This window comes from Lampetra planeri, chromosome 7, assembly GCF_965212315.1.
Source record: "Lampetra planeri chromosome 7, kcLamPlan1.2.h2, whole genome shotgun sequence".
In the NCBI taxonomy this organism is placed as follows: Eukaryota; Metazoa; Chordata; class Hyperoartia; order Petromyzontiformes; family Petromyzontidae; genus Lampetra; species Lampetra planeri.
Window position 1 is genome coordinate 6,248,911 of NC_136113.1, and position 144,179 is coordinate 6,393,089.

The 144,179-nt window shown below is 40.9% G+C and overlaps 2 protein-coding genes across 3 annotated transcripts; both read right to left on the reverse strand.

Moving 5' to 3' along the window:
- Window positions 1–9,395: 9,395 nt before the first annotated feature.
- On the reverse strand, window positions 9,396–89,349 carry LOC144719854 (uncharacterized). The gene is made up of 19 exons (XM_078596117.1): window positions 89,082–89,349; window positions 56,050–56,126; window positions 54,889–55,511; window positions 40,414–40,514; window positions 35,834–35,903; window positions 30,050–30,096; window positions 29,220–29,370; window positions 28,597–28,728; window positions 26,694–26,876; window positions 26,110–26,205; window positions 24,732–24,818; window positions 22,751–22,784; window positions 21,831–21,902; window positions 21,215–21,253; window positions 17,142–17,155; window positions 16,210–16,716; window positions 15,806–15,874; window positions 13,662–15,612; window positions 9,396–12,927 (listed from the first exon to the last, which is right to left on the reverse strand). Exons 3-19 carry the CDS (start codon window positions 55,453–55,455, stop codon window positions 11,162–11,164), a joined length of 5,886 nt encoding a protein of 1,961 aa, XP_078452243.1. The 5' UTR covers window positions 55,456–55,511; window positions 56,050–56,126; window positions 89,082–89,349; the 3' UTR covers window positions 9,396–11,161.
- A 17,683-nt stretch (window positions 89,350–107,032) lies between these two features.
- On the reverse strand, window positions 107,033–115,773 carry LOC144719856 (leucine-rich repeat transmembrane protein FLRT3-like). 2 transcript variants are annotated; one of them, XM_078596119.1, is made up of 3 exons: window positions 115,656–115,773; window positions 113,299–113,413; window positions 107,033–112,624 (listed from the first exon to the last, which is right to left on the reverse strand). In XM_078596119.1, exon 3 carries the CDS (start codon window positions 112,567–112,569, stop codon window positions 110,617–110,619), a length of 1,953 nt encoding a protein of 650 aa, XP_078452245.1. In that variant the 5' UTR covers window positions 112,570–112,624; window positions 113,299–113,413; window positions 115,656–115,773; the 3' UTR covers window positions 107,033–110,616. The 2 variants fall into 2 exon arrangements, with proteins under 2 accessions (XP_078452245.1, XP_078452246.1); XM_078596120.1 differs by lacking the exon at window positions 115,656–115,773 and having other exon boundaries at window positions 113,299–115,642.
- Between the last annotated feature and the right edge of the window lie 28,406 nt (window positions 115,774–144,179).

Genomic DNA, 144,179 nt, shown 5'->3' on the forward strand with positions numbered 1-144,179 from the left:
GCGCACTTGATCAAGTGCACACACCGTGACGTCACCCCACTGGACACACGGTGTTGCAGTTATTGGCGTGACATAGCTTTTGCGTGTTATGCTTGCTGGGCAACAAATAGTTTTAAGACTGTGGTGACACGCGTTTTTTTCGAACCATCAGGAAGACATTCTGTACAGACACGTGTTTTTAAAAATCTGTTATGAAAGTTACACATTATGTATGACCTACTGTTATTGTGAAGCAGGTTACATATGCGACCTGATACTGAGCTCGGCTTCGCACCTCAGAATTGCGTCTTCGGTCCGCAACAATGCGTGCATTACAAATTGTATTATTATTGAGGATGTAAATGCTGTGCAATATGATTTAACTTCATTTTTTCCCCACAATTCTATCCCCGACGGTGCTCTAAGTGTCAATATTACGAGAAGAAAAATCCATGAATTCTAGATTTGAAGCTTTCGTGACTGCAATGATTCATACTCTTTGTTTTTTTTCCGGTAAAGTCACTACGTCATTACGTGACTTTACCGAAAAAACCCCTAAGAGTATGAATCCTTGCAGTCACAAAAGCTTCAAATCTAGAATTAATGCCCTCTACGGGGAGGAATTTCACCTATCTGTTAGAGTTTTTAACAGACAACGAGACAAGAAGTCACAGCTTCTCGAGACGCTCTACGTGACTTTACCGAAAACAACCTAGGAGTAATAAAAATCCACTTGATTCACTCGTACAGCAGTGCCACCATTTGTGTTTGAGAACGGCCGATGCAAGCGGATATCATTGAGCTACCTCTGAGATCCACACATAAGAGGGCAGATCCTTCCCACAAGCTCTTAATGAGAGCAATGTTCATCACATTAGAGCCGAACGTATATTGCCATTATAAGAACTGTACATTAGCCGAATTAATTGGAGAACCAAATGTAATGTGATGGTGTCTTTGTGGAGTAATCGGTGATTGAGCTAAGACCATCAACTCCCTACACTTGAGAACCAAGTTTAAGGGCACTTGCCCTGATTCAAAGCCAGGATCTAGGCGGTGCCAGCTCAGCGTTCTGACCTCTGGGCCACCCGGCCAACTTAAATGCTGCACAATATCGATAATTGAAAAGCTGGTGAACCACAACATGGACCAATTTACGTTTGGGAAAGTTTCACCATACATGCTGAGTGAATCATGTATTTTTTTTTATTGTGGAATGTTTTCCACTCAAACATAAGGATCGCTAAAACACACAAAAACTGGCATTAGTGTTTTTTTAATAGTAATGCATATTAGCATCTGATTTTAAGAGGTCTGCTAAATGTTACTTTCTGCCAAGGGCTAATTGTTAGTTTAGCAGTGGGACCGTTTCAAAATAATTGGGATGGATTGTATACTTTAGTTTAAATTTCCACCCATCAGGTGATTTGCCTTATTTGGCAAGGAGCAAATTGTGTTGGTTTATACTGTGGTGTAGCATAATCTTACAGATTTCATTACACGCTACATTTGTGACAAAAATTAGGGGGGGGGGGGGGGGGAATACAGACAATTATAATAGAACGTGTTTTGTTCTAATTCTGTTTGCTCTGATGGATTTTTTTTCTCCTCAATACGCCATATGAAAACATAAAGAAAATGGACTTGTTTGTTTGGCAGGATACACTAACATTCTTACCGGTATTTTCAATTTATTTGTAATTAAAATTTTATTATTTTAATGTTCTATCTACGCGACTTTACCGATAGAACCAAGAATATGAATACACTATTAGGAGGCAACAACGTTTATTCTACACTTTACACGACACCGTTACACTTGGAACTAATACACCTGTCTCTCACTCTTGTTACCCACGGGACTATAATACACCTATCTCTTTCCTATACGGGATAACTAGAATCGGGTCAGAGCAGCCACGTGCTGTCTGACCCACGATGTTTAAGACAGAGACGTAAACATAGCACCTCGGTTCCATTTCACCCATGGACAGCCCCGATATGCAATCGGGCCTCCCCTTTTACCCCTCTCGGCACGACCTGCCTCCACCCTCGTCCGCGCCCCCCTTCTCGAACGTTCCTGAAGGTTCCCGACAACCTCGCACATGCTACCTGCCCGGTTCCGCCCTTAACCACGCCTCCCTCAGGAACTCTCCAGAAACTTCTCGGCTACACTACCCATGTCCCCTCGGTCACCTGTTCCCCGTACCCCTCACCCCAGCCCATTACGCGCTTTACCCAGAACCGGAGTGACTCGTCCTCACATCCACCCTCTGCCAGCAACCCTCACCACATTCCCTCGTGACCAATTATGCGGCAATTACTCGCTGCGTTGGTGAAGTGGCTGCTATTCCCTATTCTATTGGTAGGGCTCCTTTGCCTCTTTCTGCTAGCACAAGGTACCACGCCCCAGTGACCACACTATGGTACTACACAGTGTGCTCACCTCTGTCCCCATATTTCCTTGTTATACTGCACTCAGCGCTACATGCCGTTGTGATCCATTTTACATCACTACATCACCCCCCCCCCCCCCCCTTCATAAAACACTATGGTACTGCACGGTGTGCCCATATTTCCTTGTTATACTGCACTCAACGCTATGCGCCGTAGTGATCCATTTTACATCACTACACATGTATAGCTGTCACAGATCGCTAACAACCAAAATAAGCAGTGCAACCAGTACCCGACCATTTGCATTGCACGTAATAACTGCTGGACGAGCCGTAATAAAGGCATAACTGTTCCTTAGTTTTCGGTGAGAGGAAATAAAGGACACATTATAACGGCATTCAGTACTCGGAGGAACAAAGACCATTCTTGCTCACTGCTGACAGGAGATTGCCCCTGGCAGCAGCAGCAACAACAACATGCGTGTTTGTGGCACGTGGGAGGGGAGGTGGGGATGTCCTGGGAACCCATCACACACGGTTAGGCTCAAGCAAAGGTACAAAATCATTCGCTAACATTTTCTAAACCCCCCAGGAAGGTAATGCACATTGTCGTTTTAATCAAAAGGTAATGTTTAACAAATGTAAATATTTTTTGACAAATGTGATTACATTCATAGTATAGGTGTACAATTTGTCAGCTATTAAGTTGTTCTCACGATTATAAGAGCCGGAAAAAGTGTAACATGCGAACCGAAAACAGAGGTGAAGCCTTCAAATTGTAATTCCAGTCGGATACAAGCTGAGAAAGTAATGGAGTACACTGTGTAAGCTTTATTCGAGGATGTTTTGAATGTGGAATTATAAATCCTCATTCCTGACTGTACAGGATGTTATTGCAATGCTACTACAACTGCCTCTCGTGACACTTCACTGTACCAATGTAACATTGTGTTAAATTATAGCCACGCGGACAACCGCATATTCAAGAGCACCCCTTTGTGATTTCAGGGTCAAAGGGGCTTTAGAAGTGTAAATTATTCTCCATTGCAGATGACCATTCTTATATTGAAAATAGCGTAATAATTTACCATCCCTGCCTTAATTCATTTGTTTTTTTAGTTTGTTCTAACAATACGCGTCATCATCATCTGCCATGGTCAATCCACTGCTGGATGAAGGCCTCCCCAATCTGATGCCACCTCTCACAATCCTGAAATATAACAACCCACCTCGTACCTGCAACACAAACGGATTAACATCTCTCCATCTCCTCGCTGGATGTCATTCGGACGTGTTTCATTCCAGTACACAAGAAAAACCATTAAAGTTTATCAAAATTAATTTTAAAAAATTAAGTATTGGTGACGCAGGATTTACAACTTAATCTTTTGGCAAGGCCAATTAGATTACTGCTACTAGAGCCAACTCCGGTAAATTATAAGTGTCATCTGCTCGCACAAATGTAGTCCTTAAAACTGAAACGCAGAGACACTTTCCAATAATCCCGCCCTGCCATTGGGTTTGCGATGGCCGCCCGTGAAAGGAGTGTAACCTAAGGTCACCACAAGTAGGTACGGCACAGAGGGGTGGGGGGGTGCTGGCTCTCTGAGTCATCGTGTCACCGTGCCACTGTCCGTGTTTACTCAAGCCCACACTTCTCTCGCTTCTCTCCATTACCCCGCGGTACTATACGTGACAACATGCGCCACGATGACTCACTGCACCGAGTGACCCGGCACGCTCAAGCCAAGAGCGACGCCTGATTTGACAGCTCAGTTATTTTTAAGCCCCTGCCGTCGTCACCACTTGCTTTCAAACTTTTCCACTCTCCCAGCACTTGAAACGATAACTATTAACAGGTGTCTCGTGAAAATAGAAATCAAATTGCTGGCACAAGTATCCTTCCAAGCGAAGATGATGATTACGCTTTGTTGCAGGATAAAATGATTGCAATTTTATGTAACTGCGAGCGGTAACGCTCGACTATGAATGCGGTACTATGCTATTAGCAGTTACAACAGCTGCATGCAATTCACGTAGTTATGTTTTCTACATGCTAACACACCTTGCTTGGTTTAAAATAAAACTAGCCACGTGTACACGAAACTCTATACATGAACAGCTACTTATTCGAGTTCATAAAATGTCATGTCAGTTATGGTGATTGTAAAAAAAAAGCATTTCAATATATTCATAGGAAACTCATGTGTGCAATAGGCACTAGGCTACACCAGGTGTTGATAATGACTTTGGCCATAAAATGTAGTGATAACAGTCGTGGTACAACCACGACGTCACTGATGGTGGAAGGGTCTCCTTTAGAGGGAGCTTTAGAGAGCCCCTCGAGAGGGAGTTTGAGACCCATTCTCCCACACTGGCCAGACATTCGAATAGGTGAGAGTACTCATACTTTACCCCATCACATCGCATTCGGACTGTGGCATATCCATTTATGCTGTTGAGTGGACAGAAATTGGGGGGGGGTTTGATTTAGAAAAGTTGGGCATTGGGGATTATCTGAAACTGGCTTGTGAAATTTGACTTCATGTGCATTATACGTTTAAATGAAAAAAAAAATATCTATTGGCTTCATGTTGGCCCTGGACCGGCTTCCTGTTTTGACTGCGGGGAGTCTAGGAGGCAGGAAAGAGAGTGGCGTGTACTGCTGCTGCTGCCGAGGGCAGACTAGAGTCTCCTAGTGCGCGCCGGAAGATGACCCGTGGGAAACTCGGACGGCCCCGCGGAGGTTCTCAGCCACCAACACCACGCCTCTCTCTGTCTGCCTCGCTTTCCTATTTACCCCTCTGCCTCTCCGTGAACCGGCGTGAAAAGCGGGCCATAATAGCTCACTGCACACGCACGCACGCGCATGCACATGGCGTGTACTTTCGCCGTGCACATAAGCTGGCCTCATGCCCTTTTATATTGCTCCAATGTTCCCAGGATTGTTAGCAAACGGCAAGCGGCCCAATGGGTTGACAGAAAACAGGAAAGGCTTCCCAACTGCAAACAGGCACGCGAGGTCCATTTCTTTTTTGGGCGAGAAAAGACCATTGAGCCATATACATCGACATGCAAATTAAAATCATGATATTTAGACAATGGAGTGTCGTGGAGGCAAGCAAGCCACTCACTGTGCAAGCGTTGCCTGTTTACGCACTTATGTGAAGACTGGCACAATATTGAGGACCTTAAAAAAGTGTGCCACACAAGGCGTTTTAAGTGAGCATCGAATCGCACGCACCTCCGATTGGCACGGTTGGCTACGTACGGTGCGAAAGAAGTTCAACATATATTTACATACAAGTTTAGCAACCACAAACGTTGATTCACACACGGGAGCGGGGGGGGGGCAATAAGTGTAGTTGTAAATCAAAGCCGGTTCATATTTTTATTCCATATAGCATATAAGAGCAGAGGTGAAATATATAGGGTCATTCAATCTGGCTTTTGTGAGGATCGGTGAGTTTTTGTCTAGACGGGAAATGGAGGTAGTGGGCACAACGTTTGAAGTCTCGCACACAGGTGGAGAACAGAACCCAGTAGTTTTTTTTAACGAAGCATTCTACTTGGCCCAGTTTTACTCGTATTTTAGCAAATGCTTATCTCATCATCCTGAAATGACCCATCGTATTTAACTACATAAGGATGTGTACAGCTAAGTGATGCACGTTTTACATTTATACCGTAAACACATATGTTAAAGTACAGTGCAAGGAATGTTTGTAAAAAATCAAGTAGCCATATAAGAAAAAAGTTGCAGTTTTTGCATTTTTTTCTTGCTGTGGTTGTCCCACCTGATGACGATTGCTTGTGTTGCGATCGAAACGTCGTGATCTATTATTTTTCTACCTACGTGACTTCACCGAAAGAACCAGAGTATGGATTCCTGCAGTCACGAAAGCTTAAAATCGAGATATTAGCCATATTTGATTTCAACAACAAAACATTTTTGTCTGTTTTGCACATTTGAGGACACTGACCTTTCTTTAATATCTTAATTTAAAGTTTTCGTGACTGCAGGAATCCACACTATTTGGTTCTTTCGGTAAAGTCACGTAGGTAGAAAAAAATAATAATAAATTGCGACATTTCGGTCGAAACACAAGCAATCGTCATTAGGTAGAAAGATACAGCCGTAGAACCGCCGAACAACCTTGTTCCACGGCTGAATCTTTCTACCTGATTATGATTGCTTGTGTTGCGATCGAAATTACGTAATTTATTATTAAAATGTTCTTACTTAAATACTTTCCATTGATTAATGGCCTCAAGTTCACGCTTTTATCATCGTACCACAATAAATATTAATGTCATATTGCAGAATGCTGTCCAGCATGCACCGATTGTAAACGAAGCTTCATGGAACCGAGCAAAACCTGCGCTCAAAATGGATTTTCAATTTAACGGATTAACAGCCTGCGCCAGTCATCGCATGGAAACAATTTTGGATTACCCTATTTAATTTCCTGCGAAGGCGATGATGTGACATTTACGCAATGAGACATATAAAGGTAGATTTCACTTTAAGCATATTTTATTGAGGAACAGATACAACTGGCTTCTTTCCCTAATTTTCTGCTCGTTGTTAAAAAAAAACTTTATTGATAATAAACAATGATTTACGGATGACAAAAAGTTTAATTTGGTTTCTGTGGATGCGTTTCCCAGTAATCGCACTTAATTTTTCTTCTTTATGCCCTGGTCGCGTGACTGTTTGATGTTTGTGCAAACAGCAGCAGCTGGGCACCAAGCTAATTTAAAGCCATTAATGGGATCTCATGCGGTTATTCTTCACTTTACTGCTCCTTACAAAGACATTACGTGGCTCTCTCAGTTGTGTTCTGGTCGAGAAAATGAAAACAGATTTTACAATATTTAATCTCTTGAAAGATTTTTTTTCGTTACAGAATGCCACTTCACTTTGGGAGGAAGATTCATCTTTATACACGACTAAAGTTTACTGCAAAGGGTTTTTTTTTGGCTGTGGTGTACCGAATAGCGGATTACACCACGTGTTGCTCGGTATGATGCCCAACGTTTCGCTCCACGTGTTGGGGGCTTCTTCAGGAACCGAATTTAATTCATTTCCTTAAAAAAATCTCTCAGCAGCACGTGGAGCGAAACGTCAAACGATACCGAGCAACACAGTAGAATTCAAAAACACATTAGAGATATATCTAAAGTTTTACATACAAGTACTGTGTAATGTGTGTACAGGTGTATGTAAAATTGGTTTAATTTAGCACCTACCGAGATATGCATCACTAGATATGTGCGTGAATATTCTTTGCAGTCTATTCAGTTATTCGGATTGCATAATGTACTGTATATGATGTGCAATATTTGCCATAGATTTAACATATGTATGTGGGAAAGGGATACGTACTGTATACGTCATTATCTTGGGATTTGGCAGGCTTTTTTGTACTGTATATGAATGATGCCATACAGTATATGTAAAAAAACAAGGTGTATTTCCCAGGTTCATGCAGAGTTCCACAATCATTCACTTAAAACTATAATTATTCACCAAATAATGTTTTCTCCAACTGCTGAAAAGGAGCAAAGTAATCGCACCAGTAAAGAATAAGTATAATTTTTTTTGGCCTAATTCTATTTCTCTACAGCCCATTCTGTACACTCTCCAAACCATCAGATGTTAACGCTCATTCGCCGGTACCTCTCTCAGCGCGTGCTCTCTTGGGAAAAGGCTGCCTTTCACAACACATTTCCAACTTAAACTTTAATAAAACTATTATTCTAAGCTAGATTACACATAGAATCCCGATTGTATTTTGAGGCAATTATCCATCTCCAGTGAGATCTCTGCAGCGTCTTTGCTTGTACACTAATCTCATTTCGACCTCGCTTTTCGTGCCATTGTTATGATGGGTGTTGGCTTATTTCGATGTCGGGCCCCTTGCTCTCTTGTTTCCAGAAATCCCCAGGTGTTCCAATGATTTTCCGATTATTCCCACCAAGAGCCCGCCAAGTCACGGCTTCTGTGTTTCTAGCTTTTGTCAAAATTTCCTCGCGCACACCACAATTGCCCTTTCATCATCCAAACGTAACCTTCTCTGTAGCCTTAATCCGTTTCCTAAATTGTATTCAACGGTCTGAATGCAAGACAATTATCTCCAGAGCTACGTGAATCAGACATGTTCTGGTCACTCAGGAATAGATCAATGGGGCTGTAACGGAGAGGAAGCGTTTAACCAATGGACGGAAGCTTGACAATATGCTTTATTTTCATACAACGAAAGCAACTTGGTGAGAGAATAATTTACAATGGTATTCTGCAATTGTATTTCGCACCTCTCTTTCGACTCGTGTTTGAAATTTAATGATCCCGATAACAGGAATTGTAATTAAGCAACTTGCTGCTCATCTGTTCATACCAAATAAAGTTGCCGTTCGATAATCTGTCCTGTTCTATTGAAGACAGACAAAAAGGCCTCTCCCTAGAACATTAATGGAGTCATATTTTTAGGATTCATTATGGTACGTATCAGAGAGGGCATCCACTGAGGAGTTGGAGCAATGAATTCAGTTCGTGTGCAGGTGTGAGATGGATTGGCTACATCGTATCATCGCGAGGGATGGCGGCGGTTTTGGGCGGCCTTCATCCAGCAGTAGATTGACCATGACAGATGATGAGGATAAAACGAGTATTTTATCACTAATAATAATCTTATAACGAATAAAACCAAGTAATGTCTGCAGACGGCTGTTGCCACATTTCTCTACTCATATCAACAGGGCAGGGTTTCTGTAGCAATGATTGCATGTGCTCGTTGTATATTGAGAACACTTGCATCAACATCATTGAAATAACGACGAATCGATCCGTCACTGAGTGAGGAACAGCAAGCAGTACAAGCATACAAGTTAAGACTTCCTCGCACTACGCAGATGCAATGGTCGGTGATGCTTTGCGGTTTTTCTTTTTCTTTGTGTCAACGTCGCCACCTTGTGTTCATTTAGTGCAACATCATCAAGCACGACTGTGGAGCAATGTCAGACGTGCGGGGGGGAAGCAGATTGTTTTATTTTATATACACACACACATACACTGTATCTAAAAACATAGGATAATGTGAAATCAAGCAATAAAATAAGATAGGTATGCATCGGAGCTCAATTTCTTGAAGCACTCATGTGGCGTCGACCAACATTGTGCGGAACTTATTTTTTCCCCCCTTGCACAGTGATGAACAAATTCTTTCACGATGTAAAATACAATGCAAAGACGTTAATTTATCGACTGGAATGACAGTATTAGTGCTAGGATTAATAATGAACACTGCTTTTTAACGTACTGATAATTCCCTACACAAGACTTCATCGTAATTTCTGGACACGACTTTTGATTCGGGAACGGAATCGACATACGGGGGCACACGCAACGTGGATGTGGCTGAAATTCAGGGTTTAAAAATGAATAAAATCAGAGCATATTCTTGGTTCTTTCGGTAAAGTCACGTATAAAAGACAGCGTCCTAAATTAGGACGCTCTGTTTCTCCACCTGAGGACGGCTGCTTGCGTTGTGGCCGAAACGTCATGAGAATTGTATTTTTATTTTTATTTCCCTTCTACGTGACTTTACTGACAGAACCAAGAATATGAATCCCTGCAGTCACGAAAGCTTTAAATCGAAATAAAATCAGAGCAGTGCATCTCCTCTTCTGTGTACGTTACGTACATCATTGTAATACGAGTATACGATGCATCTATTCAGGGTTAAGTTCATCCAGATCTCTCCCAAGGCAGAGCTCAACAATATATTTCCCTGTCAAGCCCCACGCTGTCGATGGGGACTGGGCGTGGTCGAGGGGTTTGAGTGCTTGGGGAGCCTCGGAAGATATTCAAAGAGAAATTAAGCCATGGATTTATCGAAGATCAGAGTTATGTTCAAATGACTGATTGATAACTGGTAAAAAAAAACATTTTACAAAAGAGTAATCGATAGCGAATAACCAACAACCAAAGAAAATAACGTAATGTTTAATCTCAGCAGTAAACTTGTACTTAACGACAAAAAAACGCCTATCGGTTTAATAATACATTACCCGGTCAGTGCAAAACCAAACTCAAAGTTGTAATCACAACAAGAGAACAGGACGATATATATGTAAGCCCTCAAAAAATGGCTAAATTTACTCCAAAAGCTCCTCCACAGATCCAAAAACACCAATCCACGCAGAACATTGTCGTTTCTGGTGTACACAAAACACAAAGGGCCGAGCAATGCGGAGAATAAATACAAATATTTGAAAGCTGTGACAGGATTCATGAGAGTGGTATTGTAAAAGGACAGCCTGCCAATGCTTAGCTTGAAGGAATTGGCTGGTAACATCTGCCTTCCAAGCAGATTTATGGAGAAATCCTTCACTCTCCTATTACACAGTAATTAAATAGGGCTTTTTTTTTTACAATGATGTTCATTACGTACATTCTCAAAAACGTAACACTTTGATTGTGCCCAAACAAATACTCTAAAACATGGTCCTTCACAAAAAAAACATTGCTCGAATTATAATTCATCGGGAGCATAACTTACGGGGGGAAAAAACATAACAGTATATAAAGAATATGGAATATAAATGTTTATTTTTCAATAAAGTGTCTTCCTGCCGAATTTTATTGGCAGCATGTGTGTAAAAAGATGCAAAAGCACCATAGTACCAGTCTCTAAAAAATAACGTTTTGCATTCCCCCCCCCTCCTTCCCCCCACACCTTGGTGTTCATTCAACTTTTGGACTCTGCCACATAGCGTCAAAATCACGTATCCGTGTCCGATTTACAGTTTTGGAATTTGTCTCGGAGACTGTGCACACGCCTCAGTTGGCCCGAGGGTTGGCTTCCTGCAGAGGGCTTCGGAGAATCTGCGTCTCCACCTGCCGGGGTGCTCCGCGCGGTCTCAACACTTTTGAGCAGACACCCACCGCTGGCTGCGATGCCCGTGATGCCTGCGCTGAACTCCACCGTGATTTCTGCAAATGGTTTTTGTGGAGACTGTCCCCACGAATTTGCATTCACGGTGAGTATCTTTCTTGCGATGCTTCTGACCGGGACTTCCATGGTGGCTTGTGTCAGTCCAACCTTTCTGGTTGAGGTCATTTCGGGTGACGATGAATTCCCATTGATTAAAATGCGCGAACTGCACGGCAGAGGGGGCCGTGTGGTGATCACGACAGGGTTTTCGTCTTCAGCTCGTTTTACAGATACACTGGGTTGGCATGTGTCGATGTAATTTTCGGAAGGTTTTGGCTGAATAGACGTTAAGCAGTCCTGATGGTACATGTTGTTTGTCATCTTTGGTTCAATCACCGCCGTGCTTTGGATGTTACAAGGAACAGTCCTGTCAATGACAACTATCTTTTCCGTGTCTTGTAGAACGATTTCTGAACCACAGTATTGCGTGTGTTTCTCTGTGCTTTCATACAAATGCTCAGTGAGCCAAGATTTGGATGTATCAGAGTCATGTTCTTGGACATGATCTACCTGGTCAGTACTACCAAGAACAGCATTTGGACGAAGCTTCTTCTCTGCATTTATTTCTCCGTCTATCCTGTTTTTGGACGTACCCATACTGACGACAAAATAAGTAACACAATTTTCAACACTTTTGGATGTTGTCAGCTTTAGACTGGATCTCCGTTTGGTCGTTTCAGTTGTGGATTCTTTTGTTCCATCTTTGGTATCCTGAGAAGCCACACATTTTGAGCCAGAATGTTCTATAGGAACATGAATAACAGAACGAGTGTTGATTGCAATTTTACTTTTTTTATGCTCCAATTCCTTGTCCTTGGTTATAATTTCTGGCTCAGAATTTCTCCGCTCCAGAAGGGAGTATTTAGACTTAAGGTCATGCACAGTGGAACAGGTTTTGTGATCAGAAACCGCAGTCTCCTTTAACATGGTGGCGGCACAAGCAGTGTGTTCTGATGAGGTGGGAGATCTGCAATGATCTGGAGAGAATGGCCGTGGAAAGGCTGTAGACAATTTGCTTTTGTGGGCTGAGTTAGGGAGCGCCTTGCTGTAGCCCGAAAACGAGGAGGACCTAGACAGACCAGAGCTGCAACGGGCATGTGGAAATCCGGCAACAGAAGATCTGTGAGGGCCGAGGGAAGTGACAGTTTGTGGGACAACATATGCTGGTGGTGACACAGGTGGGGGAGACTTAGGAGTGTAGCGATCATAATAAGACCGGCTCTGATCTTTTACAGCACCCGTTGGTGGGAATTGGCCCGTGAAAAAGGTTGGTCGCCAAAATCCAAATGATGATGGCATCGGTGAATTATGCTCATGGCGGTTTGATCTGTAAGGCTGCTGAGGCCCTGTCGTGGGATGTGCCTCTGAAGGGCTGGCCATCAAGGGAGACAGAGGTGGGCTTGTTGGGGTAGGTGAAGATGGCTCACTGATAGAAGTCTGCTTCTTGTTGAGTTTGTTCTTCAAGGCTGCCTTACGTATGTGTTCTGTGGTTGGCAGCATTGACGGGGCAGAATGCTGTTTCTTCATTGTGAGGTAACCTTCAGCTCTTGAACCTTAAATAAGAGAAACAAAATATGCAAGGTAATAAATGATCGATGTATGTCAGAATTCGTAACTTACTGCTCATAGCAGTGAGCTTAAATTTTTACCGTACCTCCAATGGACCGTTAGACACACGCTAAAGAATTGTTGATGAAACAAATAATGATGGTTCACAGCTGATCGTTACCATAATGTTCATGTTAACAATTGAAACTTAAAAGTGGGTGTGTGGCTCAGCGATCAATGTGCTAAGCTGGCACCACTGATATATCATGGGATTGCATTTGAGCATCTGCTCACGATTAAAGCACGTTTTCAAGTGTAGCGTTTTGATGGTCGTTCGCCAATAAAAGCATGAAAAAAACCCACCAAATTATATTTGGTTTAGCACTTTATTTGGCAAACTTCTACCTCCAAGAATGATATATTTCTGAGTATAATGTGATTAAAGTTTGACTCTGCAGCATGGCAGGTGGGAAAGCGTCACTCTTTAGTGTGGAGGTTACTTGAAGATATTTCAGAAGTAGTTCTGCTTTATCTCCTTATGCGGACCACTCTCCAACACGGGGTGATGCACTGCTAGCTGCAAAGTTCTATAACGGAAATGTATTTGTCTCATTACATGGTTATGTTTTTACAAATTTGGAATACAATTGAGAAAATGTGTTTAAAAAAAATACACGTCACTTGACATTGAAATAAAACAGCACGTGTTTCGTAGATAACGCAAGTCAACATCACATACCGACAGTGGCCCCTTGCAGCATCTTGTGTTCCAGCAAAGCCGCCAGCTGCTGGCTGGCCTTCTTGCGCTGTTCTCGGTCTACCTCGTCCCTGTCTGTCTGCGCCTGGGCCTTTAGTCGCTGGTTGTACTGCCTTGCCATGTGCAGCACGTGGGCCCGGCTTCGCTCTTCTTCCGTTCTGGCTCTGCTCGTTTGGCCGTTACCGCCAGGGCAAGAGGCTGTGCGTTTGGTAGCACACGTGTCTTCGCGTGTTTTTTTGGCAAGTCTTTCTTGAAAAGTGAACGTCTCTTCTTCTGTATTCTTTGGATGAAATGTGCCGTCATGCCGATGGCAATCTGGGACACGGGTATCGTCTTCCACGATGCTGTGTTGTGATTGTGGCGATTCCTTTGTGTTGTGTGTAGCAGCATCACACTCTGCTTCTTCTTCCTCTTCAATAAACAACGGTTCGAATTTATCAGTGCAATCAGGAAAGTCCTTAATGTCAACGCCCTGTTTTTCATGCCCATCAGAACAACCCAATTCATCTGTTGGTGAAAAGCCATTTGGTCCTAAATTAACACAAGATGTTACATTACTCTGCAATTGTACAGTTTCTGACAAGTCCTGGCCTTGTCGGCCGAGGATGCTATTTGTCGCAGTATCTGGCTGTATCTCTACAGATCCGTCAGCACATGCACCACCATTTTCAACAAACAACTCCTCACTCTCAGATGTGCGACTAAGTGAAGTGCTACTCGCAAAACTGGAATGAGAGGCAGAATCTGTACAGGTGGGAACTGTGCAAGCACCCGTGACCTCTTCCTGTTGAGGATCCCCAGTTGTTGCTTCACCTTCAGAGCCGCTGACGCAGTTTTCTGTTTCAGAGTCGTCATCATCATCATCCTCATGGGAACTTTCATAAGTGCTTTCCTTTATCCTCTCCATGAAATTATTACGCAGCATGTAGGCAATGGACGATGGCTTACTCACAGGCTCCGATGAAACGGTTTGAATGAGAGGATTCAGCTGCTGGTCCACAGTTTCCCACACGGGCTCAAGTCCTGCAGAGTTGCCGCTGTTTCGTAACAGACTTCTACTCGGGGGTTTCAGTTCAGGGCGATGTGCTGAGTTTTTAGCCAGGCTGCTTATTTTTAAAACAGAATTTTTCACAACGCCCTTCGGAATGAACGCCATGCTCTCTCTCTTCTTGGAAACAGGCATTGCCGATTCTTCGTTTAGGTCAAAGTTCTCATAGAAGCTTTTGATCTTTTGCAGGAGGAGCCTATCCTTGTTGTTTAGTGTGGAGAAAGCTCCACTCTCAGCAGCACTTGGGGCTCTATTTTGAGGATTGGGCACGGTTTGGTATCTCTGCAGCTTTGGCCTTTTTACAGTTCCGTTGTACGGTACTTTATCGTTGCCTCCATCATAAAACAATTCAGCAGGTGCTTGCTTTGGCTCAGTGGCATGCAGGGTTTCACATGATTGAACAGAAGGATTGGGATCAGACTTTTGCACAAGAGGAGATGCACTTAGAGCGGTGACGCATTCAGTTGCGTCAGAGCATTCCGCATCAGATGGAACATCATGCGACATATCGTTAAAGCTCTTGCTTTCAAACTCTTGTTGTGCTAAAGTGACAATTTCAGGACTTGTGGACCTTGAATTGGTTAGAGTTGCCGAGGTATTTTCTTTCATATGCAAGTTTTCCCCTTCTCCATTTTCAGTAGCAGGCATCAAATCCCCAAGGGAAAAGTGCTCAAGTTTTTCATCATCCATTCCACCGTCATCCATGATTTCATCAGTTAATGCACATGCACCCTTGCTATTGATCAAACTATCCTCTTTATCCATATCAATATCTTCAACTGGCTCAGCACTTTCTGAACAGAAATCGTCAAAGAGAAACGATTTTGAAAATGAAGACTTCAACCAATCCAAGTTCAATTCAGACGCCAATAGATCCAGCATCACCTAGCAAGAAAACAGATGAGAGGCATGTCATGTTTACGTTACTAGACAAGTCAAGCACTATTTGCTTGTACGCAAGTTGATATCAGTGAAGATTAGGAAGATCATGATTACAATTACGATTGATATGATAATCGTGATAATTAAATAATCACAGTGTGTTCTGTAGATATTGTCTGAAAGTTAAAGTGAGCACCTGTGCTGATATTGAGGGCTCGAATACAGATTTGACCTCGGATTCTGAATTCTCTGAAACCCCATCGCTCTGTAGGAAGAGAAAAAATAAAACATCTCAGTAAACAGTAAAGCACTGTAGTACATGTTCACATGCTGTGCACATTTACACGGGGTGGAGCATTGGCACAAGGGTGAGCACAAAGTGAAACATTCCCGGTGACCTGAATTCAATTCCCAGCTTACATCAGCGGCGGGTTAAATCTGAACTGCTTCTGGCTCATCTTCGCCAACCTTTACTGACCAGCATGGTGAAAGATGGTAAAGCCTCTCCCATAGCTGGCATGGCGTGACGAGGCTTTAATCTAAGCAGCATACCGACAAACGGCTTAATTAACATGGACGTTTAACAAGCAATTGGCTTACCCCTCCACAGCTGTCATTCCCTTTACGGAATTTGTCCTCTCCTGGTCGTATCTTGCTCTCACTGCTTGCGCCTTCAAAATTGTGGCCGCCAAAATCATCTCCCCACGCATCGAGCTCGTGCTCACTGCCCCGCCGTGCCGGTGCCGGCAAGCTGTCACAACTGCGGTGTACGTCTCCCCTGCGAGTTCCTTCGCCCGCATCCAGGCTGTCGTTGCTGCAGTGCCTGCGCCTCGCGAGGCAATTATCGCTGCCGCCGTGCCGAGGCCCTCCCGCCGCGGGAGGGCCACCCTTCTCCAGGCCGTACTTCCTGGGGCCCAGGAGCGGGCTGTCCACTTCCAGGCTGGTCATGCTGCCCCGGCTCAGGAGACCGGCCACCGGCTCAACGCTGTCCAGGCCGTCGCAGCTCGAGTGATGCTCCTGCGTCTCGCCAGCCTCCAGGAGCTCCGAGCTGCTGCTGGGCTCGAACGACTCGCTGTCGCTGAGGAGCTCCCCGACACTGCCCGATCGCTGGGGAGGCACGGCAAATGTCAGGCGTGATGCTTTGTGCGCAGAAACGGAGCATAAGAACATGATCTAGCATGCGTTAGTTTTAATTAAGCAAAGTTGTGATATTTTCTGTGACGGTCGCTTTTTTGAAGAGTACATGTTGATTTCTTATTAAGAAGAATTGACAATTCGTATGATGGCCAGTGGTCAAGACTCGTGTCGGAGTTGCAGCTAGATGAGAAACATGCCCATGAGGACATCCACTCTGAAGGTAGAGCAGTGAAATCAGCTCGTGTGCAAGTGTTCGATGGAATGCTGCATCACGGGACTGTGGGAGATGGTGATGGCTTGGCAGGACCATCATGTGGCCATGGTTTGATCGTGGCTGATGATGTTTAAATAAATAAGTTATTGCTGCGTATGAACATTTATTGCAATACACTTACCATTCTCAGATCTACTTCAGTCCATCCAGTCACAGTGCAGGATATGTAAATGAAACCAGACATGAAGTCAGCACAGTACAAACATTTCCAATTTCAAAGGGACATTATCATGACAATACTTAAGGATATTTATAAACTTTAGGGCCCTTGTGATTTTATTGTGATTCCATGCCTTTCTTGACTGACCACAGTGACTACAAAAATATTCATTCTTTGCCTATGTGGCATCATCACAAGCACGGATAATAAAACACTCAACACCTTCGTCAATAACACTGCCCAAAAATGAAAAATTGATAGGTGGTATTTCAGGAAATGGCCCTTCTTCATAGCACACTCGAGGCCAGACAGACTGAGTGGATAAGAGTTGGAGACAGTACACAGTGGTCTAGATGTATTGTGACCCCCAATTTAATTCTCGAAAACTTTTTTTAAAATTAAGGTTTATTTAAAACAGAAATGAATATGCAAAGGAAAGAATGCGAGGGCTAAATTAATTGGGAGTCACAAGACATCGGAACCACCCTGTACTTTACACCAAGGGGCCTGATAACATTTATATATTTTTTTGTTTCCTGATGAACAGTTTTTAATCGGTATATGAATAGTTTCCTTTTGGTCGCTGTTTGAATGACAAACCCTTCAATAATCAAGGTATTTCTAAATAAACTCATTTGTATTCAAAGTATAATATACAGTATAGCCGGCACAATGCTTTATGGGAAGAATTGTTTGTGCGAGGTCAATGCATTTTTCGCTCACTGTGCTGCCAGATCGGAGTTCAGTACATTTCCACAACTGTCAACCAATTACGTATTTTTTTTGTCTTTTTGAAATTATATTACAATTGTCCTCACGTCATCATGTCATGAGATCATGTGTTCATTTGTAACTCTTGTACAGCAGCGAAAGTCCACGATGAAGGCCCATGGAAGGAGATAACAATATCTTCTTGGTTCTTTCGGTAAAGTCACGTAGAAGGGAAGTAATAAAATAATAAAAATAAAACAATAAAACAATTCTCACGACGTTTCGGCCACAACGCAAGCAGCCGTCCTCAGGCGAAGAATGAGAACATTATCAAGCTAGGAGCTTATATAGGTGTAGCGAGGAGGAGCGCCTTAACAAAAGAATGTGCATATGAAGAGGAATTTAGCATACCAATGGACAATGCGTAGGGGGTGGGCGGAGGGGTTTCAAAGTCCCATTATGCCCATGCATTATGCAGGATCAACAGCACCACGGGGGGGGCGCAAGGAACAGCGTTAATAAAGGAAAGGAATGTTAGTGATATGTAGCTGCATTTACCAAACAACCACGTAGAAAACCGAAGTGAAAACTACATAAAAAACTAAAATATAAACTGATACTTACTATACTCTACAATAAGCTGAGTTACTAACAACAAATAATAAAATTACAATTCTACGTCGTAAGAAGTATATAATATACTTCCATCTAAACTTTATTCTCTTAGCATATACAGTACTATATACTGCCATAGATAAACCCAACATTAAATTATATACTGTATTGCTGTAAACCACCCTATACTTTATACATTTTAATATAACACTATGTATTATTCAACTCACCCTAACGTGTATCGAAATGGTTTATTACGTCCTTCCAATGATTGCTAAGCCTGAATCCATCTTCTCGGTTAAAATTGTCTCTGTGTTTGTATATGTGGATCGCCTCATGAACGAATCTCTCATGATAGCCAGATGGCTTGCAGAGAACCTCCGTCTTGGAGAAGTCAATGTCATGTGAGCCCACTGAGTTGTAACAGTGGTCTGCCACGGCTGAGGTGTTTGTCCTACCGTGTTTTAGATCAGCTTTATGTTCACGAATGCGGTCTGAGACGTGTCGTTTGGTTTCCCCAATGTAACTGCTACCACAGAGGCAACTTAGTTTGTAGACGCCAGGGTACTGTATGTCTGGAATCACATCTTTTACAGATGGTACCAGATCACGGATTTTATGTACTGTGTTGAATCGGACCTGGATCTTGTGTTTAATCAGGATTTTGGAGATCTTTTTTGTGACCCCAGCAATGTAGGGTAAGGTGATGGTCTTGAAAGGCTCCTCAACAGGATCTTTCTTGATGGTTGGAGTGATGGCTTTGCGGATTGTGTAGTCGGAGTAACCATTAGCCTTAAGAGCTTGGCGTACGTGTTTGAGTTCACTGGAAATGTGTTCATGGTCGGAGATGCATTGGGCTCTATGATATAGAGTCTTGATGAGGGAATTCTTCTGGGATGGATGGTGGTGGGAATCCGGTTTTAGATAAGCATCCGTGTGGGTGGCTTTCCTGTAGACAGAGTGGCTCATTGAACCATCAGGTCTCCTTTTGATTAGGACATCCAAAAAGGGTAGCTTGCCATCATTTTCGACTTCCATGGTGAATCTGATGGCTGGGTGTATGGAATTGATGTGGTCGAGAAATTGGTCTAGAGCAGGCCGGCCATGTGGCCAGATGACAAAAGTGTCGTCTACGTACCTCTTCCATAAGGTCGGGCGTAGAGTGGCAGTCTGGATGGCGTCCGTCTCAAAATTTTCCATGAAGATGTTGGCTACAACCGGAGATAGGGGGGAGCCCATTGGGGTGCCCTCAATTTGCTTGTAGAAGGTTCCATTCCAGGTGAAGTATGTATTGGTTAAGCAGTGTCTCACCAGGGCGGGTACCCCAGCATTTAATCCTTGATGAACCAAGTCTTCAATGATTGCGATGGTGTCAGGCACAGGCACCTTGGTGAACAAGGAAACCACATCAAAACTGACAAGCAGGTCCTCTGGGGACAGGGCAATCCCCTTGATTGTCGATACCAGGTCAGTAGAGTTTAGTACTGCAGAGGTGGTTTTTCCAGTGAAAGGCCGTAGTATTTCGGACAAAAAACGAGCCAGTTTGTAAGTGGGGGAGTTGATAGTAGAGACAATGGGACGAAGAGGTGTATCTTCTTTATGTATCTTTGGCAAGCCGTACAATCTTGGTGGCCTGGCTGCAGAAGGTTTCAACGAGAACTGTTTGGTCTGATCAATTAATGCGGTTGAAGCAGAAATGATGTTGTTGGTTTTGGAGACGAGGCTGTTGGTGGGGTCTCTTTTTTTTTTAATTTACATGTATTTTTAAGGCGTCTTCCACTAATGATATCTGCACATATATCAAGAAAATTCCCTTAAAGTGACTTTTTTTTAAACCACACACTAGGGGGTGCTGCACTTTCCCACACATCCTGCTGTAGGGGACTTGTTCATCACGTGGCAGTCAAAGGAATATTTAAACAACGAAATCTCACAGCTGGGATTTCAAAACCAATTCTAACACGATAACCCTTTCGTGTAGTCACTGGCGACCAGGCTAAGACCAATAACTGACTCCACTTTGAGAACCCAGTTTGACTTCGCAGTGGTCCCACCACGGATTTGATCACGTGATCTCAGTGGCGTCAGCTACTCGTCACCAAACCTACGCACAACACAAGAACTGCGCACGAGGGGGCGCTCAAAGAGCAGGCTAAGGCGGAGGCCGTTCGAGCTTTGTGCTTTCACTGCCATCTGCGTCTTCATTGTCCAACTTCGTTTATGTTTGCCCTCAAATATTTGCTCAATCATAGCACGTACAGCATAGGCCTCTATTACATGGCCGCGCAGAGTACTTACAAAGATGCTCTGTTTTGTGTCAATAAATAAAGTAATATTTATTCATTGTGGTTGAAAAATTAGCTTGTTATACCAGCCCATGATTACCTATTTCGCTAATACTGTCACGAGACTGTAAAGTACACAAGCAGACAGCTGATAAAACATTTGGCATTGTGCCGACAGCAAAACTTTTGTAAGCACAGTAAATGTATATTAATCAACACCCCACAATGTCCCTTTGTTTACCTATATATTGTTTTAAGCCAGTAACATCTTGAAGTGGTTACGTGTTGAAAAAAAGACTAAATTATTTCGTACACTTGCGCTTTGTCTCACTAATTCCTTAAATACATTTTCGAAGGAATTAATTCTGCAGAGATTACTTAAGTTCACCCTAAACCCACACGGAAACGAGAAACAAAACACACCGAGTGGCTCTAAAGTTCTTGCTTTTCTTGTCGCAGGTTCTAAAAAACGGGAACAAGAACATTTGAAAATGTGAATAATAATGTCACCAAACGCACACGAAATAAAACATTCACAATTACATACTTTCTAAGATATTACTCAGAGTAATTTTGAACCACAGCCCGACAATTAACGTGATGCATGCAACACAGGAAATGGCAAAAACTGAATACTGGAAAGTCTGAAAGATGTCAGCAGACACAGCTTAGGGTAACCTGTGTACAAAATCCCATGGCAGTGATGGAGGGAGCTGGAGGGGGAAGAGGCCCCCTGCTGAAAGCTGAGCCTCCCTTGTTAAATCATTGTAGTACAATTAAGCAGCAATAGGCGTCGAGGCTTTTCCTCAAATACAGTACATAAGGGGCACAAACTGGATCATAATACACGACAGACAAAAGGAGACCATCGTTATTAATTCTGCTTAGGGTTTAACATTTGTTCAAAGTTTGTTGAACATTGGCTGTCATGACCCCACTCCCCCAACCTTCCCCCTGAGCTTTTGAATGCCCCCCCCCGACCCCCCGCATGTACAGGTTTGCCGTGCTCCCTAACAGCGTGTCGGACGACACAACTGACCTGACTTGCGTCGACCTCTTCGCAAGGCAAAGCTGCCGGTGGTAGGCAGCACAGGCTGTGCGTGAGGCTGATCTGCACGAACAAAGCAAATAAAGGGGACACCCCAAGCATTAGGGCAGGCTCGACGGTCGTACGCTTTATCTATTGCCACGAAATGTCTCTGGAGGCAAGCAAATGTGGCACTCAATGCATAAAGCCCTAGGAACAGTAATTCGCAATGGGAGACTGCGCTGGTGATCCTTCCAACGTTATCATTAAGTTGGTCTCTGATTATAATAACAAATTACGCCCCTGTCTTTTGTTTGACCATAGTGTATTACGTCGGAAACTATTCAATTGTCTTCACCAAGCCGTACTAACCAGCGTGCTGAAGTATAGCAAATCACACCTGCAATTTGCGTGGTGCAGGGAGATTTTCATCCAGCAGTGGATATCTAAAGATGGCTGTATATGTATTATTCAAAGAAAAAGATCCCAAATCGGTTTTACTGACAAAGTAAATCACTCTTAATTTTGGAGCTTTCGTGACTGCAGGAATTATTCTTTGGTTCTTTCGGTTAAGTCACGTCTAAAGATAACGTCGCTATTATTTTAATTTATTATTTTATCTTTAGACGTGACGTAACCGAAAGAACCAAAGTAAATCACTTAAAGCTACGTAACTGGATATTTATGCTCTTTAAGCATCTGTAGAAGTGACTGTTCTACTTTAAAAATCATATAATATTTCATCATCGTTACTATTGCCATTTATTATTTATATAGTGTATCATGGTATCATGCCCTGCTCTGCAGATCTGGAGGCGCAAAAACATAGTTAAAACATGAAGTCAAATATGAAAACATGAAATACAATATTCTAGGTACAAATGATGATTGTGTTTGAACGGACACATTATCGAACACGACACTGTACTTACGGAAAGCGTCCATCTCTAAGATGGCTTGTTTGGCCTACAAAGCAAAGAGATTTGCATCAATGATTACATAAATTTTACATAAACAAACATAAATGCTGGCTTAAAAGTATTTTGAAATCTGGTGGGCCCACAGTGGAGACTACAAAGGGCAAATTAAAGCAATTTTGTGATCTACAATTTCCTTGAAATGAAGGAAAAACAAATGTGACGTGACCTGACAATGTGAGATGCCCTAGCAGGCCACACTCCTCTACGATCACATAGTTTTACTCATTCGAGACAATTTCGCTCACACTAACTCCGCTTCTCCGCTGACAAAAAAAGTTTTTTAAAATAATGCCAGTTCCAATGACCATCTCTGATAAATACACCCATCAATGGTTAAACATCACAGCAATAAAAAACAGTATTTAATATTATATGCAGTTTATAAATACACATTTTATTATATAGACATAAAAGCGAAGGATATTTTTCGTACCAAACTCGTGAAATTTTTAATTACAGATATAATTTAGAATGTTTTCCTATGCATTAGATATCAAACAATGTTGACAGGAGAGATGGCTAACCATCGAATAAAGATGGTCACTGCATTGCGCCCTTTCAGGTGTGCTTCTGCGGCCATCTGGAATGCCCTTCCTTCTGATATTAGAAAGCCACTGGAGCTATGCACTTTTAAAGTATCTAGATTTATATAGAACAGTTTTTTGTGTTTAATTTGTTGTCTTTCCCCTGCATCTCCGATTAGCACGGTCGGCTACATATGGTGAGAAGTTCAACATACTGTACAATACATATGTACGGTGCGAAAGAAGTTCAACATAGGCACGTGACTGATTTGAGGGACTATCAAAGGGAATACTGCAGATATAAACACCAACGAAAAGAACCTAATCTTTCATTTCATCTCTGCATTCCTCAGTGATCACAGATAACCTCCAATATATGGCTCCCTCATAATTCACACGAAATATATTTTTTAAAAGGCTTAATAAAATAGGCTTATTCTTACTCGTCCATGAAATATCTCATTATTTTAGCACAAATATCGTAGTTAAAGATGTATAAATGTCATATGACACTATTTTATGTGTTATTGAGTGCGGTTGAATATTTTTCATAGAATAATTATTATAACGTATAATGCATAGAAATATCAGAGCATCTCATGACACCCTATACAAGACAATCATAATTAACAATGTTGTGAAAGGATAATGAAAATCATTATATGATAATCATGTACATTTTATATAAAATTAGGTCACAATTGCAATATATATGTTGCATTTTAACAAGTACTTACATTCCAAATACTTAAAAGTTTAGTCTAAAAATGTTAGACCTGCATTTGAAATGAATATGCTGCCAAAGTATGGTGCAGCAATATCGATTATTATCATGCAGTCATGGTCAACAAACAGAAGGGGGAAGCGTTTTTTAGCACCGTGTGTATGTTAAACTTCTTTCGCACAATACCTAGCCAACCATGCTAATCGGAGGCACGTAACATGACTCACGCTACACTCATCACAACCGCCATATGCCACTGATAGGCCACGTAGGCTGCTCAATCCATGAATCAGCCAGCCATCACCTCACTCTTTGTGTGGAAGGAATCTGGTGAGTAAGTTCGACAGGCCACTTCACAGGCCAAGCAATACTCAACATGTGCCGCCACGTCATCCCCGATGCCTGGTACTTGTTACCATTAGACTTTAGCGGTGGCCTCTCATGCCGACGTGAGAAATGGGCTGACGGAACGAAACCTCAAACGTTTAAGAGCAAGAGGTTGTGTTTAAAATGAAATAAAACTAGTGAGTGTATGGCTCAGCGTGAAAGATTTACGTACGTGAGGGAAAGAAGAGGTATGGTTAAAGTCTGACAGTGCAATGTTCCTTTTACATCAGACAATGACGAGCCGGGTCAGTTATGAGAATACGTGCAAGCTGAGCGTTTCAACAGCAGCAGCGGTCACCTTGAGTGGGATTTTTCCTGGGTGATTCTCTAGGATGAGCCGTTTCAATTCGTGGATCCAGAGCCTCTTTTCATCAAAGGAGCGTGCCTGAAATAACAATATTAAAGTTCACAGACACACCATGATCCGGGTGTACCCAGGGCTTAGTTTAAGCTGGGTCTGTCTGGGTCGAAGACCCCAAACATAAGTTTTGCACCTGGCACACTGCATCCAGTATAAGTATTTCAATGCCTTTGGTTGTTAGTCACGTGCCTATTTCAGTCCACGAGTGACCCCGGAAATATTGCTTGAGAAATGATGCCCTGGGTGTAACTTGTCATGAAACGGTTTGGGCACATGTCAAGCCGCATAGAACCGAGAATAAGGAAAACACGAGGATGCTTTGTAATTTCCATTTGTGAACGTGGAGAAAGTATCTCAGCCAAAAAGTTCATATTAATGTTTTCCTCTAATGAGTTGTGGAAATTTCAGCATGTTAAAAGTAAAAAACCGGAGCAATAAAATGCATAAGTTATAGCAACTTTGTGATTTATTAACCAAAAAGGAAACATTTAGTTTGACGGCCCAATGTAGACATCACAAGTTAACTTTGGCAGAAAGATCGTGTTGTGAGGACCAATGTCATTCTGTATTGCTGGATAATTATATACAATACACACACACACGTGCATATGCTATATTAATTAACATTCATGAAAAATTTAATGTGAAGCTATTTCAGCTTCCATTACTGAAATATGACTTGTGTACGTATCAAATGTACTATGAAGCTATCAAGAGCTGATTGGTCAATACCAGTCACTCGATCAGATTACAGTTCAACCTAACCCATCCACGTGATATTACACATCTACGCACCTAAAGGCAAGGTGTCTGCACAATATCAACCAGTCAGAAGATTCTTGATCCCTGGAGGGAAATGACCTCAGATTTTGGCTGGCATCGGCCACCCCTGCTGTTCCGAGCGTTTATTACTTCCTGAACCCGAGAGGCAATCCATCTCTCAGCGGTCTCCTCCCAGGAGGCAGTGTTTCACGGGACTGCTCTGCCCCTCGGCATTTGTGACCGGCCGTTTGCGTGTTGGCGCAATGCGAATGGAGGAGGTCACATTTGCAAGCAATTTCTCAAGATTGTGAACAACTTGCTAAGCAAACAAAATTCAAATTCTTCACGCAAACCCACAGCCAAACACACATGTAATTAGTTGAAACTGAAAACACGATTATAACCGTAGATACACAAACGTGAAGACCAAATCGTACTTGTGATGCTATCATTAAAGCATACGCAGTGATGCATAATAGCCGTCTGCAAAGTGAGATCATGGCTCTTAAAAGAGCACGAGGAATGCATCGGAGATGAAGGATGCTGAGCCAACCTGCACTGTGTGCTGAACCTTGCTGTTTTTGAAGTGGCGGACGCTGAAGCTGAGAGGCTCCTTGGGAACGTGTTCCACAAGCATGAGGTTTGAGCACTGAGGGACCATAGAGGATGTGTGAACATCAACACTTTGCCAAAGAAAGACCTCACTCCAAGCAACATTTGCATAACCAAGATCACTTCATACATAGAGGGGGAAATCGATTATAAGCACAGTTCTAATATAAGCAACGCATCGTTACATCACACCGGTAGGGGGAAAGTTAGGGGTAACTTCAGATACAACGCACACTTTGGTATATAAGCATAGCTGGACCTTCTCCCAAGGGGCGTGCTGTTATTCAGATGTTACAGTACTGCATTTATTATTTTTTTGTCAGGAGATTAAGAGGTTGCCTTCCGTGTTCTGCTTTGTTAAATGCTGTACGAGATTTCCCATTCATTTCAAATGACATCGTTACAAAATATCCTTAGCCTTGGACTCGTTGAATTGGCCTGTGGTTTCTCCTTCGCCGACCCCTAGGCTTATCCCCCCGTGCCCGTTTGCTCCTTCCTGTGCGACTCGCACACCGGGCTGCTCACCAGGATATGTGCCTTGTAGGCGTAAGCGTCGTCGCGTCTCTTGGTGAGCAGGAGGATGCAGTGGAAGAGGAAGAGGGAGCGCTCGTGCCGTGCACGATGCACTCGGAACGTGCCCTCCAGGACCAGCTCGCCGTAGCGGCACAGCTCAGGGCCCTGCCACTGCACCAGCTGCGCCTGTATCTCCTGCAACCCGCGCGGTCGCAACGGTACAAGTCATGCATTCCCATCGACTCCCCTGATTACTTTTGAAAGTACGTTTGGTAATTGGGCTTTACAGCAGCTTGTCCTATGGAACTATGCATGTTCCAAATAATGTGGCTTTTTGTTGGCCGAATCTACATAAACCATTTCAGCTAATAGGTCGGAGGTGGAATGAACAGGTTTGGAGCCTTAGCGGGGGTTAATTACGTTGTTGTGAAGGTAAGAGAGGCAAGACCTAGATGCTTGGGCACGTGTTGAGAAGACACAAAGAAGGTGGATTAGATTGGCCATGGAGATGAAACTGGTGTAGGACAGGAGGAGGAGAGGGAGACCGAGGGCGGGATGGATGGATGTCATGGAATGAGATATGAGGATGGCAAATGTGATGAGAGAAGAATTACAGAATAGATGTGAGCTGTGGCTGAGCATTGAACTGGGGCTGCTGAGTTAGCGTGCTAACCACTGTACCACTGTACCACCACTCCACCTACTGCTCGATAGGCCTTAAAAAATTTATTTTGGCAAAATATTTTGACACCGGTGATATATTATTTACATTTGAAATTGAATATATTGAAACTGTGCATAATATAAAATATAAGTGCCTCTCTGTTCTGTTTGGTCACCCTAGATTGACATTACTCTGCAGTAATTGAGTTTATCATAAAAAAACCAACATTCACTTGCGACAAAATGGCATTAAAAACAGCTGTGCTTTTCAGTTTTTCTAAGCAGACCGCATGCCAGAAATTCCAGCTCTATTTGGTCCCTAATGCATTTGGGCTCTGTAACATTTTTTTTAGTTTGCAGTTCAAATCTGAGCCATTTGTCTTGTTTTGTGGAAGGCAGAGTTTCATTTAACAGGATGTATTGGTACTTATTGCACACACACACAAAAATCCAAGCTGTGAGATTGTAATTACTGTAACTGAAATCCACAACTCACATGATACCCAGAAAGGCAGCAAACATACATTACAAATCAGCAACTCGCTAAGGCCAAGACACACGAAACAATCACTCGAATGCTTTGGTGAAATGAATCTGCTCGTGAACTCATGGAAGATTTTCCTTTGCCATCTAACGAAACCATCAATGATAAGACGTAACTTTGAACGAGCAGCAAATAAATTGAAAGCAGCTTTCAGTAAATAACATGAATGTGCATGCTTGGCAATTCCCAAATTCCACGTCCTGTGCAGTATTATAATAATCATCATTATCAGTAATTGTCTACCCACTGCTGAATAAAGGCTTCCTCATGCTTTCATCGGTCATGGGGCCTGTCTGACCATACTTCAGTGCGGGTTGGTGAAGACAGCGTAATGTTGCCTTGCCTCTCGCCAAGTACATATCTGGTGTTGGGTGCCCCGATCTAGTACAAACACTCAGGTCTTAAAGTCTCTCAAACCTTTTCGCCACATCAAGGCAGTGCCACAATAAAGAAGAACCACTCGTACCATTGGCATAATACATTGCCTAGTATTTTGTTCAGTTTAATGCAGGACTATGCAGTCAGCAGAGAACCCCATTGTTGCCCTGTACCCATGCTCCAACAACTATGCTCGCACTGACAGGGGTGTATGGGAAGGCCGTCATTCAGCAAGCCATTGACAAAAGGGGCTGTACGTGTACGTTCACATGAGTTCGGCGGGACTCCCCACGTGACCGCTGAAGCGAGTCATTGTCAAGCGGCACGGACCTGAACGCGGGCAGCGTGCTCATGCTTGCGCTTGATGTCGTTGATGTGCCACGCCACGCTGGTCATGGTGGCTGTGGCCTCCTCGATGACCTCCATGCCCTCCGCAAGGCCCTCGTAGTGGTTCGCTATTTCCTGCAGCCACAAAGGTAAAGGTAGACTTAAAGGTGCAGCCCTGCAATTTTGCTTGCTCATGTCACTGCTGGCGGGAAGGGCCTCCAAGAGCTCTCGAGAGAACCGTTTCTAAGATAATATTTAGGCCTGCTCCTTCACACCAACCAGAGGTAAAAGAAGAGGTGGGAGCACTCGCACTTTACCCACCCACACGGGGCCTGCTGATCAACTAACTGTGGATTACCCAATTATACTCCTGGGTGGACAGAGGCAGGGGAAATTTAGAAACTTGTACCATTGTTTCAACTGCCACTCCGGAAACCTCTGGATTTCATGTTTAGTGAGCTGACCATTAACACCATGGCACCCACCCATTTACAGCATTCATCAAGCTCAGTGCGAGCTTTGAGGAAACATTTGAACTAACAAGCTAAGTTGATGACATTGATAAAATAAGCACGCGGAGTCCGACAATGGCTATGGGAGGCCCTGTGCACGTGGGCATGACTCACTCGCAGCAGCAAGTGGTATTTAAGGATGCGCTGCACGGGCTTCAGCAGGTAGCACCCGAGCGGCAGCGAGTGCTTCAGCGACGCTTGCACCTCCCCGAAGAACCGGGTCATAACGGCGCTGCGTGCGCACTCGTTCAGCACGTCTATGGCACTGCAGGGCACCACAACACAGAATCAGGATCTTTTTCACAGATACCCAGTTGGGGCACGGGGTCAGAAAGTTACAAGAACAAACAATATGAAAACACAAGAGGGCAAGGTATAGGAATCGTAAACAAATCAGTAAAAATAATAATTAAAAATCTATGTTTATTTCACCAGGTAAAGCCAACTCGGCGAATAGCTTCTTTTTCAGAAGTGGTGTGGCCACAAATAATTTCTCAACGAAGTGGCTTATCACGTGGAAATTTATAGCAGCAAAAATAACCCACTTTATCGTCTTAGCATCTTCATCGAATTTTTATTTTTGTTAACGTATTCATGGTACGGAAAAAAGCATTCCCTTGTCATGTTTGTGTTTACGAATAATGAACGTAACTTTTAATTTACTGCTCTGTATCCATGATGATTGTAAACAAACTAGTTTAAGCACTTCATAACAGCTTTATGGATATAAAAATAATAATAATAATAATAATAAAACTTAGACAAATTTGCATACTCAAGAATGATATTTCAGATGGGGTTATTTGGGCCAAATATTTTAGTTTATTGCCATAGAAGTTATTTTATTCATAACATTTTATATCCATTATACCACCCTGCCGTAGTGATAACTGGAATTCACAAAAAACAGATAATATTATAAATAAAGGAACATGTATGCTTACTTTGGATAGTTCATACAGTACTGGGTATATATGTGAAAGGCTTCATTCTGCAGAAAAACAACAAGGCAAAGATAATTCAAATTAGCGACAACAATGTTACACGCAGAATGTAAACAAGTCCATAAATACATATGTTTTTTTTTATTAGGCGATGTGCCACTTCATGAAGACGCTGAATGAATCACCGATGACACATGAAGTTTGAAGAAACCTTGAGCATGATTCCTAAAAGGACAACATACACCAATAAACATTGCAGTGAAAAACCCAAGTTGCTGGCAATGATATCGATCATGTTCATTTCAAAACTGGAAATATGAATAGGATGGGGAATTTAATTATGCTAATGACATGTCTGCAAGATGATGTATCTTAAAAAAAAAACTACATGGTCCAAGGTAGTACATGTAATAATAAGAGTAATTTACAGCTCTTTGTCAATACACTGATTAAAAAGTTGGTCATGGAATAGTTTGAGCATGCTTTACCACTCTAGTCAATGCACATTGATGAAGGTGGCAGCCAGGACCGGTGCAGATACTCACAACTGATGTTAGCCATCTGTGAGAATCAAACTTGGGTAACCGGAATCATAAAATGGAGCGCAAACTGTTATGCCAGCACTCCGCCATGTATTAAGGAATAACAACAATGAAATGAATAGCCATCTCAAATTGTTGTCAAAATATGCCTTTAAAGATTATTTAGGACAATTTTAAAGATTATTTAGGTAATGTTTCATCGAGTCTAGAGCAGCACATCTTACGTGGGAAGGCACACATTGGAGATTAATGTGTCATGAGAACGCTAAAACTGTCAAAGTAATGTTCCCAAGAGTGAAAACATGTTTTTATATTCTGCTATCTTCTCCATAATTTAAAGATCACAACCCGAAAACTCATACTCCCAACCTTGAACCTCTTCCAAGCAACACAGTCCATGAACAAAACCTGAAGTAAAAAGCATTAAAAGACGGAATGCTGATTTTACATATTATGTAAATATGTAAGTCAAAATCACGACATTTTACTCAGGATGTGTTCATTCAATCTCTAACTGCTCCTGCATGTCTTGTCTATAATTGATAAATAAATGGCTTAGCACAGCAGGGAAGCACACAAACATGAGAAGATCAAACTAAAGGAGGCAATTTGGCAAGGGTATTGACCATGTAATTCAATAGCCAAGTAGGGCAATTGGAGTATCCGTAAAGAATAATAAGATCTACAGGGGGTAAAGGCTCCCGGACTTGTCTATTTTAGCCACCGTGGCAATGATGCCACCCACGTGGCTACTGAGAGAGGATCATCACGGCTCATTAAACAAGGGTTAAGACTAAATTTGCGACATTTACGGGCTGCAGATATAATAGATTATCCACGAATTAATAAAATTGACACAAGTATTTGTCTGTTCATGAGTTAGGCTTCCAGCACTCAAAAATATAATTCGTGTAAAAATTGTTCTCTAACACATGTTGGAAAGCACAGTGGAAACTAGAATAAAATAAAAGTGTAAAAAATAAGACACGATAAAGCAAACTCAAGGCACTATTAAATATACATTGCCATAACAGGATTGAAAGACAATTATCGAGGGATATTAAACCACACACAATATCAATCATGTCAGCTCGGTCTGAGCTTAACTTACATTATCTAGTTAAGCCGCGGCTCATGGACATGCACACTCAAGGTTAGCTCTGAAGTATATTTTGTAATGTCAACATACCAAACAGTAAACAACGGTAATGGGAACAACATGGGCGTTCCACCGTTCTGCACAAGAAAATGCTACTTAGCACTCCTGTGCGTGAGTGATTGCTAGCAGGTCAGACAGGGAGTCGCTGGGGGGTACACGAGCAGACTGACAATAATCGTGGCCTCATTTGCCACAAACATGTAGTCGCACTGCACGCACACCTCCCACACAAATAAGTATGCACTTGCAATTTCGAAACGTAAATATTTCCTTAAAATTGTGAACAGTATGGATGTATGTATGTACAGTGAACTCTAGGGCGTGTAATATAATCTCAGTCAGTATGTCGATACATGTAATGTAGTGATGAAAGGTAAATGTATAAACATAACTATTTGCATATTAACGCTTTGAAATGTGCGGCAATAACATTCACACACACACACGTGCCTGCACTCACGCACAAAACACATTACGAGTAATCTCTTAAAGCATTCCCACATTTAAACATTTAAATAAACTCTCTCAGAAACGAAGTCACTGCTGCCATAAATAAGGCAGAAAACTCAATTTGTGTTCCCTCACTAGGAGCTCCCAGAGAGCTCAAATGCCCCATAACTTCGCACTACTCTGGTCACAGGCATTTTCAGTTTTGGGGGAAAATATTTTTTTTTGGGAAAAAACATGTTAAAAGTGAGTCCATGGCAATGCTGAAATATTAAACATGAATCAATGGGAGATGTTCAAGGAAGATGTGAGGGCAATTATTATACATGATGGAAAGGATTTATTTTTTCATGACCAAATTAGATTTAAAAACCAGAATGATTTAAAGTTGCAATAGGCTGGACAGAGAACAGACTGCCTGTCAGGGCATATGCCATGTAAAAATTGGTGTTGCAGAGTAACAGCCAAATCCAAACTGTAGCAGCCTTTGGCAACGATGGGCAATGTATTTCATCTGATGTTTTGCAGTTAAACAAATATATATATATATAAATGACTAGCTTCATGCAGCAAAAGAAAAATGTTACGATAAAAAAACTAAATTGACATAAACACATAATATTGGTTGGTATTTCCTTAATTGTTGGTGAAATATGAGGAAAGTCAAGTTTGTATACCATCTTTCATTAAAATAAAGATGGCAATTTGTTATCAAGGTCAAATCATCAGTGCAAATACGTTGATACCACCACACCTCGTGATTGCTACCTTCTGGCGCACCCTTACATAAGTGGTAAAAAGAGGTCAAGGAGTAATATGATTGATGAAAAAGTTTACATTGCTCGACCATTAAAGTAGAACTATAAATTGCGATTAACGGGATCTGCTTCGGATTATTATGTTTTGTGTAGAACTGCGGTTTACCTCAGTTGCCAGTAACTCCACGAGCACGATCTCAATTTGCAAATGGGGAAATTAAAATGACGGCATGAGGCCTCCAATTTGGCTGCCGCGTTGAATTCCTGCTGTTCGCACTTGGAATGCGCATGCACAGCAAGCACGCTAACCACCGAGAAACACCATCGTTCTGTTGGCAGTGTTAGACAGGAAACCTTCTCGTGGAATCTTGAGCAATTCATAATTTAAGCTGTCACTTAGGAAAATTGATGTTTGATAACGTTCCAAAAAAGGATAGGGGTGTATTTGAAATAATTGTACTTCATTTTGAAAGTAATCCCTGTAATACATCTGGTATCTGTAATAACCTCTCTGTGAACTAATCGTATGTTTAATAATGTACTGCCCTTGTCAGAAAGTGGAATGGGGCTTTGGCCGAGGCAAAAGCAGCGCATTATTCACATCCAATGTGGTTTCTCAGGTTGGAATGCTGTGAAAAGCCTTCGAGTGGTGCAATCCAGCAGCCCCAGCAGCTCCTTCTCGATGCAGTATTATCTGATCTGATAGAATTGTTGGCTTAAAAAAGATCAGTGTCACATATTAAAGTAGTGTATGTGACTAAATGGCTCTCCATTATTGAAATGACACAAAAACACAATCCAGTCAGGTGGTACTTTTTCAGAGTATTCACAATCACGACACAACTCTAGGGTCAATAAAACCAAGTGCAACTTCTTGCTTGGGAAGTCAACAATGGTTTTACATTACTACTACTACTCAACAATGGTTGTTGTTTGGTTAGAATGGTCTCCCGTCATAATAATTTTTAATATCCACCACTGGATCAGGCCTGCCAGTGGAGATGGGAAGCAGCCTCCCGTTAATCTGAGCATGGAGACGTTACAAGACCTTTGAAAATACAACAAATTTGGGTACATGCAATAAGTGAATAAGTTGATATAAAACAGATGATACAGCGGTACCAGGCACGATTGAGACATCTCTGCAGATTCTCTCAAGGCATTATGCACCTTTTATTAAATAATACTACTCTGACATTGTTCAGGAAATACATTAAACATAAACAGAGATTGTAATATTTCTTAGATATGCTAAATCTAATTAATACACTTTATATATGTACACACAAGCACGAATAAGTGTCGAAAATGTTAATTATTGAAATTATTTCTCCATTCAGTAACAGTTCACACAGATGTGAATGTTTTTAGACATTTATGAAAATGTATTTCAAAGCATGAAATGTTTTTTTTATTTTAAATTATTTAAATAATTAATAGACCACAAGCAACTGTCGTGGCAAACATGGAAATATCAATTCAGGATAAGTTTACATTTGACAGTGAGGTAATGGCTAAGTATAATGTTAAGACAACACAAACTATGAACGCAAGCACTGTGTGTAACTTGTGTGGCTGGCATCTGTTTTTCCAGATAAAACAGAACACAGTTTCAAACTATTAATGAGAGAATTGCAGATTTACAGACACTATTTAAAATAGCAGAAGTGCATTAGAAGTTAGAATTCATTTGTAATAATACTTATTCATGTCACAGTTATGTTATCGTGTAACCATCTTGTGTGTGTGTTTGTGACCAGTGGCAATTGGGAATATATTGTTGCTACATCATGGGACCTCCTTTGCCAGTACCAAAATATGAGAATAGGTTTTCCCCTTTTTTCTGGCAACAAAAGCTGTCTCTGGTGTGGATCAATCAGTTTCAAAGACAATGCATATATTATCAGAGTATGTTTTTTGTTTGCATTCTGACCACAATCATTGTGGTTAATGCAGACATGATTCCTTGTAAAAGGTTTCAGTTTGGTGTTTTAACATCTCAACACAGCTGTTTTGTTGCCAGAAAAAAGGGGAAAACCTATTCTCAATATATTGTTGATTTCAGTTTCTATGATGTGATAAAACACACACGTGGTGAAACAAAGCAAAGAGATGTAGATGAAGAAATATTTACTAAAATGTTGACAATAATCAAAATCAGTGGAATATATGCCATAAAAAGTATTGATATCACAAGTATTTTCACCCATAAGATGAAACAGCGAAAGCAAGCATATACACACACGTGTATAGTCTAACAGGACACTGTTCAATGTATATAACCTAGAGTTGTAATGAGTGAGTCTATTCCATCAGTGTACACTAAACTCTGTTCCCAATAGTGTGCAGCGAGATAGAAATGTTTATGCTTTATAAATTTGATGAATGTCATACTTGTTTTCATAATTAAAAGCGATTTAATATTCACACAGTGAGGGAAATGATTTGCTTATTTGGAAGACATTCCAAATGTAATCATCAAGTATGTTTTGTTGTGTATGTTTTCTCTCATTATGGCAGTGAAATTCACTGATGTGTCGAGTATTTTTTTGTGCTTCTGCAACAATGCTAAAGCAGTACGACAACAATTTATGAATGTATTATTTTTCATGACCAGTTGGCACAAGTAGTGATACATTTTATCACAGGAATCTTTTTTTTTTCTGCACCGGGGTACATTGTATCACACTTTACACCTTAGGTGGCAGTCAGGGAAAGGAACGCATCTGATAGTACGTCCATCGAGCTGATGGAGCGATCGTATCAGCTCGTGTGCGGGTACTAGTGGATTATTACATCAACGTGTCATGAGAGAAATGGCAGCGACACGGGGAAGCCTTCATGCAGCAGTGAATTTACCAGTGCTGTTGAATCTTACCTTTGCAACAAAGCAGTCAGCTATGGCCACAGGATCGAATGCACAGCTCTCCAGCTCATGAAGAAGTTCGCTGAAGATGCAAAAAAGAACACACATATGGACATGAACAAACACACAGAATAATGATGTGCTTGTGCGAAATACATTTGCAATAACAGTTGCATTTGAAAGACCTTCCATGCACAATTTACACACACAATTTATTTGCAGATATAGCTCTCTGGTGTGACTTCTGGTTGTACCGCGTGATGTTCGGCATGACCTTCGATGTTTCACTCCAAGTACTTCTTAAAATCTGGAGAAAATCGTGCCGAAAAACACTGGACGTGGGACAACCAACTGTACGGCGCAACGGTGAAAAATTTGCTCAGTCGTTTAATGTACACTTGATTCAATGTGCATGTTGTTATTATCCTTAACATTTGAATAAAGTGACCTTCTAAAATCAAAATAACTCGCTTTTCCTCCCCTTTCACAAATTCATTAGGCGTTTTCCACACAGCTCGCAATGGCCCATGCCCCTTGCGGGTCACATTAGGCCTTGCGGCTATTGAAGCTCACATGCGAAAGCGCTTGTCTGCATGCAAGAGGGGAGAAAGAAAGGACTAATTTCTCTGTGACGTCATGTGACACTTAAAGCAGTGCGCAGCTGCCCCAGACCCATGCAGGCATGAGCAAGATGCCTGTCAAGTGCTCAATCAGTCTTTTGTAGACAAGTTCAAGTACAAATTTGAAGTTATGATTGTGGAGGGAGGATAATTGTGTTTATAATCAGGTATTTTTGCGTGTACAGCCCTTTTGTCAGTCCACTGCTGGATGAGGGCCCTCCATATGCTGAGGGTCATGGGGGATATTCGACATACTTGGCAACTCCGAATCAGTATTTAATAGTTGTAATATGATATTTGGCTTAACATTTTATTCTGTAATGGATGTTGTTTATTTTATACGAGTCATTGTTAAATGTGGGAGAGTCCATAGTTTTTGACTAAATGGATTTTACAATCAGGCACAAATGCTAAGTTTGGAAAGTGCCGACGAAGAACTTACGTTTTGACACCGAAGTGATTATTGAACATGAGAGTGGAGAATGCGCTGACAGACAGCTGACAACTCAGTGACACCAACACCCATAATAAAGAGGCCATCACTTTTCGTCAACATTGCTTGGTTATTTTGTCACCCACCATAACCAGGCAGATTTAAGTAATTTACATGATAAAGTTATTTCCTTTGTTACGTATTATTTATGATCAGCAGCTAGTGGAAAAGCTTTGCTTTCTCAGTAAAAATTTTTTTTAGGTTTTTCCCCCCAACAATTGATCAAATTTGTAAATGATGAGAACACTCCATTATAACAGAATAATAGTGCAGGACGGACAATACCATGAGCTTCAAACGACACGGAATTATGCAAAAAACACAAGGCCTCTACGCATTAAATGAGAAAAAAATGTGACCTACTGACAGGTCAGTCGGTCACCGACAGGTCAGTCAGTCACTCAGTGGGTCACATTTTATGAAATGTATATCGATGGTGACTTTAGACAAGAATATCACAAGGCACATCTTATGGTCCTCATGAAGTGCCGATGGTTTTTGTATAATGCACAGAGGCTGTGTGCCTACAAAACATTTTCATGTTGTTTGAAACGTATGATATCATTCGTTCAATCTTCCGTCTTCAGGTGAAGACGGAAGCTTGTGTTGCCTCCGAAACGTCGTGATTTTTATTTTATTTGTATTTTACTTTTATACATTTTTTATTTTTCACCTACGTGACTTTACCAAAAAAACCTAAGAATATGAATACTTGCAGTCACGAAAGCTTCAAATCTATAATTCGTTCAATCATTTAGATTTTATTTTAAAATCAACTCTGAGCATAAAAGCATGTTATTTGAAGTTTGTTTTCTTCTCATTCCTGTTATCACCCAAGAAAATGAAGGCACTCACGCAAGGCCTTTTTTCAACCCACTGCTGAATGAATCAGTAAAGGCCATTGAACTGTACACAGCTCTTATTCAAGGGCGACTCTCTGCCAGCAGACAACAGCAACATCAAAGTGTCAAGACTACATTGAGGGCCTCCCCATGCTAGCGTCCATCATGGGGGTTGTTTTTACCATACTTCACCAAAAGCACGGTGCTCTCTGTGAAGGTGTGTGCTATGCCGGTGATGAACTGCTGTGAACGTTAATTCAGATGTATGATTACACTCTAAAGCTGCTGGTTGTTAAAGTAAAAACATGATCTAATTCATAACTACACCTCTAGGGAAATTTTAAAGTATGGTACATCATATGATGCAATCCAGATCTAAGTTAACACCGTGACATATACTACATTTTACAGGCTGTTTTTTTTGTTCAACAGCCAAAAAAAGAAAAAAGATGTTGCTTAAAAGTTCATCTTCTTCCATATATCACGTCAGCCACAAACACAGATTTAAAAAAAGAGAAGGCCATTTACACAAGCGCAATGCCTTTCCACCGAAGCGAATTCTATTGCTGACTGGACTAGCTGAACTAGAGCCAAGACGTGAAGTGTGGGTCCGAAATGTAAAATTTACTGTGTATAATTCTTCAAACAGCCATTCAGAGGTGATTCCATTGTAGAGGGCTTGCGTGCTGAACAGCTTGCCAAAAATAATCGGTCTGCTCTAACCGTGCAACTATAGTGTTACAGTGAGCACTGAGGGTCCGCAGCTGCTCTGGATGTCTCACTAAGGCGAGGGCTTTCGAAAAATATACATTCCTCATTTGCAAAAATGAAATAATAAGTACGTTTCAACGTGTAGTGACATTCAAACATACTTTGACACCTTCGGTAAACACTCGACACAATGCGCGGCAGCTGATTTACTAAAAGCTGGCTATTTCCAATTGGCTTCTTTTTATATACGAATCGCCGCTTTGCACACATTTCTACATTTGCTGGGTGAGACGAGTGGGCCATTTGAACCCACGAGCTCTTGCCAAATTTTGGTTGATCACAACACCAAGATAAAGGGCTAAACGGACTTCAGTTGAACAAATGCCAAACAAACACAAAGGCGTCACAGTCTCATGAAACTCACTTAAAAAACAAAGGAGATATTTAAAATAGAAAACTATAATGATGTGATGAACATTTTTGTTTACAGCCAATATATTATACTACTGCTTTTGCTGTCTGTAGATTCCCGCGGTTGTACAGAATAGCTCTGTGATGAATTTTCTGGTTGTACCGAGTGTTGTGCTAACCAATGTGTGTCGTGTTACAGCATTGCTCTAATTCTCTCATGACCATCAGAACCCTGGGCCAAGTTTGTTTAGTGGAGGTTGTATAAACTCATCCTCCAGGTAAATGGTACCTCAGGACCTCAAGGCTGCCCAAGCGGAGCCATACATCCACACAACCACACACTATCAGTTTGGATTGGGTACAAATGGGTCACAGTCCAACGCCTCACAGCTGTGCTCGCGCACCACCAGAGAGTAACGTACCACACTAATGGATGGGTTGGCCTGGCTTCATGCAACTGCTCTCAATGAACACACATACGCCCCACTTTTCTGTATGCATTGGCCACTCATATTCTACACGATTGAATTTCACACTTAATTGCTTGGCAATGGTGTGTGTTCGTGGAGGACTATACAATTAATCAATGTGTTCAAAATCTGGAAGAGCACTAACATTTAAATAAAAATAACTGTAAAAAAACTAATCCTCAGCTTATTTTTTATGAAATCCTATTAACCTTAATAAACAGAAAGACAATGTGAAATTAACCATTTTTTACTTGTATTCATTTAAATATTTTACCTGGAGCAGCCCTTAAGAGAGAACATCTCTTTTGCAAGGGTGCCCCGGTGTCCGAACCTTCAGTGAGCCATAGATTAAATAAGGCAATAAGACAGACGGTTTCTCTTTTAGAACTTGACTACATAATCCATGTCCTGCGATTTAACCACGTGACACTTTTATTATTCTGTAAGAGCAAGATGTTATCGTGGCCAAATATGTAAATGTAGCCCATTAGCTTGTAAAGGACATGTAACAACGACTTCTTTATCTTTGGTCTAGAATACATAAACACTAAAATACAGGTTGCTTTTATTTATTAGCATTAGTCCGTGAAGGATATTGAAATAAATCAAGCATGCTGTATTTTAGTATTTGTATGTTCGAAATAGAAAAGGTACAGTTCTTGTTATATCAACGTTGGAAGATATTTTGCTAGGCAAACACAATTTCACAAGAGTATAGGCACTTACCCACTAACATCTGCTGACAAGGCTGACTCTGGGGATGAGACCCAGAATGGTGAAAAAAACCTATGCAGACTTTGCGTGTTTAAAAACCATTCTGCTCGTAAACATAATTCTCCAAGGGCAACAAGACGATAAATTAAACGGTATTTAATTTTTTTCAGTGCAGACGCAGAAGGGAAGAGCTATTTATTTATAGTAAAGTGATAGGTTCACTCCGCACAGATTCAAAGTGGGGACGCAGGAGCACATCATGGCAGGAGCGCTGCCTTTCTACAACCCCAGAGTGCTGTCACTTCTCGTCGCGAGAATAGCGATCTCTCACCTGTTAAGAGCGTAGATGTCCTCTATGTTTCCAAAGAGCGTGCAAACCTCCTCAGGGCTCAGAGGCAGGTCTGGCGTGTCGATGATACAGCCAAGGTAATTCTATAAAAAAAACAAATATCATCAACACATGCACGCATTTAGTTGTTTTCCCACATTGGCCAAAACTTTGCATTTTCTTGTGCCTTTTCAACTCATGTACCAAAGTCATTTACAAAAAATGACATCACAGTTTTCTTATCGTTTGGCGTTCGGCAAAAGCAACAGACTACAATTGTATTAAACATTCAGAAGCCATTCCACATCATCCAGGGTAACTGTTTGTTCCACCAGCATACGCGTGTGGCTTTGGGCAGCCATCAGTAATATGTGCTTGATAGTGTGCACTTCACCAAATTTGCACTTTGTTGAGACCTTGTTTTTTTATATATACTGGTAATGTTTATTTGTCGTATTTATAACAAAAATGGAATGCATAAAATGTCAAGAAATTTGCGATAGAATGGATTAGAAGATTTAAAATGCAAAGCTCTACTTCAACGAGAAGGAAACGTTATTGTTATGTAATAGACAGATCCACATCTCTACATGAACTCATTGCGAATGCAGAACATTTTGTTTTATTAAAATAAACTTTGTACATAAGTTTGTCTTAAAAATACTATGCACAATTATCAACATTCTTGAAGCGCATTGGCACACACTAGGTTTGAGCTTCCATTAAACTTGAAGATTTTGCTAGCAATTATTTGTATTCATCATTTTCACTTCCCCTTTTAAAAATTTCCCACGGCACACGTTTGAATACGTAGGTCCTATATGGCAAGTGTCCAGCCAAAATGAGCCATATCCTCCATAAAAGCAATATTCCCTACTGCCATCCACACAGGGTTTCCTGAGTTAGGGCGTAGCACTGGCCACATGGATACATACTTCTGTATGCCAAACGGGCCATGAATGGCTTGACCTTTGCATGGTGATGCAAGGGTTATATATACAGATTTAAGGAAACATATACGGTGATGGAAAATTGTTCATCTTGGTAATACTTATGGTAATGATAGATATAGAGTAAATTAAGAATGCTGATTTTGTTTTTGAAATAACTTTGCAGGCTTTTTATAATTAAGTTCTTATATAATTTTTAGAAATTAATTTTTATTGCTTGTTAGAATTACTATGTCTTCGAGATGGTAAATCATTCCTCTTTGTATGTTCGTCTTTATGTTTCCAATCCGATTTATCATTTATCATTTTAGGAAGAGTGCATCGACTGGCCTTTCCTCCATTAACTGATAACAGTATTTTTTCCTTTCTTCATGAAATCTCAATGAAGCTGTTCTATCCTTGCGAGTGTTTTTACGACTTCTCAACATATAACGATGGAAATAAGTGGACAGACCATGGTTGAGTGATGATGTTGATTAAGTTAACAAGGAAAATACGTAACAGTTCAACAAAAGGATTCTGTTCTTGTGTAAGGAAATATGTTTAGGATCGGAATGTCAATGTCGAGGTATGCTAACCATGTGAGGGCTTCAGGAGAGAGTTTGTGTAGTTTTGTGTTCCCTCCGTTGAAAGTGCACAGACTACAGTAGTTTATGGTCCAAATGTTAAGGGGATCATGCATATTTATAGGAACAATACCATTATTATAGTTGTGACAATGTTAAGGAACATACTTTAAAACGGTCTGCCTATTTCTAGTTAGTCTCTGGGCGAAAAGACAAACTCGCAAGGAATGTAATAATGACCAGAATGATGTTTAGTCTATCAGATCTAGAGGAGTAAATACAAATTTGGTGTAAGCATACAAGAAATGTCGGTAATTCAAATACTGGATTTTTCTTTGGGCTATAAGTCTACATGGAACTTAGCTTAAGGGAAGGTTATAGTTTGCCAATATTTACTTCATGAGCTACAGTATTTATTACATTTTACCATGATGGATGTTCTCTTGATCAACACTGAACTTGTCCAATTATTTCCAAATGAAATACATTCTGGAAAGATAAATATGCAAACGTGCTGAGATATTCCATTCTAATATTTCCTTACAATTCACTGGGATTGACAAAAAAAAGCATTATGAACCGATGCAATGTCAGAGCATCTTATGTTTTGGAGTAACCGTGAAATGACACCTAATTAACACGTACTGTTGTGTTTATCATAACTAGCGGAGAACGTATGAAATAAAGAAATTAAGCAAAAATAAACGGAATGAACATGAAGTGTGCCTCACGTAAGTTTCACTTTTTTAACACGAATGCATTCCAGGTACAAATTCGCAATTGAGAAAATCTGGAAAGAAAATATTTTGTACTCATTGCACAAAATATACAGGGTACCGATAGCAATTTTCCACAACTATGTAGCACAAAATGTTCTCCTCAGGTATCAGCCAGGTGTTCTAGTCCTGGAAGGGTGCATTTTTTGTATCACCTGCTGTGACTGCGTTCCAGTGGTTCAGGAAACGGTGGTGGTACTGGGCTTTTTTTGGCAATTTCCCCCCGCATGGACAGAGATACTGGCAGCTGTTACTGGCAGCCGTCCCTTACCATAGACGCCTTACATTCAGAGTGCGTAATTTCACTCACATGTGAAACGTACGCAAGGGAATCTAACCCACTGAGATGCAGACATAGCTGGGGGTGTAGTAGGGGTGAAATCCAGGTGTTACTTTTTTCCCTCTCTCTTGTTGCCTGTTAAAATCAAACTTTCATCAAAATATTCGACAGCCTGGCCATTTCCCATAAATCAGGATTACATTACCTAAATATAGGTGAGGCAGCTGGTGATATTAAAAATAAACCTTCTTGCAAGTTAACATCCTATCAGAACAGTTATTTTCATGCATCTTAAAATAACCCAAATTGCTATTTAACCCTAATCACGTAAAAAATACCTACAGTTTATTTATGTTGAGGGTCAAAATTAATGGGAAAAAACGAGAACGCGGGGTCTCTATTTGAGTGCGTAAAATGATCAAGCAGCTTCGTAGCTGAAACTGAAAAATGAATGACAAAGTCAGCAACTATATACATTGCATGAAGTCTACACCTCACACTTTGCAATGATGCGTAATGAAAAATATAATTCTTGTGCATGCAAATCAGCAGTATTTTCATAACTAAAAGTAACCCCAAATAATTTCCAAAGTTACATCTGATGCTCTTGGCATGCTCTTGGCATCAGATGTAAATGTCACTTATTGATTTTGTAGTTGTAGGGCAAAAACCTATGCAATCCATATGCACAGGAATTCTTGTGGTAAAAATGCCGCAAAAAACAAATGTCCACATTCCAGATGTTACAGAGCTCCACATATGCAGTGTTGCATTTATTGCCATTGGGGCCTCACATACACAGTGAAATGTCCCAGGATATTTATGGGAATTCCCAATGCTCTAATTTTCTAAGCTATTTTCCCGACACCGTTGACATGAGAATGCCTTCCATAACACCAGGATATCGGTAACTGGGTCTTCTGATGGGAAATGTATGTGAATGCTGTTATTTCACAGACAACATTGACTTCACTGTCAACTCCAAGGCTTTGCATTCCATATATAATTTACATATGTTCTTGTATTACTTAAAAAAAATCAATAACAGTTTTTCATCTACGTATCTCAAAACACTCACGTTTAAAACACGTTACCAATTTATGCAACGTTTTTTCGTGGTAAAAAAGTCCTACATTGTAAGCATCGAGTTAGATTATTTTACTTCGGTAATGGTTAGCAGGCATTCCTCACCTTACCACCCCGTTTATTTTTTTGAAGACAAGGAACTACAATGGATAGCACTCAACTCCTTTCATGCCCAGAAGTAAAAGTGGAACATATCAAGCAAGCTTGCTGGTATCTTCCAAGAAACATACGTCCAGTCTTTCAAAGAGTTTTAGTTCGTGGGGTCTGAGCACTGCCCTTTCCTCTTGCTGTGTCCGGAGTGGCGTGGGGTGGTTGCTTATCTGACTCTATTTCCGTACTTTATTACTCCCCATTATGCAGTGTTTGCTTTAGAGGTGGGATAGATTAATTCTGAAGATAAATGAACATTCCCAAAAGGCAGCTGTGGTTTGCGGCTTTAAAAAAATCAACACCAAAGACGCACCTCATCTATTACTGCCAGCAACGAATTGAATGTTTTAGTTTTTCTTGTGGGCAACCATGGCTACACTTGAAATGCACTCACAGGTTGTCCCTATTTTCGCCCATTAAGGAATCTGAACTCGGTAAATCGATTCCATTGCGTTGCGTAGACAGCAATAATGCTCACTCCATGTTTAAACCTCAGTGGGCTTTGTTAGCTCAGTGGGCTTTGTCTGGTAAGATGGGGATGGTGTAGTTGTATGTGTTTAGGTGATTTGTTTACCTTCCCCTGTACTTTGCACTCCTATCATGTTTTTGTATTGTTTGTTGTTGTAACGTTCTTACCCGCCCGACTGAACATTTGTGAAAAAAGGGCGCTATAGCTCATCGGATTGCTCCAGTATAAATATTCTCATTTTGATAAACGCATCACGTCGCACATAACCAACGTCTTGCAGACACATCCCACAATAAGGATCCCGGGAAGATGAATCTCATTTACGTGTTGACCTATAACCCAAAACATCCACGTGCTCACAGTAGTCTAATTTTGCTGACCACTCATCGCGAAGACAGCTTTGCTCCATCAACGGTCATCCGCTCAAAGAAACACATTCATAGCTAATCTGACGATGTGGGAAGCGTGTCAAAACATACCTATGATCGATGATACCAAATATCCATTACGTACGATATGTAAACAAAAACGCATTGTATAAAGCGCATATGTATGATCGTGAACAAAATGCAATAGAAGAAGTGACGCGCAATTTGTCATACGATGAGAGAAAACGTGAAAAGCATCCACATGTGTTGGACGTTAAGAGGTTGGAGGCCTCGTAATGCAGTCATGCAACGGTGGCAGCACTTTTCTCGCTCGCCGCCGCCGCCACCATCGCCGTGCGGGTGTGATGAGTGACAAGAGATGACAGCCAGGAGAGCCGCGGCAGCTCTGTGGAGGAAGATCTTTCCGAGCCACAGCTCATGTCCGATGTCTGGAGATAAGGGCGAGCACGCGCGCCGCCGCCGCCTCCTTGGTCGGCGTGAGATAATCAGATAAAGCCTCCACCGCAGCCGCCGCACGGCGATTGACAGCAGTTCCTGCTCACCCGAGCAAAGGCCCCACCAGTGGACCCAAAAACCCACCTCAATGCCAGACACTGGCAACTCAGATTCTTACCTTCCCGACGCTTCATGAGACCTGTGGGGAAAATTAAACCGTTTATTTTGAAGACGGAAGCTTGTGTTGCCTCCGAAACGTCGTGATTTTTATTTTTGATTTTATTTTACTTTTATTAATTTTAATGTTTTACTTACGTGGCTTTACCGAAAAAAACTAAGAATATTAAACCGTTTATCAACATGTGGGTATTTATTGGTTGCATGTTATTATTTTATTGTTTTAAAGTAATTGTTTTTTTTTATGTAAAGCTTGTTCCCTAAGCACACCAGATCAGTTCATGTGTAGGAGCGAGATGTACGGTGGCAGGGCTGGAACGTGTGGGGTGGTGATAGCATGGGGAGGCTTTTATTCAGCAGTGGAAAGACGATGGTGGCTGATGATGATGCCGAGGCATTTACGGAGAGTAACTGTGAGTATAGTGAATTATTAAAATATTAGGATATGTGATAAAAGCAAGGAGTCCGAATAAAAGAATGGTATCATAGGCGACATTTGGTGGGTGCGTATTTCTGGGTTGTGCTCGTGAAATTGTGCCTGGTAGCAAAGAGCAGCTCAAGAGAGAAAGCCCATGTGTGATGCACAATATTAACATGCGAATCTCATTTATAAAGTTACAAAAACACTAAATCAAGTACACCTTATAACTTTATACCCACATACCAGTGGCGATATGTGAAATAATTATTGATCCACATACATTTCTTCACAAAAGCCAAGTGTTTACATGCCAAATATTTTTTACCCATAAGAACACTTTGGAACATTGCGTTCCAATCTTTTGCTCATATTATTAGATTATTCCAAGTGAATCATACATATAGGGTCTTGTCTGTAGCACTTCAATATTGAGTAACCGCCTCCCACTTGTACAGTACATGCTATCTTAAGAAAAATACACAAGATATCATCTGACGGATCATAACGTTTTTGTTAATGGGATTTTGCCAAAAAAAATACATTATTAAACATACAACTAGTGTTTCCAAAACAATTTACTCTGCAGACTTAGAAAAAAACATAGTTATCAAACCAAACTATCAGCAAGCTTTACTGCCACCAAAATCAGTCTCCCGCGCACAGAAACCCAGACGCACTGGGACCCAACATTTCACGCATCACTATTATCACTTCCGGAGAATTTCCCAACTCAGCTTGTCCAGATGTGAGGACATAACACGAGTTTGGAGAAGGACCATTGATTGTTATTTTAAAAAGGTTGTCTCTTCCACAAAGATATAAGCATCAACTGATGCCGTAAAACACTTAAATCATCTCTGTCCTGCAGTACTCATTCTACAAATGTGCGCAAATAAACAGATATGTGTGTGTGTTTACTTATCTAAGCTTGTCCTGCTTGTGATGATTTAATATAGTCACATTTCTCACAATGTAAGCCCTGCCCTGGTCTTCGTTATCTGCGGTAAGAATGTTTAGTTACAAAGGTGGGGTCCACTTGTAGTAAACAAGGCATGCTTGCCAATAACCGTATTATTTTGCGCACTCTATGTTTCGCGAAGTACGTATAATATAACCTTTAAACAGCTTGAAAAGCGGCCTTAAGACAAGTGAGTGGGCTTGGTGGTAGGACACGTCACTAGAATACGGGGGATGATGTCCGACGGTCAAGAATAACGATGGAGTGGCAGCCCAGGGATGGAACGCGTCCGAGAGGATGTCCACGATGGTGGAGGTTAAATGAGCTCGTGTGTAGGTGCTAGGTTGGATTATTACGGCGCAGGATCACGAGAGATGGTGGCAGCTTGAGGAGGCCTTCGTAAAGCAGTGGATCTACATTGGCAGACGACGGTGATGATAACATCATTAATTTTACGATGACTACTCCTCAAAGGGAAGGCGATTGAGATCTGCAATAAAGTGGCTGGCGACGGGAAAAGCTAATGAGCATTACAAAATGACTTTATAAAATTTAAATTTTCCTCTGTAAATCGGCATGCTATGCTTCGCAAAAACGATGACCTCCTAAAGTCAAGCATGTTTCAGTCACTTTCCAGCTGCACGATGCTACAAGCATCTAACATGTCCTCGATGTGTCAAGAATACTTGTCTAGCCATCACAGTGTTTATTCTCCGACGAGTAACTCCACTTCAGCGCTTGTGCTCCCACGGATTGGATGTGAAACTATACTTTAGTGTCCCCATGGAATCTGCACACAAGTTATTTCCCGAAGCCAATGGGCCCGAATGCCGATAGCACGGTGATGTCACAACGCAGCAACTCTGACAAGTTACGGTCTCAGCCATGAATCGTGCGGCTGTCCAACGCGGAGCGTTTATCAGCCAAGTTCGTTGCTGCTTTGCGTCAAAGTAGTCACTCGAAGTACGCTCAAACAACTGTGGCGGCGCATCCGCGACTGCATCGTCACCCACACGCAAGCGTTGTGTTACATCCGCAGTTGTTGGATGTAAAGTTTAGTATTTCCATTGGCGCGACATCAAGCAAGATGCCATCTCGCCCGAAGTTTACCAATGCCATTGTGCCCAATGAAAGAGCTTTCAAGCTTTGATAAAGAAAAAAGCTGACTATGGTTTCATGAGGTCGAGCTGTAAAGAACCTCCACTGTATGTGCTGATAGGCAGAGAGACAACAGAGACTGGGGGGCGGCAGTGAGCTCATTGTACATGACATCATGAGCAGCTAACCACACGCTAAACATGGCTGTAATGTGAGTACTAAGGTTAAATAGGTATAAACGGTTGGTTTCAAATAAACCCAACGTGTGATGGGAACTACTGCGATAGATACAATTTTTTTAAAATCATACATCCATTTTAGACATTGCTTCGTTGTAATAAAGAATGGGGCAGAGTTTACAACGGCAGAGTTTGCCGAGACACCCTTGGAGCAACTTTTTCTCTCAACTTCTTTCGACCTCCTCCGTACGTGGAAAGAGATTACTGATCTTAAATAGTTCCATATGGGCGATCCAGTGAGAGAGATACGAAGCACCTTCACGCACCCCAGATTGTCGATGATGTCTTGCTTGTGGGTGCCGTTTTCCTGTTAGCTTGCGCTGCAAGTTGGATGTGAACTATGAATAGTCTACATTTTGGCAGTTATTGCACAGGGGTTTTTTCGGGGCCAAAGAAATCTAATTCTGTAAAGTGACCTTGCTTAGCCTTAGGGAATGCAGCTGCTTAATATGGAAGCAGCATTAACGTCTATGCAAGGTTCAAATTGTGATACAGCATACCTACCTAATGCATATCACAGATCTATTGCAACTGTCAACAGTCATGCTAAGCATTTGTATTTTTCAATCCCTAAAACGTGCGTTATATGCAGCATTGGGGGAAAAAAACTCATCATATTGATCATAAACAAAGTAGAGAGCTCTGAAGGAAGGTCACTGGCGAAAACGTTTACCACCTATTTTTTTTCTGTTTATGCCACTTTAATTTATTGTGACAAAGGGTGGCGTCGTGACGCAGTAGAGAGCATCATCAGTGCACTGCACTATGAACCTGGCATCCTGAGTCTGATTCCAGCCACGGCTAACATCGGAGGTGTGTGAAATCTGAACGGGTCCTCGACCCAGCAACTTCCCCTTAAGCAACCCATACGGACTGATCTCCATGGCCGCGATGGTGTGGGAGGTCTTCATCTAGCAATTGATTTACAAAAGGCTGTTCTTTAAGTATTATATTATGAACGATGACCGACTACAGGAAATGTACTGCCAATAAACAGTGTTTGGTCGTGATAACAAAAGACTTCATCTGGTAACAGACCACAATCAAGCATCTTGTCTACATAAATTGATACCCACATTTTAAAAATGTAAAAGTCCAAATCGGAACAAAATGAACCACTGTGGAATTACCCATTCAATAAAGATATATAGCATGCAAGTCTCTATGATGTTTCCGGGACGGTACAGATAAAACACGTTGTTGAATACAGCTCGCTGGAAGTAATTAACGCCCATTAATTTTAGTTGTGCATTAAATATTAATGTCATAGAACTTTAGCAATGTTGTATTATTCAAATATTTACTGTGTGTCGGGCAAGCCCATAATTGAAATGCCTCTTCTCCTAACTAGTCCTAAAGAGGTTTTCCTGCAAGTTTTTCTGTTATAGGCTGAACTGTTTAGGTTACGCCAGCATATATGGTACTGGTAGGAACCTCCTGGTTACACCAGCCCACATGGGATTATTGTGTCTGTCCGTCGTGCATCCAAAAATGGGAGGGGTGGGGCTGGGTGGAGAGGGGAGGGTGGGGAGGGGCTGGGTGGGGAGGAGCTGGGTGGGGCTGGGTGGGGGGTGGAAGGGGTGGGGTTTGGAGGGGCTGGTCACCCCGTGGTGCCCTTATAAAACTCAACGTTTAACCTACTCACGCCGGCTTGTGCCCGCCCTCACAGTCGGCCATATTTGCGGAATACACCACGCCACCGTTGACCCTGGCCATTGACCGAGCAACCCAACGTTCCTACCAGCTCCCTCCGCAGGAATATGTTTTACTTAATGGTTAGCCATCACACTGACCATATTGATGTCGACATGGTATTTCCCAGAAATCACCATACATGTAAATAGATTAGATTATCAACGTTCAAAGAAACAACACATCAAACCAATTAAATAATTGCAAGTAAATTCAATACTGTATGTGAATGAATCTGGCTATCGCCTGATGGAGCTAGTTGTAATTACTGGCGAAACGTCGTACTCAGATTGTAAATGTTGTGGCTTTGCTCTCCAACACACCGGTGTGCTGTAGTAGAAACGAATTGGCTTGTTCTGTTTACGTGACAAACCTTACCAAGTGGCTGTGTCGAGTGGTGGTTGGTTTAACGACACGTATATAAATTCTCAGAATTTTATTATTTCCCTTCTACGTGACTTTACCGAAAGAACCAAGAATATGACACGTATATATTTATGCGATCTAACCCAAACAAAAACTGTATTATGGGTGAATTAATCTATTTGTCGCAATATTCAAATCATATTTAACCCCACCATTTTTCTCGGGAGGCTCAACCTCTCCCCCCCCCCTCACTGTCAGCCCAGCCCAGCTTCACACAGCCAAACAAAAACAATATCCCACCTGACCCCCGTAGAGCCTTAACAGACTGTTGCGGCAAGTGCTGTCTGCGAGTTATCTATGAAGAGGTTCACAAGGCACACCAGGGAGTGGGTGGCCAGCACCACACCCGGCCGCCTTTGTCTCCCCAGTGGCAATGTTTACACGCCGCACCAGGTATTCATTTGAAGCGGAATCGACTTTGGGGAGGCCCAGGACCGGTTCAGATAATCGTCACTGGTGTTGGCCGTGAGCGGAAAATCGAACTCGGATCGGCCGGGCTCGGAGCGCAGCACGCTAACCACTACACACACACTATCGCTCCCAGCGTAGCAGCACCCATGCAATGACACATCCCTTCCACACAGTGAGTGGTCTCTCCCACTCTTCCTTGGCCCTGCCCTACTGCTCATAAGCCCTTCCTACACCTTTGTCAACCAAAAGCTTCGGGATATTGGGACAGCCTTTCGAAAACTGGTACTATCCTGGCCAAACTGGGCTGTTTGGTAGCCTTAATCATTACACATTCATTCATTTAGACTGTGTGGATTAGTCTGTGAAATAGTTATTATAAATAAATAATATGACAGGCCTCTGGAGGAAGCCACATCTATTTGGTTAGTCTCAAGGTTGTTAAATTGCTTTAATGACAGATTTACTCCTTTACATTCTGGCATGACATGCAGAGGTTGGTTAATGGAAGGAGATTTGAACAAGTACAATTTAGACACGTGGCTTGTGTTTGCGCAATTGAATGCAGTTTTTGCTGGGGATGTTTTGACTGAGGTTGCTGAAGAAATGCAAACGATGTGTGACCTTTATTGAAGCATTCCTTCCAAGGCCTCCAAAGAAAAAAAAATCATATATAATCCAAACAACAGCATCACCCAGACGCAATATTGGTATTAACTTGGTATTTCTGCTATGTTGTATGGCCAGGCGAAAATCCTGTGAGCCAGTGGATTTTCATTTGTGAATAATACCTTTTAATATTTTTTTCAAAATGGTTTTATCGTGGATTTCATGTTTCACAAAATGTATTTTTACATGAATGATATATGGGTTTTTAAAATAATAACTTCCCCCAAAATGTGTGAAAAAATGTCAGGAAAGATTACGTCAATATATTTGGGAAAGGGGAACGTTGTTTGACAAGGCCATGGTCAAAGTCATTTTTGAATTGGGGAAAGTGTCCTTTGTGTGAAATCACTTCAGGCAGGAAACCTGAGCACAGTGTGCCGCCTCGGACACCAGAGGTATACAATAGTCTTTGTCAAGCGATAAAGCAGATTATGATTTGCATGGCTGCAAGCCTCAAGGAACAGGAAGAGCACTGTCATCCCTCTGCCCATTGAGTGTTCAAGAGTAAGATTCGTTTTTCGACAGCCATACTTGATATACCGAAGTTTGTTGCCAAATTGGAGTATTGGCTCAGCTACATCTGACTGCTCTCATGCCTTAACTTCAGTTTACTTCACAAGGTTATACTAATATACACTGACATGAATTCCCAAATAGGTGTTCATGTGTCAAAAAGTTGTTGCAATTATTATATTTTTCTTCACGTTCTAATTTTGTCCCTTGCTCATTTTAATAACACGATAGGCAACTAGATTTTACCCGCAATTAATCAGGTATTGTTATTCAACATAATAGTCACATTGATAGTTTTTAATTTTCCCATTTCTTCTTGCGATATAAGTAGGAGGCAATGTTACAACCTTTGCCAGAGAATGTCCCCAGAAGATGATGTCACAGAACTACATCTGTAGTCCATTAAACTAACCTCTTTATGCATACTCAGGAGACACATTTTTTAATACGGTGCAAAGGTTGTTCATCATATGTCAATAAATCCAACATTTATGTTTCTAAGAGATAAAATATCCTAAATTAAGTGACATTATATTTAATATCAAAGGGCTTTTTTGTGCAATTTTTTATTCCTGATTTCAGACCATCGACTTGTTATACTTTAATCACCGGTAGCCGCTAGATTCTAACCCATAATTTTTGTAGTGCTGCCCGACACAGTATTGGCTCTCTTAGTTACCTGGCCACTGCTATCTTTGACTTCTTGCAGCCTTGTGTAAAATATCGAATGAATAAATAGGTTGTTAACATTAGTTTATTTCGGGATATCTTGTGGCAATGGGGTTTGCGACCCAGCCTGCAATGCAGAAAAGTCTGTAGGAGAGTACATATTAAGCACTTACGGGTCATCTCTTCCAAGGGGTGAGGGATGAGTTCATTGGTCAAGGGTTGTCATGGTGATTTATTGGCTGTGTCATCACCCGTATCCCGCTAGGAATAATTTATGCCAAGACAAAATGCCCTGGGCACCAAAAGTCATCTTCACTGACTACGGGACCCATTCTTCAAATCTGAATGCAACACACACCACCTGTTACCAATGTATACATTGTGCACATTGAGCAGCCAAATAATCATCTCTATGGACACATTTAGCAAAATCCATGCCACCTTTGAACTATTTAGGGTTTAAAAAAAATAACTTTAATATATGCGAATACCTGTGCTTTGAAAGGACAAATCTCGCGATTGGTATGCATAAGATGTAAACACTACTTAAATTAATATTCCATTACTTGTCGCACACATCGGTTGAGATGAAGCTACCTAGAACAGCCAGGATTTATGACAGTACACCTCGAAGTGTCATGTATTGCTAAAGCAGCCTCATATTTTACTAAAAGTTGGATAACAAAGCGTTATCAGTGCTATGCAGATCAACTGCCCGAAACATAATGGCCATGGCTATAATGTATCACACTTTTTTTAAATGTCAAAAGCGCATGCTGTAGAAATGGAAATCCAAAACAACTCTCTTTAAAGCTAAAAGACAGCAGCACATAAAGCTCAAGGTCACGCCGAGCCTGTTTTGAGGGGCGGGGGAAGTCGTAATCAGAAACCGCTTGCGCATGCGCACACATAGTGCGCATTCCGTGACCAGAGCGCGGAGTGATGGGAGAAACCTCCACTATTGCCGTAATGTTTCCACATCTTCTCACACTCTGTGATGACAGCTGTTTTTTCAAGAAGGCTAGGAATTAATATCACAAAGCACACCTGCATTTGATGGGTTATCAGTTGAGTTTTTTTGTCTCTCAAAAAATATATGTTGGAACAGTGTCATACTGGACAGCAGAAAGCTTGGTAAAAACATAAAAACAAATATTTAATGCATTCTCAAGTAAAAAAAGATGTCCAGGAACTATAATGTTCATAAGATGTTATGATCATGTTGATCTTGTTGGTCTTTTAAATGACAGTATTATTTTTCTAACATTTATACTGTGTATTATAAAGGTCCATGATTTTAAGAACAATCTTTCTCATTATATTAAGACTAAGCATTTTTAAATATATACATATATATGAGCACTTCAGTTTCGAAATATTTAAGTAAAATTACAAACATTTAAGTTAAATATTTTAGCTTCGTAATAGAAATTCCATCAATCTCCTGGAAATATAATTTTTAAAAGCAAGCCCAAAGCTTCATATTGTGGCAAGACAGAATTCAGTCAGTAATGGCTGAAATATGCCACTTCTCAGCATGACCCCTAATCCTTCAGTGCCCTCTGCCTCAACTGCTCTCGTGTAAATCATTCCATTCCGAGCAAGATCACAATGGAGCCAACTGGGAGGTTTAGTGTGCAACGGTCTGTGTGCACACATATGTCTCAAACCTCCCGTCTCCAGTCTGACCTTGTCCTCACCTTTACTATAAAGCTCTTAATCCAGAGTGTGCTCCATTGAGCTGCTGGATCCCAGTGACTGGCACAACAAAAAAGGGCCGTCTGTACCGCTAGTTAATTTGACAGCGTACTTAGTGAGATATGACCTCCTAATAAAATATGTTATGGAAACAAAGAGATAGCCTTACTGTTTAAATGGACACTAGAGGAAGAGTGTTTCACTGAAGCTAAAGGTTTCATAAAAAAGATGGAAAGCAATGTTCTTAGCAATTCATGCACTTGGCAAATATATTTTGTATTGTGTATTACGATGTCTATTTTCTTGGGAGAGTTTTTCAAAAAAATTTAAAACGATATATTTAAGGAAGAAAAGAAACCTTACCAATTGTGATAAATTGGTTGCAAATGTGAGAATTTAACCCCCTTACCTCTACAATGCTCCTGAGGTCCTTCACGTACATCTGCTCCGTCTGTAAAACCTCCAGCACGACGCGGTCCACATACGACAGCTTCGGGTCAGAGACCATCGCGTCGGTCGCAACTGGGGACTCGCTCGATTCTGAGCAGATGGTTGCAAAGTCCTTCTGCCGTCGAGAATTGCTCCTGCCCAAGTTAACATTCCACTTATCTGCGTGCTCATCAACCCCACCACTGGGTTGCCGATTCTGCTCAGAGGCATCGGAGTTTGGAGAAACCTGATCCAGCTTGACCGTGTCACTGTCCTTGTCGCTGCACGAACACCCAGAGTCGACGTTCTGCGAAGCAGACAAAGAGGATGCCAGCGTCACGCTGCTCCCAAACATGGATCGGCTGTCTCGGGACGATGATGACGATGAAGATGTCGTGGAGCCCGTGTCGGCATTCTGGGAGGTGGAGAGAGAAGAGGCCAGAGTCATGTTGCTTCCGAACGAGCAATGGCTGTCACGCGATGACGACGACGACGATGTGGTGGAGCTCAGACTGACGGGCCGCTCGCACTCGGATGAATCCATCATGGCAAGGCTGGCTGTCGACGTTGGCGTAGCTCAGCACTTGTCATGGGCAAGTTTTCCTGGGAAAGAAAAAAAACCGAGGCACAATATTATTTATTTAACATACATTGTATTTTATGGCACGTACAGCATGATATATATCCTGTAGAAATGGTTATCAACTTCGTTATTTTACAGTCAAATGTAATTCTTTTAGGTGAAGCTTCCCAAATTCCATTTCATATAACTGTCTCCAGTCTTCATACAAATGTAGTTATTACATTTAGAGTATTTGGCTACTATACGTTTCCAAATGACAATCCACTTTTTTGAGCTATAATTTGTGGCCAGGCCACCTCTGAAAAAGCACTCTTTCGCTCAGTGAGCCTTACCTGGTAAATTAAAAATAGTAAATAAACTAAATTACACATTTCAAGAACCTGATGATTGCTACAGATGGAATTTGCACTGTGTTGAAGAACATAGATTTGTTTTGCAAACTCTGACTTAATGTAAAAAATAAACATAAAGTGTAATTTATACATATTTTTTCAGTTAATAAAAAATTACATTTCAATGTATTCCAAATGACCGTCAGAGGGCTTTACAAACATATACCTTGCCTTCACCTTCCCCAGGTGGCATCAATGCAGCAGCAACATCACAATGATCGCAGAGACGTCTTTGTGCTTATTCTGAAAACAAAACAAGAAAACGACAAAGATTTAGTTAAAAGTTACAAGTTGAACATGAGTATCGAAGTGTTCCTATATATATAAAAAATTCAATCAAATTCTTCACATATTGCTTATACTTGCATATTCAATATGACACAGAATCTTAAACCTAAAAAATCTTCATTTATTACTGGATTAAACTATTTGGCAATATAATCAGGATTTTCAGTCATGTTAATGTTCACAGTGTCTGACATGAGAAGAAGAATAAAATCATTATATAAACAATCCTTAGAAAAAGATAAAGAGGTTCCAACATAACAATGCTGTATGCGTCAGTGTTCAGCTATGGTAATGCCAACAAGAGTTATGGATTTTCTGTGAAATATCGCACAAGTGCTGAAACCGTGCCAGTACACTTCACGGCCAATACACAAACCAAGAAACCTTGGCTTATATCGCTCCCCACTCTAGCGCTTTAGATTCATAAAACACGACAAGGGCACGCTGACACCTGACTACATGCCCTGTTCACATAAATCTGTACAATGTTTGTCATGCATTTGTTTATTAATTCATTTTCCATTCCAATTATAATTGTTTTACTTTATATAATCGCACCAACCACTTACAGCAGCCTTTATTACCATCTGTATTACATTGTCGAAATTAATGAGCATTTCAAAACCTTTACAAAGTTCGTACAATGTCCGGCCAATTTTGTGTCGACACATTAGCAAAGCCAAACTACGAACTAGGGAACAACTCTACGTCTACATTGCAGGTCTGCTCCTACAGAAGGCCATACATTTAAGGGAATACAAGGCAGGCATATACACTATATTCAACAATGCCCATCGAATTCTCCAGATAAGAACAATCCACATCAGTATAGTTTACAGATATCGCTACATCACAAGGCAATTTATTTACAAAAGGTGCAGCCCTGCAATTTGTTGCTCATGCCGCTGTTTTTGGAAGGGCCTCCACAATCGTACCTATCACCAATATGTTTATTATTTTATGGAAATATAAGGTAATATTAGTACTTAATATGATTTGAAACGAGCAACTACATATGGCAAACAGTTTGACTCTGTCACTGCATGGCAACTATTAAAGCACATTTCTATGAATTGCACTCTTACGAAAATGTTGTATTACATATAATACATCTAAAGCAATCATATCCAGTACTAATTCTATTCAGATACAGTAATGAAATGGAAACTTCAGTTAAAAAATTGTTCTAATTATATGACCGTATATTATTGACGATTTATTTAAACGTCTGCATAATCAACGTACTTTCATTTGGTTAATTTTGTCTCTGAAATCTGTTCATTGGGATATTTGCTTCCGTCATGCAACTGTGGGTGCTTAAAAGCCAGCCCGCGAATCGAAATGTATGCACCATGCAACTCGCAAAAAAACATTCGAAGCAGTTTATTTTAAAACCCGTTAAAATGTCTCCTGTGCTTGCCATGTCTGCATTTTCTGTCAAACGGAAACACGCTCACTGAAAAGGGAGGAATGTGCAGTGGGTCTGAAAAAAGAGCATATATTTTCTTTTTGGTATGGAAGCAACAGCAAAAGTGCTAGTGTGAAATTTATAATTAGGATACAATGTTCACACTTTAATACTGCATAACAGGTGAGAAGGTATAATGTGCAGCGCCAGCAATTACTCCTTAACATCACTGCCGGAGGAAGAGGCTCTGCGAGGGAGCTCCAGAGCCCATCTAGAGGGTGTTTTTTTGCCCGCTCTTTAATACTGGCCTGTCATCTTCCAAGAGGTAGGAGTACCCACCACTTTACCCCACCACCTGCGGATTGGCACAATTATTTATTTCACCGCTCTATATATTAAATACGTTAATTAGTACATTGGCACTGAAACATACTTTAGAACACTATTTGTAGACCTCGACCTCAAAATGGTTAGGAAAAACAAAGTTTCCGTTGTCAGGTTTGGCCAAAGTCAGCGAAAGCCGCAATGCCACATGCCCTAATCGGAGAGCTTTATTGGAGTTCCCACACCCAATGGTAAAATGCTTGAGAACTGTTTCCGATAACGACGCCCGATTCAACTTAGACCAGTTAAAATGTCAACAATGAACCGTGGCAATTCATTCATACATCACTTTTATAATAAAATCACTTTTGAAAAGAGAAAACGTGTTCAACAGTTCTGTATTACAAACATCAAATTAAACCAGGAAAAGGCATCTTACGTGACAAGCCATAAAATAAATACATTTCCAAAGAATTATACATTTCTTAAAAAATAAATAAAGTACAACGAAAGGTTTTTGGCTGTTTTCATCAAATCCTGTAATTATTTCCAGTTTTTAGAAAGATTTTGTTCGTTTTAAGTTTAAAATCTGATAACTTCATATGTTTGTGAAAAAAAGCCACGTTCACGAAAGGTTAAAAAACATTTCTGTGTTGTTTTTTTGGCAGACGGACAAGCGTAAAGCAATTCAGTCCATCCGTGCTACTTTTTTTCTTTCCAAAAAAGTAACAAATTCCACGAACCAAATCCCCTTGTCGCATAATAAACACTGTTTTCTACAAGACACTGGCAGCTGTGGCCATCACAAACATACCTATGGTCCCTTCACTAAAAGCCCCTAACATGCAATGCCCTCTTATCACAAAATACTGTACATAATGTCCGCACATGTCAGTGATGCGTTCACGCCAGCAAATAACGTGGGGACTCGGCTCACAATAAATGACAAAATGCCACTTGGAAACACTGTGCATAAAACTGGAGTCTATGCTAAAACCCTATGGCTGAACAGGAATCAAAGTCTCAACGTAACAATTCTTTAGTGTGCCTCAAACCAGAGGACTTATTGGTGAGGCACATTGCTTCACCTCTCAACTCTCCTCTGTTACTGATACTTGCCAGGACATTGTTTCCACAGTGTGCAGACTCCTGTAGCCGAGAAGCTTTAGCCCCATTGTCGACAAGCCATTTAGAATAAGAAGAATAAGAAACAGTTTAAATTCTATGGACTAAGATTCATGACTGAGAACATCCACATTGTCTTATATTTTTTTGTAAATATGACATTCAAATACTGTATATCAAGTTGATGTTACTTTACCCGAATCCAAACAAGAATGTTATGAGTCGTATTCGAAATTACTATATTGCCACAGAATCACAGAAATTGTATAAACATGTAAGATTTTACTTTGTTTAGAACCAGGTATTAACATAAACTGCACACAAACGTTAACCAAATGCTCTTAAGTTGAAAGAAAGGCAATACAATCCACAGTTACCCAAGTAAAAAACAATATAAATCCAATGAAAACATTCAAGAGAAGGGAGATGCTTATTTTAGCAGGTTATACAGGCATTCAATTATTTTGTTATGGTCTTAAAATAAAGAACCGTAATGAAAAATTGGAAATTATCAATTGTGCCGCTACAGGAACCTAATGCTCGTCAGACGTATACATGAACAAAAATAAACAATTTGACAATTTACAACAAAGTGTCCAACACATGACTTAGGCAGCATTTATCACACAGCTAAAAACAATCTTCCCATGAACGTGAATAGGAAAAAAGGAATGACTAAGGACTGGATGGACTATGGTCATACAGTATTATTAAACTACCATTGAAAACACGGAAGGAATGACATTTAAGTTATATTTTGACAGGCGTGCATTAAACCCCTTGGCCAGACCTAGGCCATGACATAACAATGGTCTGGTGGAACAAATCCCTGTTTGACATTGCAGACGAAACTGAATAGCCCCTTTGTACAACTGCCATAATTTATGCTGTCTTGCCTCGCATGATCGAGAAAAAGGATGCCACGTGGAGTATGATGAAGTCACTTTAAGCGTAACAGGTCATAAAAGCTCAATACAGTAAAATTAACTTACGACCCATAAAAGAGGAGGGTATTGTAATTGTGCAATCTGTTTAAAAAGTAAAAAAACGAAGTCTATTTTCTCGCGGTTATTTCCTCTTCAGGTCCATTCACGTTGAATCAGCTAGTGCCCCGGGGGGGCTGCAGTGAGCCAAGCACACACAGACGCATCACCTCTCTTTGATCTCAAACTTGCCCTGAGTGTGCAAGCCAAGAGTGGCTGGTGGTGTACGGTCAGGTGGTGGACCTGGCGCAAGCACTACCATTTTTTGTCACAGTATACTTCCTTTATGCACTTGCAATCATTCATCAAGAGCATGTACACACCGTTTTTTTTGTCAAACCGCTGATGGATGAGGGCCTACTCATGCTGTCCAGGTCACGAGGGTTAATTGACCAAACTTCACCACGATGGCCAATGGGGGGTTGGCGAAGGTGGGTAAAGTACAGAATAAGTAGATGCCTTGCCCTCTACTTCCCACAACACCTGTCTTTTGTGCATGGTAATCACCCGCCCAAGTACGACCCATGTTTAACCTTGCGTAGCTTCTAATGTCTCATAGGATTTGGCATATTCGAAGTGATTTAATCAGCTGTCATTAATCGGGTGTACTGTACAGTATGATATGTATACCCTGTGTGTATAGCCAACACTCAATGTGCACATTGCAATTGGTGGAAAACCACATTTTGTGAAATGTTCAAATACTCTATTTTATAGTGGTCACCAAAAGCGTGGTGGAAAACCACATTTGTGAAACCGTGGTGGAAAACCACATTTTGTGAAATTTTAATATACTATATTTTATAGTGGTCACCAAAACCAGTTTGTGGCGAGTGTTTCCCGAACTGCCCGCGCTCAGTCGAACCACCTCCAATCTGCCTGGCAACAACCCTTTCCAGAATTTCTGTGAGCGTTTCCAACACCACGTTTAATTCCAATGGCACAAACCCAAACGTTTGCAGACTGAACTATTCACCCTTGACACTACCTCTGGACCTTGAATTCTTTGAAGGTGGGTGGGAGAATGAACAGGTGTGAAAAGACACACCATTTGGTTCTGAAAAGCCAGGATACAAGTCACTATACATCATGCCCTGATAAAAATGTCACAGCGTTCACAATGGACGGATAACTCACCAAACAGGTTAGAATGGCAAATATCCAAAGTAATGCCATAATTGTTTTATTATCTGGATTCATTAAAACATAGATGTCAACAGAATAAAAAATATACAAGTCTTCAAATTATTTTCATACCGTATTTTGTTAAGGAATTACATTTCCATACGTTTACTGCATATTCCCAATGTGTCTGAAAATATTTTAAGTCATCAGACAGTTGCAGCTGGTAAGTGAAAGAAAAATACTTAACATACTCAATCGTCTTGAAAATTGCCACCTGTGTGTTTTGGGACTAAACGGAGGTAGCAACCTGGTTTGTGATGAAGTAGCAGAGTCTGAAAACCAATGGTTTATTCAACAGCTGCATTGTCAGTTCCATTATTTGACCAGGTAAGATTGATTTGACATTTATTTGTAGCTAAAATTGGATAAATGTAATCTCCCCTGAGAAAGCAAAATACAACATTTGTATGTTGGCCAATGGAAATGAAAACATTCCTACAGCCACTATGAGCCTTTTCCATTTTACCAAACATGTACTTTAAGCTTTTTATGACCAGGGTCTTACAAATGATCTGTATGTCAGTGCTGTTATTGTGAAGACTTTAGGTGTTATTATCCTTAGTCCGTGCCAGCAGTTAGAAGGTTTTATGACTCTCAGTGAAAAAATCTTAGGGCTTACACTGACATGTTTTGTTGGAACACGGTAAGGGTAGAAAAGCAATTTTGACCACGGCCAGTTGTCTTTCACACTTCTGAGAATCACGGGCGGAGTGAATTGCCAAACGTCTTCGTAACACGAGGATGAGGAGGGCAGCCAACCTTCATCAGGAAGGGGTGATCGACAAAAGTGTGAACAAGCCAATAGCAGGAGTCAAGCCAATCTACCGGCCATCCTGGTGATTTACTTCAAGAAGGAACCGAAACAGAGAAATATGATGACCGATCCACATGCGATTTCCCAGGGAGACCTGCTGCTAACATTCTCACAGCAGTCACGATTCCAATAGATTTGCTTGTCCTATTTGTGTTACTCATTCGCTGTCTGACTCACGAATGGTCATTGGGCCTATATTGATTGAAAAAGTGTATTTATTTCCCTTTTTTTTGTTTAGATATATATAAATGATAACAATCAAAGCATTTGTCTAAACACCACTTGTTCAAAACACGTGTGTGTGTATAAACAACATGCTTGAACGCTAAGTAAACTTCCCATTCAGCTCCTATGCCTTTCACCAAAAGCATTAAAAAAAGCCCTCATTGAAAAACAAGTACAGCTGCCCGTTCAATACCACCGTGAACACGTCAATTTTTTCTTCCTGCAATAAGCAGCAGTCAATGCAGGAATTAGAAGGCACAGCAATTTAAAATTTACTCCCAACAATTTACGTAGCACAGGTTATCCTTTGAGAGCAGTTACTTTCTGCCAAACAAGCAGCACACACACATGGATGGATGACGCTGGCAGCAACTCGAGTGCTCTCCGAGACGCTTACCCACGGCCAAGCAAACAGGCTCCGACTGTTTGAACATTGTTGTCTGCAAGTGTAGCCACAGCAACACTTACAGAGGCGTGTATAGGTCAGCGCGGTATAGAACATGGGCTACATTGAGTCTGCAGGGTGCAGAGGAAACACTGGCAACAATATAGGGGGCATTGAACATGCACTGTCAATTGGCAGATATATCTTGCTTCCCTTTTTTAACATTTCATGGGGGTTACTGAAAATATCTGTGCATTATTTAAACTGAATGTGGTCACTCGGACAACTTAAGAGTTTGCCATCTTGTGAACATAAAAAAAAAATGTTCAAGCAAACTTCTGCTCATAATAGGGTTTTGGGTCAGATAGCGTTATTTATAAATGTGTCGTAACTCTCCACCACCCGACACGGCCAAACAGTAAAAAATGTGTCACGTTTTTCAAAGGACAAAATAATTCACTTCTTTAACCCACCGGTGTGTTCAAGAGAGAATCAACAGCATTAAAAAATTTGAGTAAGACGTTTCGCTGGTAATTACAATCAGGGTGGTGGAGGGTTACGACACATTTATAAATAACGCGATCTGACCCAAAAACCTATATTATGAATAATATTGGTCGCGAAAGTCTACGTGTTAAACAAACTTCTGCTCACAGCGTTTAATCACAAATGTTGGCTTTGGAGATACACTGGCACATGCTGCATGACATTTTCAAAAAATGGGGAACGAAAGTGAATTGTCTGGAGTTTTCAAATTGGCAAACACGTTTCAATTATTGTGCTCATCGTTGCAGCAACGTCTGTAAAAACAAACTCAACAAGATTCTATGGGCACCGTGACAGATGTACAGCTGGGAGCTCTAAGTTGTCACCTCTTGTCCACGGGAGTGTACTGCTATTTTTTCCTCCACATTCCAAATACTCATGAACGGAATTTGCCAACCATCTTAATGAAGGACCCTCCTAACTAAACGAGTCTTGAGACTCAAGTGCGTTTTCCCTGGGTAAAGGGCATTATTAATGTGCTAATAAATAAAAGAGATGAAAAATAACAATAGGTTTTACCCTTTCTGGCAAAAAAACAGGTGTTAAGATCTTCTTGGTTCTTTCGGTAAAGTCACGTAGAAGGGAAATAATAAAAATAAAACATAATAAAATAATTCTCATGACGTTTCGGCCACAACGCAAGCAGATGAATCACTGCAGTCACGAAAGCTTCAAATCTAGGTGTTAAGATGTTCAAACACCAAGATACATATATTTTTGCAAGGCATCAAGCCTGCATTAACCATTCATACTTGTGGCAAAACATGCAAACAAACATGCTCTGACAATATATGCATTGCCCTTAAAACTGATTGGCCTACACCAAGGTAAAATAGGTAAAACCTATTCTTACTTTTCATCTCTTTTCTGATATTGGCAAAAAGGTCCCGTGTTATTATGTGCACACAAGTGATGCTTGCTACACAGACAATTACCCTCTCTCATTAAATGCCTACTCACTTTAATGTCCTTACACAATATTAACACAACTGCCTCGTTTTAACACATCAATGTAATGCTAAAGATAGACTGTTGCCATGCATTATTCACAAAATTAGCGATACGGTCTTGGCCTGAGCCTCACAGTAGTACTTAAAATGAGAATAATATAGGAATACAGTACAGTATTTATAATGCACATATGAAACATGAACAACACATAACTCGAAACTCGGTAACAAGAGTCCATATTCATTTTGATATCTAAATATCGTGTTCATTCACATCATTTCGGCTTATTCCCATAGTTTTGAACACCGTTATTATCAGTCTATTGCTAGCATTGTTTAAACCAGGGCCACGTCGTGAGTCCTGTTGTATTGACAAGCATATTACACATTTTTACTCACCCTAAATCAAGTCTAATTGTTTAACTTTTGCTTATTTAACCAGAAAGTGGGATGAATTCATTATCCAGTTGGAAATATAAATCTGGTTGCACCTGCTTATTTCAAAACATCCAGTGCTCTACTACAGACACGAAATATTCTGCAGACAATTTCTTAAAAATACAAATTCACAAGTAGCATTTCAATTATGAATGTTGTGATATTATAACTGCAGTGATTCGTACATATGCAGTATGTCCTTCTTATCATGCACTTGAGAACCTATCTTGAAATGAGAGTCTTGATACATCAGACTCCGAACACAAAAACCAAATACCTTTGGGCGTTGCGTCTCACTCTTAACCTGCTGCACTGCCATAAACACAGCTGTAATAGCAGCCGCACCACCGTCATTATAAACACAGGAAGAAAAGGACGATCGTCGCTGCAGCTCCACCCGAGCCGCTAATTACAGAGGGGCAAAGCGAGTGACGCGCCCGCTGCCGCTCCCACGTGCTTCTCTGTTCGCCCGGTCCGCTTCTGCAACTTGCACCGTCGCACGTGGCTTTTTTGTTCTCTCACACAGGGGGCTGGAATTTCATAATTAATGCCCGGGTTGTCATCAGTGACCTCAGAGCAAGTGGCGGGGCTCTTGGGCTCACGGGCTCAGGGGGCACAGGTAGAGCACAGCCAGAGGACACCGGATCCCGCGGTATGTGCTCTCCGCGGCATACCTCACATTAAACGGGCAGACCACGGCAGGCAGGAGCACAATGCAGCCCTCTGACGAGGCTCAAAAAATAGGGTGCAGAAAGGAGGCCAGCAGCGGCGAATACCGCAGAGTATTTTTTTTTTCCTGTTGCTTGGGAAACGACAGATCTGCAGTTTTTTTTACTTGGACCCGTCAGGCTGGAATTCGATTCCACCCAAACCAATTGCAGGGAGGAGCTCCAAGGACAGACCACACCCCCACCTCTTGTTTAAGAAAGGCACCGTGCATCTAGAGATCATGTGCACCCCCCCCCCCTTGCAAAGCCACTCGGGACGCAGCCTTGGGATATCGGTTGTTCTTGGGATCACATTGTTTGAACGGAGTCCTTCTCTCTAAATCTCCTTTTTCGTCTGCAAACTCAGCAACATTTTATCCTGCTGTTGGTCTCCAAGCACCTTGGGTTTTCAGTTTCTCACAAACATACACAGAATTGTTCCGCATAATGTGCATCAAATTATTGTTCATGTCTAGCGTATAGAAACACCCAGGAGGTGGTATTTTTCAGAAGGGCTTTCCTCTTGATATTAAAATTTCTGCCTAACCAAAATGTAATGCTACCTACTTATGTGCCATTGCAATTTAAACGAGATTAACGTTAATGGCCATGACAAAAATAAACATGATAAATCATGCGCTCATGATATTTTTTTGCACGGTTAAAACTTAAACTTTCCAGTGGAACCCTTGGGGAGAATCTGTCTGCATTCTCCTGCAGACGACGCTGACTTAATTATTGTTTTAAGGCCATTTCAATCATAACCTTTCAGCCTGATAACAAAAACTGGCACGGAAAAGCTCTGAAATAGAAGCCTTAAAAAATGTCTGATATATAATGTGATTAAACTTCTACAAAATTAAGGCAATTACAGTAAATGCACCCTAAATTTACTAAATAATTTGGCAATTTAGGTTATTTTAGTTGTGCATTTAGACAATTACGTCGTAATATTTAGCACATGAAAGTAGAATAAGCATATTTAAGTTTCTTTCAACTCAAGTTATTTTTGGCGAAAAAACGACAATGTAAATTGATACACACAGACAGCTAACATCTGTCTATACACGCTTTCATATGTAACATGACATCACGAGTTTCCACGTTAGGTCCGAATATAAATAGATTTCATGAGAGATAAATAATTACACCGATCTCCCCTTTGTTTAAAGCATGTGCTATGAAAATATACGTTAAAGAGTCAACTACCGAAAATCAGCGAAGCTGCTGAGAAATGTAAATAAACCCTTCCCAAAGCTGTCAGCGGAGCCTCATGTTTCATGAACCAGAGACTTAACATAGAGTCTCAAGTCTCACACGCAGGACGGAGCCATTCTTCCTGATGTCTCTCTCACTCTCAACATCAAAACTGAGGAAGTACATTTAAGTACTATACTAAGCGAACAGAACACAATACAACACAAAAAGATTCAATTTCCTTATAAAATGCCTAAAACGTCAATAAATGTGTTGATGAAAAAAAAATTTGAACAAAAATCCACGCTTTAATTTCATCTTCGAGTAGAAACACATGAGACGCACAGAAACACGATACGAGTTGAATGTATTACATTAATAAATACAAATTACAGTATATTAAACCTTATCCATTTGTATTTACAAGCGCAATGCACACATGCACACTTACCAGAGAACAATTAGTTACTGGATGTGCTTAGGAAGCCACACGGAGCTTTCATTTGGGTGGTCCTGAGCTCGGGCAGTAGCCCGAAGGGCAACCAAACCGCTTCCCCTGTTACTCTGGGCATGGCGTTGTGACAGCGCTGTGACAGGAAGCAGGGTTGGTGGTGGTGGCGAGAGGTGTGGGGGTGGACGGGAGGTGGGGGCGTATTGTCATTACTCCAGCACCTTGGGAGGCAGGGAAACCGGCAAAATTTCACACGGAAGGGCTGCTGTTATTATTACAACTGCTCTCGCACAGAGGCCGAGATGGCCTGCCAACTTTTTTGGGCCAAAAAGGCGTGTGCCCGACAGCCTCCCCGCGTTAATCCCTGGAGACCGGAGGCCGAGAGAGCAATTAATATTGTATCCTTGTCAGCCTTGACGGACCCTGCATGACCAAGGGCCACATCGCCCCGAGTCCTCTGTCTGCAGGAGGATGCCGATCCCCATAATTAGCACGACATCATCACCTCCTGCCCGTAACGCCAATGAAAGTAAATACTTCCAAAGCAGTTAGATTTAGGCGATGATGTAAAAGCAGCGTTATGCATTGTCTCGCGTTTTCCCTCTGTAAAACAGAAATTAACTTGAAGCAATATAGGAAGGAAAAAAAACCCAACCTCCTGAGCCATCTGGTATACCGTGGTTTAAAACCTAAATGTTCTGCTTCATAATGGAAATGAAACATGCTTTCAACAATATTGCGTGTGAAATCAAACACCGTAAAATAATACAAAACTGCACCAACTTTGTCAGAGGACATTTAATCTTACCTGAAAGTATAAGAAAAGTATTTAAAGTTTTCTTCATATATCACCAGTAATTTTTGACATTAAAAGCAAAAATGGCACACGACTGAAAAATTACAAAGGGGAGGATTTTTCCACATCTTGTAACTGGAGACTGCCTCCCTACCCCTTCACGTAATTGTGCCATACATCACACATCACATACAGTAGCCTTGCACTACATGTTCCACCAGATAAACCTCAGGAGATGCTATCCATTTCTGCTAATGGAGCGATTGGATCTGTAACAGTCACGTGTACAATGAGCAAATCCTTCAAGAGACAAGTCTGCTGTAAAGACCAGCTGTATAAGCGAAGAGGCTGTAAAAGAGAGCTTTATGAAACACCTAGTCAACATATTAAGGGCTTCAACCTGACCAAGTCATGTGCCAATGCATTTTAACAGATGTCTGATGAGACGGAATGCTGTCGTGGTGTAATGGTTATTGAAATCCCAAGGCTGGTGGTGCAATCTCCTGGCGCGGCAATTTGAACTATGGGCAAGTTTCCGAAATCTCTCCACCTCTCTCCACCCAGCAGCATAAATGGGTACACACCACAGTTAGTCGATCAGCAGGAGGTCGTGTGTGGTGGGATGAACCAAGTGACTCCACCTTCTTCCGAGACATATGGCCAGCATGAACTAATAGCCTCGACAGACCTGTTCTCCACCTGAGGACGGCTGCTTGCGTTGTGGCCGAAACGTCGTGAGAATTATTTTATTATGTTTTATTTGTATTATTTGTATTATTTCCCTTCTACGTGACGTTACCGAAAGAACCAAGAAGATTTATAGAGGCCCTCCCACCAACACCAGCAGTGTGAGCAAGCAATTGCAGGGCTGCACACCAACGTTTTACCTTCACCAACGTATGAAGAGGTAGCCAGGTATTTTTGTTTAAAGATGTCTTATCTTGAGCGTCTATAAAGCTCGATGAGCTCAGTCAGAACAAGTGCCATCACAGCTGGACCCATGCATCCCTGGGACAATAAAGTTTGTGAATATCGTGCGCAGCAGGAGGAACTATAAACGTGTGACAGACTGATTGCAGAACTGAGTCATGCTATATCTATAATGATTACCATAACTGTACAACGTGTATAAACAATCATAATAATTTGTGCAACAGTGTAAAGTGTAAACGCAAAAGGGTCATTGAAGGAATAATACATTTTCCGTTTAAATAACTTCGTGAGGTCAAATTGGAAATCTTCTCACAAAGTAGATAGATTTGTAAAACTTTTTAAATCAACTTTTTAATTAACTTTACAAATGCGCTCTTATTGTATTACATATTTACAACACAATTGTGGTGGTGGGGGGATGGGGGGGCTTCTAAAAAAACCGGAAATGTTAGCTATCACCAAACCGGTTAATAGTTAACTGAAATAACTGGCAGACCTTTCGTCAAATCCACAGTGGGACGAGGGCCTCCCCGTTCACCCACCGCGCTGCTCGTGGGGATTGTTCTTTGCCAAGCTGTGTCAGTGCAGGCCTGGTGAAGGCGGAACGCGCACGTGGACCAATTCCGATTAGACTCAACATTGTTAGCCACGGGTCGGGAACCGAACTTGGCCATCGCTCCCCACCTCACGTTCGTTGTGCTGTACTTGAATTAAGCACACGTTGTGATCAAATTCTGTTCGTTGTATGCAGCTTTGTACGTGCGTTACAGCTGGTTGCCATTCATTGTACTGAGTACATGCATCATTATTTACTTTCCCCCGAGGTAGCACTGTATGTATTAACAAGTTCTGTGGACACACACACACACGGAAGCGAAAGCATTGCTGTAAGCAGACAAAGCATATTGCCCATTGTGTCTCCCCGTGCGTGCCTGGGCAATTGAGGTTGGTAGAGCGTGCACAATCTGTCATTTCTGCCACGCCACTTTGAAGGATTTCTTCAGATCAAGGAGATTTAAAAGCAAAGAAAGGTCTGCTAGGACATTCCAAGCACTGTATAAATTATAGTGAAGAAACATATACAGTACCATATGAAACGTACTGGTATTTGAAACCTAGCTATTTCCTCTCCATATGTAGTTTAATTGTTTTTTTTTTAAATAGTTAATGCGTGCATGTATCCTCTTTCTTCCATTATACTCTGCGTTTTTGATCCAGGAAGTATAAATACCAAAACATATTATAATGTATTAACAGATATGGGGGGGGGGGGGGGTGTGGTGAAAATGTTTTGGAGAAAAGATATTTCACAAACACGTCAACACACTTACATCCGACACTTTCAAACCTCAATTTTCCTACGTGCAGCCTTTACAAAGGGTAGCCGACACAGTTGGAAAGCTGCACAAAAATAATCACAGCCAGTTTTTTAGCTGCGAATGAAAATTCTCAGCTGAGCGCGTCCAAACAATTCAGAACCAGGCAGTCGTTTTCACAAAGGTCCCCTGTGGTGCCAATGGTGCAAAAATGACAGCAGCTTCCCACACGGGCACACAGATGCTTGCACACTTGCTTTGCACGTTCTCGAGAACAGACATCGCAGATCACCACGATTCTCATTTACCTTTACCTCCTCCTCCTCGTCCCGGTAGCAGCAGCATGGCAAGTAGCTGGCTGAACAATGGGAAAGTTGAACATTATGCCACCACCACTGCTGGCACAACAGTCGAAACAATGCGGGAGTTTATTAAATCGCCTTCCCACTTCGGACCACCCAGCAGTATAAATGGGTGATACACAGTCGATCATCGGCAGGTCACGTGTGGTGAAGTAAAGTGTGGATACTCCCACCTCCTTGCAAGATGTCTGTGCAGTAATAGAAGAACGGACCACATATCCTCTAGAGGGGCTTTCTAGTGGAGGCCCTTTTGCCAAGAGTGGTGTGGGTGAGCCATTGCAAGGCTGCACCCTTATCTTAGAACATTTTTTATGCCACCTTCAATGTCTCCTTCTCACAGCTAGTGGTCCTAATTCTAGATCGCACATAATTACACACTATGCAACGCGTCAAGGTCGGTGTTATGAAAATCGAATGGAACCTCATACAATTGGTTTCTTTAAATTGGTAGAGTACTCGTTTATATAGCATATATCAGGGAATGCCCCATAATGTTAGAGCTCAAAATTAGTCATGTAATCTAAAAGTCGCCCCATTGTGTGTTTACTTATTATAACCCCATTAATTATTTCCTCAACTCCACAATTTTAATAAAGTTTAGAGTCAACTTTTCCCTCAGGAGTCCAATACTGACATTCACACATATAATTCACATTTTGTGAGTAAACATAAATGAGCCATACACAGACAGTTGTACCGAACTTTAACAGTTGTAAATGTAAATTCTTCAGGAAGTAAATTTTGCTACAGACCAAAAGACAACAACACTGAGGAGTCACAGTTAATGTGCACTTTCTAAATGTTTGTTCAAAAGGAGTGGATCGCAACTCCTTTATACCCAGGCCAGCCGGTACAGAACATGGATTTGTAAAGGAGCCATCCCCAACAGCTGTGACAATAGTCGACAATGTCCTCTGCCATCTCAGAAATGCAGCCTGGGCTGCTATAACCTTTGGGAGTTTCACACACAACAGCCCAACCTAAACAAACCGCCACGGCTGCGTGTAGGTCAATGCATGCCTTTTAACCCTTTCACCCCCTGGCCATGCATTGAGGGATTAAATTACCCACTGATAACTTATTTGTTGCGCTTTCCTTCAGCGGGAATTCCACATATATTGGTGACACCGCTGAAACGTGGAAAGGATAGTGTGAGGCATACCAATTGGCATTTGGATTTATATGCAGGGTTAAAACACTTAGCTTGAATTGTAAAATGGATCTGTATTGATGTGTCAGGACTTAAAAAATAACCCTTGAATGTCATAATCATCATCGTCGTGATCAGCAAGCCTTGATCGATCCGCTTCAGGATGAACGCCTCCTCAAGGTGCCACTACACCCCCCCCCCCCCAATGAGGCTGCGATGCAATATAGATGTTTAAAATGACTTTGTTGGAATGGTTATGAAGGCACATTCACGCGTGTCTTTAAAAAAAGTCCATATTTTCAATAAGATGTGGGTCACGACTTATGATGTAATTAATTTATCAACCTTTAAACAAAGACACCATTGAAGGTGTAACCCTGAAGCCATAATGCAGCGATTGTTTCTAAAGAATGAATGTCGGCATCTTGCACTTTCCTTTACTTGACCTATTTCAAACTCGTGACCCTGGGTAACTCTACCATATAAACAAAGCGAATAAAAACAAAAGATTTTTCTTTCAGCCTTATGGACTATTGAGGTAAATATTGTTAGCGGACACCAATTGAGACCGGCATCACAGATTTGAAAAAATAGAGAAAAGGTGGGATATTTTATATTGCGGTCTTAACAGAGCCACAAAAAGCTAAGGCAGTGGTTTGGATCTAAGACTTCTTTACCTCAGGGGCAGTGCACCTTGCTCTTCAGTCTTGCCTGCTTTACCTGTGTCTCGAGACTGCACTCTGCACAGCTTGAGTCCCAAAAGGAGGATTGCAATTTCCATACATCAGGGCCATTTGCTGGCTACAAAAATACTGCAAGGTATTCCACTGGATATCAATTACCAACAACAACTGGGGTATTTCAAAACGGGAATCACTTAATCATTATAAATTGGCGAAACAAATGCACATTGCCTGGAAGCACTGATTCGATGCTTGAAATAGACTTTGAGAATTCTCAGGAGGGCATTGAGCTTTCAAGGCTGTAGTCTTAAGACCTGGTTATTTCAGATCTCTGGAACAGTTAGTCTTACCAACATGAGGTAGCGTGGGTATTGCGCATATCCCTTGGCGATTGCATTTTTAGACTTATACTCCAAGGAGGGTAATGTTTAACATTCCTGGCAGCACTAAAAATATAAACTATGTTTTACTATGTTGGTAGATTTTTATTTTAACGGATTAAGTTAAGGGAACTATGATTTAAGAAGATAACATTTTGAGTATTAAACAAATGTTCGTCGTTTAATATAATCTAAAAACAATACCAGTAAAGTAAATGTGAATAATTTAAAGCATTTTGAAATCCACTGCTGGATCTCCACAATGTGTCAGTGATTGGGGTTGTTCGACCATACCTCATGCTTGTTAGTGAAAAGGGGAGCAGGATCAGTTCACATATTACTCACCACTAATATTTGCCATGGCCAGGAATCAAACTCAGATTTACAGAATCATAGGCGATTGCATTATCCACTGCAGCACCACTCCACGCGTAACATTATAAACTCATTATTAGACCTTTTCCGACATAGTAATCTCTAATTGTATCAAAAACTGTGACCACTGTGTTTATAAAGCCCAAATAATCTTATTGTGTAATGAGGCATACATGGCACAGTAGAATGTGCCTCATGTTAAGTGTTCCGTAAGTGTTCCTGCCTGGTAATGCTTCAAACGAGCCTTTAATATATCTTCTGTTGAATGATGAGCCATGGTTTCTCAGAGGCAGCCCAGGAACCCCTTTGTGTCCAGATTGCAGTTCATATTGAGTGGCAAACAGCCGTTGGGCCATACTCCCGCGAAAGTACACAAAGTTTCTCAGGCAAAATTTTCCAACAGTAGCCAGACATAAAAGGAAGGAAAAAATGTTCCAAAGAATTTTACAGCAGAAGTAAATATTTTTTGGCAAAAAGTCATGAAAGTATAGGTAATGCTTTGGAACTGTGATTTTATTTATTTAAATATTTATCCTGCGTAACCCCTTGCGATATTGAAAAGTATGTAAATGTCAAACAGAATGTGTCTGCTAAATAACATACTGAGCTCGCATTCACACAACATACCTGATAAAAAGTAATTACAATAATTTTCAGCCCTTTATCAAGCCACTGCTGGATGAATAGTACTCTGTAAAGAAGGTTATATAATATGGATTGTGGTATTGCAGCAGGACTATGAGAGGATGGCAAAGACATGGGAGGCCTTCAGCTAGAAGCGTATAGATAATGACCAAATATAATGATTATTATGATGATGGTTGTATAATAGTCCAGCAAAAGATGAGGTGTTCTATAAGTTGAGTGTTATATTGTATTATGACTGCGCTTCCCATACATGGTATTCATGTAATTCATAACAATGGTAAATACAGGTTTTAAATAAAATACAATTACCAACATCATAAGCACACATAATTGCAATGTAGTTAAAGTATTTAACAGCAACCGATGTAGCATTGTTTAATAATAATAATAATACAAATCTCTAAATAAGTAATATGCGTTATGGGAACCTCATTTGCCAGTAAAAATATGATAATTGTTTTTTTACCCTTCTATCTGGCAACAAAACTGACACCTTTTTACAAGGAGTCAAGTTTGCATAGACCGCAATACCTGCAGTCAGAATACAAACAAAAGAACATAACTCTGATAATGTGCACTGTCCTTGAAGTTGATTGGTCCACACCCTAGACAGCTTTCCTTAGAGCCTAGTCTCACATGGGTTGGACCAGATGACGCCAAAAGGCGCACAACTCAAAAACAATGCACCATCAGAGTATAAGAGCTCGGGGCAAGCATCTACACTATGGGAACCTCATTTGCCAGTAAAAATATGATAATAGTTTTTTTTACCCTTCTATCTGGCAACAAAACTGACACCTTTTTACAAGGAGTCAAGTTTGCATAGACCGCAATACCTGCAGTCAGAATACAAACAAAAGAACATAACTCTGATAATGTGCACTGTCCTTGAAGTTGATTGGTCCACACCCGAGACAGCTTTCCTTAGAGCCTAGTCTCACATGGGTTGGACCAGATGACGCCAAAAGGCGCACAACTCAAAGACAATGCACCATCAGAGTATAAGAGCTCGGGGCAAGCATCTACACTATGGGAACCTCATTTGCCAGTAAAAATATGATAATTGTTTTTTTACCCTTCTATCTGGCAACAAAACTGACACCTTTTTACAAGGAGTCAAGTTTGCATAGACCGCAATACCTGCAGTCAGAATACAAACAAAAGAACATAACTCTGATAATGTGCACTGTCCTTGAAGTTGATTGGTCCACACCCGAGACAGCTTTCCTTAGAGCCTAGTCTCACATGGGTTGGACCAGATGACGCCAAAAGGCGCACAACTCAAAGACAATGCACCATCAGAGTATAAGAGCTCGGGGCAAGCATCTACACTATGGGAACCTCATTTGCCAGTAAAAATATGATAATTGTTTTTTACCCTTCTATCTGGCAACAAAACTGACACCTTTTTACAAGGAGTCAAGTTTGCATAGACCGCAATACCTGCAGTCAGAATACAAACAAAAGAACATAACTCTGATAATGTGCACTGTCCTTGAAGTTGAGTTGTGCGCCTTTTGGCGTCGTCTGGTCCAACCCATGTGAGACTAGGCTCTAAGGAAAGCTGTCTCGGGTGTGGACCAATCAACTTCAAGGACAGTGCACATTATCAGAGTTATGTTCTTTTGTTTGTATTCTGACTGCAGGTATTGCGGTCTATGCAAACTTGACTCCTTGTAAAAAGGTGTCAGTTTTGTTGCCAGATAGAAGGGTAAAAAAACAATTATCATATTTTTATTGGCAAATGAGGTTCCCATAGTGTAGATGCTTGCCCCGAGCTCTTATACTCTGATGGTGCATTGTCTTTGAGTTGTGCGCCTTTTGGCGTCTTCTGGTCCAACCCATGTGAGACTAGGCTCTAAGGAAAGCTGTCTCGGGTGTGGACCAATCAACTTCAAGGACAGTGCACATTATCAGAGTTATGTTCTTTTGTTTGTATTCTGACTGCAGGTATTGCGGTCTATGCAAACTTGACTCCTTGTAAAAAGGTGTCAGTTTTGTTGCCAGATAGAAGGGTAAAAAAACAATTATCATATTTTTACTGGCAAATGAGGTTCCCATAGTGTAGATGCTTGCCCCGAGCACTTATACTCTGATGGTGCATTGTCTTTGAGTTGTGCGCCTTTTGGCGTCATCTGGTCCAACCCATGTGAGACTAGGCTCTAAGGAAAGCTGTCTAGGGTGTGGACCAATCAACTTCAAGGACAGTGCACATTATCAGAGTTATGTTCTTTTGTTTGTATTCTGACTGCAGGTATTGCGGTCTATGCAAACTTGACTCCTTGTAAAAAGGTGTCAGTTTTGTTGCCAGATAGAAGGGTAAAAAAACAATTATCATATTTTTACTGGCAAATGAGGTTCCCATAGTGTAGATGCTTGCCCCGAGCTCTTATACTCTGATGGTGCATTGTCTTTGAGTTGTGCGCCTTTTGGCGTCATCTGGTCCAACCCATGTGAGACTAGGCTCTAAGGAAAGCTGTCTCGGGTGTGGACCAATCAACTTCAAGGACAGTGCACATTATCAGAGTTATGTTCTTTTGTTTGTATTCTGACTGCAGGTATTGCGGTCTATGCAAACTTGACTCCTTGTAAAAAGGTGTCAGTTTTGTTGCCAGATAGAAGGGTAAAAAAACAATTATCATATTTTTATTGGCAAATGAGGTTCCCATAGTGTAGATGCTTACCCCGAGCTCTTATACTCTGATGGTGCATTGTCTTTGAGTTGTGCGCCTTTTGGCGTCTTCTGGTCCAACCCATGTGAGACTAGGCTCTAAGGAAAGCTGTCTCGGGTGTGGACCAATCAACTTCAAGGACAGTGCACATTATCAGAGTTATGTTCTTTTGTTTGTATTCTGACTGCAGGTATTGCGGTCTATGCAAACTTGACTCCTTGTAAAAAGGTGTCAGTTTTGTTGCCAGATAGAAGGGTAAAAAAACAATTATCATATTTTTACTGGCAAATGAGGTTCCCATAGTGTAGATGCTTGCCCCGAGCTCTTATACTCTGATGGTGCATTGTCTTTGAGTTGTGCGCCTTTTGGCGTCATCTGGTCCAACCCATGTGAGACTAGGCTCTAAGGAAAGCTGTCTCGGGTGTGGACCAATCAACTTCAAGGACAGTGCACATTATCAGAGCTATGTTCTTTTGTTTGTATTCTGACTGCAGGTATTGCGGTCTATGCAAACTTGACTCCTTGTAAAAAAGTGTCAGTTTTGTTGCCAGATAGAAGGGTAAAAAAACAATTATCAAGTAATATGCGATTGTTGTGTTTGTTTTAGGTATTAAATCATTCTGTATCACCAAGGATATCAATTGAGCCAGAAGGCTTGTACACCTGTGAATTATGCTGGGGAGAGAGCGAGGGTTTTTTGTATGTGACAGATGTAACATCTGTCAGCCCATCTGTGCCATGCTTATGTCACACATCCGCCTCTGCCGCAATCGATGCAATTTTACACACAATCCAGTTAATTGTAAAGGTATCGAGATTTTATTTTATGTTTCAGCATATTCAAATAATACAAAATATATAATTGTGTATTTCCTGGAGCTACATTACTCATAGGGATGCACTTTTGGGACTTCTGTTACATTTTTGAGCGTTGGACATGGCTCTTTAATTAATGCCAAAATAATGGGTGTTTCAACATAGGATAAGATGGTCCAGCCTTAGTGTTGTCTATATAAGGGTAAAATATTCACTTTTGCCCAAGTACATGATGTGCTCTTGAAATGACCGAGCATTGATGAACAATCCCATTTTCCAAAAACAAGTGATTTCCGACAATACCAGGACAGCGGTGGTGACAAGTCAGTGAAATGCCAGTACGTCTGTGTCATGCAAAATCACGTTTCGAGCACACAAACAGTTTTGTGAGCTATAAACCTTTTAACAAACACTTTGCCACTGAACTAAAACCATATGCTGCACTCTAGTTAGTTGGAGTGCTCCACTATTCAAGCACAGCTTGCATACACTGTATCTCCCAAGGGCACTGCTCCAAACTTGTGTATGTAACCTTCCTGTCAGATGTGGTGCTATAACATTGACTCCAAAGAAATGTAGAGCTCTGCTCTTGACACTGCAGCTAGCCATATAAGGCGCCATCTACCCTGGGATTTTTTTTTATTTTAGAGTATTTCTTATAGTAAATATTTCTGCTGAAGACGAGTGGTGTTCCCATGCAGGCGCCGCTCCCCTGGGTAGCATACATCCTGGAGGGCATCTAAATCACTCGCTACCCTGGTTCTCAGAACCCAAACTATTCTTGGCCCAAGTGGGTAACATACAGGAGACCGATTTTCACAACTGGCCATACCTCGCTGGGAATAGAGCATGGGCGTCGGATGCGCTAGAATTCAGCCATATTGTCCTGTGATCGTCTACTGTTTTCGTGTCCCCATAAAACTGGCAGCAACTTAAAAAATCATGATCCTGGCACAGGCTGTGAATGATTGACAATTATAACCTGGCCATAATATGACCAATATAGGAGTCATTTATCGGCTGATCATGGGTGTCACGGTTGTTGGACGTGCACAAATCGGAAAGTGTGCATTTAAAAACACATTCGTTACCAATTATACCGAAATGTGCACAATGTCCAACAAACAGCACGTGGTGTGTGGTGTTGGGTGTCATCTTAAACACAATAATCGCTGTCATCTCCTCAGTCGTCATCTATACTCTAGAGGTTTAAATATCGAACGAAAGTAAAGCGAAGCGTACAAGTACGTCGTCTGAATATTTCTACAAATATACGACGTTATAAGTAAGTTACGAGGTTATATATATTCGTGACAACATCGTGTAGATGCCATTTAACAACCTAATGAATGCGAGACTTAGGGACTCAAGCTGTGACCATTAAGAATTGGCTGCAGCAAAAAGAATGCACTCAGTCTGGTTGGACAATGAAGCCACAGTGCAAACTGGGCAGACATGCGCTCAATATGGGGGGGGCGGGGGGGGGGGCAAGATCTCTCAACGGTTCAACAATGGTCTGGCTTCATTGAGACTCCCAGTTGTATGGACCAACTCTCAATTACTGGTCCACAAATGAAGCACGGGGCAATCGGCGGCCACAATGAAATCAGAGAGTGGTTGGGGCCAATTTACATGCAGGCTCGTTATTATGGAGCTCATTAGCCAATTATGTGTCATTTCATCAATGCTTCTAAAACATTCTGCATATTTAGTAAATGCCCATAATGGAGCCCTTTGGTCAGCTGGTGAATGTACACGAGCGTTAAACCGTGGCCATGATGAATACCAATCAGCACGTTATGGTCTGCCAATGTAAGAGTCTATCTGGCCAGGCAAAGCACTGGGAAAGGAAGTGTGGAAAACTGCTAACTCCATCTCCTGCCTGGGATGGCAGAATTCACATTCTTTCGACTTCGGCGCAGCCATTTTACCTCTCCAATACTACCATCTCATTTATCTCATGGCTTCGAGCCAACATACTGTTCTGGCATAATTAATTATTGTAAACCACTGAAGAGGGGAAAATAAAAGATACACATTTCCTTAGTTCAAGCCCAAGTACCAAAGCTGAATACTGCATGCGAATATGTCAAAGAATCTTATTATGACATGGCTGTGGTATATATATACAGCATGTGCTGCACTGGCATGTCTTAAAACCGTCTCACCATTCGCGAGACTGAGCCAAAGACGCGCATGAAATATTGCCAGCACGCCTTCCAAGGCAAAAGTGCAGGAAAAGGCTCAATCATGCAAACAATATTAATAAAGAAACCAGTAATGTGATGAATGGTGGAGTGGGACAAATCAAGAGGCTTTTTTATTCTGAAAATAAATAAATGACGTAAAGAAAACATGTTCCTTTCACATACATTATATTCCACTTGTAATGTAGCAATATACAATATACCAATTACAATGACTTTGTGATTAACTCAAACTTTTGAACAGACATTATCCGGAATGTAGCCGTGATTGTTATACGTAAGCTTTCACATTCTCAGCGTACATGAACACAATTTCCCACCATTGCAAAGCTATGCAGCTCTTAAAGGCTCAATCATGCAAAGGGAACTTCCTCACAATAGCCGCAAGAATCTGTTCCAATAAAAATTCCTTTGGCAGGGCAAACATTTAAACCACGTTTTTTTTTCCTCTAAACAATGTTGTTAGGCAATTTTTGTTTGTATAGCAATGTGTGCCGTCTTTTATGCACAGTCTACTGCAGGGCCTGTGGCTCCCAGTGGCTCCTCGTGGTTCCATGGATAATGCAGACATGATTAAATACACTAGATTTAATCAAACCACTGCGGAATCCAGTTACATCAGTTTTGTGCACTGTGAGAAAATGTGAATGGCCACAGAAACCCCCCTGGGCCTTCACATAACAATAAACTAACCCAGACTTGTACGAAACTAAGGTCTCCAGGCATTCGTGAGTGCCACTGAGCTGCTATGTAAGACATGTCAAACTCCAACATTTGTTCATTTTACATGAAACTAAATATTTAGAGAGTAATCAAAGAGTGACGTGTAATGCTGAGCAAACTAGGCTTTGAACCATGTGAAATGAGTTCGAATCCTGATCATGGCTAACATCAGCAGCGGGTTATATCTGAATGAGTGCCGGGCTGATCCATTTCACCAGCCCACAAGTAAAGTAAAAAACATGTGTGAAGCCTTTCAACCAGCAGTAGTTTTTACAAAGGGATTTCATGTTATCACTGTGTGAAATATGCAACTAGTACTAGATTTTGTCCACACGTATTTCTTTGGGCAACTTGTGTGTGCTACCTGATCGTTAGAAACTGTTCACATGATAATAAGACAAAACAATTGCACAATGAGCATGAAGAAGAAAGACGTCTGCCTGCAAATATCATCTCATTAACGTCCTGTGTGTGTCGACTGTGTGCTTGAATTCGAGACCCAAATGCAAGTCTCATTGTGGCCTTTATTAAAAAGGCTAGTGTTGTAATTCCCCCCGAAAAACTCTACCAACTAAAAAAAAATTACAGCACATATTTCAAACATCCCCACTGATGGCCTGGCAAGGCAATGAGACTAATTTATTTTCACATGTAATCCTATACTTAAAAAATAACCCGATGGAATAACAAAAAAGAATTACTAGAATGCTACAGCATCATCTTTCATTGTGGCATCATGCCCTGTGATTTTCCCTGAAGTCCACAGTAAGGGACCTCTCAACATAGTACCTGCATGGAAAACGCATACAGGTACATTAAGCAATGAGGGCCCTGTCCGTAAAAGTAAATAGTGAATTGTGTTAAAGACTCAACAGTGGCTAATTGAACCTTATGGCAGTACTCGCATAATGTCCGTGATGCAGTAATTTTTAGTCTGTTGATGGTCGGCGATGCGGCAATTGACTCATGTCGACGAGCTGTACACGATGCACCACCACGGTGCGTACGCGAGCGTTCAGGGTTTCAGCGCAATCGTCCTCGCTGCGTTTCGACATCGCGGAGTGGCACTGATTTCGGATTGATGGGTACCCCAGTCGCGGAGTAAAGTACACCCCTGGAAAAAAAAGTGTCCCAGAAATAACATATTTCATTGCCTCGGCCATATTGTATTATTTGGTACCCCGGGGTACTGCCATAAGGATCAATTATGGTCAGTTTTAACACGAGCTTTTAAAACCTCAGTCAACGCAGGTATCAGTAACTTAGCATTTTTAAAGAAATACTTGTGGTAAGACTAAAGTTATTATTTGCTCAAGAATTTCCATATGTATTGTGTGTAAATGTTAAATGGGTGGCTGGAATGAACAATATTTTATCACAATAAAAAAATAAAATATGAGCAGCTGCTTTAACGATCGTTTTCCTCTCTCAAAGAGTGCTCGACTGTAACAGCACAATCGTAAATTAAATACCTGAAAATAATACCGCAGGTCAGCATTAACAAAAACGGTAATTTTAATTAATCAAAGACACGCCGAGCACACACACACAATAAAAACCTAGAATGTCGAGGCAGCAGCCAGACCTGGGCTGTGAGGAGGGAGATGCAGGTTGCTTGTCTCTCCTTTGTGCACATGAAAAGGGCAAAAGATTTTGTGCCATATGAAACTTGGATTCTGATGTTACAACACAACTTCGATTTAGCATCATTCACCGACTCAGGTGCCAGAAAAAACACTTGCATCGCACGCACATTTCAGAGTGTGCACTCTTCTTTCATTGCCTGATGTGCATTCCACCATAATTCAAGCTGAAATACCCCCAAAGCTATGTAAGCCCATTGCCGTATCACTAAATCACTAATTGTCGAATAAAAGTGACAGATTTCAAGCACGACTTTCTGTAGCAAAGCTCACTATTCCCCGTTGTCATTCTGTTTGCTTTCAAGCAGTCGTTCCAGCCAACATGGGCATGCCGTTTCCTTGTATGGTCAGGGCAGGCCAGCTTGAAGCTGTGTATAATGTCTGAGATTCCTGAAGGCCGGCTGGGAACGGAGATGAGGTCCCTCATTTTAATCATTCTTTCTGGCCGGCTGCAGCTGCACCCACTCCGCACCACAAACCACGCGTCACGCTAAGAACTCCTTGATCGGACACCACAGCTGGGAACACCGATTTCGGGAATGCTGCTGTCGACATTCTCTCAAAGTCGGGTGAAGATATGATTATCCCGTTGCCCTTTGCCGATACCGAATGGGTCAGAAGTATCCCAGCTGTCTGCCTAATTTAAGCCACGTCATTCATGCAGGAAGCTATGAGAGCGGCCCACGCTTCTAAATGTTCTCACGGCCACATTTATTGTTGGGCTCCGATAGCCGACAGAGATTCAAGAATTGTGTTCAAAGACGGCCTTTGAACACAGCTTATGCGTTGTTTGGTGGAACTTGAAACCACGGTCATTGATGTAATACAGTAAATGATGGCAACAAAACACAAAATCATTGGTGGAATACTGTATGTAATAATCATCATGGCAATGCAGCGATTTGAACAATATTAATCTCTCCACTCAGTGACTACTAATTCATATCCAGATCCTTCAACTTGTAGGATTTCTAAAACCAGCAATGGACATTAAATGCATGGAGGCTCCTTCTTAATTCAAATACTGGAGCAAAAAAAAATATCCATAGCTACATCCACCCCCCACACCTCGATTCCAAAATTAAATCGAGGAATCGTATGTACGAAGAGCACAGATGATAGCAGCAACAGTCGTTGAACTTGCTGCCTCATCAAGTCAGAGCTGCAGCACAAATTGTGACTTCATAGCGAATATTATTTCAGCTCGTCTGCATGAAACGAGGTCTCTTTTTTGTCTCGATCCTTTTAATGCTCAGAACTTCAATACGTTTGGGAGTGGAAGTTTAAAAAGTTATAACAACAAAGACATTATGAAGAGGAACTTTATACACAGCCTCACATCTACAAAACACTGTGTGGTGCCCTTTGAAAGGCAATATACATGGAGATGTTACACAGAAGCAACTGCGCGTGTGATTGTAGTTGGAAGCTGCGTTGAGCAACACAGAGCACTGCCTACACATGTGCAGTCCGCACAGGCTCATTACCGTAGTAACGGCACTTCAGGATACCCTCAGAACTATGTGCCAACTGTGTTTACAGAGCTGACACATTTAATTTAATGCTGTAATGAGATACAGGCAAAGGCTACATTAACAAGCTTTACATCCAAACAGACAGAATGATAATTTGGCAGCTCTGAATGGTCTTTCACAAGCACCTACTAACCCCTGCCTAAAATAAACAACGGAATAACAAAGCTGGAGAGCCTCGTGCGTTTGTGTAATGTGCAGCCATGAGACAAATGTCAACAAAAACTATCCTGCAATATAATTCTAGAGTTAAATATAGGGCACTGCAATTATACAATTGCATCATAGCTTCAGTTAAAATCTAATTTTACAATATCTACAGGCATAAGAGCAGCTCCACTTACTAAAATGTTTATTATATATTATATTTGACACGCATTGTTTTATAGCATTAATTATTAGCACGTGTTTATAGGGAACCATATGTTTAGCATATAAAATATATGAAAGACAAAGATTTAGAATCAATCGTGTTGATATCCCCATGTTGTGGGGTGGAGTGGTAATGCAGTGGCAAGCGCACGTCACTCTGGACCCGGCAACCTGAGTTTGATTTTCAGGGCACGATTCACATCTGAACTGAGTGACATTCGACTTGGTCACGTGCCCACTCCCTGACCCCACCACACTCAACTTCACCAAACCTGCACTGTTCAAAGTCGTGAAGTACAGCCAGACAACACCCAAACAAGACCACAGGGAAGTGTTCATCCAGCAGTGGATTGACAAAGGGCTGACAAATTTAAAAGCATGCGGTATAATAGGCCGTCGGTAGGAAACCACAGCACAGTAACATTTGCAATCACAGCTTGGCACAATTAGTTTTGAAACGGTGCACAAGTGCCTTGCGTCTAATTGCTTTCATTGAGACAGCTGGAAGCGTGCCTCGCTCACCACGCATAATTACGAACGCATCCCCATGGGGGCTTCATCTGTATTTCAAAAGAAGGGCCGGGGTTACTTGGCATTCTGCTGCATTATGTTCCATATCGCTAATGCAATCAGGACATTGCTCACTTTTGTTCATTTACGTATCCATGTTGTGAGTAAGAGACACACTTTTGCTGAAAGGTGATTTAACTGACAGATAATGGCGTTTCATATAGATAATTCACGCCAACTATACATAATTATCATAAAAAAAAATGCCCACTTTGGTTGAGGAGGTTGTGCAATTATAAATCAATACAAGTATACATAAGCAATTCACTATGTTAATTTATCTTTGATGCACAGTGACCAGAGATGAAAGATGCAAGGAAGAAATAAAATGGGATACCCTTGACAAAGACTGGATTTTTTTAAACATGAATCACCCACTGACCAATAGGAAGATCATGATGGAGACTATGGTGAGAATGGTGATATGTTACTTGTGATCGACATTGCTATACAGCCGTGAAACCTGGATAATTTGCAGACAGAACGGAAGTTGGCTGGTGTAGAATCGTGATTATTTAAGGAGATTGCTGAACATCACGTGGGTTGAGAGAATGCTAAATGAGTATTTTTACGACCTTGTCGACTTATGAACGTTGTAACAACTTTGAAGGCACCGAAGATGAAACGGCATTAACTGGTAAACTTGACCATGACTGGTATGATGATGGTAAGATGATGGTCAAGATGGAAAACATCATGAAGTGGTTGGATCACCAGGGCAACAGGAGTGCAACATGTTGAACTTGTATTCTTTGGGTCTTTCGGTAAAGTCACGTAGATAGAAAAAATAATAACAATAAAATAAAATGAAAATCAAGTGAATCAAAAAAAATTAGTGATATTTTTAAAAATATTTATTCACTTTATTTTCATTTGTATTATTTTATTGTTAATATGTTTTTTTTTTATCTACGAGACTGTATCGAAAGACCCAAAGAATATGAATTCCTGCAGTCACGAAAGCTTTAAGTCATGTTGAACTTGATTCGGTAAAAAATGTTAATACATTACAGTTGACCCCAATCACAGCTTGGCACAAGCGATATATGTGATGATGGTGTCAATAAATAACCCTACCATAGCCGATTTTCACAGACAATGTACATTGTAAGCTGGTTCTAACATGTGCTGTACTTCCAATGAGCCTGTTCATTGTGCTTCATCATTCCCTTGCAGAGGTAAGTGAGCGTTTTGAAATGTATGCAAACTCTCTGGTAATAAACGCCAAGACACAAAAAAACATATCGCTTGCGTTTTGAACGAAGTAGACTTTCTTACCCATGTGAGTACCCACCCGTCTTTTGTTCCGTTGGAGTATTTTAAAGAATAGTCACAGCCTCTAAATTAAGTACTCTATGCCCAAACTGAGTAACTCCCAGGAAATACTATATATGTCAAAAGCAGCATTCCAGATTATGATAAAAGTGATCTAGCACATGCCAGAATTTGCCACGTTCGTGCCGAGATGTATGATAGTGAAGCCTCTCTTCTCCCACCACACGCACACTTTCCAACAAATATCTCCCCTGGTGACCGTCCTTTGCTGATATTATATATGGTATACATTTTACAGGCCAGCCTGGTTCCATATATCATAGATTGAATCTCTACTGGGGCATCGTATTTAATGATCATTGTAAGTTTTTGTAATGACAGTGCCATTTGTCGAACACCATAGCAACAGGAAAAACTTTGTTTGAACTCAGAAGCTCGTTTCCTTTGTTGCTTTACAGACGCAACACAAGAGACCCTCTGGATCTGACCTCTCCATGTCGTATATGATGCAGAAAACTCGTGGGTAATGAGGGTACCATGTTAGAAAAGCAACGGGGGTTATTGGCTATCCCCAACATAAAACAAGCTTTCTTTTGTTGCTTTGCCAAACGCAAACTGTCGTGAAAAATCAGATATGAAACTTAAATGCAAACTTGAGGGGATCCAACACTGCAAACCACAAACACGCAAGAGCTCGGTATTGAATGGCGTGCACGCCACCGATCAGCATTTAGTCATTGATGGACGATGCATATATTTCATTTCATGTCTAGATTTCATGTCTGAGTTATGTAACAGTGACACGTGTGTTTGTCTGCAAACTAGTTGCAAACATATACTATTGGAATCAGTTCGATTGAAGCTCCAATATGCAACAATTGCTGTCGTTGTGATGGAAAAACGTACAATAAAATTAATAAAAATATCAACTAAATCGTTTTTACACGTTTTTTTTTCTTTCTTGCAGAGGTATGCAGTACTGTGCTGCAGTTATCAGAGAAATAAAGAGACCTCTACTGGACAATTCTGAAAATTAAGTTAGTTAATTTAGCTAAGCCTCTATTGTACGGTAAATACAGTACTGTAATAATACACTTTTAATACTATAAAACAAATTTAATGCATACTGTATTTCACTACAATACGTAAGACGGTTGTTTAGAAGTCAATCATTTCCTGTCACCTTGGTTATTTATTTTAAAGCTTTCACATTTACGTCATATGTAAGGCCATTTCCTATCCAATAGAATCGTGGTAAAAACTACTACTGATATTGCTGATAAATATTCGTTAGAAGGTGGGTTGTTTGTTTGTGATCTTTGAACATTTGCCCCTTGATTTGTAAGCTTATAAAATGGCTCTTTTGTACAAGTGAAGTTGAGGTAATGAGATGTGACATTTTTGACATGACAAAAGCATTACAGTACCGTAAAATTCTCATTATTTATGATCATTTATGGGCCTATTCATTACCCCCAGCACATATTTCCACATCTCCAACATCACACTACAATACTGCATGTACATGATGAAAAAAAAAAGCTTGTGTAGCCAGAAATTGCTTGCTCATGCCATCCAGGGGATATTTTGTCCTCTTCCATGCTGCCCAGAAATCCTGGAACAGGTGCAAGTACCCACAATTTGCCCCATCACACGTGACCTGTCAATTCACAAAAATGTGCATTCATTATACTGGACACTAATCGTGACTGAGTAACAAAAAAAGCGTCCTTCAAAATACATGTTTGCGTTTAAGTGCCGAATAAAAGCATTATCCCTAATACAGAAATATATGTTTTACTTTGAACAAATATAGAAAATATTTTGTTACTGTATAATAAAAGTAGTTCACATGGCTTACTTAACCAAACAAAATACCCGTTTCCATGAATGTTGTGGTAATACCTTGACTACATGAAATCAAATATATGTGAGTAAGTATGCTTAGGTATACGACCCAACCTTTGTACACACTCTCAAGGCAAGGCCCTAACTACGGTATCAGAAACACCATGATGATGCAATGAGCAAAAATACAATGGCAGAGGAAGCCTTGCTTACTTTGCCCTTTTAGACAGTCGGTGCAAGTGCATTTTCTCAAAAGACATGTCCACTATACGGCAGCCATCTGCATAATGCGTCAAACCCAAGCTGAAGTTAAATGAAGGGGTTAACATTGACACGTCATACGGTGGTGCCGACTTCTGCTGCATTAGCAAATCTCGCCTGAGCCTTTTTGTGGCACCGGTGTTGAACAAGCAAAGTGATTTACTAATGCTCTGTATGCGGACTACACAGCTACACATGCCATATCCACTACCCACCCATTGCACTGTTAGGATTGTTTTAGATTACACTAAAATTGATCAAAGTTACACTCTTGGGGAGCAGTGGCCTATCGGTTAGCGCACTTCATGATCCATTCCGGTGACCTGAGTTCGATTGCAGCCCACGGCCAACATCAGTGGCGAGTGATATCAACATGCCTTGACCAGCGTGGTGAAGTAGGGTCAAACAACCTACACGACCGGGCAAGGCGTGGAGAATCCTTCGTCTCGCTATTGATTGACAATGGGCGGAAACTTGTTATTAATGTTGTATTATATAACATGAGGGTTGTTAATGGGGAGAGGAAAGGCACTCTTTTAACCCAGTCACCTCGCCCTGATGGTCCTTACTCATGTCACCTCACAACAACACTCCACATCCCCCCCCCCCACCTGACTAGATATGAATAATGGCTTGATCGATAACAATGAGTGAAGCAGCGATTGGTAATGATGAATGTTAGCGTCATCCATAACGATGCTGCATTAAGCTCCATTAAGACTGTGTTCATCTTAGTAAATGGCATGTAAAGGTTTAATTTTTCATTCGTAGCTTTGGGTGTTAATTAAGTTGTCCGTCATCATTTTACATATGTTAGCAACACCTCTGCAATATAATTACAAACTCTAGCTAGGCAGTTCAGATCATTCATGAATAAGTTACGTTATGTATCATGCCTACTCGAGTTTAACAGTGAATATGAACCTCATAAGATAACAAGCAACGCAGATGATCTGTTCCATGATGAAGTGTCTACCGCCGGTATTTTAACTTTGTTACCAACTAAGTGACTGCAAGTACATAACACAATATACCACTAACACCAATATACTCTAGTATCATTCTATGCAAAACGGAAAATCGTTGACATTATATTGGTCAATTCTCAAGAGAACATGTATTTGCAGGTCTGCGTCCAGGTCTTAACAATCACAAATTGCTTAAAGTTGAAGGCGCGTAGCCTTCACAGTTCAATCACGCAGCATTATTGCACCCAAGGATTGTACAGGTGTGTTATATTTACAGGTGAGGTGTATTATTCTTTCAGCACTGGGGTGTACGAGTTGAACAGGTATGTTTCATCCAGGTGAAGACAATATACAGGTGTGAATTATAACACCAATACGTTGCAAAGGTACACATGTTATACACAAAAAGAAAACTCAACACATTCGTCAATGAGACTGCCCTAAAGAAGAAAATACAACAGGTGACGTTTCGGGCAATGCCCCTTCTTCATATCAGAACAACACAGAGCAGGTGCGTTATGGAGCTTTTCTTGTTTGTTCGCGTGCGAGTCGGGGCGCAGGTGAACGTGAAGTGCAAAGGGGACAGCGCGCAGGGAGAGTCCTGGGAGGAAGGCAGGACGGGGGAGGGGGGGGGTCCCTTACCACTCAGCAGCACGGAGCCCGTGGGTGATGCCCCCAAACACCTCCTCCTCCTTCCTCTCGTCCTCTCAGAGAAGAAGAAGACGCGCGCTTCACGCCACAGGGCGTGAAGCGCACATCCTTTTGCATGCGCTCCTCTTGTACTTTAGCCGTGGACTTCGTTAACTTCTGTGCGGTTGAGTGAGAGAGGGAGAGAATGTGTGTGAGTGAGAGAGAAGAGGGGGGGGGAGTGGATGTCAGTTTGCGAGCTGCTTGCCTGTGGGTCCGGCCGCACCGGAGCCAACCCCTCTGCGGGCGGGCTCCCCGGGATTCATCCATTCATCATGGTCCTCCCTCTCCCCTTCCCTCCCCTCCTCCCCACTCATCCACCCAACCACCCAGCCACTCACCCACCCACTCAGCCACCCCCCGCCGCACACCCCGCGTCACAAGAAAGCTCAATGTGCACTTTCAGAGGGAGTCTGCCTACAACAAGGCTCTTTTCCCCTTCTCCCATTAAAAAAGGGGCATTTGGTGCATCATTTGTCGCTCATTTGTCGCTCTGTCTGCCCACACTTTTCTTGGAACCTCAGTGGTGCGGCATCTAAACTGTGTTGTTTATATTGGGTTTGTAAGTGTCACGTTTGGAATTACAATGCTGAGTATTATACAATAATTAATAATGTTCTGCGTTTTTAGCCCTTTGTTAAGCTATTGTGTGATGAAGGCCTTCCCGCTCCGTATTGGTCATGGGAATTGTTTGACCATACTTATCCATGCCGGTGATGTTAGCCGTGGCCAGTAATTAAACCTGGGTTTATAGTGAAATGCGCTAAACCGCTGTGCCACTGCTCTACTATAATCACCATTGCCACCACTTTAATAGAAATTTGTCATCAGCTTAACTCATTACTGAATTATATACACCATAAGAAGCATAGGTATCATTTGCCATTGCAAAATTGTACATGATTGATAACTATCATGAAGATGATAATCCAGGTTATATATGTTTACAGTTGCTCTTCAGATGTTCATTTTAAATCCAGACATATTGAAGTAATTATTTTCACCATTACAAAGGCAGTAGATGTCTTTTTCTGTTTTCCAGCATTAATAAAAAATATATAAATGCTGTACGTATGTCTAACCATGTGTTAAACAGCAGTGCTACATTCAGTTTGCATGATTTGGTACAACTGCCAGCATGGATGGGCTAGACACCCTTCACCAAACTATTCACGTGGTTCATGGAAGTGGAAGAGTTAAAGTCACTTTGTTATTAATTATGCAGGCTAGAGAGGTCTATTCTTGGTTTGTGAGAGAGTGGATGATTGCAATCAATTTCCACTGAGTCATATGCTTTGTCATAGTCTACAAAGCCTGTGTATAATGGTGTTTAAAAAAAATTTCGAATGGTGTTTCAAAAATCGGATTGATATTGTTTGGTGGTAGAGAAATATTTCCTAACCCACCTATTTGTTTGCGTGGTTCGTTGCCCTCTTAATGTTCCATTACTTTGTTCCCAATGATCGTTGTGAAGAATTGATATACATACCTCTCTAATGCTCGAGGAGGACGCTGGCTAGATAATGGATGATGGCAATGAAGAGGTCTATCCGCTATGTATAATGTACATGGCTATGTTTATTGAAAAATGTTCTAGATTTACAGTACATTAATAAACTATTTTCAATGGCAAAATAGCTTGTAATATACAGTATATACTGTATTAGTGCTTTTGAAGTAAAATAATGGTATTATGGTATAACAAAATACTTTTAGCAATAATATTTGTATTTCTAACTTGTGTTGAAATATTTCAATTCGGTATACAATAACTCCACACTACCTCTTACACACAATAAAGGCATGCCAAGGATACAATACTTTACAGATGCAAATCCTATCCTCCTTCCTATGGGACCTACAAGAACAGGATACCCTTTCACAAATGTTATTTGATTGTTTATATATTTTTTTACTTAGTTTACGAGTGAGAGAAATATAAAATCACTGCAGGAGATATTTAAAAATATATATATATGCCACACAATCAGTGTCAATCTACCTCAAAAAGGCCACGCACATTTTCCTCCCTGGAGCAATAAAGAGAGTTGAGCTGTAACAAAGACATGCGTCACCGAGTCACGTTTGGTTTTGCATTCCAAATCAAATACCCTGACATAACGCTGGAGTTAATTAAGCCTTGGAATACGCGAAAACCCGTGTACTAATGAAATTATAACACTTGTTTGTAATAAACTATATTAAGTGAAACAGAAAATTGCCTTCGTCGTCTATAGTATAAGCCGATATTATTTAATATAACACATCAACGGACATGCTGACATTTTGGCTGGTTTTCAAATAAAACTGCTAGGTTTTCGTGACTGTCGATTCACATGTAACGTAATGAAAACTACCCCCACAAAGTCATGCGTCTCAATGAATGTATACGTTAATTTACATTAGTCTAAGTACAGCACTGTATTTCTAAGAGCAAATTTAGAACAATATTCAGCTATTATTTCTGATGGTGTAACACATGGATATTTGTACCAGTGTGTGTATATTCATGACTGCTTTTGTACAATTTGCGTTATTACCATCTTCCTCACCCTCAACACGATAACGCAGTAAACAAAAAATCGTTACAGAGCAATGTTTGAAGACTGCAGAGAAATGGAAGATTCATAGCCCCCATAGGCTCAACTCCTGGCTTGACTATGATGCTGTCTGAAGCATTTATTGCCAGCCATTTAACATATATTTTTTATGCTTTGCAAAAGTAATGTGCTATCATGAGCTAAGTGGTCATATTCCCTCGATGACCAGATGTCCCCAACACATGAGGTAATTGGTCCACCATCTGCTATAGATTACGCACCGTGCTTTTCACATTTCGGAGCCAACTGGTCACTTGAGGAATGTGACCACTCAGTTCACAACAGTCTGATGCTTACGTCGACTGTAAGCCACGTTTACGGTTTTTTGTTGTTATATATCGTCACTTTAAAATTAATTACATACGAATCGCATAATTATTTGGACGAAGAAATGTTATTCGGCAACACTTGCAACTTTACTCTAAGAAGATCACAGGAGGGCCACAGGATCTCTACATCAGAGCCAATGGGGAGAGCTGAGGAATGGAGGTTGGTCTTTCCAGCTGTAGATGGTTGATGAGGATTGGGGTTCTACAGAGAATGCTGAGGCTGTATGAAATGCTTCCATAGGGGCCGCCAGCTGTGAGACCACAGTAAACATGAAAAATGGTGTTGCTGAAAAGTAATAGTCCCCACTCTTTGGTGGGTGTCCTAGTTTAAGATGAGTGAAATAAAGGGAGTCAACGAGCATATAAAAATGTTCACGGAGACAATGAGAAACCTTGAAGAAGCAGAGATTTTAGAAAGATTGGCATGACTCAACAAGGCACAGTCGTGTAGTTTTATACATATAACTAACGACGTTATCAAAAATTTCCAGAAAACAAATACAAAGCATTTTGTAAACATTTCGAGAAAAAATAGAGCAACGTTGGTGTTTTTACTACTTTGATGAATTTGTAAATCTGAATCGTCTCTTAATGGGAATCACTTGCAAAAAAGATGGCACACAGTTATGCAAGCACTACAACGGTAGGATCGTGGCCGTGTTCGTACACAACCTCACATTTTCCCAGGGAAGCGCTCCATTTAAGAACTGTAAAGAAGCACGCTGCCCAGAAGTCGTGCAGAAGAGAGAAATTGATGGAAACCCACCCCCCCAAGGAATGCACGGATTTGAACATTTAACAAATTAAAAGTGACATCCGCTCTAAAATAAACTGCAGCTACAAATGGCGTTCTGTGCGATGCAGCTCAGCAAATGCCATCGGCCGGTTGGGCATTTCACATGAGTGCAAGCCCTCACTGACAGGGGCTTTAGAAACACAACACCAGAGGGCCATTACTAAAATATTCACATATTATGAAAGAATACATTTATTTTTTAACTATCACTGGATGACCAACCATCCATGGAAATAAAATGTAAAATGTATTCGAATAAAAAATATATTGTCAGATAGAATGAAACTCATACATTTTCAACAGTGGAAATATATTTCTGTAGTCTTCAGGCGATGTATACTATGTAACTTTACTGTACAGTGTAGTACACGCTCCTAAAAAAATACGTTTATTGTGTATTGCAGTACTTCCGAAAGACACGTACACAAAAGCATTTCAGAAAATTGGCTAATTTACTTTGCAATTTAAAACAAATACCTTATTTGATTTCTCATGGCAGCTTGTCAGATAGTATATAGGCAATGGGGCAGAAATGTGAAGGGTAATAGAATCTGGAAACAAATCTTACCCACAGCAATCGCACAAAGGGGGAAGCAGCTGGCCCATTCATTGCTTTGTGTGACAAGACAGAATAGGGCACACTACCCTCCCGACGCGCAGCATTAAAGATTGCATGCGCACGTCATTAAGTTTACATATTATATTGTATGTGCACGGGGGGAATTGGTGGCACGGCGGTTAATACACGGCCTTATGAACCTGGCAACCTTAGTGCAATTCGAGACCAAAGTTAGCATAAGTGGTGAGTGATATATGCACCGGTCTTAGGTGTCACCCCTCTCTTCAGCAGCCCATACCGACCAGTGTGGTCAAGTATGGCTAAACAAAACCCCACAATCACATAGAATAGTTCGGCTCCCATTCAGCACTGCATTGGCAAATGAATGTAAGATAATAATTTAAATGTTCGTTTTTATTATATTATGTATACAATTCATGTTCTTATCCACATTACCACAACTGAAACATTCTTGGAAAAATTATACGTGTTTCAATTCGCACGCAAAGTTGTGAGTTTTAACCGACCTCATAAAGCCACGAGCAGTGGTTATTTTCCAACTGGCATCCGAGTCACATACCACATTCATTCACACATAATGGATACTGCATTGGCAAGATACAAACCGCTTCTAAATTTAACTGGAACAAATGGATGGGTGCAAGGAAGAGTTTCGTTGTACAGTATATGGAGGGCATACATTTTTCACTGAATATGTTCATGGTTGCTGGTAGACTGGGATGTGGCACGTGACTAGTATTCACAGGCATGGCGATGTGCATACTGGATGTGGTGTGCGGGTACGGAAATATTTTCCAGGGAGCCAAGTCAGACAGACATGGCTGAAATTAATCTCTTTCCGGACACCAAGTTTATGTTCGGCTAAAGCAAGCATAAACAACCAATATACAGCATACACTATCTAGGTTTGAAGTTTTTGTGAATGCAGGGAACCATACTCTTTGGTTCTTTCGGTAAAGTCACGTAGGTATAAAATAAAATTGATTAAATCACGACGTTTCGGGCGCAACACAAGCATATACTATGTTAAAACATGATGACATTTAATATCATTGCATACTACTGAAGATAATGCAACAGAACAAAGTATTACAAGAATATAACAAATTAAACATAGGAACATATATCTCATAACAAAAATGACATGTTCATATTTTAATGGAATGAAACAATACTACTGTGGTGCACAATATAAGCAGATGTCTAGTTATGGCCAATGTTACGACGTATATCGTCAGGGGTAGATGGGCATCTGTATAAAATACTAATCATGTGAATAAACCAGAATATATTTCAGCTAAAGCAAAACAAAACATGGCTTAGAGGCAAGAAAGTGTGGTTAGATGGATAAGCTGTATATACTGCCATAACCAACGGTTAAGTCGAATACATAACAATATAATGCCATCTAGGGGACAAACTCAGCATCAGTGGCAAATCATATTTCCAGTACTGTGCACCCTGAAGTACACTGCTCCAGTCCTGTCTTAGCAATACTTTAAACATTTTAAAGATGTGTAAGGTGTACATTGTGTACATTTTAGATACGTTGGTGTTTTGTATTGTGGGTGTGGATTAGGTCAGGTCAAAGGAAGGGGAAAAGCTAAAAATATAAGTTTATTTTTATTTCACGAACATTTGAAAGGCGACTTTTTGGTAAATGTCACAGTTCCTGTTTGAAAAAAATATATACATGTTTACTGGGGAAGACGAGTTAGCTATGCTGCAGATAAATGATGCAAAAGTCCATATTTATGAACACCAAAACCCAAACAATTGTGTGTGCAAATACGTGCCTATGCCAAGCACTCACCCATTAAACTACGTCGGAGCTCACCACCAATACATGGTGTTGACAGCACAGCACATAATCCTTTCATTGATTAATGACTCAAACAATAATTCAAGAACGAATAGTGAGAGTCAGGCATCCTTCAGAAGGGACAACAACAGTGCAATTTAATGCATTTAAAAAAAAAGTAAAAATTTTGTCTCCAAATTAAAAATATATTATTTCCTTATGTTTATACATTTAAAGATGAAAGTGATGTGCTGTATATGCACACTCAGATAGCTACAATCTTAGCATAGCTCGAATTATATTTAACCGAGTACATAAAAAAATATTATATCCCAATTGTGCTCTCTGTGTCATGTCATGAGGTTAATCATCATGAGACCAACCCCCCCCCCCCCCATGTTAAACAACAGCTCATGCAAGTAGATATTTCAGAACTACTTGTGAAATCCGTTCTCATGAAATCTCGTCGATACATTAGGGGGCAGCACTTTCCCACCCAACCTGATGGAGAGAAAAATGCTTTTCACATGACAATAAAACCAACAGGTATTAATTACCAGAGCTGAAATTTAGCAAAACAAAGCATAAAACCTGATGGATTGTAATGGGGTATATTGTGCTGGGCTGAGACCATGCACCCGTTACACTTAGGAATCCAGAATATTCACATCTGAGTGCTTAGATTGAAACCGATCATGTGGACCAACATGCCAGATGACCTGCATTTTAGTCCACATAACTGCTACAATAATGATCGAGTTGAGTGACATGCAAGGATAGCAGTACGAATCTGTGGTAATCGTCAACCCCTGGCATGTGTATAGGTTATTCTGAAATGCATGATTCTCATTGTCAGCTTGCAGAACAATGAGCTATCACTGGCAGCCAGGCTGTTGGACTCTTTGCCTCGGCACAAGCTGCAGGCACACTTCAACATGGAAACAGCAGGTGGCTGCACTGCTTTTATGAACCATTGGCAGGGTTTCATGTTGCTTGCAAGAATTTGTCTGCAGGAGGCAGCAGTGCGCATCCTGAGTGAACGAAAGAGTGATTTAGCCCACATGCAACGGATGTTGCGGTTGTAGTATGGTTAGCACACTGGACTTGGAATCCAGAGGTCATCGGTTCAATCTCCGAGTGCTGTAGTTGAAACAATGGCAAATTTCTTCAACAACCCCCGCAACTCCTGGCCTGTCCACCCAGCAGTATAAATGGGTACATCCCAATTTGTGGTGGGGTAAAGAGGGATACTCACACCTCTTCCAAGACATAAGGCCAGCGTGGAAAAATAGGCCAATACTGTGCCCTCCTGAGCTCCCACCAGTGGAAGCGATTCTGGCAACAGCTGTATGAGCAATTGCAGGGCCTGCACTCTGACCGTTCTTAAGCCACTAATAGGCGGTATTAGAGTCGACCCCCCCCCCCCACGCACACAATAAAATATTTAGCCACTTTAGTATCGAACAGGTGAAAAAAAGCCCTACATATGTTGTATGGGCTTGTGTACTATCAATGTGTCATCCGAGTCACAGTTACGTCACAATACTGCGATGCGTCAACAACAATTTCACGTCCAGATTTAACAGCAACGTCTTGACCTTAATTGCGAGCTGTAGAAATATTTGTGACCCTTTTAAGCTCCAACCCCAAGCCCCCACAGAGAAACCTCAGAATTAACAGAAACCATTTAGCCCCAGCCCTCGTTAACGAATGTCATTTTTGGTGCTTTATTATGTGGATATATCATTTTCATTATACGTGCTAACAATGCCAAACCTATTACATTCATTAGGCCTGCTGATGCTCAGGCTTGTATCGTTGCATGCAATCGCTTGCTGTAGCTAGTGCTGGAGTAAGGACATCCACGAAAGCAAAACGATTAAGGGCATCCGGTCTACTTGTCCACGTTGACTAAACGCATTGGAAGTGCATTGGGCGTTCCATGGTATAATAAACTTGAGCAATTCACACGGAACCAATATTTTTTTTTAATTCATATCACGTTTTTGTATTGTTTGTTGTTGTAACGTTCTTATCCACCCTGACTGGACATCTGTGAAAAAATAGCGTTTTTGCTCATCGGATTCCACCGGTATGAATACATATTCTGATTCTGAACCTGCCAATCGACTGTTGTTGTGTACCCATTTATACTTCTGGGTGGCTCGAAGCGGTGGTGGGGGGGGGGAGTTTAAGAAACTTTTCTCATTGTTTATGTGCCGGAAGATCGAGTCGAACCGGCGACCTCTCCATTGATTGCAAGCGAGTACAGTGCGCTGACCATTACACAAGGCAGCTCCCTGTTTTGCTTTGCCGGGTGTTGGAACTGAAAATGCAAAAGCACGAGAGACCAGCGTGTGTGTGGGTTAATGATGGCGTGGAAAGGGTGGCAAGCCTTGGTGTAGCGCTTGAGAGTACCGCCGTGCGTCAAGTCCTCCGACCTCATGTTGTTGCGGTTGTCATGGATGTCATCGCTGGCTTAAGTTGAGAAGCACTTCTCCTCTCTCCATCTTCCGCACACAGACCTGTCTTTCATTTGCTACGTAAAACGCACAATGAATGGGCTCCTTTGTGAGCACTGGTTTAACGTTTTTTTTTGCTCATAATGCGATTCGACGAGATACAAAACACTGATGCTGTCTAAAAAGAGACAAAAAAATGACAAAGCTGGTACACGACGGACGGACTTGGACCGATCATGAAGAGCATCTGCTGCAGAAGCTTTGCGCAATCATACATATACCATTTGTTTAGGCAAATATATCAACGTGTGCATCTGAATTACAGTTGATTATTGCTTAGACCAATTAATATATTTATTTACAGGTTCATTCCCACTTGACGTGACCAACTGAGACCGAGATTAAACCGAGAAAAACAAAGTACAGTACATCATTTTGAGCCATGTAGACAAACAATTGTATAAAAAGTGAAAGCATACCACCAATATTTTGCACATACAGTGCTAATTAAAACATTGATCTTCACTTTTCTAATGGTTAGTAGACATAAGCACCATGCACGAGTCATCTCTCAGCTGACACGTGGAGCACAATTTAATGTTATGGAATAGTACATTGGCAAAGCACTGCCATTTTTCACAAGCTTATCTTATTTTCGTCAAGATAAAGTGATGTGCAAGCTCCTATCCAGTATGCAAGTGTGCCCTATGTTAGTAATTGCTTACAACGTGCTTCGGAAATTCAACTACATTCACTGAGAGCAAAAGCATATGTTTAAGCTCCAACACTTTCCTGAGGGCTAATTCTTATTTTATTATTCCAGCCTGCATTGGTGGACATCAGGCCAACAGGCTTGGTGTATGAGGTCATAATTTGCGAGTGCTCCAAATTATACAGCCAAAATTAGGGTCAGCTGAGTCCTAACTACCAGTCAGAGATTGTGTAACGAAAACGTATCTATGTGTAAACTAACCTTAAGCTTCTGTCACGAAACCATACCTCTAACCTGAATGACTTTGTTTGCATGTATCTGAAGCATTATATTTCTGACTGTATATTTATTCGCTCCTGTCGTCCTGCAGTAAACCTCTGCAGCTCTCTGCAATGCGAATCGAAACCTCATCTCGACATTAAGGACTAGGACCATTACTGCCAGGCGTTGTTTGTCCATAACTTCTACCATTATCTGGAATTCCATCCTGCTGCCCATGGTAATAGAGCCTAACGGCCCATTGGGCCATTCTTGCTGAAATAAATACAATCAAAAAATCATTCGCAGCTTCATTCAATCTGCACCTCCTTTAAGAGACACGACACTTAAAGGCCCCACCCCTTCACGTGGCTTTCGAGTGACACTGAGCTTGGCTCGGCACTTCATGGTCATGGTCGTTTATGCCTGTGAAATATTGTGCGTGTTACAAATTGCAGTGTTATTATATTGCATTTTGCTCACATTAAAGGGGTGCGTTGCTTTTATTCCCTGTGCCCAGGGTAATAGAACAGCTTGCCTCAGATGGCCAATTGTCTCAGTTTCGTGTGTACACACTTTTCCTCAGTGTGGCATTTGCAGTGTTGTTCTATATTCGCAATGTATGAGATTAGCTCAGCATTAATGAAGCCATTTCATAAGTAGTTGATTAGCAATACAAATTCCCATTTAAATGTTGCATTGTTTGTTGAAACGGTACACGGAAATTCACATAGTTAGCCCAAGCAAACATAAGCACGTCTAGACAATTTAAGAAAACAGTTGCAGCATTAACAATGTCTTACGTACAGTAATTGTCTTCACAACGTAACGTTTCTCATTGTAACAATGCAGCAGCCAACCAAAAGTTATTGTACGGCTTATATAATGTCCACAAACAAATTTACTGTCTGAAATATTGCAACCACTGCAGGTTGTTTTATGGTTCCCGTTTCCCCCAAACGCTGTGCATATAAAATGTCGTACTCTGTAAGACATTCTAAGTGCTGGCTGAAAATGTGGAAGGAGACTCATCCAATTGTTGTGCATTGAGCAATGGAAATGCCCGTTTTTATTGCGATGGGCGAAGGAAAATATACAGTGAGCGAAATGTGGATGAACAACCTGACATCACATCAGCAAAAAGCTGCATCAGTTCGGGAGACATCCTGTACAGCACGGCCAGAATAGCGGCAGTCCCATCTTGCCCGCGGTTCAGTAGCATCAGCTACACTCGGGATTTATTTGTATAATATGGTAATACTTGCGTTCCTTTAAGCTGATTTCCAATCTAGGGTATAGAGCATACGTATCGTTTAGAAAGGGGGCGAGGGGGGGGATAATACAAAAAAATACGGAATATTCATTTTCCCCTGGAAAATAATATAAGGTTTGACATTTCGGGCAGCCTTCAGCCATGGAATGCACACATGAGACAGGTGAATATAGGATAGTGAAATGGATGGCAGCCCCGCTTAGCAAGTTGATATTATTTGTGATTGCTCAACGAAAGATATTTGGCCTAAGATTTCCCACTCACCAATTTTCGCACTTCATCATGGTCCATATTTACACTTAAAAAAATCAATCATCAGATGGTGCGAAGTTCAATAACACAATCTGATTTCAAAAAAGAAAGAATGGCAATCCGAAATGTTTAACTGTAGTATATTTTCCAAGAGATCTCAGCAGTAGGCTGCCGACATTTTAAACAATTTTACTACGTACTGAATTTAAGAGCAAATTGTACTGCTGTATGCGATGAACGGAATACAAAAATCATCATCCTACTGCTGAAATCGTCATGTTGTCAGGTATTCTTTAAAGAGGCACAGTTATTACATTTCATGAAGACTGACCTTGGTCATTATGTCAAAGGGTGTTTATGCTCAAAAGTGCTTTTCTCAGTACTCATCAACATTGATGGCTTTAAGCCAGCGGTGGACATTTCTTATTTATATTCTGGTGAGCCAGTGCCTCTATAGAATAACTACTGTTAATTGATTGACTAAAATTGTGCTCATTTTAAACACTCAGGGGGGATGACGGCCTGAGTCAATTCTTCACCAGGATTTTAACTTACAATCGTCCAACTGCAAGTCAGACATAATTACAGCACCACCTGGCTGTATACATTAATGTCTACCATTGTAAATAATGATGAAATTAATAAAAATAAGTAACGAATAACAGAGTTCACCAATACACTATGAAGGAGGCAGTGATAAAATTAGATCGCATTATGTCCATCGTCGTTTTTCTTCAAGTGAATATCTTATGCATATGTGGTCACAATATTCCTTGAGAAGTTTTGCCAAAGGTGATCTAGCGGCATGACAGAATATGGGCAGGTGTGAAAGATTTTGTTGGTGTTCAGACCAGACAATGTCTGCAGGATTTCTTCCTAACTACAAAAATAGAACTTGTGTCCTTTGATCAAGGTTGATTGAAGGTGGTGGGCAAAAGATGAAAAGTGAGAGAAAGCACGAAGCAGAAATAAATGCCAAAGACACAAGTCTTGCGGAAGGCAGATGGAATCAAGCTTATACATTTCAAATGCTCCACGTAAAAAAAGAGTCATGTCAAAAAAATGTATTCAACATTTTGTTGGACATTTCTACATTTCTTTTTAAATAATATATTACACTTTTCTCTAAAGGGTCTATCAATTGCTATATTTGTGTGTATATATATGTGTGTGGGGAGCGGTGGTGTAGCGGTTAGTGCGCTGCACTACAAACCCGGCGACCCGAGTCCGATTCCTGCTTAAGGCCAACACCGGTGACAATAATCTGAACCAGTCGTGGGACTCCCCTAGGTCGACTTAAATGAGTATCTGGTGCAGTGTGTAAATATCACCACTGGGGAGACAAAGGTGGCCGGGCGTGGTGTTGGCCACCCACCCTCCTCGTGTACTGTGCCGGCTTTTGTAAGTGTTAGCTAACAGCACTTGTCTTAACAGTCTGTGAAATTCCATATGGGGATCTTTGTCTTTTATATACATAGAGTGCACATTATAAAATAGAAAATGTATACCATATATACTGTACCATGCATTATTTATCCATCGAGTATATTATAAGTTCACTGATGTATTCTTAAGGTCATAATGTCCCTTTCGCAAAGCATATATATCCACATTGAACAATGTGGATACATTTACTTTACTAAAATAGGTTGAAAGTAATGCCCTGTTACATCGAAGCTGGAGTTTAGTTGTGCAGAGGAAACAGCGGTGAGCACACCGCTATGAACAAGGTGATGTTAGTTTGCTTCCTGGCCATAGCTCAAGATCAGCGGACAATGATTTTAAACCTGGTCACAAACTTCCGAACAGGCCACGAAGCACTTGCATCACAGATTCCCACTTGGACCTAAACCCACTGTTATCACACGTTCGTCAATGGAAATCGATCCTAGGATGTTCCGACAGTCCACACTAACTCGCACTTGCTGGCATTTTTGTACAAAAGAGGCTACCATTAGCATCGCCGACAACCCTTTTAACTTCACATCATGCCTACCCGCCTTTCCTTAACACCATCACAATCCGATTACACAACACGTAATCCACTTCTAGCACTACAGCTGTTATAATTATCTCCTGTGTGTGGGTTCTTATTTGTTTATTTTTGGTTTGTGGTATAGTGCGGTTGAACTTATTCGCGTGTTTGTTTCTCGATCTTTGGTCCCCGAGACTTTAAATAAACCAGCCACAGAGTCAGCTAGCTTGCGCTGGCAGGATGCCGGGGTCCGCGGTTCAAACGGAAGCCTTAAGCAGCTAGCTTGAAGCTATCTACATGGAGGCAGTGTTTATAATCATGGGCCTTCCTGCTAGCACTTGGGGAGAGTGGGCAGAGATTTTAGATCAACGGAGCCAGCTTGCGTGCAAAAGCCAGAAAACTGCCGCTTTAATCAAATACTATTACACCCACCGCTGAAAAAAAAAACTTGGCAGTTTTAGGTAGATTTTTTCCTCTTCCCAAGATGATGCATTCCAAAGTAAATTGGTAGGTTTAACATATGTTGGATTGAAGCTCAGAAAAAAAGCATGTGCATTTCTGTTTAATGTGCTAGCAATTTTGATTCACATTAAAATTATTTATGCAGAGAGGGCTTTGTTGTGGTGCTTTGCCAATTTGCATGTTTACATAGACAAAAGCACTTTTAAGTATTTCAGTTTCTTTGAAAAGTATTACATGTTATTGAATGTAGGCCACATTTTTAATAGCTGCACATGTTGCCAACTCCTAAGCATTTCACATGCCACACAGTCTATACTTTACCACATACACTTCAAAGGATGTGTGTCAACAAAGCCAATAATGATATCTATCAGTATATGAATTATTACTCAAGAGTATAGATAAACTATTTTACTTAATGGCTGCTAATTTTGCATCTTCAAAGTGTTTCTTTGGGCATATCCTTATCACGGTTCACTTGCTTAACAAGTATTGGGTTTATATGTTTGTGGTGCGTTTGTGTAAATAAATATAGGCTTTTATAAAATTAAACTGATACCGAGTCAAGAAAATGTTGCTAGCTAACGCCTCTCGAGAAAAGTAGGCATTTATTTGAACACAGTGTTTATACTTTCTCTCATGATAATTATGTCGCCTGCACAAAAAGTCCAAGTGTGTCATAATGGCTGTGCTTTTCTACTAAAATAAATACCCGCAGATGTGTTTTTGGTGATGCTTGTCCAGATTGAATACTGACTGCAGTTTGCTAAAAATAAGTGATTTATAATATACATTTCCTGTGAATGTACTAAGTGAATAAATGCAATTATTTGTTGTCACAATAGGCTTTAACTCAGTAGCTAGCTCTATTTCTCTGTCAAAAACACTCATTTAACAAGTGCATTACATTGTATTAAAATGACATGCCCTTCACATTATACGTTTCACTGAGATGCATGAAGGTAGTACCGTATTCAACTTTTTTTTCCATTACTGGGTCGCAGGATTTTGACAGATGACGGAAGCTTGGGGAGGAATCATTCCACATCGGGATAATCATTACTTCTGACGATAACGACACAATAAATGTCAGGTGCATCATGGTTGTAGGTATTAGGCTGGCTTTCAATAAATAAAACCTGAAATTTGTTTAACTGTTTTTGATAGCACTTTGTCGAAGCATCCCTATGAGCAGGCCTTCATTCAGCAGTGGGTATACACAGTCCATCATATTATTGTATGCCATTACACGTCTATGCATTTATCATAAATAGTCAAGATCTATCCACTGCTGCGAGAAGGCTTCCCCATGCCAATGGTATCCCTCACAGTCCTGCGATGCCACAATCCATCTGACTCCTGTACAATGGGAAATGTGGTATCACTCCATTTCCACAGTGGTCATCTTCCTTTGCATCTTTTCTCCTCCTTGGGTTGCCATTCCATTCCAAGTCCCATCCATCGGTCATATTCTGTGTTTGCAACGTGTCCTGCCCAAAGCCCACTTATTCTCATTACAGTCAATGTCTATAATTTGCTCATTCGTGTAAGCTCATTAATAGTCCCAGAGAGCGGTAAGGTGTAAAATACAAATTAAGGAAACAAAAGAACTTGCAAACACTCGTGTGAAATGTGAATACAAAATTCACGCTGCTGGAAAATGTCATTACATTGCAACACAAAAGTGGCAGCTGTTTCCACCCAAACGCTAACAGGTCGTCACATGGGCATATGGCTCAGCCACGATATTATTGATTGTTCTGCTACTCGGCATCCGGATCTACAAAGCTCTGGCCAGAGCTGTATGGAAATACCATTCTGAAGGGTAAATAAGGACTTGTAACTTTATTTAGTTGTTTAAAATAAATAACCTGACTCAATAATGTTTGCTCAAGACGTGTAAATATGTTTGGTTTTCTGCCAATTGTTAAAAAAATTCTGAACAAGGTATGCCAACCAATGCGGACATGGGTCCGTTAGTTTCTAACAAGTCAATTAATCTTTTAAAGACCTAAGGCCCCCATATAAATCATTACAAATTTGTAAAATAGAAAAAAGCCTGAAACAAACTTTTTTAATGCTTACAAAAATAATGTACTTCACTCTCACACCACATATGACACATTCAATAATTAGCGTCACATTTGTATTATTATTAAAGGTGTGCTGCACAAATTCAAGAACATAATATATATGTGGATATGGTGTTCCTGGAATAGGGTTACTATTGAGCTCTCACGTTTATTAAAAGAAGTTGCTTTGGTAAAATCATCTCCCAAGACTGCATTATGCAGTTATGTACATTTTAAATTGAGTCACCATCCTCATCAGCAGCCATTATCAATCCACTGCTGGAATGAAGGCCTTGCCAAAACATCGCCATCTCTATCAAAATCTCGAAATAAAAAAATACATTGAGCACCTGCACTCAACATGATTTAATCTCATTTGTGTACGTCTGCTCGGATGCGTTGCATACTTTTGTTGCTATTCTGTCATCATTCTTGACCATGGGCGATCACTCCTCCAGTATGACCAGACCAAAACACCTATCAGCAAAACACTATAAGCCATGGAGGGGCAATGCTGGCTACACAGTCATTTTAATTACTCTAATACAATATCAACAGTAGGATTAAAGCACTACATACTTTCATTTTTGAAAGCTAAACCTTACCGAAATATTTGGCGTGGATGATAAATAAACAAAACTGAAGTCAGACGGCCACATCTCTCCAGGATGGATGGACTCCTCATTCTGAGCAAGTAGGTCATAAAGCATGAAAATGTAATAGGACAGCCCTACGATTGCTCGTTCACGCCACTGCTCGGGCTTCAACTAGGGGCAGTTCTGGAGAGGCCCCCTCGAGTGTTTTTTTGTTGTTCTGGGAGTACCCACACTTTATACCCACCACGCATGACTTGTTGCATTGACAGACGCGGAGGGGGGGGGTTAACAAACTTGCTCATTATTTCAACTATTGCGTCAGGACGTTGAATGGAACGGGCAACCTCTGGATTGCAAGACCAGTGTGCTCACCATTACACCGAGCCAGTATCCCCTCAGATGAAAGCTAAATTGGTTTAATTTGTCCTGGCAGGTGTAAGGAGTTTTCAGGATATAAGTAAAAAGAAAGTTTCCAGTTTAAACAACTACTGCATGTGCAGGTGATGCCTGATGTAACTCCAACGCAAGCGTCTGCAGGACACTTCTCTGTCAATGTTTACAATAAACTACGGTCTTCAGTGAAATTTCCTTTTTTTCTCTTCTCCAAACAAAATGCAGTCTGTGATTACAAATATATACACTTTAATGTGTCACTACATTACATCGACATGCAGATTTATTTCAAAACATATATAGCCCCAACAGATGTCATTTTTTTTTAGTTTTATAGCCACACACTTTCACATTTTGTAAATGGAAGCAAAGTATGAGAGCCTTTTTTTAAACTTCATTTTCCATGAGTCACATGTCTAGGCCACAACCGTAAACATGACTGTTTCACCTTGGTCTGGCTCATGACAGAGTGACTGACAAAGACTTCTTTCACATCATGGCATTGACTCAGCTAATGGATCTAATTTATGTTTATACAACTGATTTTAATGTTAGTGACTGATAGCAATTTGCGGAATCACAACAGGATGACTACTCAGAGAAACCGGATGCTTCGTTAATGTGGAAAACTTTTTTCAATCATTTTATTAAATTAGTAACATCCTGCTTCCTGCATAGTTATTCCCATCTCGCCGCAAAAAAACAACAAGAGTCTTGCCTTCAACCTCACTAGTGTGGGAAGTTTATAAGAAATACTCCCTGTAAATTGCAGACATTTTTTGAAACTTGCAAATGTGGTAATTAATATGTAATCTCTTCCAGCTGAGATTCTGTTGAATGAGACTTGGCGAGCAAGATTCATATTATGATAAAGCAATCCGTAATAGGTTTGAAGGAGACGTAATGGGCTAAGTGCTGGCTATTACTAAAAGCTATGCTATCAGGACTGACAAAGTGGCCATCGTGGCTGACGTTTTGTTGATCGAAAATGTCGCATTTGACTTTGAGCGACGTGCCCCTGAGTTAATAATGCTGCGACATGTTAATGAAAATTTGAGCCAGTCATACTTATTTAACGTGACGAGTAACTCAGAGCTGAGTGCATAATGTTCCGTGGTATGCTTTGCACCCACATCAATCGTCCACCTCATTGAATAGACGGCTCAGTTTAATAATCAATTTGTTGCTCAATGTCAAGAAAGTCAATGAGATCTGTCTCGTAAATGTTACCCAGAGAACAGTTTCAAACTAAAAAGAGCAATGAAAACATATCGACAATAGTTCACTAAAAAAGTCATTAAAACATACTGTTAGGTGAAAATTAAAGCCCCGCATGTATCAGAAATATAATCATATATTGGAAATTTATTTGAAAAACAACATCGTCTCAGAAAAATGTTAAGTAACAAAACAAAGTACATGTCAAGGTCAAGAGATCATCATTGCCAATGTCGTTGATGCCATCACACTTAGCCATCACTTCCTCCCTCCCTTCTTCGAGATCCCACAGTTGATGTAAGACGGACACTTGACCATGAGGGTCTGGCCACAGAGGATCCCACCATCTGGCTTTAGGTCTTCCCCTCAATTGCGAACCTTCATATCACTCCAACGTCTGTTCCGCTAATCTACACATGTATCCCACACATTACAAGGGGATTTTTCTCTTTGCATCCAAAAATACTGCTTTCCCAGGTTGCTTGCCCTCTCCTTCCATAAAATTGCTATCACCTTCCACATGCACCTGTGTTTGTTGCCCAACTCTCCGACCCATATAGTGACGCATATTGTGCTAAGGTATATGCAGTATGGTTTTCTGAAGAGAGATGATAGCCAATAGACTCGGCACGCAACACCTCTGATTTGTGTTCCCAGCATTGGATGCAATCTCTTCACAGGCAACTCTCTTGTGAGTGCAAATTGAGTTAAATATATGGCAGGTGTTAGCATGTCACGAAGATGCCTATTGGCACAGGAATGTAGGGACCAAAGAAAAATATATTTGGTGGAGGGTGTCCAATGCGTCTTCATTGGGAACATATATTTTTACAGGAAGCAACGTAATTCTGTTGTATAGCTGTCTGATTTGTTTTCGGTTTATACTGCGTGTTATCTGGCACGACGTCCAATATTTCATTCAGTTTTTGAAGAAGCTCCCAGCACGTCGGGTGACACGTTGGACATCGTGCCAGACAATGTGCGGTATGACTCCGAAAGCACACCAGAGAGCTGAATAGCCATAAGTATGAAAACCTACGCAAGCAGCAGTGCTACTGTATTCACATTATCAAGACATCATCTGCTGAGTTTATTCATCATACTTGGACGTTATGAGAACCAAAATGCAACAAAAATGTAAATGTTGTTATAAATATTATTGAATACTCAAAGCAACGCACCACTTTCAGAATTCTATAATTCCCTACCCATCCACTGAGTTATGTGAATCACAGGAATTCACAGCAATGTATGGGCCATCACATTGCCTCTCTGAGCTGAAGTGCACTGCATCCATTGCGGATTGACACCGTAGCCAGCGGACACCAAGCCATTCATTGCATTGCAGAAGAACGTATCGCAGCTTTGCAATGCGTTCACGACATTGTCGCATATGAGTTGGCATTCATGTTGTTCCTGAGCTCGCTTTGCACTAGGCAAATTGATGCATGGCAGTGGCTGAAATCTCTATAAAATCTTTTCACTGGTTAATAGACGATCAATCACTCTTTATACTCTATCATAAAAAGTGCCATCTGTGGCCGTTTCAGTTGTAATATGGAAATGCATATTGTTTTTTTTTATAATTTAAATTCCAGATGCATGTGCAAATTATAACTAAAACACATTTAAAAATAAACATCAGTCCATTACGTGCTTGTATTGTCAATAAGCTACATTTAAAAATGCAATATTGTTTTATAAATAGATAATATATTTTCTTTGACAGTGCTATCAATATGAAAGGTAAATAGAATATTAATTTTAAGTGCATTTAAATAATCCACATGTATATAAAGAAGTACGCAAATGGCAGGGCAGAGTGGTGGTGCAGCGGTTAACTCACTGCCCGATGAACATGGTGCATCGATCTTCTTGGTTATTATTATGTTTTTATTCTATGATGTTTTATTTGTATTATTTTATTATTTCCCTTCTACGTGACTTTACCGAAAGAACCAAGAAGATGAATCCCTGCAGTCACGAAAGCTTTAAATCGAAAAATGGTGCATCGAGTTCGATTCCCGATTTTCGAACGAGCACTCAATTCTCCCACCAGTCTCGCCACAACATTTCACCAAGCCACAATAACCAGCGTGGTGAAGTATGCACAAAAAACCCCCATGAACTAAACTGTGGGAAGGTCTTCATCCAAGAATGGATTGACAAAGGGCTGTACATATTTTTTTATATGTCAATGTCAGCTAAAACTAAAAACTCAACACATTTTATTTTATTTTACCAGATAAAATATAGCAATATAGATATTTTTAGCAATATAGATATTTTTCAAAAGCTACCTGGCTTTCACAAACGATAGCTCAACGAAGTGGCTTACCACGTGGGAATTTATCGCAGCCAAATACTCTTAAACAAATGTTTCTAAATGTGGATGGAAAAACCGGAAGATCCGGAGAAAAACCCACAACATGCAAACTCCAAATATATAGGTGTCAGGATCGGAATTGAACCCATGTCCTTCTGTATACGAGGCGAGGGATATAACAGAAGTAGTTTTAAGCACATTTATATTATCCACGTACAGTACGGCAGGGCTTCATTTCAGCCAGGTTCATCTGGGATCGGTGAGCTGGAGAATATTTCCGCATCCCGGCACACCACCTCGAGTATATATCTTGCAATGGCTGTGGCTTCATCTTCTTGGTTCTTTCGGTAAAGTCACGTAGAAGGGAAGTAATAAAATAATACAAATTAAACATAATAAAATAATTCTCACGACGTTTCGGCCACAACGCAAGCAGCCGTCCTCAGGTGAAAACCAGGTCTGTCGAGGCGACAGCGTTTGAATTTATTATGTTTTATTTTTATTATTTTATTACTTCCCTTCTACGTGACTTTACCGAAAGAGCCAAGAAGATGAATCCCTGCAGTCACGAAAGCTTTAGATCGAAAAAAAATGGCTGTGGCTACTCGTCACATGGCACCAGTGCCTCATGCAATATTAAATAAGTCAATGGCAGATCTGTACAAATTATACAATGGAAGTCCCCCTCCTTGAACGGTGAGAGCTTCAGCAACTGGTCAGATTGGGATTGAAAAACATTTTTTAGGGGGTTTCCCACATTTTCCCCACACGCAAGAATATCATCACATTGCACTGTACCAGTGCTGCATCCAGAACATCGCATGGCAGGTATGACTGCCTATTCCAGCAATCCGTACTGCAACTTCCCCAAGGTATTGGTAACCTACACTGGGAATTAAAACTACGTTCTTTAAATTATGAATCCCGTGGAGAATCCTCTAAAAACTAACTATTATTACATTGCCATGTAAAATGTTATACAGATACCCTTTCTGTTCTTGAAACGGTTTAGATTTCATATACTGTACTCTTTTTCAGCAAGGGTCAAAACATGTTTTTAAGTCATTTAGCCTAATCCATTGCATGTGTACATAACCTGAAGTTGCCCACTAGTAAAAATGATATGCACACGACAAGGAAATTAAATTTGACCACATAGTGCCTCAATGTAAATAAAAAAACACCTTCTTATACTTTTCACAACGTATTTACAAAACACGTGCATCGCATTTGTCATTCATGGACCATGGAGTGCCAAATAGTAATATTTTAACAGCTCAGATGACAAAATCGTTTTTAATGTTTTAATTCATCGATGCTAAAATTCATGACGTGGGCTTCATTAGCGGCATATAAGCCATCACTGTCCAGTGCAGCCACTGAGGTCATGCACAGAGCTCGTTTGTATTCAGTGGGTTTGTATTGTTCTCAGCATTTAAATTACAGTTTTTAACGTTGTCTATATTTTTACCATCGTGCACATGGCTGTTTAATTGTTCCCTCTTGTGTGGCGGTACATTCATCTCGAAGACTCTTTTCTTGTTTGGATACTGTTGCTTCACATTCCTCAAGCGGGATGCCTTTCTGGGTGCCCTGCGTGTAACAAAGTAGCGGCCAGTTTTGTGCGAGTACCAGCACAGAGCACCGAGAAGCACCAACACTAGCACAGAGGCAACGCTTCCTCCTACGAGACCAGCGACTGGAATGGGAAGACCTTTGTCAGCTAAAATGGTTTGGTCCTGGTTTAAAAATAAAGTAAGGTTATTTGGCAAAGAACCATTTGTCCGTGCGTCCGTGCAAATTGCCGCAGTGTCCTGAAGTAACATATTGTCATGCCGTATGAGTTCCAAGCATATCCTGTAAGCTGTTTCTGCCCGAAGTTTCGTGATGACATATGAAGGAGGGCTGCCGTAGACTATTTCCGACGAAGTCTCTGCCGCGAGAGTTTTATTTTCAGTTTCTGTCCAACTGAGATTATATAATGCATTGGGATGCATAAATTCCCATTCAACCTTGATTTCTTGCTCGCCCATTGACTGCCCTCTTAACACAGGATTGCTGTAGCTCTGTGATGTTAGATGATCTGTTGTTGGGGCCATAGTAGTTTCTGAGGTTGTATTACTTGTTGTAGTTACAAGTGTAGGTATGGCCGTAGTTTTCCCTTCTTGGTTTGCCGTGAAATCGCCAGCTGACGTGGTTTCAGCAACTTCGCTCGAAGTATGTGTTGTAGTGTATTTTGTAGTTGGCCCCAAAGTGGCATTTTCCATTACCATTAAAGATGTAGACAGCTTGGCATTGCGAGAGTTCAACATTTCAGGTCTTATTGCCTTGTAAGTTTCACCTTTCAGGTAGTGTGGTTCATTGCAAATAAATCCATTCACATGCACAGTACTTGTTTCCAAGAAGTCTTTGAGCAACAGGAGCTTGCGGTCACACAACCATGGATTGTTCTGAAGTGTGAGTTGTTTCAGGTTGTTCAGTCCACTAAAAGCTTCAACGGGCAAACTCTTTATGTGGTTTTCTGATAAATCAAGGTAAACAAGGTTATGTAAAGACAAAAATGAGTTTGATGGAATTGTTGTGATGTTGTTATGTTGCAAATGCAGTTTTTGCAAATTCGTTCCTGGCAAAATTCTTGGTGGTGAAGTTAGTAAATTGTTTGCTAACGACAGTTCTTCCAGCTCTGTAAGGTCGGCAAATGAACTATCATGAATACCTTCACTCGTTAATGCATTCCAGTCCAAATTTAAATGCTTTAGGTTCACCATTCCTTCAAAAGTATCTTCCAATATTGTTGTGATCCGATTGCTTTCCAGTTGTAGTTCTTCCAAACTTTTCGGGAGGTCATAAGGCACAGACAACAATTGATTAGAGGAGAAATACAAACCTTTAATAGAACTTAATTCTCGAAAGGCACCTTGCTCAATCTCACTCGTAGCAAGATCATTGTCATCGAGGTGAAGCTTTTCCAGCAGACGAATCTGTGAAAGAACCTCTCTGGATATTCTACGTAATTTGTTCATCTGCAGATGTAGTTCTAGTAGACCTGTTGGTAGATTTATTGGGAAGGACTCTAGTCGATTTCCGTACAAATATAGCAATTTCAAATTAGTCAAATTCTTTACCGCAAGAGGAATCCCAGCCGCAGTAATCAGGTTATCTTGGAGATACAGCACGTGCGTGTTCTCAGGTATTCCACTCGGAACCGAAGTCAAGTTCTTGTCATTGCAGTAGACGAGTTCATTGCCTGCATCGCACCGGCAAATGGATGGGCACGTGTCCGCTGGAGCAATGAAGAGCAGAGCAACCACGAGCCAAGCACATCTCCCCGAGGTCATGGCGGAAAACGCCGAAGGTACAGATGTGGTCGAATGGTCCGTCCACTTGAGTAGCCTGGGAAACGAATAAGGTATGGCGTACATTCAATGTCCTCACAATGAAAGAGAAGTACAACTGCTTTATTAAGTAGCAATAAATTAATCATCATCTTCAGCCATGGTCAAGCGACTGCTGGATGAAGCCCTCCCCATCACCACTTCTCACAATCCTTCGATGTGATATTCCCCTTAAAACACTGCACACAAACGAAATAATATGATGAAGCACCCATATAGAAAGTACGCGTATGCAATAAACTTCACAGTATATAGTTCTCTATTTGTCAGTCATGTAAAAACAAAGCACACGCTGGCTGTAACACTAGGGAAGGTATAAAAAACAGCATTTTGCAATTACCAGTGCATTCCAGAGCAACAAATGTGAGTTATGTCACACATTCAGCGAGTAACCGAACGTGAAGGCACAACTTATATATGGATGCAAATACTTGTTTTTGTACTTAATTACAACCATTAATGCCGTGTGCCGTTTTATCACGCAGTCAAAGTTGACTCCACAACGTAATGCGGTGACACTCTACATTGTATTACACTCAGAAAGACGATATTGTAACAAAGTCATACACACACACAACATCGCATTAACACACAAGTGACACACAAAACAATTATTTTAAATAGTTATACGGCATTGTATGTGACATTAAAATTAAGCGACACATTTCTTACCTTGGTACGAGGCTTGTGAAAAAGAAACTGCGTGACTTTGAACGTGGAGCCTCAAGCCAACAATTATGGACACACCCTTCCTTCCAGGCCTTGACTTCTGAGATTGCAGGATGTCCTGACGAGAATATTTAACATGCTTTACACGCGAGGAGCTGATGCGTGCCCTAAACATCCGTGTGCCTCGTCCCCTAAGCGGACGGGACATGGGAGTGCTTCTGAGTTAGGTCCTGTTGGATAATGAACCCAGCTGGCTTGCAGAGCCTGTCCTGATGCTTACTGTTGGGATGATTGTTTATTCAGGGATCTTTAACAAATGTCGGAGCGATATACACAACCCATCCCCAATGAACACTTATCTGAGGAAACCATTTTAAAGTTGAACCAAGGGGATATCCATAAAAGGCAACTGTTTTTGTTACGTACAAAAAGCAGCGGGAAATAATTGTTCTAGTAATAACAACCAAATAAGAGTCTGAATCCACTTTTTATTCCCACACATTTAGGTTCTACTATTTACATGCTTGGGGTGGAGAGTTAGTGCGGCGGTTAGCATAGTGCACTATGAACCTGGTGACCTTAAGATGATCATCGCCACAGGAAACGAGTGATATCTGAACTGTTTCTCGGCAGCGCTTCCCTCACTTCACCAACCTCCACTGACCGTCACGGTGAAATAAAGTATCATCTGTGTTTTGATTTAGTGTGCTGATCTTAAAGGTGCATTGAAAAATGTTGATACTCCGACTGATGCTCCTGCTGTTGTGGAGTGACTCATGCAGCCAGCTGTGGCTGCAGAGTTTGGTAGTACATGTTGTTTATGTCGTTTATTGTGAAAATTCGGTCACAGTTCCTATGATCACTGTTTCATCGCTTTTATGGCTTTATTTTGGTGATTTTCGAAAAGTTTTTTGGTTTGCCATGTTTGTTTGTTATAGTACAGAGTTAGACTGATGGCCTTAATCTAAGTTGTCTTGTGGTTGTTGTTGTTTGACTTGCATCCCACTGGGATTTTTGCACACAGTGTTGGTGTACGGTGCTTTTTCTGCAATATTTTGCTGTCTTTTCTTGGATTTTATGTTTGCACATAGTCACTTTAAGATGTTTTTTTGTTCATGTTTTTGTTTTTTGTTTGTTGTGGTTGCACCCGATTCAAGAGCCGAATGGCTCACAGAGCTTTACCTAATAAATGAACTTGAACTTGAACATACAACAGTGGAATTAAATAGTACTATAAATTACGTGGTACTGATTCATTATTAACATGCTTGAGCTGTTCGTGATAGTTAACGAGAACAATTACATAAAGTTGCTGAAATCATAAAGCAACTAACTGGGTGTTACACAAAGGCCAGTAAATAGCAATTTTATCAAATAGCTATTTACAATGTAATCATATTTTATAAAATAGCGATGTACAATGCAAGCAGCAGCTGCTGGGCAAATGTGGCTCAATGTCATGAGATTTGTAAACAACTTTGAAAAGCATTAAAAAAACTAAATACTCTAAGTGTATACATTGTCTATATTTTCGTCTGAATTTAGGCTGTCTCGTACACGTCCTTGACATTTTCAACAACACATGTTTATATTACTCATTAGTATGGCACAAGATTTATATCAGGAGAGCTACACGTTATGGTAGTTCAGAAAAAAGAAAATGTATTAATGTTAGCCACTTCCTCTTCTGCAAACTGTGCCTGCAGTCGAAACGGGACTGGAGATATTCCCGGTTGAGTGGTGTTTTTGCTCACAAAATATCAGCTCGAACAATGGCAATGCTCTGCAAACAATAGATTGCGCTGCTAGGGGCTGGTAAACATGAGCTGTTCATAACAGAGTGAATGGAATGCGAAACTCCCCTTCGACTCAAGCTTTGCTAGCCAATACTGTAATCAAGCCTGAATACATGGTCAGGGTGTAATTATGGAACAGGCCTCATACAATTAAATTGTAATTGCTGGAGGCATTGGACGATCATTTTATATGTACACAATGTTGGCACACGAAATTGCTGTATTATCGGGCAGCACTGCATTAAAAACGCCAACATATAATTTAAATATTGTATCGACTAAACACGACCTTCCTAAAAATATATATATCAAAACTTGAAGTCTTTCGTGAAAATATAAACACACAAAACGTCGTAAGAGGCCAGGACAAATGTTATAAACGTTCTGTATGTTTCTACATAATGCATATTGATGCCATTTTACAAAACTACTGTATATGGACACAGCATTGCAGTTCACAAATTTAGGTGTAAAGGTCACACTGAAAGTATAACAAACAAAAACAACTATATGTCAACAATAAAGTGCGGTCAGTCAGACTGTACTCAAAGCACCACTACTTACAGAGACAGTGGCAAGGCCATTGTTAGAACAGATGCTTAGCCTCCAAATCCAGCAAAAACTGGCATCACTTTTGTTCCCTCACACTTTCGGGGTGTTCTTGCGACATCTGCGTGATTAAGAAACAGTAGGCTGGTGGGACACGAACTGCTTATCACTGCATTTCCCAGCCTGAGTCGTGCCAGGAAAGGGAGGGACCTTCAGGAGTAAATAATATGCAGTTCATTCTCGTGGGACCCTGCAGAGTATGCTTCATAACAGGTGGCTTACTTGATATTTTCGGCAGGCCACCCCCTTGCAAATATCTATAGCTGCTTAATGCATATATTTTGTTGGTGCAAACTAATGTTCCTGCATTTTATGCAATTGCTCACTATGTTGGGGATATTACAAATGTCTTCATGTTGTGCAACTGGATCTTTTTTCAGATGACAATGTTTTATATGCAATCATTTAAAAGCATTGACGGCTAAGCTTAAGACCTTGTCTGGCACATCATTTATATAATGTACTTGTATTTGTTATTCTCCCCAGGATAGGCATTCCATGCATTAATGCAACAATGCTGATTATTTGACGCACACACACACACACTGCACATCCATCATCATCTATGAAATCTCTCATGGTGAGTCCGAGAGCTCGATATACTAAAGATAGAATGGGTTAATACGTTTTTTTTCTGTTTCCAGAGCTCTCGAGTCTCGCTGAACACACTATATCATAAATAAGCCTTGCGTGTCTGGACGAGTAACGGAAGCCAGCAATGGGACAGGCTGCTATTGCTGCTGCTAAGAGTCGTCTGGCAAGTTTGGCACGGTTACACTGAGACATAACGGCCATGGTACATGCCAAGGCATCACACAAGAGGCACACCTTGTGGTGGCACCTCCAGTATCTACTGCTTACGTGGGTTTTTGTTCATTTAAAGTTTTACATTGCTGTGTTATTTATGACTTACGAAAAATGGGGATGCTATCGTGGTGTAATGGTCAGCACGCAGGACCTTTGCAATCCAGAAGTCACCGGTTCAATTTGATCTCCTGGCATGGCTGTTGAAACAGTGGCCAAGTTGTTTAAATCTCCCAGCCTCTCTCCACCCAGCAGTACATGTATTCGTGAGAAACCCACAGTTAGTCGATCTGCAGGTCACTTGTATTCCTATATATTCCGAGATGTCTGGCCAGTGTTGAAGAATTGGCCAAAATACCCTCCAGGGTGGTCCTCTAGAGCAGCGGTCCCCAACCTTTTTGGCACCAGGGACCGGTTTCGTGGAAGACAATTTTTCACGGACCGGGGGTGGGGTCATCATTGGGTTTTTCACACATTTCAAAGAAGCTCTCCAGCGACGTTTTTATTTACTCATTTTGGCTAGGGGTTAGAGCTTGTGGGCTTACCAAAATTGTGACTGAGACAAGTGCGCAGTGCGGGAAAGAGGCGAGGATGGAAGTGGTAATTAAATAATTGGTCGGCCACGCGCGCGTAATCACCGCTCACCTCCTGCTGCTGTGCGGCCCGGTTCCTAACAGGCCACGGACCGGTACGGTCCGCGGCCCGGGGGTTGGGGACCCCTGCTCTAGAGAATATTTTGGAGGCCCTTCTGCCAGTCGTGGTGTGTGCACGCAATTGCAAGGCTCCATCTTTACTTTCCCCTCGTAAATTAAAAGCGATGGAAGGGAATATTATTTTCTTAGATGGTGATTGGAATGACTTTTGGAGAAAATAAAAGTTCATTGTGATTTATATTTACCTACTGTACTTGCTCTTGTTATTTCGGTGACCCAGGTCACTCTTCTAAATGAGACTCATCCTGTTTTCTTGAGTTCTCACCTGGTTAAACAAAATAAACCTGAAACTTGAAAACTGAAGCAAGCCAATGACAACAGATATACGCTGCTGTTGATTTGTGATTGGTAAAACAAATTACGCAATTAGTGGTAAACATTAAAGTAAAATGCATTATCCTGAATGTCTTTCATAGACCTTATCTAGCAATTAAATTTATATCATGAAAGATGTCCTTGTTGGATTAAAGCATGGACATCCAACCTTGATATTCCGGCAAATATGTAACTAGTGCGTGCATTACCATTGCATTGGCATCCAACGTTTGTATCAAAATATTTATAATAAATATATTTGACATTTATGACAATTGGCAGTGCATTTCTATTAGAGTGTGCATGATTTGCATCCAAACTCTTTTGATTTCCACATTTTAAATTATTTCGCAGAGTTGTGATGTACCCGTAGCGTGATGATGGCGTGAGCCTTTTTAAGACGTGACAACAAGACTTGAATTCCCAATTACCGAGGTGTGGAGCACATGTTGCTGAGATGCGGCCCCCCGGCATGCTGTCAGGCAGCCTTGCCCATCCAGAAGGGCACTGTTTTGTCTATTGGCCATGGTGCTAATCCCCTGCCCTCAGCTGCCCTGGGGTGGCACAAAAGGATCACACATCGTTTTCTACGAGGAAAATGCATCTCCAGCCCGCTGAGAATGGTGACTTATCCAAGAATTTTTAAACAGGGCTGCATGCAGGCGGCACTGCTTAATTAGGCTCGGGTAGTGGTGTAGCATTGAAGTGAACTCAGCGGCACTCAGTGTTCTGCCTTATTAAGTTGAAGAGAGGCACCTGGTCAGGGGTCTAGGGAAAGAGCTGCACTGCGGTAGAATTGGGGCCATGTGTCATCCCAGATGCCCACCACAGGCACGCCACTGCTATATGGCAATGCCTCCCAGGTATTCCAAGTTCAATCTCTTTGTAATCTTGAAATGGTATTGCAGGTTAGAGCCCTCTAAGGTATATACGGGTCTGTATGCCCTGTCTTTGCTTTCAAGAATTTTACACAAGAATACTGTACAGTGCAGGGGTGCGTGATAAGGCAGCACAACACCTTCTGCAGGATAAACTGTATCTATACAAAAACAAATCTAAGATGATGCTTATGAGTACAGCTATAGAAACACTTATCTGAAATAACGTATGCGGTTGAAGTTTTTTCGAAGTCATACAAATATTTTGAAATATGATCGGAACAAATATATTACTAAATTAATTCTGACCAGAGCTTACATATTTGATACCGATGTTATAGCAATGTATGATTCTGCACAAGGCCTTGTAGAATTTTCACAAATCATTGTGGCTCTTTCTATATTGTTGTTCTGCCTAAATAAGAAGAGTAGCAACAATATGTAATGGTTTGCGTTGGTTGAATGTTAGGGGTGTTCACCCTCCTGGTGAATCAATGCATTGTTACTTTTCAGGGCCACGAATCTATTGCTTTTCGTGTAATTTTTGCCACCTCCCTTGTATTATTTCTTGTGTTTACATCAAATTTTTGTCAATTTTGTCCACTGCATTAATCGTATTGTAATAAGCATATAATTAGCATATCGATTGAATCAATAAAATAAATATATTCTCATACGCAGGATTGTATGCACGTACAGTATTGTAATAGTTATGAATCAATACACCCCGATTGAATCTAAGGTCAATATTTACACTCTCCATTTGCACACTTTAACTTACGTATATTTAATGTATATTAATACGCCTCAATTGCAGTGCTTAATATACTTCGTAATTTAGTTGTGCAATAATACAAGCAATGCTTACCATTGATGCTGTACTAACTTAAAATTCGTTGTGGAATTGGCTTAACTGCAGAGTATGTAGATGGAAAAAAGGTTTGAACAATTTTTTACATTTCACATGAATTCGCTCACAGAGTTTCCAACGTCAAATTTCAATGGAACGATGTTTTAATTTCAAAAGGATTTCCTTGATGCAGACATTCACTTTGCATCGGTTTGGCAGACATCAGGCTGTCAACCATTAGTCTCCTTTTTAAATTTCACAATCAGCACCAATTGCTCAAGTTAAGTTCGAAAATGAAAGTATATTTTTAAATCCGACTTGCAGCTGGCACACCATTTTTTGCTGAATGTGCAAAATAGCTCCAGTTTCAACCTTACAGGAAAATAAAATCAAGGAATTTGGCAGTTTGAGTACTCTTAACTATTTTTTTTTCAAAATTAAGTAATATATTGTGGAATGTTTATAAAGTATGAAATAACACAGAACGGTAACGCCCGTAATATTAGACTGTGACGCTATTATTGTATGTGGACTGCGAGCTAATGCATTGAGGCAGGCCTCTACAATTGAAAACACTAGCCTTTTTTTTGGCTGTCAGGTGAACTGTTACACTTTGTGACGTTGACTGCTTGAACGCACCGCGTGCGCTGAAACTCGCACCAGTTACATCAATCAGAAAGGCGCCGTAACTGCTTGTGCTCAAGGAAGAAATAAAGCGGCAGAAATAACTTCAAACATTCAGATATAAATGTAGGAATATTATGAGCAAATATGCAATTATGCACAGTGCTAAACTTAGTTTTATGAATTAGTTTGGTGAAGGTTCATTCATTCCTATTTCCAGTGAAAGAGAATATAATTTTGTTGTAAATATTCCATATGATGTGGACATGGAATCTTCTCTTTCATCAACACTATCAAAAGTCAATATTTATTACGTTCTCTCATCATCAGCCATTGTCTATCCACTGCTGGCTGAAGTGCCTCACCACACCGTCAACTATCTCTCACGGCCCTGCGATGCCACAACCCATCTCTCGTGCCTTCACACGAACTTACCGAACCGTTCCATCTCTGCGGTGGTTACTTTGTCAGATGCGGCCTCTCCTTCGGATGCCATTCCAGTCTTCTTCATCGGCCATCATCATCCCTTCCGGAGATGTGACCAGCTCAAGCCCACTCACTCTACGTCAACACGCTGTCTCTCTCATTCGCGATTGTTCTCCGATCCATATGCTTCACTTCCTGTCTGTCTCTAAGCAGACAAAATGTTTTGAAAACAAATATTTCACTGACCAAAATAATTTGCTGGAAATAATCCATTGAAGAAAAGTGAACAAAACACGCAGCATTAGAAGCAAGAGAACGTTAGTGTGCTTTGGAACAAGCATTTTCACAGTTATACGCATTGTTAAACAACCGTCGCCAATTGGAAGGAACTGCTTACCTGTTGCTGGTGGCTTTGACAGTGGCATGTCACGCAAAAAAAAAACCTCACGATCCGCAGGGAGACGCATGCTGATCCTTGTACGGATTAGTGGGTTGGCATGCAGCTGGCTGCACGTATAATCCCAGCTCAGTCATGCGTTTCACAAAGGTATTAGGTGGAGAGCCCCTGTTAGGTGCAATATCAATACTGTATTACCAAGATGCATTGCTGTGCATTGAACAAAAACAGCCAATAAATGAATTCATGCATTGGCATTAATTAGGAGTATATGGTAATATGGCAAATGCATGTAAATTAGTTTTAATTAACATACGTTTTTCTCAGACTTAAAAAATAAACCATGAATATACTCTATAAGACAATGTATATTTAAAATGGCTGGTGGCTCTACACTCTACCATGAGAATTGTCATAGTCAATCACACTTTGGAAGGACTGTGTAATCTTCTTTCCATTGCAATCAAACCTATGTAATTAGCTGTCACTATTAGTGCTCTGGCGAAATCACTAATGGCTGCAAGCAGCATTTAAGCTACCAATTTAAAGTACACGTCCTATTTTTGGTTTGTGTTTGATGGGGTCTTTATTGGAAGTATAAATGCATTTTCCTTCTAGCATTAAGCGCCAGGTGAATGGGTCTGCATTATTAAATGACAATTATATATTTCATCATTAAGTTCACAATAAAATCACTGCTATTCTTTTAATTTTAGAAATGTGGTACTTTTAAAAATATATATACATGTTTGTGTGATCATACATGCAATGTAACTCACAATCATTGTTAATTAGGCATCATTCAGCGTTGACAAAAAAAAAATCTAACTTCAACAACACTATGATTTGGGTCTTTCGGTAATGTCACGTAGATATGTTCAAAGAAAATAACCAAAAAAAAACTACGACGTTTTGATCGCAACACAAGCACACAAGGGGTCGTCACCCCCTTTTCCTGATGACGACCGCTTGCGTTGCGATCGAAACGTCGTAGTTTTTTTTGTTATTTTCTTTGAACCTATCTACGTGACTTTACCGAAAGACCCAAAGAATATGAATTCCTGCAGTCGCGAAAGGTCAAAATTCAAGAACACTATTTCTACATCTTCAGAAAAATAGGCATAAAAATTAACGGACACAATTATTTTTAATTTCTTTCTTTTTAGTTATGAAAACTCCATGCAAACTTTTTTGGAAAAATAAATGTTCATCAATTTGATTTTTAGAATACATTAAATCATAGACTTCTAAGTGTGGAACATATATACAGTATATTTATTATATACAGAGAAAATGCACCAAGCTGTGCAGAAAAGGGCCAAAATGTTGCTCAAATTGGAAATTATATGGCATTTTATTTAAATTGTCGATCAGCCATAATCAGTATTTGATGCATAGTGGCCTTCTCTGACCGATAATGGCCAGGTATCTTCTACTGCACAGTAACAATTTTACTCCAATGCGTGAACAAAAAGATGCAATTAATGGGGTTGTTACAAAATATTGATTCAATGATTACTATGCATGATACTTATGTTTATGATGCATGCATCGTACTGTATATGCTTCAATTCACATACGTTGCATGAGGTGGTTTGACATGATCCCCCATAGTAATTGGAGGCTGCTATATTTACCATAAGAAATATATTCTTTAATTTAATCATGATGCCCTTGATGAGTGACATTCCCTTGCATTGAATTGCAAGGCAATGTATCATTATGCCCGTATTATTTAAATGTTGGCAAAGTATTTCTTTTTTAAAGGAATAGTTTAAGCACGGCTGATGGGCCTTCAGCTTGAAAACAACTATGAGGCATCCAGGACACACAGCCACCTTGAAAGTTCACATCAATTTATCGTGTGACCGTAGACAGATGTTTTATATAAACTCCATTATATATTTGTAGTCTGTCTAAACAGACACTTGCATGGTTAATCATCTCGACATCAATCGTCATAGCTGAAATTACTATACTTACCTTGAACAATGGCATAACATGTTTGATCTACATTTTTCTCCACTGATTACATTGCTTACGTTAGTCATGTTTATGTAATATAAATACATTCTGCTTGTTTTTCTTAATGGCACCATATTAGCCGGATTCCATAATGCCAAGGCATGCCACATTTACTGCCTTAATTCTATTATAGACTCTGAGAAATAGCTCTTAATTTGTCTAAATTTAATGGATCGGTATTTGTGCAGCAATTATTAATGTAAAACTATATGCTAATGCTAATATTAATACCTCTAATGTGTTGTATTATGCAGATAACAAAGATATATGGTGCCACGTTGTCAACGAGAGAAAATAGCAAACAGGAATTCTTCAGACACATTTTTCAAGAAGACATTTTTATTAAAATATATCCAAACATTTCTCTGTTCATTTATTTATACCGTGGGCTGCAACAACACCCAAGATTTGCTAAATGCTAATTTTAGGTTTTTGCCTCGTGTGTATATGCTGTACAGAAATATGGCATGCTGCTTTAATGACATAAATGTAACCAAATGGGCTAAAAGTTATACATGTGTAACACACACGGAAATTCGCACTCTTCCTTTCTCCACTCCACAACTGATGCCCTCTTTCCCTTACACCTCCCCCCTCCAGTGTCCCACCAGTTAAGGTTGTGATTTGGAATCGTGATAAATGCTGCATCTGTGCACTTTCTACAAGGGGACAGCTGAGTTATTTCTTACAAATTTGGCAACCAACTGAGACCACAGTTATATCAACAGGATCGTGTCAAGGTATGACATTTTGGACGAAGTTAGTTGAATATTAAATATAAATGTATTTAACATTTTAGCCCAGATTAATTTCTAAGTCAAAACGAATTTGCTGTTACTTGCACGCAAGTCTTTCTTCAGAAAAAAAACTCTGCTGTTGCACAAATTTAGTTTAAATGTAATTAATTACCAGGAATTTATGGAAATATAGTTAAGCCTGACAGTGTTGCAATGTCTTCATTAAAAAAACTCCTACCTGAACACACATGCACACACACACACACGTGTGGAGCACCTCTCTACACACATGCATGCACTTGCACACATGCATATTATTACAAGACCGCCTTTTCATCACGAAGTGACCCGGAGGTCTGTTCACATCCTGCTTGGTACCGGCAAACTCCAAGGCAGAGGAAGAACCATTTGTTAGGGCAGGCAATGGGCCATGCTGCTGTGGTTCAGCAGCAGTGGCAGAGACCTCTCAATCACACACGTGTGTGCTGACAAGTGCACTCACATGAATGCATGTGCTCAGAAAAACAAAGATCCCCCGATAGCCTCCACAGGCAGTTGGGGCAAGTGCCGTTAGCGAGTATGGAAGCACACGTAGATGTCGCCCGCTCCATCTTGTCTCCCCAGTGCTGATGTGTACAGACCTCACCTCCTACTCGTGTAAGGCTGAGTCGACCTAGGGGAGATGCATGCTCGGTTCCAGTAATCACCACTGATCCTCGCCAGGAATCAAAACGTGTTGTTCTGGCTTCGTAAAGCTGTGCGTTAACCACTACGCCACCGCTCTCCTGTGAACACATGCGTGAATGCATAGGCCCTTGCATTTATGACAAATGCATCCTGTGTTGACTACAATGGTAAATAGTCTATCAGTTTTCCTGCAATGTTTATTCATATTAAGCAGATTTTTGGTATAGCGCTATTGAATATTCTAAGCTATTTTCTAGGATAAATAACACATTCATTTAAGTTGTTTGTTTACCAGCTAGACTTGGCAAACAAATGTCCACAACCATGGATAAACTTTAACTGCATTTTATCAACAATGACAATGCGACTTTACCGAAAAAAACAAACAATATGAATTCCTGCAGTCACGAAAGTTTTACGTAGAAACTTAATGTTGTAAAACTTTGCAATGTCAGAAAACCCTTGCCACGACTCCCATCATCACAGCCTCCATCAAGGTGTCGACCCACTCCATCTTCCCAGGGTTCTCCCTCACCCTTCTACAGCACCGTCGTCACAACAACATCCACCTCTCAACAAGCTCGACGCCATGACTTGAGTCTCCACTTTGAAGTCTCCAGAGAACACTAAAAACGCATCCCTTTTTAAATCCTTTATATTAAGTTCACTTGCTTGCTTGCTTAGGACCGTGCAAATATTTCGGTCGTTTTTTAACCCACTTCCCGTGATACAATCGAGCTGACATTTTCCACACAGACTTGTTGTGCGTGACAATTAATGTTCGTGAAAATTTTTTTCCAAAATTTTACACTTTTTAGGACAAAAATATTATATTTAATTACCAATTGCTTAATGCTGCCATGCAATCATCTGACCCATAGCTGGCAGCCATCTCAAGCCAGAGGACGAGAGGACTCTAGCCGCCCCGATGTCACGCATATAAAGGATTTATAGTGCAAAAACTTTGTTTTTACGGGTTAATTTTTAGCCGCAAAAAATCCCCAAACTCGCACCCTCCCTCACATTATACTCATTACTCCCTCCCCCAGGCGAATCCTTCACGCGTATTGTTGGTCATTAACAATTCCGCCTGTTGATCCCTCCGCTGCGTCTCACGCTCTCCCCCACGCGCGTTGTCCACGCCGCAAGTCATCCAGTCCCGCACCTCCGATTCGCACGTTTGGCGACGTACGGTGCGAAAGAAGTTGAACAGACATTTTCTCTGTACGTTGTGTACATACATCCGCGATCCCACCTCGCTTCTCGCATTGCGAGTTACAATATCAACATATCCTGAGTTATTAGCAGAGGTGTGGACTCGAGTCATGTGACTTGGACTCGAGTCAGACTCGAGTCATGAATTTGATGACTTGCGACTCGACTTGGACTTGCATAACAATGACTTTGTCCCACCTCTGGTTATTAGGTGTCCATTTGTCAAGTCTACATCATACTCGCCGTGTATCTCCTCCCATCCCTAATCTTGCCTAAATATTGTGTTTGTTCATATTACTTCCAGTAACTTCTTCCGATACCTTGACACATTTACTGTACATACCATACCATTGTTAGAATGCTTATGTTAAACTATCCGATTGTTTCTGAAAATGTATTTGTGTAAATGTGCTTATCTTATTCGGACATTATTTTCACAAACTACGTATCCTTACTATTGTTGATATTTATCACATCCTTCAATCATCACCCACCATTAGTTTGCATGTTCGACGTGTATTAATTTCCCAATCTTCAACACTATACACACATTCACCCCTAACCTTCGCACCCAGCATAAACAGCATTCCCAGTAATACTGTTATCATACACACCTCTTCATCAAGCCCCCAAACACCCGATCTCCTCTTTTATTTTCCTCATACACCTCTTCACATCTCATTGTACCACTCAACACACTTCTTTACTCAGCCCATGCTAAGGGAAGAAGTGTGTTCCCTCAGCCCATCGCAAGTCGCACAACGACACTGCCATATAAAGTAGTGTAATTGAAATGGATATATCGTATATTATTTATACTTACTGAAATACTTCAAAGCGACAATAATCCTTCACGTTGTTCATTTATTTTTACAACTAAGGTTGAGAGTGGTAATCCATTAGCTCTGTGCCTCTGTCCTTCTGCCGACATCTGTCCATCCATCTGTAAAGGAGTGGTCAATGTAGCTGTTGTCAAGATGATCAAATTTGGTGGTTGGCGCACGCCTGCAACCCAGGGGCGAGGGTTGGTGGATTGCACAAATGTTGTGAAACTCCCTTCCCGTGGATATCACGGTGCCATACCCTGGCTCGCCAGCAGAATACAGGACAGGAAAATGTGGACTAATATCATCTGTCCCTTCTGTATGGGATAGAGTGTTCCCACCTCACATGTGTCGGTTTTCTCCATGTGCTCCGATTTCCTCCCACATCTATAAACACTCACTGATTTTCCTGAAAACACCTTAATATATAGAGAACAACAGAGCAATTCTTGGTGTCAGCTTACTGGCTGGCAACCTTCCAGCTTGTCTGTGGTTCCTCAGCAAGTGAGATGAAATTTCCAGGAACGATGCTATATAAAACTCTGTATTAGATGATGAGTATTATTATTATACTTGCTTACCCAGGAAAAGCTTCACTAAGCTTCAAAACTTTTTTTAGAAGGGTCCTTTCGAGTTTACGAAGTCGTGGGCAATTTCCGGATGCGTAATCCCAATTGAATAATTAATCTAAGGTCATATTTTAGCATTGGAATGTTTGGCCAATAAGAGTTACATTACACTTTTAGCTTTGGGAGGAAACCCAGAGAAAACTCATGCAGAACAGGGGGAGAACAAACAAACTCTACACAGAAAGGCGCTCGAGTTTAGGCCCTGCTTGCTGTAAGGCACAAGTGTTTCCACTGTACTCCCCTATCAACACAGTGAGGCAGTAGATCCACTGTGTTGATATTCTGAACTTACCCCATAAACAATCAAGCAACATGTATCAAAGGATTGCAATGAGAGACAGCATGAAAAGCAACACAAATCCCAATATCTATACACAGAGATATACTATTAAAGTTCTGATGGGACACTGAGGGTGGGCCTTACCTACAACGCCAAACATTGAGTTGACACATTTTTGTACATTTTAAGAACAGAGCCCTCCCAGGTGCCACTGTGTTGTTGTCGGGCTGGGTGGCCTGACTGCAATCCCGAGGGGCTCGAAGCAGGGCTCGTAGCAGGTGGGCACCACCAGCCCATCTGCATGGGGCCCAAAATAACTATGTTTTGACAAGTGGCCATCCTTGACAAGCTCCATTCTGGAATCTACATCAAAGGGATTTTTTGGTACAAAACCAGCAGTTATGTACATTTTAATAGTTGTCTTATAGGCATCTGTGTTGTTTTCTAGACATTTAGCAACTCAACTCCTCCCCGTCAAGATGATTTGATGAGTTATTGCGATACACGGCCACGAATTTATATGTATAAATGTTCTTTGTTGTCTTGTTTTTACTATCTCTTTGGTATTGCTTCTCATTTTCCTTGTCTCATTTGTCCAGTTTTTTTCATTACATTGGCCTGAATTTAACATGAATCAAAAACATACATTCTTATGCATGCGAGTCTATGCGTGTATCAAGAGTATTGAAATGTGTTGATAATCAATGAATTGATGAATAATTAGACCCTTATTGTTTGCCTCTAAATATTCTTAGTATGGTCGTATTGAATCATAGAAATAACTACAGTATCTGGCTATTATCAGTCTGACACATTTATGTAACCGTTGTTTTGGTTTCCTTTATTTAGCCATGAAATTATATAAACACATTGAAACACATGAGACATTGCCTCTTTTGGAAGGCACTGAGTGCATTGGGCCCATGTCGTCCAGAGTTTACTTTCACACTTTTGTGGATTCTGGTGTAATCCGTAATTTCTGCAAAAGTAATTCCAGAAAATTAATGAAACAGTTGTTGTGTTACGGTTTACCATGTGGGCTGGGCAGAGCCCAAAAATAAAAAAATGATGACACACTTGAAATCATTATGCTCGCCCATGAAAGGAGCAAGCTGATCAATCAGGCTCTGTCTCCCACAAAGACAAAGAACCCCGGTATAGACATAACAGACTATTGGGGCAAGTGCTGTTAGCGAGTACCTATGAAGGCCGGCTCGGCACGTGAGGGGGTGGGAGGCCAACACCATGCCCGGCTGCCTTTGTATCCCCAGTGACGATGTTTACACACTGCACCAGGTACTCATTTGAGGCTGAGTCGATCTAGGGGAGGCCCAGGACCGGTTCAGATAATCGTCACTGGTGTTGGCCGTGAGCGGGAATTGAACCCAGGTCGCCAAGTTCGTAGCGCAGCGCGCTAACTGCTACACTGCCGCTTCCCGCACAAACACACACACATGCATGTGTGCTAATGTATGAGATTTGTTTCACCCTTCGACAAGGTGCAGAATGGAGCACTAAGCCCAAGACAAGTTAGCGCTACTTAAAAAGATTATGATAATGATGAGATAATGTTGATGATAAAGAAAATAGCGATGATGATGATGATAATGACAATGATAATGTTCTAATGATAGTGAAGATGATGCTAATGACCTATAAAAATATGTTGATGGTAAATAAGGATGAATAAAAATGGTGACTTATGGAAATATAATCATTAATATGAAATATTCACTGCTGGATGAAGTTCTCCCCATCCCTTATCGGGAATGAGGTTTGTTTGACCATACTTCACTATGCAGGTCATTGCAGGTGGCTTGATTGAGGCCTAGGGCCAGTTCAAATATCACCAACCACTGACATGTTAGCCATGGCCTGGAAGTGAACTCAGGTTACACCGATTTCGTAGCGCAGTGCTGTCCCCTATCCCTTCCACCAAACTCCACCACCTCATGGCATACAGTATGTAATCAGCTTACACTGGCAGATCATTGTATGCGTGTGTGTGAATGTGGGGACCGTACAGACTTAACAACTACAGGGGCATCTGACTCCTCAGTGTGCCGGGAAAGGTCCTGGCAAGGATTATTCAACATCGCCTTGCCAGGCACGCTGAGGACAAGTTCAAGTTCATTTATTAGGTATAGCCCTGTGAGCCATTCGGCTCTTGAATCGGGTGCAACCGCAACAAACAAAAAACAAAAACATGAACAAAAAACATATTAAAGTGAATATGTGACTAAGTGCAAACAGAAAATCCAAGAAAAGACAGCAAAATATTGCAGAAAAAAATCACCGTACACCAACGCTGTGTGCAAAAATCCTAGTAGGATGCAAGTCAAACAACCAACAACAACCACAAGACAACTTAGATTAAGGCCATCAGTCTAACTCTGTACTACAACAAACAAACATGGCTAAACCAAACCACTTTTCGAAATCACCAAAATAAAGCCATGAAAGCAATGAAACAGTGATCATAGGAACTGTGACGGAATTTTCACAATAAATGGCATAAACAACATGTACTACCAAAACCCTGCAGCCATAGCTGGCTGCATGAGGAGAGGCTTGCGGAGCACCAATGTGGTTTCAGGAAAGGGTGGTCCTGCACAGATGCCATATTTTCTATCTGCCTGCACAGCAGAGGTGTAGGGAATTCCAACAAGACCTGCATCTCTGCTTTATTGACCTGGTTAATGCCTATGATACCATCAAGCCTATACGGGAGTTTTTTTGTCTTCGTGTCTAACATATCTGTTTGCATGCTTAACCTTTGAGACAAGCAATATATGTGGGGAGCGGTAGTGTAGTGGTGAGTGTTACGAACCTGGCGAACCACGTTCATGTGCTTGTGAGCCGCCATTCTGCCACTTTCCAAAAAGCTTAAAGGACAAAAAACCTGCTCTAAAGCTTACTAACAAATGCAGAAAAAGAGTTTTGGAATGGAGGCGCCAAATACACGGCCTAAATCTGTTCTTACCCTGCCCTAACCTCACCCACTTTTTTACCATTCCACAATTTCGCCACGTGTATTGGTGTAATCATGTAATGGGTAAGTTTTTTGTATGGCATTGACGGCATATGAAGTATAAATTTCATAATTCAAGCGAGTACCAAAGTTGGTTTAAATTCCTTCCGTGTGGCAACCCCTAATCTCTGGAATAACCCAAAGAACATTTTGGGATCAAACACTTACCATTCCTGTTCTACTTTAAATCACTTTTGGAGCTCATATGTCCTTTCATGTGTACCTGCAATTGATCACTCTGCTTTGCAGACTTTAAGTATATATAGTTTTTTGTTGTTGACCATTTTACTTACCCGGGTGCTGTTTTACACCCAACATTTTCCGTATATGATGCGTTCTACGAGCTTTGTTATATAGTTTGATGCTGATTCTACAGTAGAACCCCTCTTACCGACCACTCCGTTAATGACTAATCGCTTCACGACAGGCCTCCCTAGAGCTCAATGTGTTCGCTTACCGATAATTCCCCTGTTAACGACGGCCTGTTGTAGGTACAGTAAATATTAATGAATGTATTGATTAACCATGTTTTTTTATATTATGTGTTTATAATATTGTCAGTATCTTTATGTATTAATATCCATTGTTTAAATATCATAAAGTACTTTCAATGCTATGGGAACGAATTAAGCCTTCAACATGTATCTCTTATACTCGTTCAACGACCAAATCACTTAACGACGGGTTTCGTGGAACCAATCACCGTCGTTAAGAGGGGGTTCTAGTTCTACTGTACCATGTTGATGGTACGAACCTTGCTATTCGGAACTTGATCATGTACAATTGTTTTATGAGGTTTATTTTCTGCTGTAACCAGGTTTCTATTGTGTAACCAGGTCCCCGTCGAAAATTTGCATTCCTTGACCCCATGGGTGTAGATCTGTACCACATAATATAAGCAAACAAATACAATCAATAATTTTTCCGATTTTTTTTTTATAACGGCCATCATTCTGCCCAAAAGCGGGAAAAACTCTCAACAAAATCAATAAGAGTAAATGTGTAGATAACAATCATGTTTGTTAATGTATGTATATTATGCTTGCCCCAACAGTCCCTTAAGCTATACTGGGGGATCTTTGTTCGTATTTTTCTTATGCATAGATGAGATTCTAAAACTAGAGATTTTGTACGTGGGTTCTCAAAGAAAGGTGTCCAAGAAATTGCGGTATAGCAATTCACGTATAAATCTGTGCGCTGGTTTTCTCCTGGTCCCACAATAACCAAAACACTCACTCATTCATGGAGTTGGCCAGGCATCCCAACGCAGCACCCTTACGAAAATCATCTTCAAACTCATTGAGGCTTTCCTAAGTAAAAATAGTATTATTTTTGAATGAAAAAAAACATACAAAAATGTAAAGTGATTACCTAAAAAAAATTTTTTACACAAAATATAAAACATTTAAATTCAACAGCTATCAGAAAGTGTTAAATAATGTTAGCGATGTCTTCTTTATAAAACGTAGGTTCAATTATAAAAAAGGAACAAAGTGAGAGATATAAAACCAGTGCACGTGCATTGTGTGTTACTCATCCTTGGGGCAGGATGTGCTCCATCGACAGCCGTCCATGCATATACAGTTGCTTCAGACATTGTACGTGGAATGCATACAATTTGGGTTTAGTGCACAGCCCATTGCCGTTGACACCCAGTGTGGTGTGTGTTTAATAAAATTTTAAATCAATCACAGATATCATCTCGCAGGGTAAAACGTGCAAGCCCATGCTCTTATGCTTAGGTGGTGAAGCATGTTGATTTTGCAAAGCAGACCCTCCTCTCGCTTCATCATAAAGCAACCGCTCGCTGCCTTCTAACTAGTCCCATTCTCCCACCCCCCACCATCCATCCCCGACTCGCTCATCGTCCCTAGCAACTTGGTCAGGCAGAAAAATAATTGTTTCTGACCTGTTGGTGTCTGTACTCTCCTCCCCACCCCACGTCCCATGAGATTAACTTTTATATCCCACTTGCACAGGCCTCTCTTCCCCCGTGTACCTCCCCGCATGAAGCTTCTGTGACCCTGTGTGCCCTCTACCATTTAATCTCAGCATAAGCCTCTGGTATCAACAACACATATAGACACCGGTCTCATTTCATTTGCTTGCTTCATACACACTCACATATGAACCATGCTTTGGGATTATAAACCCTTTGCATTTAACACTTAGTTTTTACTCAACGGATGAGACGAATTACAGCCATAGTCCTCAGATATGTTTTCCTGTTGTCCCCGCATGTTGTTCAGCATGATGTCCAATGTTTTGCTCCATGTGCTGGGAGCTTCTTCATAAACTGAACCCAGTTTGACATCACACTGAACCCGCGGTACAGCCCAAAAACTCATTGGAGAGAGTTGTAAAGCACAACCGCAAAAACATACGCAGGAATAATACATCCATGGTGTTCGTCATTTGATATCAAATCACAAAACAAGTTAGCATTGGTTACATTATATATGCCAATCGTGAGCATTATAAGATTGTTGTAAACTAGTTCAAAGTAAGATGCACCAGCATTTTTGTGCAGATTTTATGATATATTGAGTTGTACAAAATCCATGAAATTGATAAATGAAACCAGTATTGATTTCTCTAATCACCCATATAGCGTATATTACACCATTCTGACACTATGTTTATGTCAATTCTAATGTAGATATGGTAATGCAAAGCATTAAACGAATTGCACGGTGCTATAACTTCATACAAAGGACTTGTCTTTGATAAAATAAAATATTTATTATAGATAAACATACAGGAATATGTTTTGGTTGCATGTTTTTAGAAAAGGTGTATAGTAGCAAAATAACTCCTGTCATATGTCTCATTTAAATATAAATACGGTACTTTGTTTTTATTTGTTAAAGTGTAATGTTGTTTAATGCTAGTAATTACGTTTTATAGTACAGCATGAAATACAGTTCAGGATTTGAATACATAGCTGCATTAATAGCATATGTTACAATAATTAAGTATAACCAGTATTTTATGATTACAAATACACGTAAAACATCTGAACTTATATATATATAATAAATTAAAGTAAATAATGTTCTGCAAGTTGCAAAACAAATAGTAAAAAAAGAATTATAATTGTTCCTTACTGTATTAATCAAATACTTTTTTTTATATATTTGGCCGAAAATAGATTGTATATTTGGTTTGCAAGATTGTGACTTTATTGTTGACAATTTTTTGTTATGCTCTAAAACTTACTAACAAACGGCAACACGATGTTATACAATATAAAGACACAATATCCAACTACAAGAGCATTTAGCACGTTCCATTAAAATGTAAATACCAGGAGCCATGGCTTGAGCCATAAAGACTGTGCCTTGCCGGTTGACTATTATCCCAGGAAAAGAGTGGGTTGCATACAAGTCAATATACCGTGTGCAGACACACAAAAAATTCAACACAATCACGTTTCTTTGCGTGGATGAAATATTGATTCCGTCAGCTTTGCTTAAGGAATCCACCTTCGTCATATGCCCTCATCCCGCAAGAAAACCAGAAGACTGAGCTGAGGCCAAAGGAAAACAATCTCTCCCACAGCCAATATAAACTTTTGGTTAGTGCAAGTGACATTGACAGTGTTCACCGAACCCCTTGCATGGGAAGGAATGCTGTAATAGTGAGCCTGTTCAATAACCTCATGCTTACACATTGTATCTGCGTCTGTACATTATCTCAGACAACTTCAGTTCGAGCTTGGAACTGTACTCAGAAAGTAATGTTATTATTGATTTGTATGTTTGAAATGTGCTGAGACTTGTATAAGAGTCGAGTTTGGATGAAACACTCTTGTCTCTATTGGCATGACTGAGAAACAGGAAGCTCTGTTTAATCTCCTGGCAGTTTTTTTTTTATTATACTGCACAATCTGGGGAGTGATTTCAAGCTGAGTTAAAGACAATTTTCCCACATCAGATTACCCACTGCGTGTGAGCCCTGTTGCGAGAGACTAGGTGGGTCACATTAAAAAATAACGTGTGTGGCTATAGACCAAAGTAGAGCTTCTAATATTCGAAATAAGGACTGTGTCTTGCTATATATTTCCTTTTTAGTGTACATTTACATAAAATATATGGGTATTTTAAACTGAAAAACAAACACCTTATTTACTCTTCTTCTTGGTTCTTTCGGTAAAGTCACGTAGAAGGGAAGTAATAAAATAATAAAAATAAAACATAATAAAATAATTCTCACGACGTTTCGGCTACATCGATTTTACTGGTGGTACGTTGGCTGATATGCTTATTGACTATACAACTGCCATACTTTCTTTATTTAACCAGCATAGGTATGGTTACTAATTGCTTTGCAAATACCATGTTGTATTGAGGTTTCTCCAGCATTCAAAAGCATGTCAAATGTTATAAGGTCCCATGACATTATTCCCCACAATACTAATCTGTTGCAGTTTGCGTTGTAGCTAAATTAACGGAACTCATCAGAGAATCATATTCACTCTTACGGCACTCCTATAGCTCCCCTGGATATGGTGTTTAATGTTGGCCACAAGGTCCCCTTTGTGCGCCAACAGAGCTGAAATTGCCCTATGCACATTGTGATGTCAAGTGCCGTTGTGCACTGCCACTGTAAGTGATTAAGTACATTGCTGTAGATGCTTACTTGCTCACAGCAGTCACCTTAACTTTGCCACACTTAAAAGAAATGGCCATAAAAGTGAGCTTCCAAACTCCATTGACCTTGTATTTATTGGCATTTGTTCATGTCACGTGGAATTACAGCTTACCTAGAGGTAGCTTAATAGGCTCAGCTTTAGCTCTGTGCGTGCACATTAAGTCTTCTCTAAGACTGTCCAAGATTAGCACATTTTCTACCAGCATTGTGTTTCTGCATTAGAATTCAGCAGCCTGTAGCATTACATATTTCGAGTCTCTTGGGATTTTAAGTGTCCATTTTGCTAACTGTTCCTGTGAACCAGCTGCTTTATGCTCCACATTTATGGCACAATATCCCAGCAGGCTGTTACCATGAGGTTCACAGGCAAGTATCATGAAACACACTCGGCTGTCAGTAAGTGACTTTGAGACAATAGCCAAAGGCGAGGGAACTGGAGAAATGGTGCATATTCTAAAATCCAAACTATGATGTAAGTGGCGATAATTTGCTTGCAATGTCTGGAAATACTGAGTTGCTGAACTGTATCACTTGCCAGAAAGTTAATGTCAAGCATGGGTGTAACATTTGCATGGCACAATATCAGACCGAATGCCAACTTGCAACATTATAGTTAATTCACCTATGGAAATAATAAATAACTTGTCAGTACATTTATTTTAATTGTCCCTTTTTCCCATCCATGTTAGAGCCACTTGAGTACGAACTTGCATTGCCGTCCCGGCAACACATTTCCATATTTTTTAGTCAACTCACGCGGGCTGCCAATTTTGGCTGCAGCCCAAATTCTCAGGGCTATGTTTGCTTTCATGGAGTCACCAGAATTCTGGCTGAGCATAAATACGTAACTCAAATAAGGTGTAGATAGGAACATTTAATTTTACGTCCAGGGTAGTGAATGTCACATGATGAGTTCAGCAAATCATAAATATGCCACATTTTATTTCCACTCGAGTTTTCCCTCAACTTGAGTTTAGGAAAAAATTGGGTCAACTCATGCCAACTTTAATTGATTCAAGTTGTCTGCCTCATTAAAGGAAGGTATTAGACTGGGAGCATTTGGTATTGGGTTGCTGCCCTTAACATGTTTTCTGTCGCAAACTGACCATAACACGGCCTAATTTAAGTGATGAGATTGCTCCTTCATTTAACTTCGTCACAAAATAACAGGTGGATTAAAAAGGTTAATTATATTTCCTGAAGAAGCCAGCGAGAGTGTTAACACTTAAATTTATAAGTTAACTCGTTGCAACAGTGTAAGGTGAACACACTGGACTCTAGTAGAGGTGAGAATAGGGTTTCCCCTTTTGTCTGGCAACAAAACAGGTGTTAAGATGTTAAAACACCAAACTGAAACATTTTCCAAGGAATCATGTCTGCATTAACCACAATACTTGTGGTCAGAATGCAAACAAAAAACATACTCTGATAATATATGCATTGTCTTTGAAACTGATTGGTCCACAACAGAGACAGCTTTCTTTTGAGCCTAATCTCAAACGGTGTTAGACCAGAGGACGCCAAAAGGCGTACGCCATATATTATCACAGTATGTTTTTTGTTTGCATTCTGACCACAAGTATTGTGGTTAATGCAGACACGATTCCTTGTAAAAGGTTTCAGTTTGGTGTTTTGTTGCCAGAAAAAAGGGGAAAACCTATTCACATATTTTGGTACTGGCAAAGGAGGTCACATGATCTTGTAGAGGTGCTTCCTCCAGCAGTGGCACACGCGAGCAATTGAAAGGTCTGTACCCTTTAATTTGACCTTTAATGTCTTCTTATAATGTTCTTCAGGCTCAGACGTTGAGTTGTGAGTAAGGAAGCAACTGATCACGAGGCTATTGAATAGGTGGATTATTGTAACAAATATGGAGGTCTCTGTTGTAATTGCAAAAGTGCCGGACTTGCTAGTGAGGAGCTTGGGCCATATATTTTGATGCAGAATGGTTATTCATTAACGCGATAAAGACATAAATGTTTGGGGATAAAACATGGTTGTTTGATAGTAAGAGGGCATAAGGTTAGTGGATTTATTTATTATGTCAAATAACATTTCCATGGATACGCTTACATTGTTTGTGGGAAGGCATGCTGCTGGAAAAGGGATGCACGGGAGGGGGTAGAGGGGGATTTGAGATGTGAGGAGGATATCTCAGAGGGAAACTTGGAAGTGCCCTGGAAAGCTCACCAAGTGCCTGGCAAGCTCTGAGGAAGGGAGAGAGGGGCATTGGGTTAGAGTATGAGGAGAGGTGGCTGCTGTGAAGACGTGCTCGGGGGTGGTATGAGAATCCTGTAGAGGTGGAGTTGGACACACCTGGGCAGAAACCGTGATGAATGTCACTACAATAGATCTTAACATCACAGAGTTGCTTGCGTTGTGGCCGAAACGTCGTGAGAATTGTATTTTATTATGTTTTATTTTTATTATTTTATTATTTCCCTTCTACGTGACTTTACCGAAAGAACCAAGAAGATCACAGAGTTGTACATCATTGTCATTGCTGACAAAAACATTGTTGAAGTTTAACTTGTCGTGGACATTATTGTATTGCTTGGTTTGCTGAGGCTTCAAACACTACATTTATCCATGTACTAGCAGAAGTACCCGGCGTTGCCCGGGTAAAAAATATATTTCTTAATAACCTTACATATATACACAGATGGGCTGCTACCCCTGCCCCCCCCCCAGCCACGATCTCCTCGGCCGCTGTGCAGTAATATGTACGGCCTATAGTGTGGTGGGGTGTCGAGGCCTAGTACCGTGCAGAGCCTCCGGCCTCGCCTAAATTGCCCACCCGGCTGAGGCTGGGTACTGGGGCCGTTACCCCCCCCCCCGCGCTACAATAATACTGTCTAATCGCTATAATTTTATTATCTACCGACCCTATAATAGTAATTGCACACATTGGGGTGGGGGGGAGTGAAGAGGACGTGAAACTTTGATGAATTTACCTCAGAGTCGCGTGTTAATGCGTGCGCATATTTTTAACGGGAATTAAAAATGGCGTCCACCCCGCAGCGAATGCGTCGCTAGCCATTGCCAGGGGCAACCGCCGTGGAAAACCAAACAGACCAATCGTGTCTCGCAAATCCCTCACATTTCGTCCAATGAAACTGCGTATGGTCCGGCGACACACAGACACACACACAGACAGACAGACAGACAGATTTTCGATTTTATATATATAGATTGATTTGTTCTCGTCTTCTGATTTTCAGGAAACAATGATATAACAAATGTAACAATGCCACTTTTAACCAGAAAAGCATAATAATAGTCTTAACATTAATTTTCAGGATGGTCTTCTTGTTCAATTCTGTAAATTATATTTAATAACACACTAATGTGTTCACAAACAGCAAGAAGTCTAAACTTCCATGAATGCCTTGTTACCACCGTATCGCATGCGCAATGTACTCAGCCTTGTCTAAGCTCAACAGAGTTGAATGTGTGAGTGGCCACCCCAACAAGCAACAGGAAAACAATGAGACAAATGCAGATTGGTTGCCTCCCCATTTGGACTAATCAGTGGCTCTGCGAGCCCATATGGAGAGGGCTTACCTTTACACCATAGGAACCATCATGAGCACTAACTAGTCTAAAGGCAACGATCATTCATATTTAAAATGTCTTTTTAAATGAATAGAAACCCCATCACAATAGGAATGCATGCAGGCTGGTGGTCTAAACAATAATAACAGCCACACAGGGGCGGTTTCTTCATTAGGGCGATTGGGCGACGCACCACCAATGTCATTCAACCACAGAGTCACGCTAGCCGTCACTGTGCCTCTGGATATAGTCCAATCAGCGTCATGTCACGTTCTGTGGAGTACCGCCTCTTTTTGGGCGATTTCACTCCGGCTGAGAATCGCCCCGAGTGGCCCCATAGATTTACATTCAAAGATGTTTTTTTTCGAACGGGGGGCGCTGTAATGCATTCTCTATGGCTTCCGGGAGGGCTCGCACTAACGTGCTTACGTCATCATACGTAAGCACGTTTCATCCAACAATATAATTTGTCGCCACCTAGTGGAATCTTTAATAAAAGAAACTTGAGTGGATTGTATTAATAGTGAGTATAGAAACAAAAAAGATGTATTGTAAGAGTCACTTTATTTTTCATTAATATTAAAGAAGTGAAGTTGCCTTTACATGCTTAAGCTGTTAATTTATCCATTGCATGGGTGGACTATAATAATACAGCCATTTGCCCCCCCTGAGAGATTTTGCAGGAGCTGCCACTGCAGCCACACATATGACTTTGTTGAGCTGGTAGCTTGGGCAAGGCTGAGAGTATCATATATGCAATGTGGTGGTAACATGACATGCATGCCGAACATGAAGGGAGATTGGTATTCCTGCTGTTTGTGAAAATATGCGTGTATTGTGAAATCTATCTGTTTTCAGCCTGCACCCATTTTGCTGTTGTAATCGGCTTTCTCATTACTTCCAAAAGGTGTTGAATAAATCTATTAAAGAGTGGCATGTGGGAAGAAACCATAGTACCATAAAAGGGGGTTTCATTAGAATCTCTGCACAAATATATTTCTGGATCCATTAATGCACCATAACCTCCTGACCACCTCACGGCCCAAGCTTACAATACCTGCTATTCCCAGGTGCTCCCAAATCTAAATATTTATCAGAATCAGACCGAATAAGTTTCAGACATCTCAGAAGATAAAGGCCCATTACAAGGCAGCTTTATGAAAAAAACATATTGAAGTCTAATATATAAAGTAAATTTAATGATTGTGCCACAATTTTTTACATGTTTCAACTACCACATGCTTTATTGTCCTCGTGACAGTTTATTATTTAACTGTACGCAGTACAATAGCCACTTCCACTGCCTCAGGGAGACCATCTCTTGCCCTTACCCTGAGGCTGCACCCACCTCCGGCCTATATAAGACCTTGTTTTCAGCAGCTTTCTCTCACTCACCTGAAGACGGTCGCTTGTGTTGGGATTAAAACGTCGTGATCTATTAATTATCTATCTACGTGACTTTACCGGAAGAACCAAAGAGTATGTACGCAGTATTTCTCTTCAACCATTTAATGTAAAAATAATTATATGTTATATGTTTCCTTGCCAAGGCATTGGGTTGGACTAAGATAAAGCAATAAATTAAGATTTCAGAACCATTCATCCCTCCCAATTTAAATTTTTAGAATTTTCTGCAAAACTGTGGGTGGTCTGCCCTGACAGAAACCCATCTATGGTACATCACTTGACAAAAGCATTGATTATGGAATTAAATGTCGAAAAATAACACACCGTAAGGACATTTAAACATTTAAGATGCATTCAGAGGTTATGGTGTTCTCGTCTCGTAACTTTAGGTGAGTTTGATTCATAGATGCACATATGGAAGACAATATGGATTGTTCAGCTGAGGAACGAACATCACTGGAATCATTGGAGATACTTCATCCTCGAAGCACACACATTTAAAATGCATTGTGTGGCCTCTTTTACATCACATATATTAAATTGTAGTGGTGAAATGCACGAAGATATGAGCCTGATAACCTGATATTGATTCCCAGCCACAGTTAACATCAGTTATATCTGAACCAGTCCCCCAACCCCCTTTATCAACCTACACTCACCAGCATGGTGAAGTATGGTCAAACAACTCCGATGGCTGAGATGGCATAGATCATATTTAATCCAGCAGTAGCTTGACAAAGGGCTGTACATTGCTTTATTAAATACAAGAAAACAAACCACACTGCTTGAAATAAAATTCATAGGCATTTTTATTGACTTGTTGAAAGCTATTCAAAATTCCTTTCCTGTTTTCAATTCATGTCTATGAAATTGCTACATTTAAAGTATGTAGATGACTAATGAAAATTTATCTTTGATTTTAACCAGACTGTTGTACAGCTTATGCAGTCTTTACTAATATTGCCTAATTAAACATTGAACTCTGCAGACTATTTGTTTACAGCATGTCTTGTGCCCATTTGTACAGAGCCAAAACATACTCCAGATAAATCCTAGCCATGAGCCATACCACATCCTCTACCTCATAATAACGAGGCTTGGGATTTCCCAGCCAATATAACTATTCCACTCTTCATGGTGCAGTGAGGGAGTAATCAAAAGGGTACTGTACTTGATTTTCAGAAAAAATATATATTATTTACATTACAGTATGCAGGGGATACTGCTATGGAATAACGATTGGCACACTCGAATTGCAATGCCAGAGGTTGCCAGTTTGTTCTCCTGGTATGACAGTTGAAACAATGGGAACGTTTCTTAAATCCCCACACCTCTGTTCACCCAACCAGTTCAAGGTTGGGCTACCAAAATAGCAAGAAGAGACATTTTTTTCGATTTTGGTACAAAAATCTATATTTCAAGAGCCGCAATGCATGTGAATGCATGCATACATTACGTCACGAAGCAGTCCTTAAAGAGCCGCATGCGGCTGCCGAGCCGCAGGTTGCCTACCCCTCAAATACTACTCTATGGGAACCTCATTTGCCAGTCAAAATATGATAATTGTTTTTTTACCCTTCTATCTGGCAACAAAACTGACACCTTTTACAAGGAGTCATGTTTGTATAGACCGCAATACCTGCAGTCATAATACAAACAAAAGACATAACTCTGACAATGCACTGTCCTTGAAGTTGATTGGTCCACACCCGAGACAGCTTTCCTTAGAGCCTAGTCTCACATGGGTTGGACCAGATGACGCCAAAAGGCGCGCTGAGTGCTGAGTGCGCCTTTCGGCGTCATCTGGTCCAACCCATGTGAGACTAGGCTCTAAGGAAAGCTGTCTCGGGTGTGGACCAATCAACTTCAAGGACAGTGCACATTGTCAGAGTCTTTTGGCGTCATCTGGTCCAACCCATGTGAGACTAGGCTCTAAGGAAAGCTGTCTCGGGTGTGGACCAATCAACTTCAAGGACAGTGCACATTGTCAGAGTTATGTCTTTTGTTTGTATTATCACTGCAGGTATTGTGGTCTATACTAACATTACTCCTTGTAAAAGGTGTCAGTTTTGTTGCCAGATAGAAGGGTAAAAAAACAATTATCATTACCCCTCACATAGTTAGTCGATCAGCTGGTCGTGTCTGGTGTACAACTGATCAGCGTGGAAGAGTATGCCCAATTCCCTCTAGTGAGGCTATATAGAGCTTCCTCTAGTGCAGTCCCTTTTTCCAGCCATAACCTAGGCAAAAAAATGCTGGGCTGTACCTTTATATTTACAATTTAAAGTATGTATGTTTAAAGCATTGCAATGATTTGTGGAATGTGGTTACTAACTACAATATGGTATGTAGGTGATTTTCTCCAGATGGCAAGCACAAATAACACCGTGTGACAATTTTTTTTGTTCCTGGGTAGTGTTATTTCCTCATTGCTTATGCCTCAAAAGTACAGAAAATGGCTATTATTCCCCACAAACTTTGCTTTTGTGATCAGGACAGTGATATTTAGAAATTGACCTATTTTCCAGAAAAATTTCAGATAGATTCAGTGCTGATTCAACTTGGAGTAACTTCTAGAACATTCTAGAACTTTCCAGTAATATAAATAGTAGTATAAATACAGAGACCTTAAGCTTACCAGTTCAGTTTAGTTCCAGCTGCCTAAGTGGATACATATCTGCATTTGTCTGAGATGGTATCAAGAGGCTGCAAGCATCCAGCAGACGCATTTTGCTATGTCTGCGGCCAATTTATCAAGTCAATAGCGAAAAAGTACTCTGTGGAAGCATCTGCTAAGCTGTGTGAGGCCTACAAGGCATATTTCGGCATGCCTGTCGTGGATCAAAACAAACCCTGGGACTCTCATTTCACCTGCGAGCAATGAAAAAAAACGCTAGAAGGTAAGATGACAATTGTTGCTCGGAATTTTACGTTATAGAAATGTATTTTAAAAAAAAAATGTTTTAAAGTTTTTTTTTAAAGATGTTTGACAATTTTCAATGTTATTTAAAACATATATTATATATGAAAAATGCTGCGAGAATCTTTTACACATTAGTCATGGGTGAAATAAATTTATTTTTGTAGGATGGCACAGAGGGGAAAAGAGAGCCATGAAGTTCGCTATCCCAAGAATTTTGCGGGAACCCACTGACCACTCAAGCAACCGCTACTTCTGCATGGTGGACCCTTACAAACGACTGGCAAGAATGCACCTGCTATCCATCGCCCCGGTGCTACACTGCCATGAGCTCCCCATACCCACTCCTCCGGAGAGAAGAGAGCAGCCGTCTTTAGAAGAGAGCAGCAAGTCAGAGAGCAAGGAAGACGTTGTAGATCCAGATGACAATTTCAGAGGTGGAGCTGAGACGAGAAACCCATACTACCCTAATCAAAAAGACCTCAACGATCAGAGATCCTGGTCTCACTAAGTCCAATGCCGAGCTTTTGACGTCTAGGCTCAAGCCATGGATCTTGTTGGATGAAAGTGTGCAAGTCGCAGATCAGAGGAAGCATCACCAAACTTTCAGCAGCTTTTTCACCCATCAAGATGGGCTCTGCTTCTGCCACAATGTGACTAGTCTGTTCAACGCAATCGGAATCGGCTGTGACCAGAATGAGTGGCGCCTCTTCATTGACAGCTCATTCAGGAGCCTCAAAGCCGTGCTGCTCCATAATGGTAACAGGTACCCGTCTCTTCCCCTGGCTCACTCGGTGCACCTAAAAGAGGATTACAACAGCATCAAGACCTTGCTGGATGCCTTGAAGTATGATGAGTACGGCTGGGAGGTCATCAGAGACTTTAAAATGGTGGCATTCCTGATGGGTTTCCAAGGCGGTTTTACCAAGTTTCTCTGCTGTCTTTGCCTTTGGGACAGCAGGGACACCAAGGCGCTCTACCACAGGCGGGACTGGCCACAGCGGACAGGGTTCTCTGTGGGGAGGAACAACGTCAAGTGGGAGCCACTGGTGGACCGCATGAAGGTGCTGATGCCACGACTGCACATCAAATTTGGCCTTATTAAACAATTTGTCAGAGCTGTAAATAAGGAGTCGGCAGCCTTCAAGTACCTTCAAAATCATGAGCAAACACAAGATCCAGGTACGATTCAACACAGTACATAAAATTCGTGATTTGATCCCATCTAATCTTTATTTGAAGCTTTCGTGACTGCAGGAATTCATACTCTTTGGTTCTTTCGGTAAAGTCACGTAGATAGAAAAATAACTAATAAATCACGACGTTTCGATAGCAACACAAGCCATCATATTCAGGTGAAACAATACAGCAGGAGGACTGCTGAGGCAGGAGGAAATGTCGTGAGAGAGCCACCACAACCAGAGGCCACACACGCCTGTGGTGGGCACAACCCAAGGGCAAGTGGGCGGAGCTAGGAATGGAATTTGCAAGTCAATGCAAGATCGCAGA

Bases quoted from the DNA above. Each gene is read 5' to 3' on its own strand.
- LOC144719856 (XM_078596119.1), bottom strand. From the start codon at position 112,569: ATGACCTCGGGGAGATGTGCTTGGCTCGTGGTTGCTCTGCTCTTCATT.
- LOC144719854 (XM_078596117.1), bottom strand. From the start codon at position 55,455: ATGATGGATTCATCCGAGTGCGAGCGGCCCGTCAGTCTGAGCTCCACC. The intron at 40,515-54,888 runs GTAAGGGGGTTA...TTTTTTTTATAG, and splicing joins ACCTCAGGAGCATTGTAGAG to AATTACCTTGGCTGTATCAT. The intron at 12,928-13,661 runs GTATGTGATGTT...CTCTTATTTAAG, and splicing joins GCTGCAAGGGGCCACTGTCG to GTTCAAGAGCTGAAGGTTAC.